Source organism: Poecile atricapillus, chromosome 2, assembly GCF_030490865.1.
Source record: "Poecile atricapillus isolate bPoeAtr1 chromosome 2, bPoeAtr1.hap1, whole genome shotgun sequence".
In the NCBI taxonomy this organism is placed as follows: domain Eukaryota; kingdom Metazoa; phylum Chordata; class Aves; order Passeriformes; family Paridae; genus Poecile; species Poecile atricapillus.
In genome coordinates this window covers 94,165,423-94,308,549 of record NC_081250.1, presented here as the reverse complement: position 1 = coordinate 94,308,549, position 143,127 = coordinate 94,165,423, and the positions used below count along the sequence as shown (strand labels likewise).

Sequence of the window (143,127 nt, the reverse complement as noted above, 5' to 3'; positions counted from 1 at the left end):
ATATTCCTTTAATTTAAGTTCTGAGGAAGAGAGATATAAGCATTTATTTAATTCTACTACTGACAAGTTTCAGAGAATGATCACAGGGGAATAGTGTAACTTTGTTCATTTATATCCTACTGATTGACATGTCATGGTTTACTATTAGTGCTTACTAAAGTGTTGTACTTTACACTAACTTGTAATTCAGAAGATCTATGTGTGATGCATTTTGTGGTAACCTTCTTGCACATTTCAGGCTTTTTTTGCTTTGAGAAGGACACAAAGCACTCAGAGAGATGGACTCATCACATTCATCACATAGCATCAGACTTCCCAGAGACAGGTTTGACTTTAGGATCACTGAAAATAAACAATTAATGATAAATAAACAATAAATTACAGTGGAAATAAATAAATAAATAAACAAACAAATAAATACTGCTCTTTATTCTCCCTGATATAACACTCCCTTTCCAAAAAACAGCAACTCCCACTCAGTCTTGAAATCTTGAATATCCACCTAATAGACGAGACTATTGAATGCATATACCTGATTTGAAGCAATATAACACTTCTCTCTAACCTCTGAACTATTAGCCTGTGACATAATTAATCTTGGGATGTTCTCCTTTGTTTTACCAGTCTCTCTCAATCTCTATCTTATTTTGTGTTGGATGTCTTCCAGCCCAGAATTACAAGTGACTCCTGGCTGGTTTTCCAAAGGAAAACACAAGCAAACAAATACAAAACGTTACCTGTTGAAGACCTCTGCCTGCTGGGGATGTGTGGCAGGAGGAAAGCTGCAGCAGTCTGCCACAGCCCAGCAAGGCGCAAGAGATCTCAGGTGGCCTTTGGGACAGCGTTGCCAAATGCTGTCGTGTGAGTTCTGCAACACTTGGCACCCTGCCTCGGGTTTGTCTTGGCTGTTAGCACCAGCCATCAATCTTGTTCCTTGCAAGGCTGGCTGCTTCAGACAGAAACTGCTTTACCTCTGCCCACTCATTGCTTCTCACTCATTAATGACAATTTTATGCTCTTGGCACAGCTAAGAGTACCAGAATGTTGGCTCAGCAGAAAGAAATTCCATGCCGTGAAAAAGTCCTTCATGCTCAGGTGAGACGGCAGAGGAAAGATGTGGCAGAGTCTTCAGGTAATCTGGACATGAGCTCATGAGAAATGGCAAGTGAAATACACCACTTCTAAATAACAAAAAAAAAAATATTGGACAAGACCGGTGCAACATTTAACTGTTACCAAGATCTCATTCTGTGAAAAGTCCTGATAGGATTCTTCATTTTATCATGCTGCCCAAAATGAGGTACAACCAAGTAATTCTGAGTGAGGGAGTTTATTAGTTACCCAATACCATTTTTATGATGTGAAACTCATTTTTTTTAGTTTTCTGGGGTTACATTATTCTCAATGAGAAGAATTTAAGTGTTTATTTACTATGAAAATCCAGAAGAAAATGAGGTCTGTGTTCCGTTTTTGGCACTTGATTGAGTAAAAATTTGTATAATTTTATAATACTGAATTTATATGACTTGTTCCATTTTTAGCTGTGTTGAGTTGGAGTGTTTTAACACGAGAACCTTGGCAAAAGAGGAAAGAAATGTTTTCATCAGTTTTTATCCTAAGTACTGATTTTGCTTGTAGTGAACAGTATTTTGCAGAGCATAGGTTGCATAAAACTATGGAGACAATCTGTCATCTGTCAGTAAGTGTTATCCAAGTTATGTTGTGTCCCTAGGAAACACAAAATAGTACTTAAATAAGCATGACAGTGTAAATTAGTTATCGACTTGTTACCCTTGGATCTTATGCAAAACTGTTCTCTACATTCTAGTATTAATGTTTTGAACAGCTACTACGATGTTGGCACCAATGCTACTTGCGGGGAGGTGGGGGATTTATTGCTTCAGGCTCCTCTTGCCTCTGCAAAGCAAAGTTACTTCTCACTTGGCCTCTGTTTGCAAGTGGAAGCCATGCAGTCTATCAGATCATGTAGACATTGACCTTCGAGCTGTTCATAGGTATATAATGCTCAGCCCAAGCAAGCATGAAAATATGCCAGGTCCTAGAAAGCCTTCTATGTTCCAAAAAATGCTGAGATGCACAAGCAGAGAAATGCGTGTGGTTTTCCTTTTATTTTTCCTTTCACTTTTGTATATCTGGAAACAGTACTGGAACTGGCAAGCCAGTTAAAATATACTGAGTAACTAGGAGAAGCCCAAAAGCAGCAAATCCTCAGGGTGCCACCCTTTGGTTCTCTGCTGCCCTACAAAAGCAGCTTTACCTGACAGGGATGATCCATGTGATGGAGCCTGGACTGCTCTTCCAGGAATGTTTCCCAACAGAGACCCTCCCTCACTGGCACTACTGTGCATCCAAGGTGGGTCATGCTCAGGGAACACTTCAAGGTCTTTGCCCACAAATATTGAAGGCAGTGTTCTGTAAACAGCTCACATGCTTGGTCTACTTTCTTTAAAAAAACAAAACAAAATCCCCCCCAAAAAACAAAAAAAACCCTCACACAAACCCAAAACTAAATCCAAGCAAAGTGGTGCAGGGGTGGGGAATGGATATGTTTTTTTTTCTGACTTGCATATCAACTAAACTTCAACCCAAGATATTTATTTAGTAAATGTGGGATATTTTAACTAAATGTTACCTAAAGTGTTGTTTTGTTTTTGTTTTTTTTTTTAATTTTGACAAATTCAAATTAAACATTAATTAATTTCAATGTAGTGTATTTTTTAAGTGGATAAAATTTTGACATCTAATTTGATACTTCTGGGGGAAAAAAACTTTAATGAGAGATAATATTCATAAGCCGCTCTAAAAATTATCAAAATATAAATGCACTGCCTATTAGATACAGTGGTAAAAGCTCCAGAGCACATCCACAGAGCATGGAGAAACAATGGCATCAGGAGGAGCCTGGATAATAACTTGCCCTGGCTGCTCCTAGGCCCACTGCAGAGGTCCTCTCAAAAACATTTTATGATTTGTTTAGATCACAGATTGATTACCAGACTGATTTAACAAATTAAATTCAATTTTGTGGCTTCCAAAAACACTGAAGCCATGTTGCTCTTTCTTCAGCAGAGTTTTTCAGGGAGTACCAGAAGATCTCTCACCCCAAGAACACATTGTCTATTACTAGGAGATCCTGGCTGCACTCCTATTGAATCCCATTAATTTCAGTGAAGTTATTGGTGACTGACTCAAGCAGGATTTACTGGGACACCTCCCTTTCTTGACCTCTGCAACTGCATTCACTTGTGTGACTTGCTTGATGACTTCCAGAATCCCTCCAGTTCTGTAGAGAAGAAATCCATTGTCTTTCACTTGCCTGCAAAGACCATAAAAGAAAATAATGTCTAATTTCTGTAGCTGCTGAAGTATTACCTTTACTAGATATATAAATACTACTTACACATTCTGGAAAGTTTAAGTGTTTATGTTATCTATCTAAGTGTTATGTTATCTAGTTTGTTATCACTAGAGTTGGGAAATGCAACTTGAGTCTTATGCCAGAAAGTCTTTTGGCTCACAGGGAAGCTCATGAACTCCATAATGTTCCATGGGACATCTGGGCTGAAAGCTGATGGAGCTTTATGGAGCTCTATGGAATATGGGGATATTAGGTCCTGGGGATTCTAGTGACTGCCACTGTACACCCAGAACAGTCTGACTAGCAAAAGCCTAGCTGAGAGGTTGGGGATACATTGAAATTCGCCCAAGGTGGCAAATTTCCCATTTTAATATTGTCATAAATGTATGAAATAGTAATCATGAGCACTTTAGAGTGATCATCAAGAGAAATCTGTCCACCGCTTATTGACAGGTACATTTATTCATATATAGCATTAACCAATAAATGACACCTGTTGCTGCCTTCAAAATCAAGATGAGCCACACTGAATTTAATACAATTGCAAATACAACTAAAAGAGTAAGTCACATTACTACTAAATGATCAGACACTCCATGGTTTAATTCTAACTAAAAGTGGCTTCCTTGTTCTATTGCGTACTCACAGACTGTAGTAAAAAGAAGTAAATGAGGCTTAAAAATTATCCTGAAATGAAGTCACTCAGCTGTATTTATGCTCTTGAATATGTAACCATTTTTGCAAATAATAGAAAATTGCTCTGAAGATAGGAAGTTGTATTACATCAATCTGCTAATTTTAAAATACCTTATTTAGAAGAATTATACAAAATCTGATGCAATAAAATCTTCCTGTGGCAATATGCAGCATTTCTCCATTTAAAATATGTATATTCATATTTTAAATGGAGAAATAACCTTTATGTCTGCATGCACCACCACATCTTTGTTTTCATTTACAAAGTTTGACAATTTATTACAGGACAGAAAAGGAATTCATTCTATTTAGCAAGAGAAAACTCATTTATCATTTTTCTAGTGTCAAGCAGCTGCTACAAAATTAGCTAAACCACTATATCACAATTCTTCACCATTGTGATTCTTTAGGTGACCCTCAAGGGTCTTCAATTTTATTATGTTCAGAGCTTGGTAATTTTCAGAATCAGGAAATAGAAGGAAGCAATATATTTTTATATATTTTTCTTCTGAGAAGGATATTTCTTAATTTAAGAAGACAAAATATCAGTCATGTTGAAAATATTAAAAACCAAAAGCTTGACTAATAACCATGGCAAGGTCAATGATGACTTTGTTTATCAAACTTTGGAATTAAAATGTTCTGCATGACAAAGAAACCTTGCCTAACCCTGAGAGAAATTGTCCATGTACAGGGAAATTTGAATTCCTTGTTCAATAGCCAAAGGAGTTTAAGAAAAAGTTATGATAAAACACCCAGGATTATTGCTCCTTAAAAAGTTCTCGCTGCTGCCAACTTCCATGGGCTATGTTGGCTAAAATAAAAAAAAGATTAGGTAATTGTCTCTCTATATAAAATGGTTACATGACTTGTACACCAGGATTAGTGCTATCATCTCTCATCTGCTGTTACCTCCCCAGAAAAATCAGATATTCAGAGGAATGTTTGTATTAGGAAGGTGAGAGAATGCCACCTACAAGCATCATACAACGTAACAAGTCTAAGACTATGTAGGGCAGGACTGATCCCTCTCAAATTCAAAGCAGATATAGAATTTTTATACTGTAATGTATTCTTCAAAAAATTGATTCTGTTTTGTTAGGTTTTGTTCTGGTATGAATGGCTGGGTTTCAGTCCTGAATCAGGGATGTGAATTCTTAACATGGTTTGAAGAGATTTTTCTTAACCCTTCCGGATATTCCCTGTGACTTTGAGAATCAGTCATGTTGGTGTTTGCCTGTAACATACACAGAGATTAAACGCCAGCAGTTAGTAGTTTGGTACTAAAACAACACAAAAAGTTGAATGTTATTAGCAGGGCTTTTTCAAAATTCAGATCTGGAAGAAGAAATCCAATCTGTAAGGGGCTAATAGCATGAACTACAGAGATATTCTCTCATTGCTGTTACAATGCTGAATAACTAGTTTTCATCACTCTGAGATGTAATAAACCATGTTTTCAGGAGAGTTTTTGAATTAAATCTTTATAAAAGGGTTGTCAGTGTATTTCAGAGATGCTGCTATGCTGACCAGTTGTGTAGTCCAATGGGAAGCTTTAAGAGTAAATGTATCAGGTTCCTAATGGCCATTCTGCTAGAAATGTGTAAGTGGTCATTAATGTCAGCAAAATACAGGCTGGGAGATGACATGGCTGTAGATGAGAAGTGTAGCCACAATCACTACTTCTATGCAACATTTCAAGAGCCTTGATTTGAAAATTAAGCAGTTAAAAGCCTGCTGTTGTTTTGGGTGTCATCTCAGCAAAACCCCAAGACTCATAGCAAAGCATACCTGCCCCCTCCTTCACTATACTTCAAATAATCCTGTAGCTGGTAAGCTGGCTGACTCAGCTGTGCAAGGACACAGCTCATGTAAATACGGATCAGATCACTAGATGTCCTCCTCCCACAAAATTTCTTGTCATTCCCAGCTAGCAAACATTTTCTCTTAAAAAGGACCGACAACCGTGTGCAGAACTAGCAGATTGCCAGTGCACTTTTCTGTGTTCACAAACGACCAGGAAGCAGCCTCAGGGTAGGTCAGAGCCTTCAAGCCCAAAAGCAGGAGCACCACGCTGGCTGAGAATGGTGTTCAGCACTCCTTCCAGGCACACTCATGCTTTACCACACCTGCCTTGTCATCATTATTTTCAGCGTGGTACAACAGTGCTGGATCTCATTCTAATGACAAAGGCCTAAGACTGGAATCACCTGTATGCTAGCTATGAAGTGATGAGAATTCTTTGACTGGAAAATGAGGAGCAGATCATAAACTTCAATGTGGAAAGTAAGATTACTACAGTCAGGCACCAAAACCTGAATGAAAGCATCAAGCTGCATCATTGCACCAACAGTTAAAGTTTGCATGGTCAAAATGATGTGTAGTGGAGCCTGGTGTCTTTTCTAACCTGAGAAATTATGCAGGATGAGAGTGTACTTTGACATTAACTGATGCTATATTTCACTTTATTGACTTGCTGGAAGAAAAGCTGTTTTACTTACAGGTCAAAGTTTAATTTTTCCTTCTATGTCTATCTACTTCAATGGATTATTGCATCTATGGCAAATGTTGACTCCCTGCCTTGCCTAAAAATCTGAGCTTATGATTAGGTTGTGGATTTTTTTTCCCCCTGGAAGCCATGCTTTCCTTATTTACACAACTGAGACATAAATGGATGTTAGGATGTACGAACAAAAATATTTGAATAAATTTTTTCTGCAGTCTTGCAAAGGCTTTTGATTCTTTGAAAAATCAAATAATTTTTGCAAGGATATGGATTTTTCAGTGAAGTTTTTGTTCAGATTTCAGGCTTAAAGAAATGCAAAACATCAGATTTCTTTCACCCATGGCTGTCACCATTCCATTCTAAACCTTAGCCACCAACTAAGAGTTTGGCTTGAGGCCACTGAGGAAGATCCTGTTTTGCAGTTTCTGCTGCCACACGCCACAATATCATCAAATGCCAAAGACTATCTGTAGGTCAAGGTTGGACAAGAAAAATCCCTGGGAGGAAGGTAACTCATGGAGCAGTCAGAGAAATCAAGCTGAGGAAAGGAACTGAAAAACCCTATAAACTGTAATGATCATGTTTAATGAAACAGCCCCATTTCTAACCAAGTAGACTATTAATGCTTAATAATTGGTAAAAATGCAGTCCTATCCTCTGTCCTTTTACTTGTAGATATCTTACCCAGCAGGACCACTTTGATCAAATAGCTCCTTTTGCACCTGAACTTGTACAAGCAGGAGTCATTTCACAGGTAGACTGCATATGGTCTGCCTCATTTCCACTTCAGATTGCAGCAATTCAGGGTGTAATTGTCACTTCACATTGTATTCCCCCACATAAAAGTGCCATTTGAGACAACAGGGGAGGAACTCAATGACACCAAGTCCATGTTTGCCTCGTTAGTGCACTTCTGTGGATATTGGTGTCCTGCTGGTAATTCTGACCTTCTGAGAAAAAAATGTTGTTAGAGAAAGGCAAAAATTAATATTTCCGTGCAGCATCTTTCCAAAACAGACAAAAGGAGTTGGCCTGTGAGAGATAAAGTGGCCCCCTTGATTGGGTCATCTGCACAGAGTTTGAATGTTGTTGTCAGTTTAGACCTTTTGCACTAAACAAAGTTAAATGGAAAAGTTGTCCTTATTGCTGGCTACTTCTCTCTTTTTTTTTTTTTTTTTTTCCCCTAGTAGCTTCCCCTTCTAATTATATTAAGTCATGTGCAAATCACAGTTCAGCAATATGGTTTTTTAAGTAGCTATTCTGAAGACATTTATGCTTCAGATATAAGCAATCAGCTCCTGAAGCACCTCACAGGTTTGTGGTTTTTAGCTTTTCCTAGGCACTAGAGGGCAAAAAGAATAGAAATAACTTAGATGTGTGTTTATTTTTCTGACTTTGTATTTGCTTGTATTACAAGCTCTAGGAACAATACAGAGATTAATTAGTACCCACAGTATCTTTTCCTAAATGGACGTGGGTGGACTTGGATGGTGTTTTAAGTTTGTTCTCACAAATTAAAAAAGAAGAAAATATATATATAGGGCACAGTGAACTACATTTATAGATGATTATGAGGTCAACATTGTGTGTGAAAGTGAAGCTGTATTAAACCAAGAGTAATCTTCTTCAAGGACAGGAACAGGTCCTTCAGATTCTTTGACAACTGGCTCATGAAGGGGCTGTGACACCGATCTCCCCATGCAGCTTCCCTGCTGCCATGAGAAACCTGAAAAGTAGCTGCAACAGCACCATTTGGTTTTGAGCAGCCAATAAGAAAACAGTTTTTGAGTCCAGCTGGTCCTGTCATAACACATAAAGGCGCTGCAGCTCACAAAATGTAGCACAGGGAAACATGGCTTTGAAGTCACACAGCATTTTAGAAAGGTGTTATTTTACTCTCTCATATTCATGCCAGTTTCAGGTGACATCTTTCCTTTCAAGCTGACCCAAGTGTGCTCAGAAAAAGAAATGATGCACAACAGGTATGAGGATACAAGGCTATGGTAAGAATATGAAAGCACTTTACCAAAAAGCTCTAATTCTCCTGCCTTTTACACTGGTGTCACACCAGTTTCCCCTGAGCATTACAGTGCATTTACACTTGGCCCAGATAAGAGCTCCAGCTGAGTCCATAGTGGTGCCACATAATTTGTACGTATTTACCTTCCAAATTTCCAAAGCTTGGGTTGAGAAACTGGTCAAATTATTGGACCTTACACAAGAAGTGTTTAAACAAATTTAAGTCCAGAATGGGCAGTGGTCATAATTAGATGGTAGAAAACACAAATTTCTACTCTCCCTCATTTCTTCTCTGTTTAATCACTGATCTTGAGGTAAGTTTGGGTCTGGACTGTAGCAAGAGGTTTTTTGTCCATTTCTAGATAATGTTGTGATAAAAATTCTTAGATTTTATTTTCTGGTCAGATAAAAACTGATATGGGCTGACACTCCTGCTGCACTGTAGGTGAAGTAAAAGTCTTTTTTATTTCGGAGCTTGCAGCATCAGCAGTTTCAGGATGAGATGTTTCCTGCTCTGTTAAATAGAAGCCTGGAGTGTAAAAATAGACAGTGCTACATACTGAAAGCTTAAGCCTACTGAAGTTTGACAAATTTAGAAAGTTCATTAATCATTATCAATTAAAAAGGCTGCTTCATTCTGCATAAATTAATCATAATGATGCACTTAACTGCAGGGCCTGCTGAAAATATTTATTTTGAAAAAGTGGTTCCAAATTTAATCCAGAAGTGATGCTTATAGTAACAGTCAAGGATTTTAAACTGCTACAAGTTTTTTTTCTAAATACCCTATAACTCAGCAAGACTGTGCTACTGGTGTGTTTGCATCTGGTAACCATCAAGCAGGTTCTGAAAGGCAAGAACAGAAAAGCAGTACTTACTTTGAGTGTCTGGAGGACAGAAAGTATGCAGTGCTCCCATTAGACTTTCTTACATTCAAGATTATGGCTGAGAACAGAAGTATTGATTCCACATTTCTGTGAGGGAGTGTAACACAGTTATTCCAGAGTATCCTTGGATATAAGAAGGATATCCTGGGCTAAATTCCTTCCAGGTCAATGCCAGTAGAGGGCTTCTGTTATGTGCTATCAGGTTTATTATGCATACTGTGGTCCTAACATCCAGAATATCTTCAGGAGGAGAAGCCACGTGCTTTAGCTCTGTACCAGCAGCAGTGGTTTCACACAGAGCCCTGGAGAGGTGTGTGCAACTCCCTCTTTAAACCTGCAATGTCTGACTTTGTGTGTTCCCATAAATCATTACTGCAAAAGATTCTTAAAGAGTGTTGGAGGCAGAAGGGTCTGTGTGCTCATCATAGCACACTGTGTTAAAGCAGAGACAGTGCACAAAGACCTACAGGCTGATCCAGGAGGTCAGGACTCATTAACTTCCACTGGATTTATGACAAGCATCATTCTCTTAAAAAACAGCAACCAGCTGACAAATGGTTGAGAATGAGTTCCCAGGAAACGCAACATGAACAGGTGGAATTGTTTTATTCAGTGTGAAATAATACAAACAAATGAAAATATCTGAAATGCTGTGACCATGAACATAGCATGGACTTACTATTATGATAAAATTGATATTGTTATTTCATGAAAAGTATCTATGTGATAATGATGCACATGTGGCGTATGTTAATCACCAGCTCAGTGTTAAACTAACCATAGTTAAAACATCATCTTTACTCATAAATATTTATTAAGTAATAAGTATTTTGTTCTCACTATCCAAATAACCAGTAATCAGTCATTAGCTGGATAGAATTTCAAGTGGAAGCATCACAAATCTCTAAGGTCTTTAGCTTTTGTGATATCTCCAAGGTGTTCCAAGAATCAGACAAAGCTGATGACCTTCAACACATGGCAGTGGCTAGACAACATCTTATTTTTAAAATTCAATGTTGTTTTCTTGTAGGCAGTGCAATGAAAAATGCATTGAATACTTTTAGTTTGTAGGTTTACATTGTGCCTAATATAAATATGTTGGTAAGTGATGTAAAAGTTCTTCTTTTTCTCTCAAACAGGCTTTTCTCCAGGTTCTCTGTAATGAGCATAAAGGTTCTATCAAATCAAACCAAGTCAAATTAAAAATTATTATGCCTCAATCTTAGCAAAATACACATGCAAAGAAAACCACCTGCTTAACCACCTCCAGACTGTGAGTCTGGAGTCAGCCAGACAGACAAAGTTGGTGTCATCTTGTTTCTTTATATTACTGCACAAAATACTTTAGCAATATTTAGTGCAAAGCTTCTGAATTCTCCAACTACTTGTAAAATATTCATGAAAGCTTTTTACCACATTAACTGTGCCTTAGAACAATACTCACCTGTATTGTAGCTGTGCCGTGAATATGTTTTGGGCAGCTCTTGAGTAGTCTTAAAACTCACCAGCCAATTCTTCCCTCTTTTACCATCCACTCCTTCAAAAGTTAATTAAAACATCACTTGATGTTATTAAAAAAGAAGGCCATACCTTTATTTCTGCAGTCTAATGATAAAGTAGTAACCTACTACTTTAATTATAAGCCATAGAGCAAATTATGAAAAATAGCAATACCCTGAAGTATTTATCACCAAATAACAGAGGAATAAGAGGACAGAGGAGTAAGACATTATCTAATTGCATCTGGCAGAAACCCTCACCCCAAATAACTTGCAACATCTCAGCTCCTTGGATTCACTGTCCCACTTCCTCTTTTTTTTTATTCAGCAATAATAAGTTTTAAGTTCTGACATTTAATCTCTCTAGGACTACTAAAAAACAAAACAAACAACAAAAAAAAAACAAAAAAAAACAAAAAAAAACCAAAAAACCCAAAACCCCCCAAAAAACCCCATCTGGTAGCTCTGTTCGGAGCTTATACCTAATTTAATAACAATAAACATGAAACTTCTCTTTCTCTTTCCCAACTTTTCTGAAGAATGCATTGTGGTTAAATAAACAGAGAGTTTTCGTTCACTATAAGTGAAATATGAACATATTAAAAGGTCTGTTGATACCTGTGGATTCTCAACACTTTTCATTTCTGACATAGTTTTTGATTGTCATATGTTTTCAATTTGTACTTAATTAAAACCTTTCCTCTCTCTGCAGCAGAATGAAATTTGGCTTCACTGATTGCCTCAATGTTATCAGTGCTGCCCAGATTTTTCTTTCCAAAACCCACACACTGCTGGTGCTTTTTTATTTGTCCTGTGCTCAGACAAATAAACAAAATTCAACTGAAAGGATCAGACTAACAATATTCCATGTTTTTTTGAAGTTGAATGGCATATTTATTGAAAGTGACTCATTTGCTGGCAAAGCACAGTGCTGCTAAAGAGACAGGAACAACTTGACTGAATCCTCAGGTCGCTTGGAAGTCTTTGCAATAATGTCAAAATTAAGCTTGGAGAAAAGATAAACATGCCTTTTCAAAGAATCTGAGTGTTTGTGGGAAAGCATTCTGATGACTAGAAAAGGTAGACTGTGTGTCTCCTCTTGCTGATACAATTTTTATCTGCTAAAAGAGAACCTGGTGATACAGCCTTACTGAAAAGGGCTGGCTGTGCAAGATGGCCTCATCTAATGTTTTTACAGTCATCTCATACAGGTTCACAAGGGCAGTATCAGTCTCATTGTTACCAGAAAGCTGATTGAACAATTCTTAGTGATTAAAGATATTTTTTTTCCCCCTAGAAAGCTGTGGTGGGAGAGAACATAATATAAAATACAAGCCCTCATTCTCTTTTCCCTCACCTGAGAAGAATGAATAAGAAAAATTCAGCAAATGTGACTTTCAGACATTTTGTGATGTATGTGTGCCCTTCAGAGATAGGCACTAAACCAGAGATATATGTGAATTTTCTGGTTTATTGACAGAAACCAAATATGTTTTCTCACTTCTGCCATTTTTTAATAATATATTCATGTTTCTATTCTGGACATCACTGCTGGGATTTGAAAATATTTTTTCTGCCTTCCAGTTACTCCTCCACCTGCCACAAAATGTACCCTTATTTAATCTGAAGACAGTATCATTGTAATTTCAGAAGACACATAATCTGCATAATCAATTTTACAGTAGCTAACTGATAGATTTCTGAGTAAGTGTGAAAATATTGTGATTGTTTTTATAATTGGGCTAGGGGATTTGATAATGTAATTTATGTCATCATTGCATGAAGAAGTGATTTTTTTTCTCCTTCTTGAGGGTATACAAGTAGTAACATTTTTAAAATCTGTGCTGTGCTCTGAAAACCTTTTCTCCCAAGAACCATGCACCAACCAAGCTGAAATTGCTGTCTTGTGTATACAGATCCTCACCTCACACACACTAAGGTGAAGTTATATAAATAAAAGAAAAATGAAAAAAAGTAAAGTATCTCTGCTCTTCATGTCTACTGTAGAGAAAAAGATAATATCTTTATGTCTTATATCTGGTTTTCCATACACACAGGCTGTTACCTAGAAAGCTATCAGCTTGTAAAGACTGTTCTCCCTTCACAGCCAGCATTGCCTTTGGTAAAATAAACTCAGAAACAAATTTTGGAAGTGCATCGTGCCCAGAGCCCACATAGGATCAGGAATTCAAAGCCCCTCTAGCTGACCAACGTAAATATTTGTCACTGGTCTGCTGCAACGAAGATGACTTGATAAAGATCACACTACAACAGTTTTTCTTTTGCATTGGCTGCTGAACAGACAGGAACTGTTTCCTGTGGGCAACTCCCTTCTGCCAGTGACGCAGATAATGGTAATTCCACAGGCAAATCAAAGCTACATTTTGACTTCATTCTCATCTGAAGTATGAGTTGGTCTGTTGTACACCAGGCAGTCATTTACTATTTATTTTCCCTTATTGATGTGTAAGAGTTGAAGCATAAAGTGGTCCTCAAATGCAGTTAAAGTGAGGCAACAGCTGTCGTTGTGACCACTACTACAGCAGCAGCAGCACAACCACATAAATCAAGGTTTCATTCATCTTTGAGCCGGCGTACAGTAGAAAGTATCCTTAAAATGGAACTGTGTTGTAGTTAAAGAAATGTGTTGATTTGTCTGCATGGGGACAGACGTGGACAAAAGCTACCCTTAGCAAACAGCAACAGAACAGTTAAGTCTTTCTTACTAATTTGCATTCAAGGGCTTTTCCCCACACCATGTCTTGGAAATGATCTGCAGAATAGTCTTTCCTGCATGCTTTTTAATATTTTTCTCATAGAATTATTACTAACAAAATGAACATAACAAAGCACTGCCAAACACAGGAAGAGGAAAGCCAAAGCACTCAATTTATTTGTAAAATGGTGAAGGACAATTGATAGTGGGGATAAGCATTTTTTATATTCATTTATTAATTCATAAACTACAGTATATCTCATCTCATCTTTCAACAATAGCTGATGTCTCCATTTTCCTTTGGAAACCCCTGCAGGTTCCATTATAAGAAACGTAAATAACATGTTTTAATGAGATATGGATTGATTATGTTGGGAAAGCTGACATTTTCATCCATCATTCTAAATGTTGTTTAATGATGGATTACCAGCCCGCAATTCCTCTGATATGTGATTAAATAAAACAGCAGGCTGTTTCAGCAGACTAGTCCAAGGAGATGACATAAATCTGCTCAATTATTGTATCAACAATCTGGTTTTCACTAATAAGGATATTATTATTTCATTTAGACTGGTTCAGGCATCATAGATTATTTTATTTCAGTCAGTCAATGGGAGCAAGTGCAGTATTTTATTTTCAGAGCTGCAAAGAACCAAGCTTTGAGAGAGTACAGTACATGCAGCTCAGCAGGCTTCAAGCAGACAGAAGAAAGCTACCAATCCCCTTTCAAACCAAAAATACATTGTGAAAGAACATTTTGTTTTCAACCTAGTTAACTAATCTGAAAACCCTCAACCAAAGGATACTGTCTGAGAAGCTGATCGATTGAAAACAGAGTTACCGGATCCTCTGTGATTTGTGCTTCACCTTGGTTCTGTTGTATATTTATAATTAAGATCATTCAGACTGTCTTTTGGCATGAAAAATTAGACTGCAAATAGCTGCAACAAAAACAATCCCTCTTTTTTCCTTGCTTCATGGTCGTAAAGCAGAAAGCATGCAAAAGTTATTAGCAGAAGCCTAACACAGAGAGTTTTCTTTGCCAGCCAGTCCCATTAAACCCCCTCCTAGCAATCAAATGAAAAACGTTACATTTCACTCAGTGCCCTTGTTCTCCTCAGAATGTTTTGTAATGGCAGATAATACAACAATATGGAGCATGTCCAGCATCCAGCAAAGCCACACAAACATGGGGGAACTTTAAATAGCTGAGTACGTTTCAACCTTCTATCCCAGACTGCAAACCAGTGCAGCAGGTGGTGGTGGAAAACGTATCACACATACATGAAGACCCTGTTGCTTTACCAGTTACTTTTCTGCAAAATAAGGATATATTAAAATACTGGTTCCTCCACTCTCTAAACACCAGAAAGGTGACAGCCTTGCAGTGGTAAGTTATAATCTGTTCCTTGCAGAAGGGAAATTTCCCAACTCTGCTCCAAAACCTACTTCCCAAGTTTTCCTGGAACTGACTCTTTCCCTCTGCTTATAGGCATCCCCAGGCGTCAATAAAATAGGATTTTCCACAAAAGTAAAAGCAAACACACGCAATCACTTATACTTTCATTGTGGAAACTCTGTACTAAAGTTGCAGGAGTTAGATGAAGAGATGTGTGGAACATAGAATTTATTTCTACCTTAGTATTACCACTAGGAGCCAGTGAAGAAGTGAAAGCTGCTGAGATTAAATGGAATTTTTGCTCCAGTGAAAAGTTTTCTCCCTGGCTCTTTTCTGGCTCATGGCCCATGAGATAAGCTTTGATATGATAGACCAAAACAAGGACATGGCAAAGTCCATGATGGTGTTATCATGAAAGGATAACCACAAGCTTCTCTGCAGTGCTGGACTAATTTAGCTTTGAGGCAATATGGGGGTGATTCTCATTACTAGTCAAAACGGCAAAGAGAAATGTCATCTCTTCAGTATACAACTGCTTTGCCTTGTCTTTTTACTTCTCCTCTGATTCCCACCTTACCAATTTTTTTAACAGTAGGCTGTATGACTTTTCCTGAATGTAGTCAAATCTCCCTTGGTGCAAGCTCTGTAAAGAGAGAATATTAATCTCCGAACTGTAATTCTGAAATTGTCTGACTGCATTTTAAATATTTTTCATCCTCTGTTGTTATGCCAGTTTTGATTCCTCAGTTTCTGCGATTTCCATGTTTAGGCCACAGTTAAGAAGCCTGCTTATTTGATATAAAAATAATTGCTCTAATAATAACACAAAAAAAGATCACTGAGAACGCTGTGTATTTTTTGATGTTGACTGAGACTGGTCAGTTTTGAAAAGGAAGTGTGTGTAGAGAGAGGAAGCCTGGCTATCTGTCCTTAGCAAGACAGCCCCATTTCTCATGCCTTGCAGCCTTCCTGTTGGCACTCAGGGTTGATTTACAGAGCCAGTGGGGGAAGATGATTGTCCTCCAATGCTTTGCATGCTTGTGAGTTCCTAATTTTACTGACTGGAAAAGCACCAGATATAGCTTCAGATTCTTCTGCAGGAAAAAATACTCACTTGGATACTCAAAGCTAGAGCTTTTTGAACCATCTGTGCAAGTATGCAAAGCTCCTTGCTGCAGTGCAGGCTGAGGGAGATAAGTCCTCTTCTTGTCATGCCAGGAGGTTTCTCCCACCATCTTAGTGAAAGTAGGGGAAAGGAAGAAAGCAGCAAATGCCCCTCTTTGCTTTCTCTGCACAGCAGTAGCTGGTCCAGCCTCCTTGGCTTTGTCACAAGCAGACTTTCCTTCTCCATTGAACAAACAGGATACAGCCAGTCCCATGCAAACACAAAGGTATCAGAGCAAACAGCTCCCAACTGAGAACCCCAGCAAGCAGCTCTTGTTGCCCATTCACTGCCTGTGAACTCCAGAAATGCTACAAAACTGAGGAGCAGACCAAGAAAGCAGATTACTGCAGAGGGCAGAGGCTAAGATGGTATTTTCCTGCTTAGCCAGTTCTTGCCTTTCATAACACTGGTGAACTAATAGGTTTAACACTGATGAACTAATAGACTGAGCGTGATGTAAGCTATCTGAAGACATGGAAGCTTTAAAATATAGCTAGAACATACTAGATGAATGTTGATTCACCTCCAGCTCCTTTCCACAGTAGGTGCACTCAGTTGAGCAGACAAAAGCCCTGTGAAGCTGCCATCAACCAGGACAGGTAACTCACTGCCAGACATCCAGGGGTAGTTAGGAGACCTGCAAGCACCCATCCCATCAACATCAAATGGCCTTTCTGCCACCCACTTGGTGGCAGGGAAGCACAGACTCGAGGCATAGCGTTAGTGGGAGGTTTCTTCCATGGCAGGGGGCTGGTGCAGCCCTCTGGACACCCTGAACCCTGCTCTCCCCTGCTTATCTGCTTTGCTCACAAGCCAGCCATCTGCTTAGAGGTGTGGAACGTGCAGAGGTTTGGCTACCAAACTGAAGACCTATCTGTCTTCAGTTACACTGAAGACCTATCTGTCCCTGAGAGTCTCTTTCCTCTGAGCTGATGTTACACAACAAGCTTTGCCTCCAAGAAATAAAAAGATGAAATCTATGCATCTTTATTAATGAATACTTATTTACTCTTAGTGAACAAAACCCTGGGAAATTTACCTGCTATTTCACCCTCTTTTTTTTGTTTGTTTTTAAATCCATCTATTTATTATTTAACTCCTTATATGTTTAACATTTCTTTATTTAATTCTAGGTATATCATTTCTCTTTTAATAAGTTCAAGCTCTTTTGATGTAGGAGTGTTTAAGACTGGCTGGATTCTCAGAAGAAACCGCTTCCCAATAACTGGATCAATAACTGGATCAAATGCCTCCAACTGTACAAGATTTCCACAAGTTCAGGTTACTGTTGATTATTAATTTTCTCACATTCACATTTGTATAAATCCTTTGGGCTGTACAGATGCCAAAATATGATGCTACTGAATCAAGAAAGTAAATCAAATAACAAATTGCAGGCCAATAAATGTTTTGTTTGGTTTAACTTTGCTGTTTCTACCCCTTCAAGTTTTAGTTGCTGTATTCAGCAGATATTTTACCTTTTACATCACTGATTAAATTAAGAGGCAAATTAATTTAAAGGCTCTGACTGCTCTTGATTGTCAGCAATTTGGATGCTTATTAAGTGGCTTAAAGTACATTTAATTAAAGATGTATTGCTTCACATTCAATAGTCAGTGAAACATTTAGTGTTGATGTCTTCTTACACAGTATTACCACTTCTGTAGTTCAAGAATGCTTTCAAAGGATGTATGCATGATTTCCTCATTCTAAAAGAATGACTAACCACTAATTGCACTGAATTGAGTCTTCCACTTACCTACTGTTTATAATTATGAAAATAAATTGGCCCATACAAATGTTATCTTTGCTTGCTCTTACGTCCCCCTCACTATCTATTCCAAAGGTTAAGAAAGACTGCTGATCAAAGGAGGAAATGGTCACTGCTAGAAATGGATCTGGAGTTTAGGCATTGAGATAGATCACACACTACTCCAAATGCTATTTTTCTCTTGCTTTTTTTCCTGATTTAAAAACCTATTCCAGAACAACAGGAGCCAGCCTCTTTCATGTCTTCCAAAATATTCCCGAAGGTGCAGCCACATAAACGAAAGTAGCCATAATACAGAAGGCCACATAATCCTGTGGTTTTTGGTGATGAAAAAACACAAGTTTATTGTACTTTTCACTTCTCGAACACTGTTAGAAAAGTCAAACTGCCTTCACCTTCCCCACAAATCCTTTGGCTGGAACTATCAAGGAGGGGGAGGAGGTGTAAGCCCTGACAACAAACCCCATGACATTTCTTTCAAAGACTCTTGGTAAGGAACAAGATCGTCATGGAGCGAGTCATAATGTGTGAACTGTGCCAGCCACATTTTAAGCCCAGAAGGAAAGGCCTGACAGTTGGAAAATCCTGGCAGTTGTACCTATTTTTCACTTTCTTACAGAACTATTTATTTGGGAATAGAAAGGAGAGATTATGGGCTCAAAAGAAGTATAAAAATGTATCTGTGATTTCTCCTTCCTTGTTTTTGCAGCTGAGTTATTATAAAATAATGGGATATGTTGAAAGCAATCAAGGGTTGGACATCCTTCCCAACAGGAAGCCCAAAGGCTGTTCTCTTTCACCTTTAATAAAAAGAATTTGCTGTTTAATGTTAAGTGAAAGCAGACCAGGAGACTTCTGCAGCTGATTTCTGTGGAGATGAATTAACATCCTGAGCTTTATTTGCTTGTTTAGTAAGGTCACCTGGGCCTCCTGCTGAATGAAAGGAAAACCACACCTATCTCAGGCCTCCCTGTTCCTTTGACAAGTGGAAGAGCTGATTAACTTCCTCAGGAGAGGTTTAGACTGCACATCTTTACTGAAAGACTGGTCAAACACTTTTACTGGCTGTAAATTACTGTCACAGAATGTGAAAATGGGTAAGGTTGGAAGTGAGCACCAGCAGCATTCTCCTGGCTCAAGCACAGTCAGTCCACTGCAGCACATTAATAAGGAGTGTGTCCAGAAGGCTTCTGAATATCCCCAGTGAGGGAAACTCTGCCCCCCTCTCCAGGCAGCCTGATCCAGGGCTCAACCACCTGCATAGTAAAGAAGTTTTCTTCATGTTCCAGTTGAACTTCCTGGAACTTCCTTCCTTGCATGTGTTTCCAAAACAAATTAAGTTCCCCAAACCAAGTCTGTTTTTCCCATGAGGGTAATTGGGAAATGTCTTTATCTCAACCCATGAGCTTTCTTGTTTCTTTTCTGTTTTTTTTCCCAGATCTCCTCCTCCCACCTCATTGGGGAAGGGAACTGAGACAGTGGCTGGGTGGCAGACTGGCTACCAGGTCAAACCAAGCCACCATGGTAGTGCAGCAAAGTACAAGCTGTTTGTAACCTTTGGGCTCAAGACCAAAGACAAATGACAACAAAAAGAAGTAAAAAAATGTAGGCTGTCCATTCACTTCATGTCACTGACAGGTTATCTGTCCTTCCTCTCCATGTCTGTGCACTGAACTTCACATCGGGAAGTCAGGCTTTCCCTTTTACATCAGCACTGCACATCTATAAAACAACAGCTTCTATGAGACTGATTAGACAGTTCTTAGAGTAGGAAGGCCTGGTTGACCTTCTGCAAAGTCAGCAAGGCCTTGAGCTATTCAGGCTTTGCCCAGCAGTTTGTAAGAGCTCCTAGGAGCTCAATAAAACACAACACGTCCCATGCTAATAAGACTAAGTAAGTTATACACCATCCTAACTGAACAACGTCTGTGCATCTGCCTATATACTCTTCTTGCCAAACAGAAGGCATATTGTTCCTAAATCTTCTCAACAGTAGTTCAGTTTCTACTTAAGAAATCCTTATTTTGTGAGAATCCGGTCATTCTTTACTCAGCTCCTTTACTGCCTTGCCCAAAGGGGCGTGTACACCCAACACAAACTTCAGAAGCTCATACAAAACGCCCTTTGAAACACAAGGTTGTAAAGGATGATGGGAATGGTTACAAAATAAACAATGAAGGCACAATAAAAGTAGTCTTAAAATACAAAAAAGCAGCCTTTATTATGAGATCATAACACATGCCAAAATAAAAGTCTTTAAAATCACTGAGTATGTTTATGAATTGTATTTACAGGTTTTTCCTGCCATTTTAAAACTAGAATTTGTTTGGTTTTGCAGATATTTTTAAAAATAAATATTATAAAACATGATTCAAGAAAAGATGCATACAACAGGAAAAGAGAAACCTGGCTTGAAATGAAGCTGCTCCTGCAGAAGCCGAGAACTAAGAATGTATTAGGGTTAAAAACTTAAATATGTCCTACCTTAAACTGAGAGGGTAAAATTTTGTAAAAACAAGAATAAATCACCTAAACACTAATGATGAAGGTATTTTTTTCCTCTTTTATAATATAACATCAAAGTTACACAGAATACCCCAGTGATCACTAGGATATCTGCCACATTCTAATTTTTCCAAACCAATTAAGTCCATGCTTCGTGGAACGAAATGCCCCCCTTCCACTGCAGGCCGAAAGTAAATACGGTCAAACCTCATCTTGCACTTGTAGGCTGCATTCAGGTTGGTGTTGGACTGGGTGTCCCAAGTGTAGCGGCAATGTTGAGGTTTACCCAAGAACTCCCAGACATCCTTAATGCCCTCAGGTAAGTTACCAAATTTAGTAACCTGAAGGTAGAAGGAGGAAAAAATTTACACAAGATAGTGAATTCACAAATTCTACCTTCAAAAACTAGAACGGAGTTGTCACAGCATTGGGGTTTTTTCTGCAAAACGTAAGTTGTTAAAATCAAAGATCTTGGAGATCCTTCTATGGTATTTCTCCAGATACTCTAAAGCATGACCATTTCCCGTAGCAGTTTCTAAATCCAAAACATGTTCCAAAATAAATGTTCAGCTCTGAAATGCTGAGGTGTAGGGGCCAACACCACGTTTCCTAAACCAGTGTTGCTCCAGTTCACTGCAATGGAATTTCATGATAGGGAGAGCTGAAACTCTGACCTTCTAGTAATAATGCACAAATTTCCCTTTTAGTATCAGAAGTCAAAAAACTGCTTCTAATTTTGAATGTCTTGATCCCAGGGGATAAATATCTATTTCTCCAGAGCACCCTCTTCGTTCATTGATTCTACAAGCTCTGAGAATTGGAGACTTGAACAAATAAAGACCGCGTTCTCAAGATGAAAAGATGTTTTTGAAGTCAAAACTTCCATCAAATCTGCCTGAATCTGCTCAGATACAAATATTGTTATGAAAGCATTTTCTTTAATTGGGAAGGGGTCTCCATATAAATTACCTCAGCTTTAACAACACTTGCTTCTACTTAGTCACAGTTCCACATTTTAAGTGTTGAATACCACTGTTCTGTCTAAGCTGGTAATTTCTCATAAAGACAACAGAAAAGCCTGAGAAGGTTTTGTCAAAACACCTTTTCTAAATAACAAAGTTGCTTATTTCTATTTACCTCGCTGTCTCTGAGGTTTGTATCCCCTCCAAATATAACAGTGGTGGACTCTGGCTCCTTCTGCATTTCGTTCAACACTATTTGCAGCTGCTTTATACGCTCCTTGGAGTGATTTTTAGTGCTCTCCAGATGAGAGGTCATAAGGCAAAGTTCAGTACCAGATATGCTCACCTACGTGTGAAACAAAGAGGCAGTGTTACTCGCCACATCACAGTAACAAGCTCAAAGACAAAATCTAATCACAAAGAAGTGACTGAATGACAGAGCTCTGGTTAATACTAGTTTTACATTGAAGGGGCTTACAAAAGGATAACAGGCTTTTAGTTCTGTTTTCAGAGATTATGAGGCTTGAAAACAAAAGATCATAAGTAACATGCATAAAAGACTTGTCAGTTTATAAACTGTGTTTATATGCTTGGAGAAGTTCTTCTGCTCTTTGAGACTGTCCTAGAGAAAAAAACAGTCCAGCCTTTCCTGAGATTTTTTGCTTGAAAGGCAGAAGTACAGCTGCTTAGTACATCGTGACTCACTCACATGCACAACCAAAAGGTTCCTCTTCATGGCAGTTGTTGGAAAAGGTACTACCTCATGTTTCAGCAGCTTCACTCTTGATTTCTTTAACATTATGGCAGTGAAATACTCATCTATGTTACCTAAAGAAGACAAGGAAAGAAATGTTTGAGGACATCTTCTGCTGTGCCACAACAGAACTGCCATAAAGCAGCTAAGGTTCTGAAAGAGACCTTTTTAGCACAACCTGTGAGAATATGTTGATTATTAAATCACTAGTGAAAAGCTGCATCATAACGATCTGAACTTTTCAGATTTTTTAAATGCAAATACTTAAAAAATTACTTATCTCTAGTACTTTTTGACTACCCTTGCTACCAATCTTTCAAAATACAAAAAAAAAATACAAAAGCAAATGTCAGAGAAGCAAGTTTTTCACATGCATAATTTGCATCAAGATATATGCTGAGATCAAAACACAGAAACATTGAGTGCTTCCTTCTTCACTTTACTCTTTATAGTCTTTAAAACGGTCAGAGGTTTTGGCAAGGGAGACAGAATAAACCCAAACTTTATTTTCTGGTTTTTTGTCTTTAGCACCCGAGGGTTTTTTCTTGCCTGGAATAATAGTGTAATTGCTTGCTTTCTTCTGGAGAAGAGGGACATGTGGTGGGATGACCTCCTGTAAAAACACGACGTCCGGACTGTATCTGAAATCAGCAAGGCAAGAAAAATTTCAATTACTTACTGAGAAGTAGTACTGCAACACTCTGAGGCCAAATGGAACAAAGTCAGTGATTTCAGGTGTACCTTACCCTCATTTTCCTACATTTTGTAAGAATCTACTCTTTAGAAATGAAAAATGCTATCTGCATTGTATTTAGCACCACCATTACTAAAAGGGAGGAAACAACTGTTATTATCAACATGAAACCGACGTGGCAATAAAATGCATGACTTCCTTATACCACAACCTTGCAGGTTTCATATACTACATACATGAGGAATTCAACTTAAGCAGCTGCAAAGTAGCTTTGGGACATGTTCTCCAGAAGATTCTCATGTACAGGATGCAATTATGAATTATGTTCATGATGTACAATTGCACTTGAACAATATTGCTCATTATTAGACTTTAAAAGTAGCCATCTCAAAATATTTAACCTCTGGGATGCTGCACAGGTTCACACCTCTTACAGTCAGTATAACAACCCTCAGCTAGTTAGGATTTAAACAGTGATTGATCTGTTGCATCCAACATTACGATAACTGGGGCATGAAGATTTGTAAATACTTGAATCAAGAAGCTTTTGTTGTTGTTGTTATTGTTGAATCCAGGTACATGACAGTACAAAGAGGAGGCTGTACTTACAATGCCAGGTATGTACAGACTCCTCTAGCTCGATCCTGCAGATTTCCTAGATCCAGCCCATCAATGTTCCAGGTGATCAGTGAGAAGTTGCTGTCATCCTCTTTTTGCTGCGAGTCTTCACTATTGACACTGGCATTACTTGTAGTTGCATCTGCAGTGAGATCAATGCTAAAGAGAGAGTGTATTTGTTTGTTAACATGAATAACACTAATATGTGATTGCCTTATCTTCTAAAGCATGTATTGATCTCAACATCATTTAAAAGCACGGTAACTAAAACGTACAGGTCCCAGTCATACAGAGCTGTGGTACACAGGTAAAGTGTTTCTTCCTCCTCCTTACAGGCACAAGAAAACATTTACCATTCTGATGAAAGTTAATAGATGGTAACCAATGTAATCCAAAGCACCTGAGTAGTTGAATTCATTCCCCACAGTCCCACTCTTCCCCCGTGTACTTTAGGAACAGGCTGCTTCCAAGTAGATTCCCCGTGGGGTCACAAGTCCGTCCTGCCAGCAAACCTGTTCCAACATGGGCTGCTCTGTCCGTGTGCCCACAGGTCCTGCCAGGAGCCTGCTCCAGCGTGGGCTTCCCATGGGATCAGCCTTCTTCAGGCACCCACCTGCTGCAGTGTAGAGTCCTCCCTGGGCTGCAGGTGGATCTCTGTTCCACTGTGATCCTCCATGGGCTTGCAGGGGCACAGCTGCCTCACCATGCTCTGCACAGGAGCTGAAGGGGAACCTCTGCCCCTACACCTAGAGCATCTCCTGCCCCTCCTTCTTCGATGACCCTTGGTGTCTGCAGGGCTGTTTTCAGTTCTCTCTTCTGCTGTGCAACAACTCTTTAACCTTAAGTACATTAACCCAGAGGTGCTACCACCATCACTGATGGGTGCATCAGGCTGCCTTGAAGCCAGCTGACCTTGGCTCTGTTGGATGCAGAGGAAGTTTCTGGCAGCTTCTCACAGGAGCCATCCCTATAACCCCTCACTACCTAAACCTTGCCAAGCAAACCTGGTCAGAATAACGTCGATAAAACAGTGATGCTTTTGTTGCTGCTAACTAGTGCTTACCTCAAGACAAGGACTTTTCAGCTTCCTGTGCTCTGCCAGGTCCATAAAAAACTGGGAAGAAATATGTCCAGGCAAGCTGACCTGAACTGGCAAAAGGGATATTCCATACCATAGGTCATTATGTTAAGTGAATGAACTTGGGAGGGAATTGGCCAGGAGGAGCCAACTGCTGCTTAGAGATGAGCTGGGCATCACTCAGGGGGTGGTGAGCAATTGCCCTGTGCATCACTTATCTTTCTTGGGTTCCATTTCTCTCTCTCTCTTTTTGTTATCTCCATTTTCATTACAAATAATTTTATATTATTATCATCCATTTTATTTCTACTATAAAACTGTTTGTACCTCAACCCATGTTTTTTTTGTTTTTTTTTCAATTCTCTTTCCCACCCCAACCGAGAGAATGGTGGTATGTGAGGGCGTCCAAGTGAGTGGGTTCATGCTACTTAGGTGGTATCTGGGGTTAAACCACAGCAGGCAGGGATCTGGAAAAGTTCAATTCCACATGCAGATCAATACATTCAGTACATCCTCCAGGTGTGCTGTGAGATGGTCTATGTAAAACACATATCTTACATCTTAACTTTCACAGGTACATTTAACAAGGTGTGTGTGTACATACCAATTTTATTTCTTGGAAAAAAATATGCATACATCCAGTATAACACAAATATGCATAATTTACACATATAAAAATGTGAATACGGTAAAATCTGCATATGTACTGGTGCACAACACAGGGCAATAAGAAAATGTGCCTGTGCCTTCTCCAAAAGGGTCAACAATCCACCAGTCCAGAGGATCCAGAGAGGGAAAATGCAGCCCAAAAGCCTGACGGCCTCTCCAAGGGAGAGAAACGTCGGGAAAGGACGAGAACGGGTGCAGAAAAGGAACCAGGAGCCACCTGCCTCGCCACTCGCCAGCCGAGATGCGATGTCCGGCGGGAGGGGAGCGCTGCTCCCCGAGTCAGGCCTCGGCCCCGGGTGTGAGAGGGCCCAGTGCCTTCCCGCCGAGGGGAACCTGCCTCCACCCAGGAGGCTCCGCTCCCCGACCCCCGTCCCCTCCTCCTGCCATATGCCCCCTGTCCCTGTCACCTACCAGCTGCCGGTGTCCGCGCAGGCCGGGGCCGCCCCGCCCGCCGCTGCCTCCATGTCCCGCGGCGGGTCGAAATAGGCGTTCAGTGCCCTCTGAAACACAGCGGCACCTGGCAGGGAGGGGCCACCGCCGGCCAGCCCCGCGGCCCCGCCGGCCCCGGCCCTACCTCCATGTGCCAGTCGCTGCCGGCCAAAAAGCGCCGCGCCACGGCCGCGTCGCTGCTGGTGATGGCGGCGAACTGGGAGCACAGCACCTTCCTCCGCTTGGCGACACGTAGAGCCTCCTCATCCCCATCCTCCTGCTCCCGCTTGCGCTCCGCCGGCGGCGGGCTGGGCGCTGCCTCGGCCCCCTCCTCCATGGCTGCGGCGGAAGGCGGCGGGAGGCACCGCCCGCCGGGGTTGCCGTTCCGGGGCGCGGGCCGGCGGTCAGCGGGGCGGCAAGATGGGATTCACACTGGAGAGCCTGAAGGAGGCCATGAAGTACATGGTGGAGTCGAAGGGCTTCGACCGGGTGCTCGGCAAGGTACGGGCACTTGGAGGGCAGGGCTCCGGCAGCGCGGCCCCGCGGGACAGGGCTGCAGGGGCCTCCTGTTCCCTGCCGGGGTGACAGGCTGAACCGGCAGCAGGGGTCAGCCCCGGCGGCCGCAGAGGTGCGGGCTCGCCGGTGTTTCCCCGCACGCCACGCCTCGGCACCGCGGCGTGTGGCCGTGCTGCTGACGCGGGGTGGAATACGCAATTGTTACAATAAGAATAATAACCCAAGTGCTGTTCAGTAACTCTCGTTAAATACTCCAGCTGCCTTCCAGCAGCTCTCTGAAGGTGGCTGTGCTGAGCAACCTTCAGGAGTCATTGAGCAGGTGGTATTCTTGCATTCGCAGTAAGTGCGAAGCTGTTAACTTGCAGGACAGTGAAATTGTGACATAAACTCTTCCCTGTTTAAAATTAGAAAGATACCTCGTTATGACACCTCATTCCTGAGCCTGAAGTCAGACCGAAAGCACAAGACGCACCCCCAGTGCTCTCTGAATTTCTACACAAGGCCTTGCACTGCACCTTCACCGCACCTTTTGGTGTAGAGAAATGTAATTGACTGTGTCTGCTGCAGTGTCATACTACATTATGCCCAAAAAAATGTTGAAGCTACTGTTCCTTTTCACTGTAAATTGTGCAGTTTGTGGTAGCATAGATGCTGTGTAGGAAAGTTCTTGTGAAGCGGTTTCAATGTTCTCATTAAATTTTCCCCTTAATTTTAATTTGGCTATGTAACTGTGACTTGGAGCAATGGAGTAAATATATCTAAGAAAATCAGCCATGTGAAAAATCATATGCTTTGCATTGTAGGGGAGCAAACGTTATAATGGAAGCAGCGCGTTTGTTGACAGCTCCATGATATGATACATTTAATAGAAATCAACTGTTCACAAAGTAATTCTTAGTCATGTTTTTCCAAGACACTTTAGTGGGTATAAAGTTTTTTTAAAATGTATAAAGCTTTAAGAAGATATATTTATAGAGTCCATTTAGTTCATAGTCACCACTTCACTGTGATAACTTTTCAGTACTTTTAAACCCTGATAAGTGGTGAGCAAATATTAGCATTTCAGCTTGTAAAGATAATTGCCTGGAAGTGAGCTTTGGGAGACAGGCTTCCAGTCTTGCTCTGGAATACCTTCAGATTTTTCCTGCAACCTTCTAGAATTAGGATGCTAGGAATCTGATGATAATAGCAATGAAAGGACAGTTGTGTTTGAATTAAAAGTAACTGCTGCTTTTCTGGGAGCTAGCTGAAATCTCTGTTACCATAACTAAATGGCTCAAGGTTTTTCTTGTTCCAGAGGAGACACATTTTAGTCTGAAACCTTTCACCTCCTGCTTCAGACTTAGTTTCTGGTTTAACTCCAATGCGGTATCCACCCAGTGTTTAATGACTATGTGTTTAAAGCCTGGAAGCTGAAGCAGTGTGCTGTTCCCTGAGGCAGACGCGTGGGAGGACAAGCACAGCAGGGCTGGGAGAAGCACAAACCAGCAGCTCTAGCTGAGTAGGTCCTGGAAGTGTTCAAGTACTGAACTATTTTTGTCAAGGAGAGCAGGCATGTAGTGCCAGCTCAGAGCAGTGACAAATGCGACCAGATGCTTTCCTCACCTCGCTGGTGGGTTGGAGCAGCAGTCCCTGGCCGGAGGGGAAGCCATCTGCTCCCAGTGTTGAGCATCACTAAAGTCCTCCTTAGAAATTCTGTCAGAAGCTTAGGCCTCCAGTGCAGTGCAGCATGCCTGATTTAGGACTTGGGCTTTTCCTTGATATAAGTGTTATTTCTATATTAGGATGTTGCCTCAGTAATTTCCTCTCTGTTTAATACCAGTTTTTTCCATTAGAAGAATATACTATGTCATCATTGATCTTAGTATCGTTTGTCTGCAAGATTTGGATAAACTGGTTTATCAGAAAGGGTGAAACTCAGCTCTTACATTGCATTATAAATAAGGAATGATGATCTTGGAAACATTTCAACCTCAATAGCTTTTAAGATCAAAAAAGATTTAAATCAACTCAACTGGTAACAGAATGGAAACATTCAAGTTTAAAAAAGCCCTTGTAAAAAACCTGAAAATTTGTAGGAATAAATATAATAAATGTCCATGTTTCACTTTTAATCATCTAAAGGCACTTCAAAGTCTTAGTTATACATGTAAATATATGTGGAACTTACCCCAGTTTTGCATCTGCTTTCAGATTTTGAATACAGTGCTACTAACTGAAGAAATTTAAATTGAGATTTTAAAATACTGAATTGCAGTAACTTCTTGGTCTCAAAATTCCAACTTCATGTGTTGGTTATAGGGGGAAGCATGGTACCATAGGTGAGCTGTAATTCTGGATTTACCACCTGTGGGCTGGAATAAAATTGTATATGCAAATAATGCTGCTGTAACACTGTGATACATCCTTGGATACTTCTACTCACGAATATGAATTTACAACCAGGGAGGCCAATCTGATTAGTATTTCCAATGCTCATTCCAAAATACTGATTTTTTTGAGGTTGCTCTAATATAATGATTAATGAATGAGTGGAGATCTCATTTCCATTTTGTGAGCTAAGTAATATGTCTTCACAACTGTCATACACACAGATACTTAGAACAGTTTTGTGTTCCCTCTAATCTGGCCTTCCACTCATAGATTAAAGCAAAAGGAAAACTGAAGACAGTTTCCTCCTAAGGAATTCCTGACAGCATATCAAGTATTGAAGTGCTGTTAAGCTGTCAGTTTAAATATTTATCTGCATTAGAAGTACAGATTTTTCTAAGCCAACAGTCTTCTGCTCAAAACTCATGGAAATATCTAATGGAACAGTTGAATTACTGTATTTTCCACTTTTAATTTGTCTCATGAGTCCAGAGTCAGACAAAATTTACTTTCAATTTCATTGAGGGCAATATTAGGTGTTGATACTGCTGTCACTAAGCTTTTTATTCCTTTTTTTGGTTATACAGATGAAACTTCAGTCTGCAACTCCTGGAAAAGTTGTTTGTGAAATGAAAGTAGAGGAGGAGCATACAAACAGAGGTGGCACATTACATGGAGGTTTGACAGCCACACTTGTGGATGTGGTGTCAACAGCAGCATTGCTGTACACAGAAAGAGCAGCGCCTGGGGTCAGTGTGGACATGAACATCACGTAGGTATCATCCACTATAGTTACCAAAACATACTAACTTTTCTTCCCCTATTGATTCCATTGTACATCTTTTCTGTCCTGTGGCACTAAAAATGGTTGTTTTCTTCGGTTTCAAAACTGCTGTTTTGATAAATTAAAGGGGTTGCATGTGTGTTTTAGGAGATTGCATTTAGTTTCAAATTTTGAGTTGGACCTTCTTAAGCTTTTATTTGTTACGTGTGTTTACAAGACAGAGGCCATTCCTTCTTAGAATGTAAAGGGATGTTGATACGTGGTTAATTTTACTCATAAGAAATTGGTTTAGTGTCAGTTTTTGCTTTTGCAGCTATGTTAATGTCTCCTCAAAACCCAAGCTCTAGGGTAAGCAGCTTTCTATAAACCCTTTTTTAGTATTATTCCAGAAATCAGAGAAAAATATTAAAGCAGGAAAGAGTTTACCTCTGTTGTATGCTCATATAGAGGGTAAATTACAGATTGAATCAGAATTTCTCAGTGGCAGAAAAATCCTTTGCTCTAGGTCATTTTAAGGTAGTTTTATAATGAGAATAGTTCTTCCTATAATGAAAATTCAAAGTACGGTGTCTTAAAAAAACAGTTGTTCTGAAATTTTCTTTGATCATGCTATTGTAGCTTGTCAGCTTTGCTTCATTACTTTTAATGAAGAGATTATGACCAATTGGAAATAAAGTAATCCTGCTTGGAATAACTAACACAGAGTATTAAAAATCTTGGAAAAGTAACCCCCTAGAAAAACCGCTTTTAAAAAAAAAAAAAAAAGCTTTAAAAGTGTGTGGGGAGTGATCTGTATCTTTACCAGGTACCCTCCTTTCTCTCCAAGCACCTTCTGATTTCTCCACTGGGCAGATGGGATTAAGCATCTAAATTTCATACTGCCACTGTGATGACTAGGATCTTACTGGAAATTAAAACCGAAAATTCACCTGTCATTATGGGTTTTTTCCTGCAGTAGTATAACAAGAGGCAAACATCTGAATTATTGACACTATTAGTTATGTCCACCCAATTATATAAGGGCTGAAATTTGAAGAAAGTGCTGTCTCTGGAGGTGATCCAAAATTACCTTTAGGCAATGTTATATGAAGCAATATTAATAGCTTTTTTAACTTGGACTACTGCATTCATTGAACAAGTGAGACGGGATATCAAATATTGCTACAAGAACTTTTTTCCTTTTTGGGAAGGAGCTTTTTAAAAAGTTGTCATGAGGAAGCTATTTCAGTAATGGAAAGAACAGAGAGAAACAGAATTTTTTTTTTTGGTAACCACAAGAGGATCAGCAGCAGCTTCTGGAAATGAGACAAGGCTGAAATCCTGCCCAAGTCAAGCAATGGAGCTGGTGCTACATCAGCGTTAGGCGTGACTGACATTCTTGTGACATGGCGTCGTGTATAAAAATGGACTGGTTGATGAAATTTATCTCAACAAGATTAACATCCAGCAATTCTTCATTGTCTTCTGCAGCTCTTAATATTTGAATATTGTTCCATTACCTCAGATCATGGTTGGATCATGTTCCTCCTAATTCTTTCCAGGGAAATTCTTCATGCAGAAATTTCTTCCTGTTCCCCAAAGAGCATGCTTTAAAAGAACACCCCCTGCTCATGTAAATAAAAACAAAGAGTTGTCTAATGAATGGAAACATCATTTAAGGGCTGCCCCGGTTTCCATGACTTTCCTCTAACCAGGGCATGGGAACAGTAACTTATGCTTACAGTTACATACAGAAATGACCTTTTGGAGCCTTTGTAACAGTGACATTTTGCAGCTGAAGCAGACAGACTAGTTTAGAAAGACTGTAGGAAGCCAGCAGTGGTTGGAATAGGACTTGGAGCTGAACTTTTAACTGAAGTCTTGGTTACCTGATTGTTTCTGTTCCAAAACTGACTTTTCCTCAGAACCAAGCCAGTGGGGTTCTTTCTAGCCTACATTTTTTTCAGAGAACTCTTATACTTACTTACCACTGCCAGTAGTTAGAGGAGCTCAAATCCATTAAGTGGGGGTTTGCAAGTAGGCAGACAGACAGACAGACAGACAGAGATGTGTCTTTATTACCCATTTCTGCTAATTCCTTCATGATAATTTAAAATGCAGGAACATTCTTGGATTTATCCTCTGTACAGCCTCTTACCTGTTCCTTTTTTTTCTTCCTTGAAGATACACTTCTGCTGCTAAGATTGGAGAAGAGATACTGATTACAGCTCAGATTTTGAAGCAAGGGAAAACTCTCGCATTTGCCACTGTGGATTTAACAAATAAGGCTACAGGAAAGTTAATTGCACAAGGTAGACATACAAAGTTCTTAGGAAATTAGTATGAAAAAGTATTTTAAATAATGGTGTTGGACTTCAGAATCCTATAGAATGATTTTCTCACTTATGCAATATGATCTGCACAAAGTTGTGAGGGTATCTATCAAGTGAATTTCACTGCTGTAATAAATGAACAGATTTCTTAATTACCACCAGAATTGCTACAAGCCTGGGGGGTTTGGGATGAACAAGAGTGTGTGACAGCATAGGAAGGCACCTGGCTTTTTTTGGTCAAGATAGCAGAAGGGAAGAGCCTTTGGACCAGCCATATGGTTAACCAGCATGACAGCATTTGAAGAGATCCACTTTCTCTACCTTTGGTGTCATGTGACAAAGCAACCCTGTCTTCAGGCCTGTCAGTCACACTCAAACACCACTAGAAGTGCTTACAAACTGTACTTGCTCCCTGAGATAGTACAGTGTTCCTGTAACATCGTCCAGAACTGGTTTGAAAGTGTAAAGCAGGCTAATGCAAAATGTAACTTACTGATGCTGTAACAAATCCAGAAGTATTCAATAAAGCTTTCCGAAACTACCTTTTTTAAGATTGTTTCATAGTTTTGTAGCCTCTTTGCCCTAAGTAAAAGCATGCCAACATGGAGTGTTTGAGGGAGGGTCTGGTGGAAGCCTTGTACACAAATTCACCTGAGATGTCATCATCTCCCTCTGATCCCTGAATGTGAAAATATAGTTATATCATGTGGGATATTTCCACCTCTCCCTACCTGAGGTTATGGTTATATTTGTTTAAAATCCATCAGCTGCATGTTACAAATGTAAAAAAGTAATTTTGGTGAGCTTTCAATCAGGCTAAGGCTCTAGATTATCTGACCTGGGTTGAATGTGGTAGAGTTAGCTGAAGCCTGGGCCCCTCTTGCACTGTTGTGAACAGGCTTAACTGCTTTCTTCAAACTGTTGACAAACAATCCATGGTAAGGCTATCAAGCTGTAGTAAGAACAGCAATGCTACATATGTAGTGCATGATTTTCTCCTCTAGCAAAAAGCTAATCTGCACTTGTAAAGGGCATGTGTAAGCCCTTTTTGTTGTGGAAGTTGACTTACTGTCTTCAGTCATTTGACTGTTGTGATGAGCAGTTAAGGTCTTCTTCTGTGCATTCTTAAAGCTAAAGAATTTCCAATGAATTAGGTGACCTGTTCATATAGACTGATTTTCAATACAAACTCATGCAAGTCTACTAATGTGTCATTAATCTTTCCAAAATTACTTTTAAACAACGAGTATGAGTGGATAGCTAACCCTTCAGTGGAACTTCTCTAAAAAGTATCTACAGTGGGCTCAGGCTACCAGCATGAATTTTAGCTGCAAGTTTAGAACAGTTTTCATGGTATATACATTCTCAGAAAAGCTTTTTCTCAGGGGCTGCCTCAGAATCATACACAGTGTACGTGCCTGTGGCTAGTTGAACTTTCATTGGTAGCATCCTCTCTTTAGCAGTACACTCATAATTGGTTATCCCCCAGTACTTGCATGCATACTCAGAAATCATCCCTGAATCCCATTTAAAAAAGCACAATGTTTTGCTGAAACAGTTCTGCAAAGGTGCCTACTACAGCAGTAACCTTTTGTGTTTCAAATCTTTGCTTATCAGAACTAGATGCTTCACTGTATGAAATTCTCACTTTACAGCTCCCTCAGCCTGCCGCGCTCTGAGGAGACTTAAACATCTCCAGTTCCTCTGCGATTAACTGGATGAGCAGAGAGAGGATGCATCAAAGCAACTGGATGCACTTACTGACTACTGACTGGAAATTGCTGCCCTGGTTATCTTCCTATTAACATGTTCTGGCATCTCCAGATTTTTTCTCATTCACTTATGCAACATCATCTGCACAAAGTTGTGTGAGTCTCTGTCCAGTGAATTTCTCATTCTTAATTTATTCATTCTTAAGTTTACCAGTTTTCTTATGTAGGTTACTCATGCAGTAGAATGCAAGAAAATAGTTAAAACCACTCCCCTCCAATTGCTATAAACCCATTCCCCTCACTGGAATACAAGAGTAATTTTAACTATTACCTGAAATAAAAGGCAGAGGGTAGGAATGAAGGAGATGCCAAATTCAATAAATGCTGAAATACTGAGAACACTTTTAGCTCTACGTGCTGGGGCCACTCTGTCCTTGTGTAGCGGTCCCACTGCAACTTAACACGGCTTCCCTCAATCAGCGCTGGCTGCCTCAGGAACCTATCACAGTTAAGTGGTCCCATTCTATCACTTAGCATTCATCATATCTACATAATTACAACTGAAAAGCGTTCAGGCCAATTGAGAGTGGCAAACCTCAGCACAGAAACAACAGTATCCTCCTGTTCCCATTCAAGCCTGTTTCAGGCTGACCGGCAAGGACTGTTTCAGGCTGAGAGGGAAACAGAAATAAACCTTCCTGAAATAACAAGTGAATTCTCTTCTCCCTTACAGCAGGCTATTCAACACAGTATTTTAGTACTGCCTAATTAGTAAGGGGGACATCATTGATATGCAGGCCAGTTATTTCAGCAGCAGTTAATTAAATAGATTATTTTAAGACAACCTTGTCTGTTATCCCTCACCAGCAGCAGCATGTTGACCTCGTAATTTATTTTACAACTGAACTTAGGCACAGAGATGATCTTAGAAGGAACTGACACCACTGAGCTTGCCTAGCACGGAGAGTAAACTGTCAAGCATCAGACTTAATACATGGAAGTGTTCTTAACGGATTTCATTCTAACCTACATGTTGAAAAATCTGTATCTTACCTTAGCTGAATCTCAAAATGGCAACAAATTACTATAATAAGGACAAATGGTACATGGCTCCACCTGGCATCAGGACAGACCTCCTGTGGGTTGACCTGGTTCCATCACTGCAAATTTAGGCATAATTCCCTTGCAAGCAAGCAAATAAAGTGATTTCATGAGCTCATCTTGTGAGTCTTAGTAGTATACCAGATTACATATCCCATAGGTGACAGACAACTGCAAGTTCCATATTGTAACAGCTAAAAATGAGACCACCCCTCCCATATTGCAGTTCGTTGTGTCTGGGCCTTTTTCTTTTAAATATACCAAACACCCAAATTATACTTTATGTCTAGATGTCTGTTCTTATGGAGACCACATAGTGATATGAAATGTTGAACAGCTTATCTCTCTCAGTGAAAGTGACTTCAGCTTCCCACTTCATGCAGTACCCTGTCCAGCCAAGTGTTTCATGCTGGTTTCACATCACTGCTATTGCACAAATGCATTCAGACTGACACCCACAGGCTTGCACCATGTGCAGCTGTACTTTACAGATGCCTTGAGAAAATAAGGCATCAAAACAGACTTGTTCCCACTGGCATTTGAAACCAGGGGTCCAGATGCTAATCAGATACAAGATCACAGAGATTAAGATGCCATGAGAAGGTGTTTAGTCATTAAGGATTCCAGATCTTGGGAAGATGTCAGTGATAAACTAGGGAGAAGGAAAGGTGTCACTGCTGAAACAAGTGTCCAACTATCAGAACTCCTTGTAAGTCTTTTAGGTCGAGCCACCCATCAGAGGTCTCATGGCTGAGCTGTTGGTTTACAATTCTCAAATTCACAAACCACCACCTAACAGGGATAGAGCACGGAGTGCAGGGATGTGAGGTGACTTAGGCTGTTAAGTAACTGTTCTGAACAGCAGTTCAAATCTCTTCAGCTTCACTGACTGGCTCTGAGCCACTGCCAGGGCATACGGAAGAATTTCCAACCGCATGATATCATTCACAATTTTAGAATTTCCATCTGCAAAAATAAAAATTTAGCCAGAACCCCCCCAAACCTATCCTTTACCTCATTGTCCATGGCAATTAAAAAAACACCACTCAGATGCCTATTTTGCTACTTGAGTTCAGGGCCAAGATGATGATTATCACCTTCAGGATTCTGCAGTGCATTCACTGAACCACTGCTACCACCAGACCAGGATCCCAAGCTGCCATGGTTGTGGGACACAGCAGCATATACAGTTCTCACTTAAAAGTGATTAAATTACCTGCCAGCTTTTATCAAACAAGACACATTTGTTATCCTTCAGGAAAAAAAAAAAAAACCTGAAAAATGAATTAACCAAACAAAAATACCCTTATTTTTGTTTACTAAGACAGTACCTGGGGCTTGTAACACTGTAGTCAAATTCTGCATCTTTGATTTCTTTTGCTTAAAAACAGTAGCTGCTTGAATAGATTTCAGGAATCCAGAAGAGCAATTTGTTTAGTAGGTGCTCTAGCATACAGTAATTGTGCTTAAATTAAGGGACCTTTCCATATATAAGTCCTTTCCAAGCAGAAGTAGGCCACAGATATCTTTAGCCCTAAAAGGCATTTCAGTCACCCAAGCAGAAGAGAAATTACACTTAGCTTCAGTTAACCTGTAGAGCTGATACAGCCCTCCCTCCACAGCATCTGCACTACCCAGTGAGCCTTGTGAGCTCCCTCCCAGCTGTAGTGCACAAAGCAGAAAGCAGCACCTACTGCTACAGACCTAAAGGGTTTTAATGTTTTGTCTCATTACTTCACTCCAGAAAGCTGTTCCAGAATCTGTAGGCTTACACAGCTTGTGAATTTACTGCTGCAATAAATATAAAATGAAAAATCTGAGATGATTTTCCAGGCTAATAAAAGTAAATAGCAATTAAGTAAACTCACATTATATGTCTATCTGCTTAGTGAATGCAAATGTACTCTACTCGACTTCAACTATCACACTCAATGGCAGTAATGTTAATGTAATATTAAATGAAGCCTCCAACAGTCCATTAGACTAATCTCACTATTAAAAGGCAAAAAACCCTTCAGTGACTCTTTACTGTTCAACCCACTAGATCCTGATTCAACATAAGCTGGTGTTCAGTAACTGCAAGTACTAAATGACTAAATGACTCAGCACGTAAGTGCAAAAAAAAGTGTTCTCCTGGCAGAAGAACAGTGGTGGGAAGGGAAGGATGCCTGCAGAGCTCACAAGCTGCAAGTATGTGCAAGGACCAAGCATTTATGGCATTTATATGACGTTTTAAAGTAATTCCAAAACTAACACATTGCACTTGATGTGTCAAGGAAACAATGTGGTCATTCCCAAGGACCATAGCCACTTACAAACCTGAGGATCAGCCTGCACTACAGTATTTTCAAAGAACAATCAAGTAGGTCTTTTAGAAATGTCAATTTTTTAAAAGTCTAGGTCATTTTACAAGTTCCATTTTCCTCTTTCCACCTGCTGTTTTTCTAACAGACATTTTGCAATGAAAAAAACTTGCACCGACAGGTCAGTGCCTTTGATCTAAAACTTACAATGCTCGGACATTAATAACCAATAGATTAACCAATTTCTTCCTTTTTTAAGTTTAAACACACTAATCCCAGTGTGTTTCTATTACCTGGTATATCACTTAGCAGATCAATTTTCATATTTATAAAATAAACACTAAAGCTGTAAAATAGCTTTTGAGAGGGAATTTATACTTTGAGACAGACACGACAAAGGGCATCAACTGCAAGCTAACTTACAGGCCTGTTAAATTTCGGCAGTACTTGTACAGCAGATCTGTCCATCTTACCGTATTTTGGTAACTCTTGCACAGCTGAAGAAGTTTGATAGTCGTGTACAGATGTAACATTTAAGAAGCTGCTCATCATCCAGGAAGCACCTGACACAAGCTTCCCTTCACCAGAAAATTCACTGAGATGCATTTAACATTTAATGGTCTTCTGTCTACTTAATTTATCCCTGCCCCCTTGGCACTTACCAAGTCCTTAAGCAACAATCCGGTTGAAGTCTCATACTCAGGTGCAATGTTGAGTGTATTTCAATTCTTGGTATTAGTATGTCCAAGGGAGCCACACAAGAATCTGACAGTAGGAAGTAACTAAAATTTTTTAAGAGAGCCTTTCTGTATTTACAAACAGCTCCAAAAATGAGGCATACACCATCACAAATTGTGCTTTGGAAAATTAGTTTTTGTGAGCTAAAACCTACATTTCAAAAATTGACTACAAAAAAGCCATTAAGCTGATTCAAAAAGGGCCTGAAACCAAGAGCTAGATATTATGAGCTACTTCCATTCACTTCTGAAGGGCATTTTGCTAAAGTAACTTAGTGGAAGAATTGAGATTGAACTGGAAGTTCCACTGAGAAAGAGTGGAACGAGAATTGAGTATCTTCCCTCAAAAGCCATCCTGTTCAAGGGGAAAGAAATTCTTCAAAGATGCCAAGTGATACAAGAACAAACTCACATATTCCCCAACATTCTCATGCTCTGAAACCTGTTGGTCCCCTTCATCTTTTTTTCCCCACTACTTAGACAATGGAGATGGTTCTCAACTCACTCTAATAGCACAGCAAAAGCATAAGGTGTGCTAGCTGGGTAGTATAGACCACATTTAACAAAATTAGTTTTCCAATTTTTTGTTTCCTCTAATCCTAACTGTGTTCTCCCACGGAAGCATGGTATGGTTTGTCATGAGGAACAAATGAGCAGCCTGTCTTATGCACCCTGTACAGAACTAAATAGGAATTAAATGGAACAGGTTGTTTCCTGTAATGCAGAGCATTAAAGTTAAAATCCGTGTGACTGCTGACATTTGGAAAGCACTGTACACAGCCACTCAGGCCAGTATCTTGAGGCTTTTAAGAGAAACTGGATTGAAGAAAACCAAAGTTCCTAATGCAACAACTGTCACTTGTTTGCTAATCAAGGTAACTACAGTGCTGTTTTTACTGTGGTGAGATGTCCAAAATGACAAATTAAGAACAAAGGATGGCATTTAGGAAGTGAACTCTAAACTCCTGAAACTTTGATGTTCCAGACTATGAAACTCATTTCAAGCTTCATGTGGACATTTTGTATTATGTCTTACAGATCACTCAAAGAGGCACTTAAAGATGAGAAATTTTCAGTACTATTAGCAGGTATGGTTTAATTACTAAATATTTTAGAAAGTCTTAGCATTCTGAAGAACAACACTTTCAAGTATTTCTTTGTAACTTAAGGCAACTATGAAAGTGAAGTTGGAGCTTTCAAGGTGGTGTTTTTCAAGAGTGTTTCATATTATCACCTTAGAAGGGTAGGAACTTATAACCAAGGAAGTAAGAATACTTCTGTACCAATATAGTAAGATACTAGTAGTGCCATTATTTCTGACTTATTTCTGCCAGTACTTTTCAAAACATAATGGCCCACATTTTCAAGAACACCTTTACCACTGATCTTTGCTGATAACATTTTAACATTTTCAGTTTGTAGTGGGTGACACTCTTAAAATGCAAGATGATACTAAGATTCAATTAATAGGATTTCCATAAATAAAACCAGCCATCTTTCACCTAATTTATTTAATTTCCAATTTCTTCCAATTCCAAACAAAAGCTAAATACAAGTTTTAAACAGGTAAGCACTAGTTTTATCCAAAGGGAGTAGGCTTATGCAGTTTTACTCCAGTAAAGTACTCAACTCTTAAGCAGAGCCGCCTTTGTCATCAAAACTATACAGTAGTCTTCCTTTTATCATTGCACAATCTTAAAATGTTCTGTCAGAACCAACTTTTGACACTCCAAACACTATTTTACATTGGTTTATAATGTCTATTCCAAAAGGAAAAAAAAAAACAAAACAAAACAAAACCTCAATGGGTTTTCCATAAGAAATGTTTTAGAAACCAGTATTTCCTGCACAGTTCACCTGCAAGTTTACAAGTCTCAACTCTCAAGAAAAAATAATCCTCTACCAATATTGTTTCTGCAGCTATTATTTTACCTTTTTTTGAGCTGCTTTAGCAACTTCAGACTCCAGGTCTGCCTCATCTGTATAAATGCATCCAACTCAAAAGAATACCTTCGTACAGTTATACAGCAACTTGGGGAAAGAGATCCAAAACGAAAGTGCCAGTAAACTTAAGACATGGCCCAGCAAAATAAGAGAGGCAAAAAATGCCTATACATTAAATGAGATGCTTTTCTTTTTTTTTAAGAAAGATTTCTTTCCCACACTTACTTCCTATTGTAATAGCCACTTCTTCGTTCATTAGAATGAATGATAGTGCTCTTCAATACAATCATTAACAGCAAAGCTATAAGGCTTTTATACCCGTTACATTCACTTCTCACCCTCAAAATACTGATGGTTAACATTAGAGATGTTAGGGGGCATGACCAGCACAAATGGGAACACCACCACAAATGATCACCTTGTGCTTTCGCATACATTTGTTTCAATGTACAGTCCCTTCATTTCACATTTTAGTAAGATGCTGATGCAGTGCAGAAGTGTGCAGAGCATCCTCTCTTTCACAAGGTCCATGCAGAAAACATCTAAAAAAAAAAACTGCAAAGTTCTGAGATACAAATGATTAAAAAAATCCAGGATGATCAAGTTTCACAATGTACAGTGTTCTGAACATGAGTCCATTTTCTTCTAAATTCTGAAAGAATAAAGTGGTGAGGAAAGTGAAAATCCACTGCTGCATTCTGTGATCTTCCCCATTTTGCTGGCCAGTACCTTACTCTGGCATGTAAGGACGGAGGTGATCCTCTATGGTACCAACCGTCCAGTGAGTGAGCTGCTCCTGTGGCAGGTACAGGCAGATGCTGCATAACTTGAAGATTGTAGCTTTGTTTTTTGGAGTCTAGAAGAAAAGAGAACCCAAAGAAAATGTATTAAGCCTAGAAGACTAATAGGCAGATGACCAAACCCCCCTCCCCCCAAGACGTTTAAAATTCACTATTTCATACATATAAACAGCCTGAGCTTAAAATTAGTCTGCAAACTCTAATGCATAAAATGTTTTAACAATTTTGTTCATTTTTCACTTGAATTATTTTTCTATTGACACCCAAACCAAACCAATACTTTAATTTTTCTTAAATACAGTTACACCAATTTTAGAACTTATTTAATTTTCAGTACAGGAACATTAATTCCATGTGAACACATATGTAGCCCACAGTAAGTTTCTGTACGTATGCGTCCTATTTATAGCGTAAGTTTCCAATGAAACTGCCAAAATGCAATCACAAATGCATGATGAGTTTTTCTACTTGAGTACCTCGCAGCAAAATCACTGATGTTCCCAAGAAGAAAAAGCTTTTTGTGATTAAAACACACCTGTTAAGACAAGGACAAAAGAAGCCTACCTGCAAGTGCTGTCTGTCAATGAAGAGAAACACTGACTGGTTAGGGTTGTTGACAACAATTCCAGTCTTGTCCTTTCGGCTCAGAACATGCAGAAACTGTTTTTCATAGTCACCATGATGAAATTCAAACTTGGCCTACATGGTATCAGAGAGGAGAATAAAGTATTTTTCAAGATAAAGCTCATGTACAACCAATTACTTTCCTTCGGTCTGGGGCTTTACAACAACTTCTGTTCTTCCTTTTCGGATCTATTCTGAAAAGCAGAAACTGGGGACCATGGCAGTGTCTCTACACATTTTAAAGCATCCGCTGATTTCATTCTGCCAACACTGACATCAGCCATTGCAATGCCATATTAGCAACTCAAAGATACAACTTCACCTACAGCATATATAAAATCCAGTTTACCTTCCTGTGGCAGAAGATCCCTGTGCAACAATTTCTAGGCAAAATTACAATGCAGAGGGTTCCATCCATCTCACTCTTCCATCCAATCAAATACAGCAATTTGGAATAGTGACAGAACCTTAATAACACCATCACATTTACACAAAGATTCAATTGTACTAAGAGGCACATCTAATCCACTCATACAAATACAAACGCACTGTATGCATTTATAAATACATGTCATTTGCAAAGGCCCTTTGGAAACTTACATTTTGGAAGGGCTAATGCAATGGTGCATAAAGATAGGAGGCGGAATTTGGCATTCAGAACACTGACTACTTTATAAATAAAAGCAGACAGCATATTTTTCTAGCATCCACAAAACTTGCATATCTTATCAACTTATTGATTAAAGAGAACACTCACTCCAGGAATAAGTTAGTTACTGAAGACAAAACCCAAAACCAAATACCTGAACAGGCCTAAAGGGTTCATCAGATCCCTTCCACCGAGAGAACAGGAGACAGACTATCTTCTCAATATCATTTCGAGGCCATAGAATGAAGTCCATCTCCTGGGTACAGCCGATCACATCCTGTGAGCAGTAAAGTTCTGTACTTACATTCCCTCCAGTGCTCAAGAGACACAGATAAGCAACTTATCTATATGGGTACATACTTTAGAGATGATAGTTATACAATATCTGTTTGATTTTCCATTTGTACTATTCATATCACAACTGAAGCCTTCCTTGCTTTCCACTGGATTTTAGTATCAGTACCCACTTAATATAAACTACAACTTTAAGAAAACAGCAGCAAAGACTGTCTTCCAATATTCATAAAGCAAAATCACTTAGTTGTACAGAAGGAGTTATTGCAAGAATTATTAACACGTGCCTTCTAAAGGACAAAGATGGCAAAAAGATACAATTCCCGAGGCACATCTCTGAATGAAAGGTAAAGCTTAAGGTATTACGTATTTTAACAGTTTCAGAACTGTAATTACCCCACTGCTACCCTTCGAACTAGACCCTATAAACACAGGCCCGCAGAGCCCTCATGCAGCAAATGAGAAAACAAAAAGGCAGGATTAGCCTTAAGATTTGGAAGGAAAAGCACAACTGCTGAAAAAGTGTAATTCAGCAAGTGTAAAAAGGAGCCTTACCCTGCGCATAGACTGGTAGCGGGGTGCATGGAGCTGTACTACATCCTTCTGCAGAAGTTCTAAGGAACTTTCCAAAGAATAGCTGGAATCCCGCACACCTTTCAGGATATTTTCTTCATAGTTATTGGTCATGACTGGTATCACTTCAGACACTTCAAAAAGCGCTGACTTTTTCTTCTAAAAAAAAGCACAGATTACAATCCTTCTTAGGAAACTAGAGGTAATATAGGTAAATTGTGATTTTCTGTACACATCACACAAGCTAGGACTTTGACACAAACCACACTAAAACTTACATGCAGAAATTTATAAATTAAACAGAATCAGACTGACAACTTTTATAAAAGTTGAACAGGTTTTTGCCATCTCCAAATTTACGTATCAATCTTGTAAACACATTCTTGTTAATAGAATTTGCCCTTTTTCAAGTACAGTACATGATTTTGGGATGACCAAGAACCTCTGCAAGCTTCTCTCTGAAAGTATCATTTAAATAACACTTTTTTCTCCTTGTCAATTTTTTACAGTTGGCCTTTTATAAAAAACAAAATCTTTCAATGCCACATTTGGTGGCAGCAGGTGATTGAGATCCCATCTGAACTTAGCTATGATCTCCTCAAGGGAGTATTATCATTTGCTAAATAACTTTGATACTTACTACAAATATTTCAACATCTCTTAAGCAAAGCCAAAACATTATGAGAATGTAAAATCACTGAAGTTGTATGTCACCAGGTCAGTTTCTAACAGCTTTCTTACAGCTCATTAGAAGTCTTGACCTACTTAAGAGACAAAGTATATTTTACCAAATAATGCTCCACTTCCCCCCATCAGAACATAGATAAGAGGCTTGCCGACCAAGCTAACTTGAGCTAAACTCCTGTTTTAGGCAAATTGGTATGAATATCTTCAATTCACTGTGACATAAGTAAATATAACAGGATTTAAAACAAGTATCTGCAATGAATTTCTACAAAGCAACCAAAAAGTAGTATCCATGTTCAACGAAAAGAGTTAAAGCTGTATCATCTAAGAAAATCTAATTGTTGCCACTGCTTAAACATTAATTTTTATGTTACTATGACACAGTAGCCAGAAATTATACCCCAATATATCCATCTCTGCTTGCACTAGAGCCGACAAACAAAAGCAAACTGAATGTAGGAATTTTAAAGAAGCTTTTCAAGGAAAAGTCTTCGTTTAACATACCTAATTATTACAGCAAATGCAAAAACTATACACTTGAGGGATTAAACTATTTCAGTGCTCATCTACATCCATTTTGTGCATACGTACTCTGCTGCCATTTGCTTCCATCTTCACTTCCTCATCATTTTTCAGCACATGCACTTCCTATAAACACCTACTTTTATTAACATTCTGTGGATAAGAACTCTCCTGCGGTTTGTTGTGGATAAACAACTGCGGGTTTATAGGGGGTTTCAGAAACACCCAGTTCCCCACCCAAATGTGCAGCATCCAGCAGCAGAGGAGGCAGCCAAGCAAATGAAGATGTACTCTTTGCCCTCCCCACTCCTTTCAAAATGACAGCAGCAGTTCCACGTGTGCCTGCGCACTTGAGCCATTTACACATCACATCTTGCGACTCCTCCCCAGGTCTTCCCTTTTGCTTTCATCAGACAAACATACCCGGCAATCGCCCCAGCCACATTTCATTCACAGCTCAACTGCTCACAGCCAGAAATTGTGCGGGTGAGACCCCAATTAGGCTCAACGAGTTACAGTGTTAACTTTGAAAAATATCTACCTAATACAGAAGTTACCAAGTAACCACTTAATGAGGTACTGGAATCCTCTGCGTTACAAAACCACAAAATACAAAGAGCCAAAATTACAAAAATGAACTAAGTAAATATTATAGCAACTAACAATTAAAAAAAAAAAAAAAAAAGTCAATGGAATCTGTTAAGGCTAAAACATTTGATGCAATCAGGCAGCAAGACCTTGCACAGAACACCTAAAACGCAGCAAACACAGAGACAGACGCACTTTAAAACCGAGTTACCTTGTCTTTGAACACGAAGGCAATGTACATCTTGAAGTCAAACTGGTCAGCTAAAGATTCTTTTTTCTTTCTAAGCTGAGCACGAAGTCTGTTCAGAGCTTGTTTCTTCCGGGAGTTTGGGTCCCCCATTTTGTAATAGAGGTGGTACTAAAGCCTTTGGAAACTGTCGCTAAACTATGGGCACCTTTTCGTAAGACTTAAGTACAACAGAAACAAGTCGTTTGATTCCTGCTAATACAACTGAATAGATCAAACGCTAATGTAACCCAAAACCGCACCTCAGGCAATATTTTACGAGAATGTCGTATTGGAGGGGTCAAGAAACAAAGAAAGTTGTTGTCCAGCCATGGCTGGACAAGAGGTTTTACAATAAATCAAGAAAAAAAACCCCAAAGAATTTCGAAGAGAAAAATTTGAACAGTTTAGCCGCAGGAATAAGTGGGTAGGAATGAAGGAAAAAAAAAAAAAAAAAAAGAAAACAAATCCCAAACAAATCTTATCACAATTTATGTGTACAATAAAAAGCAACTCGCACAAGCCCAATCCATGGGGGGTACTTTTGCTCTGCTTACAAAAAAAAAACCCGAAGCTGAAATTACAAATTGCGTTTTACCCCAGCCAGATCCATGACTCTACTGATTATTATTCTCAGCTTTCCACTATTGCTATGTTGCCTGTCTTTTTCTTTAGAATTATTAAACTTGGTGGAGAGCAGAGAAAAGGGTGCAAAGGAGGAGTGCACAACCCGGGAAGTATGACATTTCTCTGCCGCCAACAACAACAAAATCAACTACAGACAACACAGCGCTGGTTTGCAGAGGAGCAAAGAGAACAGACAGTGGAGTCATTTCTAACTTCATCCTGCTCATCATTGCCCTGAGGCTACTGCTGCCGAAGAGGAGAGGGATCATGATGACCATGGACAAGGGGCGGAGAGGGGTTCAAAGGACAGTATTATCTCACCGAGAGACTTAAACCTGAATCGGTGCCCCAAACCCGGGCTCCCTAGCAGTGGGAGAGCCCTACATCCCCCGACACCTCATACACTCCCTGGGCTGCTGATCCCCGGGGGATCCTTGCCTCTCTCTCTGCTGCTGCGAGCACGGTCAGCCGAGGCTGTGCATGGCCGGCGCTCTTGGCTTTCCCTTCGGCTTCTCTCTGCACACAGGGCAGCCGCGCCCGGGGCAGCGAGACACCCACAGCAGCACCGCCTCTCTCCCCTCACTTCATGGCCACGACTCGGAAAACATGGAGTGCGCTTTGCTCCTGCTTTTCGGTGACAGAATTTTTTACGAGGTTTTCAGTTGTTTGTTTTTTTTTTTTTTTTTTGAAATTGCAATCTAGTTTGCAATATTAAACCTCTAAATCACCCTCCCCCGAAAAAAGGGCAAATCCCTAATTATCAGGTTATTTTCTTCCTCTCTCCAGACATTTTTTTTCCCCTCCCCAGGTGTTTGATTAGTCGGGGATAAAAAGTTTTTAGTTTAGCAAATTCGTCGGACCAGGTTAAGGAGAAGAGGGGGAAAAAGTACTTCTCCCCCTTATCTCTCTGGAGAGAAAGGAACAAAAACCAAAGGAAAACAAAAACAAAAAAAAGGAACCCCTCCCAAAGCTTCCCCCCCAGTTAAGCAAGAGACTGAGAGGCTCCGATAAGAGCCCGGGACCGTGGCCCGCTCGCTACCCGCAGCCGGCGGGCGCAGGAGGAGCAGTGGAGGAGGAGGAGGAGGCGGCGGTGCTGGCAGCACGGAGAGGAGCCATGTCAAGATAAAGCCACGAAGCCGCGGAGCCCCCCCATCCCTGCCGCAGGGGACACGGTGACCGGGCCGCCCGCTCTGCCGCTGCTCGGCCCCGACCTGGTCCCCATAGTCTAGCTCAGCGCCCCGGGCCCGGGGAGTGGGGAAATGGTGGCGGAGAGAGAAGGAGGAGGAAGAGGCGACGGCGGCGGAAGGAGGAGGAGGAGGACGCTGTCCCTGCGCTAGCGGCTCCTACGGAGGAGGGCGGCGGGCATAGAGAGATCCCGGAGCGGCGTCGAAGGAGGACCGGGACGACCGGGAAGAATGATGAAAGGGCTGAGGAGAGCCTCTTTTCGCCCAGGCGGTCCCGGGACGTCCTCGAGAACGACGGCGGGAGCGGGAGTGCCTGTGCCTCGGCACGGAGCGAGGGTAGAGTGCAGCCGCGCAGCCACCACGGACCCCTCAAAATGGCAGCGCCTGAGTCACACAGGCGCCGCCCTACCCGCACCGGCGGCGCGTACCAAGCGATCGTGCCTCGGGGGGGGAGAGGCACCGGTGTGGTCGAGGCAGTAGAGCTCAGCCTCGGTAATCACCATGGACACGCCTTGTCAGGAACGACAGAAAGCAAAGTACAACAGCGGCTTGGAGCGTCTCCGAGCTGTCACCGCGCCAGCAATCCGCACTGCCCTGCACTTTCTTCCCCTCCACCCCCCCGCGATGACGCCTTGTGTAGCTGCCCGCTCCCCCCGCGTGGTGCCCGCGGGACAGGGACCCGGATGGGGCTGCTCAACGCCGTTCTCGGGGGGGCGGGAGGACGACGACGGGCAGGGTGTGAGGCAAAGGGGAGGGAACATCGCCCCCCCCGCCCGAGGTGGTATCTGCCCGGGACAGCTCCCTTCCCTCCCAGCCGATGAACTCCCGATCCCCAAATTCTGTCACGGAAATACTTAAACTTGTTCCAGCCTTAACCGTGGTGATGTTATAGGTAAACAAGTCTTGCAGTAGTATATTTTATGTAATTTAGTCCGTCTGGGTTTGTATTCAGCCCGTCTCATGTATGCGAAATAAAACTGTAAATTAAACAAAAAAGTCCAACATGTATAAAGCTGACATGGCGAGGGGCTTGTCTGCAGCACAGATCTCGTCAATGTGACAGTCCGTGTTCCTCCGTGGCGGTCGCTGCGCTTCCCGAGGAGGCTGGTTAAGTTTTATAAATAAGTAATTGCTGTTCCAGAGACACAAACCTAATCCTTGGAAAGAAGTAAGCGGTTTTATTTCTGCACTACAAGGACAGGCTAATGCCCTCCTTCCAGTTCCCTGGAAGGACGGAGGAATGGCATGGAAGCAATGGAAGCGAAGCGAGGACGCAGAGTGCTGTTGGGCGTTCTCCCTGCGGGCGGTCCCAGGGCGAGAAGGAGGAATCGCCATGCCAGCGCGGGGCCCGGTCCATTGCTGGCCCAGCCCTGTGTGCCAGGAAAACCTCGCTGTCCGGTGTGCCCCGGACGGGGGCTGCTCCCGGGGCGCCCGGCAGCGCAGCTTCGGAGCCATGGGGCGGTGAGCGGCTGGTTTGTGCCACAGCAAGGCCGGGCTGCCAGGCGGGGTGAGCGCATCTCTCCCACCTTTCCCTGCAAGCTGTGACTCACCGGAACAGCAGCGATATTGCAGAGATTACAGGCAGAAGACAAGTGCGGGCACCGTCTCTCACTTGATCGTGTTTCAAAGCCCCTGCAGCACGGCAGTGGCGCTCTCCAGTAACTCCACATTTCACTCTTTGTTCCCCCAGTCTCTTACTTGTCCCTGCCGATCCCCCTTGTTCTCCCCTGACCCTCGAATTAGTTATTTTCCTTTAGCACGCCTTTCGTCTACATGCTTTCCCTTGGACATCCCTCCTGCCTGTCTTGTAGGCAGGAGCTGTGCTCAGCCCTCGGACCTCATTCTCTTCTCCGGGTGTTAGTCACACTCTCCGATGCGGGCAGTCCTCTCGCCTTTCCTGACACGGGCATTGTCCAGAACATTCCTCTGCTGTTTGAACAAGAGCAGAGCAGAAACAGATAATTTTTGCCAACTTAGAGATTACTGTTCAGTCCTAATGGGCAATGCCGATTGAAAATAACCCTTTGGGCAAAGCAAGGCAGGTAAATAGGAGAATTACATTAGCTCTGCACTTCTGTGGCTATTTCAGACTAACAGAGCCTTTTAACTATAACATCAGCCTGTCCTTAAACAGAGCCACGTTTAGATAACTGCTCCTCCAGCCAGTTTAGTCCAGTTTTGTTTTCCACGCTGCCCTGTGCGACATTTTGTGCTGCAGCCGTGCGCCCGCAGCTATTTTAAGCCATGACTCACACTTGGCCTGTGACCCTCTTTGTGCCGGCGGAGCGGACGCAGCGAAAGCTCGGCACCGCCTGACGTGGGGATTGCCCCGGCACAGAGGGAGCTGCAAGAGGGAATTGGAGCCTTGCCCACCTGCCGAGGGGGAAGGAAGGCGTTTTCTTCCAGCCCAGGGACTCCAGCTGCCCTTTTGAGTGTAGGGATGCCGTCGCAAAGGATCGGGCAGCTGCCCAGCCCCAGGCTGAGGAGTGCATTCAAAAAATTTTGTCAAATGTAACGCTGGTGTAAGAGCACTTTTTCTTCTGGGGAGCTTTATAGTAGAGCTATCAGGAGAAGAATATATATACATATATAGGTACGTGTGTGTCTGTGTGTAAAGGAGAAGGGATATCAAGTACAAAGTACTACGTGTTAAGCAGCCACCACCTGTCTTCTGCAAACTCAGGCTGCTCAAATCCTTTCAGAAAGGGCTGGGGAGCTGGAATCACTCCAGGTTCCTTCTGTAAAGACTGCTGCTCCTCCTTATATAGACAATTCCTTTTCTTTAGCAAGCTCAGAGATTTTTTTGGCTCGTTGTCTAGTAAAGGTACCCTGACATTTACGCAAACGAGTAAATTAACCAACCCAAGTATGTTTATTATACATTTACATGCAGAAATATTTGTGCTATTAAATGAATGAGTAATGGCTGAGTCTTGTTCTACTTTTATATAGTTGTGCATCTTTTTCTCCATCATGTACAATGATGAAGCTTGTAGGGTAGAAAAATATCATCTTAGTTAAAACATATGTTAAAAAGTAATGTCTTATAATGAAGGGAGAGTTAAGACTTAGAAAAAGAAATATTTGTATGCTATTGATCCATAATTCTCTTGACTACATAATTGTATATTATTGTTAAGCTTCATACTGGTTATGCAATGTTGCATCATTTATAAGAGAAGCTTGTGGCTCTGGAAGCTTGGTGTGTATTTTACAATTATAACACTTAATCCAATGACCGACTTCCTCTCTTCAAATCTAATTTAAAATAATATAAGGTTTATCACTGAGAAGAGAGGTATGTGCATGTTATACAAAATAAACCTGACAAGTAGGTTGTGGCATTATAGCAGTAATAGTTCTCTTTTTTTAGGCTTAAATCCCATTAACACAGCAAAAATAGTGTTTCTTGTGCACGTTAAATCCAGGCTGAGCAAATCAGCCAGCACAGTGGGTCAGCTTCTGCTTGGTTAGCACAGCACAGACAAATCAGATGGTGTCCAGAGTGAGGAGGACTGTGTACAACACCACATAACTGCAGACCTGTACCCTTGAAGGAGTCAGGTGCACACAGGTCCCCCCTCTGAGGACTGGAGTCGCAGCATAAGGATATCCTGCAGAAACACAGAATACAGCAGCATGGGCAGAGGCCCATGTCAGGGTAGGAAAGACCTTGTGGCAAAAAATATGTTCCTTGGGAGAGAAAGGGAGTCATGGAATTTTGAGAAGCATGGAAAGTTTAGAACATCTGGTTGCTGGCTATTCTTCTCTGAAAAACTGTTATTTTCTAGTCCCCATGTTATCATATCCTCACTGTTTTCAGGGAAATCAAGCACTCATTTGCATAATAACTTGTGCTTTTCCTGTAAATTAAAAACGATTGATAACTATATAGATACACCTTGTCATTTTGGGTTTCTTTTTCCTAAAAATTTCAGAGTCTAATTCCTGTTTTCAGAATTACATGTTTGCTCATAAGCATTTGGGCAAGATTGTACTCTAATGCCTCTGGTCTTAATTCGCATCTTAATGACTGGTTACTTAAAAATGAATAATATCATGTTAATAATTAGTTTTTAATAGATTGTTGCAAATTGTTATGTATGTTATAGACATATTTAGGAAGAGATGAGATGGATTCTGTTATCTGTCTTCTGTACGTTCCATACATACTGTACCGTATGTTAGAGGTAGAATCAGCCCTGAAGCTACTTGCTTCAAAAACAGAACTATGATTAATTCAGTGCCAAATATTTATGCATCAGACCAAAATAAATTAGTATTCTTTGTAAATTCAAACAAGACAAATTAGGTGGTAATTAAAACTCTTTCGTATACTTCAGGACATTCTGATTCACTCTTTTCTGCCTTCAGAAAAAAACATTAATTTCTAAGCCATAACAGGAATGCTTTTGTGCAATGAAATATCAGTGTTCAATGTGTACAACATTCCTTGTATCATGTACTGGACCCAGTTAGAATCACAGAATCATAGAATAACTTGGGTTATTCCACCTCTTGTCATGATGGACAGCAGTGGACAGAAGAAAATTAACTCTACCCCTGCCAAAATCAGCACACCTCTGCACAGCTGTTTCTACAATATTAAGCTTCATTTGGCACTTCTTTATGTCCCACTTTATAGTTTCAGGGGCCCATGGTCATAAAATGGGACATAAGTTCTTGGGCATGTGAGGTATTGGTCCTAAATAATGTAGGTTTTGTGTTTGATCAGCAGATGCTTGCAAGAATAAGGGTAAAATTTGAAAAAAACTCTTGTTTTATTTGTTCAGTCTGTAAATAATATTCTAAATACTTGCAGTCAACAGTAGCTCTAGCTTATTATTAATTTGTAGCCTTTATGGAGCATGTTTAATTTTTAAATCTTAAACCACTTTTATAAATGATTTTTTTTTTTTTTGAAGCTGTGTGTTAGGACCTAACAGTGTCTTAAGGGATGTCTTAGTCACTCACACAATACTTAACTACAGAAAAAAATAACCAGATGAGATGTAGATTTTTCTTTTAACTTTTCACCTGTGAGGCACTCAGGATCATGGTTCACAGGACATTCTTTTGTTCTAATACATGAAATTTGTGTAGTCTCTGGAGAGATCTAATTATTGACAGAGGCCGTCATCCAAACCTAGCTGGCCTTATGAATTATACCTGGATTGTGCCGTGTAGATAATGCACGAATTTCATTACCATGCAGCCTTCCATGCTGATTAACCCAGGGAAAAGAAGACAAACCGTGAATTTCTTGTCGGTAACGCAAGCACGAAGCACGACGGAAAAACAAGAGGCAGAGGGAGGGGAAGCGCGATGCCACGCTGCCACCTACTGTCACCCGGCGGGCTGCGGGGAGCCCTTTCATCCCTGAAATAAATACTGGACGGGAGGGCCAAGGGAACATCAGCGAGGGACTTTAGGAGCTCATTTATGACACTTATGTAATAACACAGGACACAGAATTTTTAAAAATCACAGTGTGGTTTGCCTGTACCTAATGTGGCAGGTAGAAATGAAGAGTCCTTAAGCAGCCCAGAGCTAGATCATTATCTGCAGGTACAAGGAGGGCCTTGACAAAAGGCACCGTGTGACTGCCAGGTACAAATACGTCTTTGGGAGCACTTGATTCACACAGCCATGTCCAGAGCCTCCCTCTGCAATGCTCAAGAAGCTTCCACACACTGGTATGAAAACAATACAAGACCCCCAAGTTGATGGAGACCCACCTATTCCCACGTTCCCAGGCACATGAAGTCCTCCAAGGAGCCTTTTTTTCAGTTGTCATTTGCTGTAAAACTGATAACATTTATCAAGAGCAATGGCGTACAAAAGCTCTAAAAAGAACACATTCTCTGCTGCCATGAATAACCTAACAAATTGGCTGAGCTCTATGGGAAACCTCGGCGTGTTTGCTTAGGCTCACTTGAAGTGCAAATAGTCATAAGTATTCATGACAGAGGGTTTTATTTTTTATGAAACAAACAAGCTGAAATGCATTATATTGCACTCAGTCTGAAGAAAAATATATTCTGCTACCATTAGGTTGACAGACTTTGCATGTAAAAACGCCCTAATCCCTATCTAAATTAAAACTTTGGCTACAAAAAGGGGAATTATTACAGTAAAGTAACATGGATGCTTTTTTTGTTGTTGTTTTTGTTTTGGTTTGGTTTTTTGTTTGTTTTTTATATCATTATACTGGTTTCTCACAATTAAAGCTATGAATAATCTTCTAATAATAAACTCTCAGTGTTATTTCTAAGATGGTGATGGGGTTCTTTACAAACCTTTCAAACTGAAGAGACTAAGCTCTGGGACACGGCGGTTCATAAGAGGACACGTTCTTCAGCTGGATAAATCGAAGGAGTGGCAGCTTTGTAATAAACCTCCAGATTGTATGCCTCCAGCAAGGAACAAATTAAAAGGTAAAACAAACAGGACTGTCACATCAGAACCATCTCCCATTACCTCAGACATTTCCAATTACCAACATCTCCAAAAGCAGTTATTCCACTTCTGAACTGTAAATCCACCTAATTTTTTTTGAATAATTAAACCCAGATTCTGAAAGAGCAATGTCTGAGGAAGTTTCATTTGAAAACACGGGTTTTACAAGATGTACAATTTAGTATTGCAGCCATAAAATGCACACAGTGCCTCTTATGTATGATTTATGATAGAAATCGATGCATGCCTCAATTTTAAATATTTTGTATAGTTTTTATTGGATTTTTAGATTTCTTTATAAGAAAACATAAAATATAAAAATAGAGATGTTTTTATATTATGCTTATATAGGCACAATTTTAATATATATAAGATATAAATATATATATATATTTAATATATATAAGATTTTTCCGAAAGGACATTCAATGCTGATAGGATTTGTATGCATATATAACCAGCTAAGCATATCTGCTGGTGATGAAACCTGGAAATTTCAAATTTTCTTCCAGAATCAACAAGAATTAAATTAACCTAAGAGCATGAACTTTGTTTTTTTTAGTACTGTAACAGAACAATATTAATTTGGATGATGTTTCTGCATGTGTTATTTTCATTTTCTGTATACAAGGCAAAGCTTACTGAGGTGACAGATTGCTTGTGACACTATATTATTCAAGATAACGAGGGCCTGACTGAAAAACTGCAGAAGGACATTATGGAATTGAATGATGGGCAAGTACAGCAATGAAATTCAATGCAGATAAACAATATGTATAAGAAAAAAATAAAAACCTTAATTCCACACATTGAATGACAAACTTTGAACTGACCATCACTCAAGAATAAGATCTCAGAATTATGGCAGATTTTTCCACAGAAATGCCAGCCCAGTGAATGTCATACAGTTCACAAAAAAGCAGGAAGATGGAACAGGAATGTTCAGGAAAGGCTAGGTAGGCCAGGGAGAGAGAACTGGAGAGCAGTCTGTGTAACAGTGGCCTAGATGAGGGCAGGTTGGTTGTTGTCCCTTCCAGTACAAGGACTGGGGACATCAAGTGCCAATATCGGAATCAGGTTAAAATTAAAAAAAAAAACCAAACAACTAAAGGATGGTGCTCTTCAGACCAAAGGTTATTTGAGCTCTAGAAGTATTTGCCAAAGGATATTGTGGACAATGAAAATTTAAATGGGTCAATGAGAGACTGAACAAGTTTATGCAAGAGGGATCAGCTTTATTTCCCTATCCTTGTTTAAAGATTTCCTAATGCATCTTTTTTTATGTTCTGCCTTTCTTGCTTCCATTGGACCATGACATTCTACTTAAAACATTCTCATAAGTGCCATAGAGTTTATTTCCAAACAGGAGACGGCAGGCTAAATATATACTTCTCACTGTAATTATCCTAATTTCTCATAGCTCCATCATATTGCATGGGAAAAAATGTTGATAGCTGTTCTGAGTGAGACCTTGATTGCAAGGAATGTGTCCTTAACTCGACAAAATGTTTATTCGCAAATCAGCAGAAGATACTGTTAGTATAAATAAAAGATAAACATGCAAATATTTGCAAGAATATAAAAGAATATAAAATGTTGATAGCTGTTGAGACCTTGATTGCAAGGAATGTGCCAGCAGAAGATACTATTAGTATAAATAAAATATAAATGTGTAAATATTTGCAATAATATAATTGTCAAGTGGCTTCTAACAAATTTTACAGCGCGCTTTAGGCATAATTAATAAGAGCTGTAGTTTATATCTTGCGTAAAAATAGTGTTGTGTAGCAGCTAGTGTGGCTTAACACTGCTAATTTTCTTCCCCGGTTTTGCAGGTTGTTTAGACAGGAGCGATGAGAATTAGCGGAGACGTGATTAAATCTGTTTTGGTACAACTCCTTTAGAAGTAAAACAAAAAAACCCCAAAATCCAGAAGCAGCCAAACCCCGAACGCCACGGCGCAGCAGCGCGGGCCCCCTCAGCTCCGGCCTGGGCGCGCGGGGCGGGGGGAGTGCGGCCCGCGATTGGCTCGGAGAGGGGCCGCTCGGTCACGTGACCGCCAACGCGCTCCTTATAGCCGCGCGCCGGGGGCGAGAGGGTGGCTGGCTGTGGGAGCGCGTGCTGCGGGGTCTGCGCGGGAGCGGCCGCCGGTGAGCGGGGCCCCGGGGACGGGACGGGAAGGGCGGGAAGGGGCTGCTCTGCAGCTCGGTGGGGCCGCATCGGCGGCGGGATCGGGCCGAAGGCTTCCGCGGCTGAGTTTGGTGTTGGCGGGCTCCTGCCTCGCTATTCCCCATTGGCCGCGGCGGCGCGCGGGGAGGGAGGGGCCCTGCGAGCTCGCCTGGCGGGAACGGGGTCGGGGTTTGCTGTGGGTGAGTGTCCCGTCCCCTTCCCCCCCTGCCAAGCCCAGCCATTTTGGGTGTGCGCCTGGGACACCCCCGCCATCCCTGCGGAAAGGCCCCGGGGCGCTGCCTTCCCGCTCGTGTCGCGGGTGCAGCCTCAGGAGGGGCTCTGGAGCAGCCCGCTGGCCGCGCCGTGCATGGCTGGCTGCTTAAAGCTGCCATGAAAGCTGATAAAGAAATTGTAATCTTCTTTAACTAGTGTTCCCCGAACTTAAGGAGTAGACGGACCCTGTATTAATTTTACTGTTTTTCTATTGCAGTTGATCTTATGAATTCCAAAATGAAACAGAAACTGACCGCAGAAAAGTCCTCAGGATCTTTGCAGGTATAGGCTTTAAAGCCTTGATACTGGTACCTCTGTCTGACACAAGCTTCTCTGTCTACTGAAGGAATATAAAGGGATCTCTTGCAATGTGCTTCCACCTGGCTTATGTCCATTTGGCTTGAGTAACCTGGCAGACAGTGTGGCTTGGGAACATGCCGTCCTGCTTGGGCATATGTGCTTATGATTGCTTTTTTTCCTTATTGCTCAGCAAGTCCTTTTTACTTTGATACTGAGCTTACTGACACTCCGTTTAATTTTGCAGGGTTGATTTGGTTTGTTTGTCCTGACTGTGTTCCTTTGCTTACTGAATCTGTCTGGCTTATGCCTAGGGGTTGTAGAATAGGTTTTGTAGGCTGCTCTTTATGGATGGGAGCTTCCGAAGAGTTGTATCTGTCTTGTGTTGAACATCTTTTAACTGAAGTATTCAAGAAAGCAGTTCACTTTCTAAAGTCACCCTCATGAATAATAGTTGCTGTGGAACTGGTGAAAGTTTAGGTTTTTAAGAGTTAACTGATTAGGTACAAACCTTAGTAACTTTTCTTGGTGAGCCTTTTAATGTAGGCCCTAATCAGGATGGTATAAAGCTGTATATAATAAGAGGCTAGTAGTTCTTGTATGATGAGGCATAGTGACTGGAATGAAAGCTTCAGATATTAATGCTAATTACCAATCGATAGGTCTCATTTATGGCAATCTTGTCCCATAGTGTCTCTAGGGTAGGAATTGCTTGGTGTGGCTTTCTGCACTTTCAGTGGGTTGACTTGAGTATTGGCCAATAATATCTTGGCAGAGTATACTTTAATCCTAAGTAGTAGCAAGCAGTGTCTGACACACGGTGTGATTCTTGTTCCCACAGCAGTTAATGTTTGTCCTTTAGTGGAACAGTAGCATAATTGGTGGCAGAAACTACCGTGGGAAAGGCGAGCTCTTGTCCTATGAAGTACGGTGTGAATCGGTGACTTTCTCACGCTGGTGTGGCATTGTATCCTGGCTGTTCTTGCTTGGTTGTCTGCCATTGTTTGCTATCCCGTGGTGGCAGTGTAACCAACCCAGTCAGAAAGCTTTGATGCAGGAAAGTGGTATTTATGCATGATAGGAAGGGTGATAAACATACTGGTTAGACAAAACAATAGCCTGTCTGGATCGAAGCAAGGAAACTTTTGATCCATTTTAATGGATAATCAAGCTAACACGTCTATTTAAATGAGCCCTGCTTGATGGTGTGTTCACAGGTTACAAAGACAGCTATTGCCTGATGTGCCTTTACCACCTAACAGTGCAACTGCAGTCACTTCTGTTCCCAAGAGTCTGAGACTGCTGCTCTCAAACTCAGGTTTGAGAGTTCCAGTTAAAGTCACTGGTCTTGAAGTCTAGTCAGAGTATTTCTACTCAAGTTCCTTTTTGAAAGGTAAATGTTTCCTAGGAGGCAGGGATTGATCATAGCCTCATGTGATTCAGATCTATCTCTGCTACAAATAATTAGATGCCCTTCCTTACAGAAGCCCTAACATAGGCTACAGTGTCTTTTTTTTTTTTTTCCTCTTGAAAAGATGAATTGTATGTTACCTTAATGGAAGCATGATGGATTCCTAGTTTTTAGTTTATGTAGAGTGGCTACTGTCTGAACCATATTTGTCTTTTCAGAAGTACCTCACAGATAGCACATGCAGTGCTGCCCCAAGACAGACTCTTAAGATGATCCAGCCTTCAGCAGCAGGTAGCCTGGTTGGCAGGTGTAATGAGGTATGAACTAAAAGATAATCTGTAGATACAGAATTACTTCTAGTCATAATGAAATGCTTTTGAGCTTTTAACTGAAAACTGATATATTTGAAAAAAATGTGCTAGCTAGTGTGGCACAACTTAAGCTTATTATTGTTCTAGTAATAAACAATGTTAAAACCTAGCAATTTCTGAGTTATTTGGGTAGTATGGAAGATGTCTAAACTAGAGCTATAATGTGAAGAAAGCAGGACTTGGAGACTTGCAGTCATGAGTGTGCAGGCTCAGAAGCTTGTGTTTTTGTGAAGGCTGAGATGTTGCTCTAAACTTAAACCTGTCCATGTTTTATGCAGAAGAAATCTTCAGCCAGAAGGAAACTCTGGAATAACAAATTTGCCTCAAAGGCTTGTAAAGCTGAGGTGTCTGTGGACAAGGAGCAAGAAAATGAGAATGTCATCCAAGCTGAAGATCTCATTATGAAAGGTATGTGGTAATTCCTGAAATGTTTTCTTGTGCTATGCTGCTGTTGGAATACTACTTGAAACATATTTCCTTTGTAATTTAGATAAGGGCTTTGTGGGTTTTTCATAATGTCTAGCAGGAGTTTATATTTATCCTCTATATTAAATAAAGTATAGATGTCTTGTATTTAAGAATGAGTTCATAATAACCAGAAGCTGGGAAGCATTGTGTGCAGCAGTGTTAGGGAGTCTTGTAGTTTGTTATTTTGGCTGGGCTGTAAGTTTTCCAGTGACTAATAATTAAGTTGCAATGAAAACCTGTTGTGGCACAGTGTGTTGCATGCACAGTTTCTCAGAACCATTATGCCTGGCGTGGACAGTGACTTGGAAGTAACACTTCAGTCTTCCACAAAGAAGAGCAGCATTTGCAAATGTGGTAATCTTGAAGATGGCTTGAGGAGAAACATGATGGCCATGTTTGAGGCAGCTTCCTGAAGGCACTGTACAGGCATTACTGCAGTGTAGGATCTGTTTCCTCTAAGCTTGTGTCACTAATTGTAGTTCTACAATCTTTGAAAACACTACATGGAGCGAGTTCTTAGTTTCACAGCTCACAGAATACTTGTATACAGGTTAGATATTTTAAGGTGCTCTTAAGAAATCAGTCTTACCACAGACTTACTGTAGCCTCTAACTTCAGGAAGTCCTTCATCTCAGTATTGGAAAGAAGTGGCTGAAGAAAGGAGGAAAGCTCTGTATGAAGTGCTTCAAGAAAATGAAAAGGTAGCTAGCTACTCAAAGACACCTAACTGCTTCATCCCTGGCTATTGTCTTCCTCTTCTAACATTTTGTCATTTGAACTCAGTTGCACAAAGAAATCGAGCAGAAGGATGATGAAATTGCCCGCCTAAAAGAAGAAAATGAAGAGCTCATGTCCCTTGCTGAGCATGTGCATTATATGACCAGTGTGATTGAGGTACTTAAAGCAATTTTCAATTAATGTTGTAGAACAAAAAAGCGAGAAACCAGCCAAGGTATTTATAGTGAATCATGACTTCTGTTTTATGTGCTCACAGGACTCTTCATTTTAAATTGCTCTCTGACCTGTTTCCTGCAGGATTGCTCTAATTCTAGAGTCATAAAGCTCCTTTTAGGGGATGGATTTTTCCCATCTTAGAACCTACAGGAGTAATGAGAGTACTAAGATGGGATGTTTTCTGAAGGAGGGATTCAATCTTCTCTCAACAGAACAGGATTAGCGTGCTGGAGATTGTGATGAGGGAAGGAAGAGTTGATTTTTCTCTTTTTTGGGATGACTTAAATTCATGTGCTTAATAGGTTGGTGTTGGCTGTGTCCATTGAGATACTAACTTGAAACAAAGTTACAAAGTAGAGCAGAGGGAGGGATCACTATGCTCTTTAAATTCAAGGTTTTGTCAAGGCAGTGGCAGTTTCCTGGCCAGAAAAGAGCTGTACACAGTTTCTAGCGTTCATAAACTCATAAGTTTCCTAACAGCTCCCTCTGAGAGTTCCTTGGGGCAGGTAGTTGTGTCACTAATTCCATGGCTCCTCTAGGAGGAGTGGGTTGTTTGCAAGAGCCACTGAAACAGTAATAAATATCTCCATAGCTGTGTAACCTTGATTTTCAGGTTGTTTTTGCAGGGATTAAGCTCTCATTAAACTGATATGAAGCTGGGTGCCTAGCAAGTACTTTGATTGTGTTATGACTAGACTGGGAAGTGGAAACAAAAGGAAATAACATAGCAAGTAACTTGTTTAATCAAGAAAAACTTCAAGTTAATTTTCAGTTAGTGTAGTTCTTTAGATCAGGTTTGAAAGACTCCTGGTTTGCTATGCTTGAATTTTTTTTTTTTGTATTCAGGGAATACTGCTTGTTAGCAATAAACCTACAGGCAGAAATTCTGTTACTTGAGGACTTGAACTAATGTGGTTGGAAACTTCTCTACAGTTTCTCAACAGTTAAGGATCACTTATTAGTTGTAAGCTCCTCCCTTCTGAGGCTTAAATGAGCCTTAAAGGATACATCAAATAACCAGAAGTTTCAAAACCAGCCTCTTTACAGTCCTGTTTATCTTCCTCTGATCAGGTTAGGTGAGGAACTTCTAGGTTGATCAAGTGCTAGAGACAGCTGGGTCTTAAAGTTCATCTGGACTTAATGTAGCTTCATTATCTCTAACTAAAAATGGAGTAAATTGGTTGTATGGTAATTTTTCTAAAATTAAACCTGCATGGTACTATAGTAAATACTTGGGAATCAGTTTCCCACATTTTAGGTTGTCTGAGATAAAACGTGTCCTGCTGAAGAACCTAAGAAAAACTTAACTTGCAGACCACATTGTTGACTGTTAAGAGGTAGTAATTTGAGTTGAACTTGAGCCTTTTTGTAACTGAGGAATGCTTTGATTAGATCAACAACCTCCAAATGAAGGTAATTAGCTTGCTTAATTTGATATGCAGCATCTTATTTATTTCACTAGTTCATAATTATTAAATAGAAAAAATATCAAATTCACTGTCTTCTGTTTATTTGTAGAGGCTAACTGGGCAAGCACCTGACAATCTTGAGACACTGGAGGGTCTGGCTCTGGAGGAGGAGGAATCCAGACAGGAAAATGAGCATAACTGTGGAGATGAGGCAGACAGCCCTTCTGAAGAAGAGCCATGACAAGTATTGTCTGGCTTAAAGGAGAATAAATCAGATCTGCCTTCAGAGGAAGCAAGCCATTTGCAACTGGAATGACATCTTTTAAATAGGCTTTTGTTATGTGGCTTTTAATTGCAGACTTCCTCTTGAAAGAGTATACTAAACCTCAGGTATAGAAACTCTTGTGGGAACATTACAGATGTTGGTATTTTTAACTGGAATTATGTAGCAGTGGGAAGAGTATCTAAATACTGCATGGAAAATTTACTACAGGCTGCATGTAGTTGCTTGTATGAAAGGCAAATACTGTGTATTTCAACTGTTGTGTAAATATCTTTCTTATCAGTTGGTCTGACATGATACATGAAAATTGATAAATAAATCTTTTTGTTTCCAAAACAGCCTCTTAATTGACAAGGGAATGGCTAATCCTAGGGTTAAATCAGTTATGACTACTGTAGATGGAAGCTTCCAAGTTTCTGGAGGGAATGCATGGGTGAGTTTTTAACTCTTTAGATTTGCAGAGTTCTGAAGAACAAAGTTGCTTTCTTGGTGGATAGAGTGGGGGGGGGAAGCAAAAATTTGTGTGCTGTTGGTGAGGTTTCAGGAAATCAAGATTGGGTAATAAAAGTCAAAATCTGAAGGTCAGTTAGATTTGATTTTTCAGGTTTTTTAAAATTAATCTCCTCTGCCTTCTAAGGAAACATAGAGACAGAATGAGAGCTGAAGTAGGAAATATTAGACCAGTTCTTTCAGTAATACTTCCATTGACTTATGAAGAGAAGGTGGTGTGTTCTTGATCCCAGCAGCAGCTGTGTTGAAAATTTAGGTGGAGACAAAGCAGCCTGTTCTTCAGAGCTATTCTGAAAGGAAACTTGGTATTTTCAAGGTCCTGCCATGGTATTCACCAAGACATGAGACACCCTTTTAACAAGGTACTTAGGTTCTGATGGGTTTACAGGAACAGAAAGCAGTCTTTAAAACCTTGAGCACCTTATCTGGCATCTGCATGGGGTGTGATGGAGCAGGAGAGTAAGCTGGATACACGCTTCCTGTAACATGGCCTTCTAAGGAGAGGCTTTAACAATGGTGGCTGTTGCCATATCTTGAGAGGAGCTTAAAGTTGAGTGCCTTTCAGGAGGCAGGAGTTATTAGAAGGATCCTGGCTGGTAGATCTATCTGGCCTTGCCGAAGATGTTTGCTTCAGGGTATGTGGGAATGACTCTGGAGCTATCAGATTGGCACCTTTATATTCCTTCTGTTTCACTTGCTGTGGCTGTTGATAAGGTAGGAGATGTTTTACAACTGATTTAAATTGTGACATCCAGGAAATGCAGAAACCATTGCAGCAGGCAATACCTCAAAAAATACCTTTACCTGGTAAAACCAGCACAGCATGTTAGCTAGAAAATGAGGCATCACAGTTTTTTGTGAACACAAGATTGTATCTTCCAATGTGTGCTCCAGAGGGTGCTTAGACATACTCCTTTACATCACAGAGCTGAGAAGGTGATAAAGGTGTGTCCTTTATCTCAGCACTGATGCTGTCTTGAAGGAAAAACAAAACTGGGTGCTGAGCAAATGCTCTGTAGAGCAAACTTAGCTTTCTATTAAGGAGAAGTGGATAATGCTTGTTAAGTGACTTAGACCTCTTCTCAGATTCTAAGCAACTTTCTTAAAGTAGTTTAACATTAGTAAATAAAGAAACATAAGTTTCATTCTGATATAATTGATTTTTGCAGTTCAATTTAGTTATTCATTGTTAAATGTAATTTTTTTAGAGGTGACTTTATTTTTACATATCAGGCATACTGCATTTGCAGAGGCTGTAGAAGGGAAGAAAGGACTGTGGTGTAACTAGCAGACCAAAATGAGGCAGCGAGTGCAACTTTTCCACTGTTTCACTTCCTGCTCTGTGAACTCCTGTAGTACAGGTGCTGTTGTTGGAACAGAACTGCCAGAAGGCGACAAAACCAAAATTTGTGTGTAGTGTCTGCATCTGTGTTTCGTATCTTCAGGTCAATCAAGAGGAATGCTTATTGTGTTTAAATATTATGCTTTTTCTGAATTGATTTTATTTAAATAAAAGATTTGACAGTCCCTTGATATCCTGGATCTTTCTGTTGAAACAGACCAAACAAATAAAATCATGGAAGTTCTGCAAATAGACTGATGGATGTATTGCAGCATTTGGCCCACCTGTAACAGAAAAAAATTTTATGTCAAAAAGGGATGTGCCACTCAGTAATACATACTAATATTTTAAACCAAGGCTGCTACTATGGTTTTATTAAGTACAATTTGTTGCTAGAGAGGATAGTTTGCTGTATAACCTGAAAAAAACAAAACCAATGCAGGAGAAGGCCAGGTGTGAGAGCCAAACTGTGCCAGAGTAATAAAACCTATATACAAGCTTTGTGACGTGAACCTTGATCCAACACTGACTATGCCTATTTTTTCAGACATTAATATATGGAAATGTTCTTAGCAGTTTTAGGAGGCTGCAATAATTGCTGTTTAAAAATGATTTAAAAGGATTGAGTTTGTTTATTGTTCTGAAAATTCCTGAGTGCTTTTTGGAACATGCATGCAGTAGCACTGTGCTACATATTAAGTCTAGGAACTTACTATTTTTGTGCTAACGGCTTGCCAAAGGTGTAAAAATTACACAGAGATTTGTTTGTGATTAGTTATCTTACAGCCATCTGACATTTTAAGTATAGGGAAAACTCACTTATCACTGGAACATAGCTATATAGCAGCTGAAAATCAACATCACTAAAGACAGCCTTCATATCCAGCTAAGTTGGAGAGAACATTCTATCTAGCACAATAAAACTATCAGTTCTGGAACCTAACTTCAGAATGGGATTCTTTCCATGAAGTCAAATGCGTTTGTGCTACCAGTATGTTGACTCCTTTTCACTGCAGAGAGCGGAGACACAATCTTGTCTTTGACTGAAGCAAGCTCAGGCTGTGTGGAAGGGGGATGTCTCTACAGCGTCCTAGCACTTCTCACATCCACTGTGCGTGTCTGAACAGGGCTGAATTGCAGCCAAGAGTAAAGTGTGGGGAGGTGGGGCATTTGCAGGTGCCAGATGTTTCAAGAATGAGCAGCTGCGCAGGGACAAGCAAACCACGGGGCAGGTGCATTGTTTGTGTGAGGAAGAACTTGGAACTGGTTTACACTAAAAATTGTTATTTTTGCTAAACAGCCATTGTACTTAAGAAAATGTGTGGTGAAATTAATTAGACTATAGTAGCTACTTGTTTGGGCAGTTGAAACTCACTCGGTTTTTGGCACTGGATTGCTTACGTGAGGACTTGCAGCATTGTCCTGTATTGCAGCTTATGCTGCAGTCTCTGCATAAGTAATGAAGTTAGGTTAATTCTTTTAAGAACATGTGATGCATATTCATTTACTTTTCCTCAAGGGCCATCTCAGGTTGTTTTCAGAGCTGGATTTGAGAACTTAATAAGATGTGCAAACTTTGCCAAGGCTGTGCTTTTCCAGCACGCCAGTGTTCTTAAGACTGAATTGCATTGTCATCAATGGTTTTTTTCTCAGTAGGAAAAGTTTATTGTGTTATTCATCTGTCTTTCTATTCTTGTAATAGCATAAAGCAGTTCAGCAACTGATAATGGTGTTATGAGGATCCTTAATTTACTGCTGCTTGTTGAACTGTTGCCTCTAATGAAATGTGATCAGTTGTGAGGACACATCTATCCTGCCCCCGGTGGCGCTGCAGCCATTTGAAGCTGGGTGCTGTGGATCCTCGCCTCAGGCCAGTCCCACTGCAAAGCAGGGAGCTGTACTTAAGATACAGTGTCTGGCAGTTGTATTGATTCCTGATTTTGAAGTCCGCATTCCTCTCTATATCCCAGACACAGGATAGGGTGAAGCTATAGAAGATAATTTTTCTGAACTTCTGCTGGATACAACAGCCTTGCCAGTAGCAGTGTGAAACTGGGCAGCCTAACATGCTGCTGCTGTAGCTACAGTAGTGTAGGGTTTCTATTTATGGGGCCAAATGCTGAGACAGTGGCAGCATGACAGGGGTAGTAAAAACCACAGCATGAGATAAGGATACCTTCACCAGCAGATAAAGCCCCTTGCCAAGTGTGCTCCTAGCAAGCTGCCCACTTCTTCCATCTGCACTGCTGCTGAGCTACTTTGGTATGGGAACTTTATTAACACATTTTCCTGGGCTGGCCCTGACCTTTAAATTTGTCCAAGCAAGCCTGCTGCAGCCCTAAGAGCTTTTCTAATTACTGCCTGCTGCTTCCTTCTTCAGTAGTCAGTAAGCATGAGCCTTGTGATGCTCTCACCCTCTCGCCTCTGTGCATCTGGTTTTTCCTACTCCACGAAGGAGTGCATTAACGTGCCAGGAAAAGGTAGCGTTGTCAGCTCTGCAAGCATAAAAACGTACAAGCTATGAGACAAATAAATGGCTTGGTCATTTTTATTTACCTTCAGGTTTTGGAAGCTTTAAGGTCTGTTCACTTTGCCACGGTTGTCATGAATCCTTTTAGAAGATGGTTATTTGTGTATTTAGTTTTCTAAAACAGTATTAATGCTCCAGGTGAAGCTTAGCCTCTATACATCTGTATCCCAGGTTCAAGCTTGTCAGTCTCAGATACCACAACAGGAACTAAGTTTGATGGAACTGTTCATACTAAAATTCCTGTGCATTTTCTCAATGACTTCATTCAGAGCACAATTTGCTCTTTCCTATCTGGTTATTTTGAACTGTATGCATGATTTTTAATGGTTGTAATGGTGTAGCAGATCAGCTTTAGGCTACTAAAGTTCTCAAAGGGTGGCCTTAAACTACGATGAGATGAGATGGGATGGGATACACCCTCCATTTGATGCAGTACCTCTATATGTGAGCTGTAAGCCTGAATGTTTGAAAAGGGAAAATGAATGGAAGAAACATCTTCTGTCTGAGGCGAGTCTGTCTTCACAGAAGGTAGGAGTAATCAGTGCAAGTTTGGCAACGATCCTGGAGCCTCTCCAGCACATTTTCTGGTACTTCCTGTGGAGCCTTTCTTGATAAGTATCTTGAATGATACACAAAACTGGCTTGCTCTGAACTTAACTATAAGCCTGATAGTGAAGAGGCTGCTGATGGAAAGAGTGACGATACATATGGACTGATGTGCTTAGTAATTAAAAAATAATCTTTATTATAACTTAAATGTGATAGGAAATATGGTGAGTACAAATGCCACAAAACTAAAAGAAAAAAAAAAAGTAGATATAAAAGGACACCTTGAAAGAATTCAACTGATGGGACAGGTGTAGTATAAAAACCATAACATGGCTATTTCACCTTCTGCAAAAGTGTTTATATCCCTCAGTAAACAAGTAAGCATTTTGCACTGTACAAAATGTACTTCTTTAATTAAAGGAAGAATATATATATTTATAAATATACAGATATGTACATTCTTGTAACATTCACAGTAAAAAAACCAAAACAAATGACCCCTGCCTGCCAAAGTGTTTGGCTCACAAGGTTTCCTTTTGATGTGAACTGTTTGCAATATTTTCTATGTCATCTATGCAAATTTGGATACTTCAATTGACATCTAAATAGCATTTCATGCATAATGAACACAGTACAGGAACACTCTTCTGTTAAATTCTATTCACCTCCTCTGTTAACTTAAGGCTTGTAATCAACAGTTTGGAGCACTCGCTGTCTTTCAACCTTGCAGGGCAGGGAGGGGAGGTGCATTCACTTCCCCCTCTGTTTATTATTGCCTCCGAAGTCCACTTGAGTTTGTTCTGTTCTTTATATTGAAATAATTCTATAGGAACTGTGCTCCACTAATTAGAATGTATGAAATCCAATCCTGCCTACAACTTGCAGAACAAAATGGTTTTGGGGACTTGTGCAATTAGTGATATTCACTCCTTCTTCTCAGAATAAATAAATGCACTTTACCTTTTCATTTAGTTTTCAGAAACCTACATGATTGTTTGATCCCCCTCACAAATTGCTGGATTAATGATGGTTTGTTGCTGGAGGGCAAGAGAAGGGAATAAAAGACCAGTGGAGGCATTTAGAATGAGTCACCAAAGTGACGCCTCCCAGGGCTTGCATCACGCTGTTTCTCCAGGCAAAACTTGTAGAACTTTCATGACAGAGACACAACTGAGAAAGCTGAGCAGCGTTTCCTGCCACTGGAGTGTTGCTGGGGACACTGCATGGCAGCAGACACTTCATTTGGGATTCAAGGGAAAACTTCTTTCCATGCCTGCTCAGGTGGCCTCCTGCTTGTCCTTGTTAGATACAGTATCACACATCTCAAGCTTTCACGACAACTTCAAGGAAGTATATATAATAGGAAAATATATGGAGATGCCAAATTCTAAAAACCTCACAGAAGTCTGTTGAGGCTGAATAACTGCAATTACATTATTTGTTTAGAACCAGTCAAGAAAGTATTGTTCCTCAGCATCCAACTGTTCCATCATGAGCTGCAGCAAGGAGCCAATAGGAACCCTTAAGCTGGATTTTAGATTTTGCTTTTCTTTAAGAAGTCTGTAAATTGCTACATTTTGGAACATTCTCATAGAATTCTTTAAAATCTTCCTTCTGTTCCCCACACTGAAGTGCAGCTCCATCCTACTTTAATGCCTGTTAAATATTAGCAGGTTCTTTTCCATCTAAAAAGCTGTGGCAGCTTCAGTTCCACGGCGGCTTCCAACTTTAACAAATTCCCGGGGAAATTTGTCCAGCTGTTCATATGCCAGTCTCCCATCTTCACCTGAATGCAAAATGATAAAGCATAAAAATGTACTATGTCACTGCTCTAGAACATTTAAAATACTGGATTCTCTGCTAGTAACTCCTACCCCTTCTTAAAATTTATCTTGTTAGAAGCAATTTCAGAAATTATTTGGAAAAGTTAAAACATGCTCTGTTCAAATTATTATTTTTTTTAATTTTCCCATGTAACTTGCTTGGTTATCTAAAGCAAATCAGAAGCAGATGTGGCTTGTATGATTAGGTGACAGTATCTGCACACTTGTACTGAATGACCTATTGTGCTTGTCGAGGTCTCAGCTGCTGTTGTGATGTACTTGAGGTAAATGATGTTTATCCACTCCAGCCTTGGAAAATATAAAGTTTATCCACCTCCCACTTCCTGGCACTTTAAAAAAGTGAGTCTATCCACATCATTATTTCTATATTGCTGAAAAAGACAAAGCAGTATGTTTGCTAAATATAATTGTGTCTTTCAAACCCTTTTTCCTTAGCTACTACCATCTATATGCACTTTCTATATCACCTATATGAAGACAGCATGGAGCCTAATGTGTTGAACTGGCCATAAGGAACCAAAAACGGGCTCTGTATGTTGTCTAGAATAATGGCAGATCAATCAGAGTTTTCAAAAGTATACCTGGACTAGTTGTTTTATAACCTGAGCAACAACATGTCCAACAGCAGACTGAATTCCTGCTGAAGTGGTGAATGGAAGAGAGCATATTTGTAGGGTTTGCATAATTAAAATCACCCAAGGACACCTCCCACATGGAGTAGAAATTTATGCCAGCCGAAAGGCCAGAAAAACACAATTTTTCTGTGTCAGTGAAGTACCAATGCCTGGAAACTGTGCAGATTAATTATCAATTATTTCTGTTTCTCAATTTCTCCTTTGCTGTCCTTCCTTTTACTACTTCCCCCTCCAGACTCATACAATTCAATTTCTCTCTTTTTGGCTCATTTTCAAAATTAATTATTTTTAAGAATTTGTATTTTCTAACTCATTTAAGTCACTCTGTAAAGTTTTGTTTCAATTTACAGTTTCACATTTATCTAAGTCATGTGTTGTACATGCTGCTCTGTTAAAAAATAAAATTAAATACTGCTCTAAACTGAGGCAACTCACCAAGGGAGAGCAGGGTTTCGGATGCCACTTTTCTGATCTCTTCATTGTCAGACTGGCAGAGCGTGACCAGCATTTTAATGCTCTCAGTAGCCTGGGAAGTGCAAAAATAACTGCATTAGCACCACACAGTGCACTCTGGGGTTTTTCCACAGCCTTGCATGGAAATAGTAACCATCCTCTGCACTGCCCTTCCCTCTCCAAGCAAAGGGCTTCGGTGGAGACAGGAGGAATGGGGTTTCCCTGAGGGGAAGCATTTGGAGGAGGTATATTTTCTGCTGCTGGTGCAAACCCTTTCTAATTTTCCTACCCTATGCACTACATACACAAATCTGGCAGACCAGCTGTTTGCCACTTCTGACTCTAGGATAGGTGATGGGCTGTGGACCAAGGCCATAAAATGCCCAGGTAAGGGTACAGCCGGGAAAGGAACAGGAGACAGTGGTCTAGTGAATGGGTTTCCTATAAAGCATGTCAAGCCTGTGCTCAATATTTGCAGATTCTACCTTGTCTCTGCTATTTTTGAGAAGAAAGCAAGGAATAGTCCTGTTCTGTGATACAAAAATGTCAGGTCTTTGGGGGGAGCAGCTGTCATAGTGTCTCTGGCTGGCTATTTAATACTACAAGAGAGATGAGTGAAAGGAAGGGCAGGTACTGCCCCAGTGTGACACTTGGAAGAGGCACTGAGCCACAGAGTCAGTATTTGTATGAGCTCTGTCAGTCCAGGGGGCACAAGGTCTGGACTACATGCTCTGAACGAGGGCTTTGCTACCGGAGCCATTGTCTTCACGTGGTCACTTGTGTGTGACTCGGGGTAAGGCTGCACTGGGTGCGTGCTGGTGACTACAGCTCCAATGCTTGGGAGTGATGGGGCCACAGCAACACAGAGCTTGCTGCAATCTGAGAAACCCCTCAGAGATTCAGTGGGACTTTGTGCAGTGATGTGGATTAAACTGCCCTTGGGTTACCCCATCCACAGCCACCTATCCAGTGTAGCATTTCCATCTCTGAAGTAGTAACTTCCAGCTTCAGCTTTTTCTTTGAAGATCCCAAATGATGATACTTTTCCGCAGTAGCTTTTTCCCCCAGCTATTCTCAGTATTCAGGACTCACTGGAGTCACATTGCTCAAGTTAAACTTGTCCAGCTCCAGTTCCCACCACTGGTTCCTAGCCTGAGTTTTCCTGAGCAGTCAAAAACCCCACTGCACCCTGCATGCAGCAGAGATGTCCCTCACCATTGCCTCCCAGGGATGCCTGCTAACTTCTCATTTAAGGGAAACGTTTTTTTTATATTTAAACAATACTGGATTAGGCATTGGATGGTGTCAGTTGTGACTGGGATGAAGTTACAGTTTAGAGCTGCTTTCCAGGGGACAGATTAGAGGCAGAAATAGTCAGTCCGAAGTGCATCTGTCTCATGGAACACAGTTTTTGCCCCAGTGTCCCATACCAGCCAGGCTTGGATCGCTGCTGTCTCCTGTGGCTCTATACAACTAAAACAAGTGCATTTTCCCATCCTGTCAAAGGCTAGAGTGCAAAGGTGGTACCAGATGCTAGCTGAGGCTGCAGTGCCCAGAGGTACCAGCTATTTATCACAAAACAAGATGTGATCTCTCTTTTCTGCTACTGCAGCCCACATGCATTAGAGCTAATTTTATCCTGGGAAAACATTTTTTTATCCTTCTCAGTCAGTACTTTATGAATAAACATTTTTTTTTTTCTCTGTGATGTGGAACTGAGTCTCCTGAAGTCAATATGAGAGGGAGGAAAAGATGATATGCAAAAGATAAAACTTTGCCAAGGTCACAGTTTGTGGTTTAGAAGGTTCTAAACCATTCCCTTTATCTGAAAAAAGAATGGAGCACAGCAGCACAAACTAAAAACACTACTGCTGCTGTTATAATTTCTATTTTGTTGTTTGTACCTATCAGATGTCCTTTCTATAAAGCAAAGCCAAGCACCCCAATGTATTCCTTGTCTCTTACCTTGAGGTATCTTAGAGCCAAGCAAGCTGCTTTCTGCAGCTGGAGGTTGGGCTGGGTTAGTGCTTCACAGTAATAAATCAAGGCCTGAAAACAGATAAAGAAGAATAGCAATGAAAATGTCTGTGGAGAAGGGTGGAGCATGGAGGTATTGTTACCCTGTTAAAGGGAGAGCAATTGCAGCCTGCCTCCCTGACAAGGAGCATGTGGGATGGAACAGGGTGCGATAATTCCCTACAGCAGATCCAGGACAGACCACTGGTCATAGGTCAGCAGTCTCAGGCCAGCTTTTGGTGAGGAAAAGTTCACGTTAAAGTGAGATGCACAATCTGGCACCTTTGAAGGCCTTTTACCATACATCACCAAAGAGCTTTGAATGAGCCTTGGAGTCTAAATATCTCAGGAGGTGGCCCTTGAGACAGTCTCTTTTATGTAGAGATAATAATGAACTAGTTTGTATAGCCCCCAGGGAGACTTAAAATAATGATTACAGTGTTAGCTTGAGCTGCTAGACCAGTTTACTGCTTGACCCTAGAAATCAGTAGCTACTACCGAGCAGCAAATCTCAGCAGAACTCAGCTGTACAGTGAATTCATCTGCAGCATAAGGCTGCACAATACCCTCACAGAAGCCACTCTGTGATTCTTCCTGCAGGCAGTGGACCAGGTATCAGCTATGCATGCCTGTTCCAGGAGAAGGTTGTATTTTCCCTGAGATGCTGCCTCCAGGACACTGGGGATGGAGAAGGACTGTATGAAATACCAAGAGACTGCAAAAACTGAAGTGGGAAGGCAAGCAAAGAGGGGACTGGACTCATAGACAAGAGAAGCAAAGACTGAGCTCCTTTTTCTCTTCCCTTTGCCTTCCTTCTGCCACTCTTCCTCTTCCAGCTGCCTTTTCTTTTGCTCTTTCCTGACAGAGAGCACGAAGCATAGTAGGGAAAGGTCTGCCATGAAAGGGTAGGAGCCAACCCCTAATTTCTTCTTACTCTTCTTCTCCTCTCTATTTAATTTCTATGTTTAACCTGGCCCTAGTTGTTGCTTTTGGTATCAGAGATAAACTCAAATCTTAGTTCTCACAGCTGAGTTGTGTTTGCCCAAGGCAGTCCATCCCTTCTGGAAATGGTGGGAAGTCTCATAGATGGCAGGCTCCTTTGGAAAAAAACCAAAAATCTGAGACCTGTCTTTGTGTGTTGGTGATGCTGGGGACTGTTACCTTGAAGCCTTGGACTGAAGCCAAGTCAGAGACAGGGCAGCAGAAATGCTGACGTGTGGAAGATAGCTGGAGAGCATGGCACTCAGTAAGTATTTGCAGTTTTGGTTAGTACCTATTTAGCATAATAACAGGTAGAAGCAGACTGGGATAAAGACAGAAACAGACCTGCACATGTGCAGAAAAATTAGACAGGATATCCCTCTGCATCAGTTTAAATCAAGCTTGGATCAGTTATTTTATATGCACAGATATTTGAGACATACAGGTAGAAAAAAAGTCATGGTGACACAGGTCTCTCGTGCAACAGGTGATTTTCTGCCACTTACCTTCTCCCTGAAGTGCCTGTTTTCTGCAGTTGCTGTCAGAAGTGATGCCACAGTCTCACTGACTTCATTTTTATTTTCATTGAGAAGTAAAGCCAAAGCTCTTAAAACTTCCTGCTGTGGTGGAAGGTTATTGGAGTTTATTTTGGACACATTTTGCTGCAGTTTTCCGTCTTTCACTGACTGCAGCACCTGAACCACCGACGCTAGAAGTTCAAGAAAAAGGTCTGTATTACTTACTTTATCCTCTTGGTATTTTGGATTGATCCTTTCCTTGCTAGCAATCCTTGATTTATACTACACACACTGAGGATATGAAAATATCCCCATCATGGCAGTGTGTCTGCATGGGGAATTGTCTGGGCTTTAAGCTGGGTCAGTTTCTCAGACCTCCTTCAAGTGAGGAGACGAGTAGATGGGCTGTGGGATAGTGCAGCACTTAGGCCTACCTGTCAAATCTCTGCTTTCTGCTGGAAGATGTCAATTCTCACTCTAACAATTGAAACCAAATATTGTTGCCAATGTACTGATTTCCAGAGCATCTTTGTGAGAGCTTTTCCTGGATAGATTGATGTCTGCCAACAAGAGCTAGGGCTAATATGTTTCAGAGGTGATTTGAAATACCATTTTGCTTACAGGCTTTTGAGCAAAAGCTCCCTAGTATGCCCAAATAAAAAGGAAAATTAGGCAAGGTTCCTCAAAATCCCTCTCAAATAGAGAAGAAAATTTGGCTTGCCAGGGATTGCTGTCTAGCACACTTTGTGCAGCATCTGTTTCTCCCTAGCTCTTGGTGGCAGAGCCTGCAAAACTCTGAGGTGCTGTGATCCCTTGGTTCCTGAGAATTGCTCAGTACTTCAGAAGGTGTCTCCGTAACAGATGGTGAAAGACCAAGACATCATCCAAGCTGTGGGCACAGAAAACTTCCCAGGCCTTGGGCTCAGCCCACCACCATCAGCCATCTCCTACAAAACAGTGCTTTCAAAACAGTTTTTTCCCATTTGAACATGGAAATAGAAATAACTGAGGGTCTATCTGCATCAGCTCTTTTCCCCTGTCATGTGCAACAGTTCAGGTGCATTCACTTAATAGCCAGGACACTTCTTTGTTTCTTTTCTCTCCTCCTTTTGTAAAATCAGCCTCAGGGCTGAAATGCTTTGTGTTGAGCTCAGAAAGACAGAGATTTACTCCCTAACCAGTCAGCAGGATTTATATACCCTACCTTCTTTTGCAAGCTGTAGCAAATAGCTTCCAAGGTCATTGACACTGTGGCTGGCAAAATAGTTGTGATACTGAAAGACAGTAATGGTCTCCGAGGACATGCTGGAGTAGAGGACCGGCTCCGTCCGGTCCAGGATCTGAGACACCAGGATCCTGAAGACTGCAGGCAGCCATGGACAAAGGGACAGGTTAGTGAGAGCAAAAGCTGCTGGAAAAATTACGCAGTCCACTTCAAAACCAGAAAGAAAGAAATGCATCTGCAAGGCCAGACACTTCCCAATGTTCCTAAACTCAGCTGTGGTTAGGTTAGAAGCTGGACAGGCCTTCTCCCTGCCTGGGTCTCATTACCAGAGAATATCTTTGTAAGGATGAGCCTCTGCCAGTTTACAGATGGCTGTGCAATCAGCACAGCATCATTTCTACCTAAACAATATCCTGAATCATAAACCCCTCTCCACATGCACTGCCTGTTACATCCCCACAGTGCCACTGAGGCAGGGGAAATGTGCACAGAGGCAGGATTTGGCTGTGCTATTTTTTATGTTCCTGCACTAAGTGTGGCATGTAGAAAGCCAGTCTGAGGCACTGTCTGTGAGAGCTGTAGCATGGAGCAGGAAGGAGAACACTGCCCTGTGTAGGCATCCACAGTGCAGAGGCCCACACCTGGGCAGATCAGCCTCTATCCCCATTCTGTCCTAGGGAGAGCTAGTCAGTATAGCTGGAGTTTGAGGTGTGGTACATGCCACACAAGATAAGAACCTGTGCTCAAATAAATGCACTTGAATGTGGATTAATTTCATCCCACTGCACTGTTACGGGGTGTGGGTGTTATATAGACACACAAAATTAAGTGCAAGGATTCCTGATTCATTGGATCACAAATCTGCATTTGGGAATAGACTTTCTTTCTGGTTAACTCATAAACCTTAAAGCAGTATTTTCTTTTCTGTTAACCTCACCTTTTTTTTTTTTTCATTATTTGGGACCAAACCTTTTACAAGAGCTGTAGCATTAGTTTTCAAATGAGATCTTGGAACTGTGGCCAAACGGATCTCCGAGGGGTTGGAAAACAAAGCTTGTTACAGAGTTGTTCTCCATTTTGATGGTGACACATTTTTTTTGTACCTGTTTCTGCAAGTCCTGGACACTCTTCATTCACAGTGGTGGCAAAATTGATATCCAACTGCTTCATCATCTTGTCTGCAGAAGTGTGATACACTCCTGAAGGGCCAGTACACTTCATCCAGAAAGCCAGCAGTGACAGCTTCTTGTGGAACTCTGGAATTGCTGGGGAGGGCAAAATGAATGATGAAACAAAGCCTTGCTGGAAGCATCAACTTTGAGATAAGATGGTAAGAATGGAGGAAATCTGACCCTATCCCACTGATAGTTACTGTTTGTTTGGTCTCCCTGAGCCATTACCTTCAGAGAGCATGATCATGTGCTCACCCCAGGTTTGTAACATCTTTCTGTTTTTACTGTTTCCCACAGTAAAGTGAGAAAATTTGCTCCTGATCCAGTTCTTGGCATTGATTCTCTTCTTTTTAAATAGCAAAAAATACTAGGGGAACACCACAAATTATCTACACAAGTTTGGTCCCTGTCCTCGTACTGCTCTATGGCTTCAAGTAAGTCACTCCATTTTTGCCTCAATTTTCTGATATAGTAAATACACCTTAGAGTATTTACCTATCCTGCCAGAGTGTACATGAGGGTAACTATGTGTTTGTCAAACTCTTCCAAGTATTAAAACAGATGCAAAAAGGAAAATAACTAAGAAGTTCTCCAGAGAGATGACTAAAATTGAAAATGTTCAAGAAGTTGTAGTATGCCTCTGATATTGTAATGCAAATCCTGCTTTCCTCAGGAAAGAAAGGTGGAAGAATAACTTGAGTCCTCAGAGGTGGAAGTATCCCCATCCCATAACACCAATGACATCTGTCCATCTTCTGCACATCAAGCTGGGTAAAAAGTCCTTTCTCTTCTCACTTGCATATTTCTGGATACCAGCACTCAGGACAGATGCAGGTGACACCTGCCTGGCTGTGGTGAGTGCTGCACCTCCCGGTGACCCTGAGCCAGCCTTTATTAGAGTGGCACCTCCTGCACTACTGGTGAGATCTGCATGGTGATTATTTCAGCAGACACACATGCCCAGGTAAATCCTTGTCAGAAGGAAAACCTCTAAGCTGTTTCTTACCATCAGTAAGAGAGGTGATGTTTCCCAAGTTCTCAGTGCTGATCTCTGCAATATTCTCCATCACAAGGATCTGCTGGGACAGCTTATCCAGGAGGTCTCTTGTCACAAATGGTGTTTTACTGGAGAACACAATTTGCTGGTGAAGACAAATGAGAAGAGACAAAAGGGAGTCATTGAACCAAAAGGAAACCTGGCCTCAGAAAAAAAAAAATAAATTCAGAAACACCTGAAGCGCAATGACAAATTCATTGCCTGGAACCACAGGACCTCCTTAACTTAAATTTCTTGTCTTTGGGATATTTTTTGGTCCTAGTTGATATGCATCACTGCTTGTACGTTCAATATCTAAATCCAGATCCAGACATCTGAGTATTCATTTGCATAAGTAATTTCTGGTTTACACACACCACAAAGCTAAAGAAACCCATCACCACAGGACTTAAAACCATGCAAGAATATTACTCTGACTTTCACACAACTTAGGCTGTAGACTTTCAGAACAACCCTGCATGGAGGAAAACCACAGGTTGTTCTTTCTTCACTCCATTTCAGCTTTGATCAATTACTTAGGTACCTTTATTAATTTAATTAATTAATTAATTAATCCTTGCTAATACTCCCTACTGCTGCTATCTGCATTTCTTCAGCAGTCTATGTAAACAATGTTCATATCAAATCTGCTCTGTGTGTCGATGTGGTTCAAGTTCACCTCACTCAGCTGCATATTTACTGTGTACTCTTGTATTGAAACCAAAAAAACTCCCTTTTTCTCATGGCTGTGAGTCAGCAGAGTTTCCAGCTCAGCACTAAGGGTGATGGAATCAGGCTTGCGCTCTATTGCTTCAATGATCCTTTGGGAAAATAAAGGTAATTATATCTAAGATGGAAGAGTAAAATGATTGTGAAGAGGAAGTTGCAGCATGTTTTGATTTTTCAGGAAAACCCTGATGACCTCACTTACTGATGTTTAAATTTGCATTTGCTGTGCACGGCCTCTGGAAAAAAAACAAAACAAACCTACAGAAAAAACCCTCTAGTTGTGAGCTTGAACTGACAATTTTGATGTCCCAGGGGGGCTGTCTCCTGCTACCTTCACTGTGCCTGTTGCAGACAGAATATCTCTGCCTCATGTGCAAAAATTCATCTCTGCTCTTGAATGCTGCAGGCTCATCTGGGGCTCAGTTAAAAAGTGGAAACAGGGTTCCTGCTTTACCTCTGAAGACATGGGCTGCTTTCACTGGGAACTGACTCCACTGAGGACCTCCCAGCAAAGCCAGCAGGAGTTTGTAACCCAGAGCAGGGGATGCCCCTGTCCCCCAGTGCCCTGCCCCTCAGCCCTCCTGGGCAGCTCCTGCCAAGTGCCCCATAATTCACATGTCAGGTCTGCTCTGAAAAGGGCCAGGATAGAAAGGATGGAGGCACTTGTGGCTGGGGTGAGGGTGTCACTGCCCTACCCCCGCACCGATGTCTGTCCCAGCCCTGTGCTCCCACTGCCTCAGAGGAGCAGTGCTGACCTTGCCAGCCTGCTTGTACCCATTCTGCAGGCAGGAATGATTTTAAAATAAATGCCCCAAACGAGGTGGACCTGGTACCTGAATGAGCTGGGTGCAATACTGCAAGTGCTTAACTATGGTTATATCGAGGCTGTCGTTGCCTGTGGTCAGGGGCAGAGGGCTGCCAGCCACGCTGGTGCCCACACCCGTGTCCTCGGTGAGAGCTTCGCTCAGGTGGCCTCTGGCTTCTGGGTGCTCCGTCCTGTAACTGGGGAGGAGGGAGGGAGGAGGAGGTCAGTGCAGGGCCAGCAGCTGCCACAGCAGACACACACCCACACCCACACCCACACTCGCACACAAGGTGATGAGCAAAGAGCACGGCAGAAGAGCTGAAAGCACACAGAAAGCCGGTGATGAGCACATCACACCACAAAGGAGAAGGAGCAGGGCTGCCCTGGCTGGGTACAGAAGGGATGTACCCATCTAGGGGACAGCCCTGACTGGCTGTCAGGGCCTTGTCTTGAGTGATGTGATGCCCTCAACAGCAAGCTTTGTTAACCCGTGGTTACTGTCCTGCAGTGGTGACAGCTTTCTCCTGTCTGTGATGAATCACCTGCCCAGTCGCCCTGGATTAAGCACCACGACAATTTGTACTTTCCGAAGCACTGAGCTGCTAAGAACAGCTCTGTGCTTTCGGGGTCCTTCTGCTGCCAAATTTAAGGGTCATTGCAGAAGGAAAGGAAAACCACTGCTGAAATAAAAGACACAATGTTTTCATATGCAGTTCTGGACACAATGTGTACAGCTTACTTCACCAATTGTTTCTGCAAGAGAGTAGAGCTAGTCTTACTGTGTTTCAAATCATTATTTCCAGTATTGTCTTGCTGTACCAATGATCCTCCCTGTGTTTAAATGCAAAGCCTGAGGTCAGTCCCCATATGGCAAGTGTGTTTGGCTGCAAGTTCAGAAGTTTCAACACTTGCAATCTTTACACTGAGTCACACACTTGCACATCTAAAAATGGAAGCAGGAATCTGCACTGTCTGGGGATGAGCCAGAGGGGGGAAAGAGAAATTTTAATTTCTATTTTAACTGGTTGAAGCTAGATTCTTAAATCAGCACAGACCGGACTGAGGTCAGAGTGCCAGTTTAACAAGCAACACAATTTCCCAATTTATTTTTCCCACCAAGTCCTATTCTGGAATGAGGACATGAGATGATGGGAACTGCATGGTGGTTGCTTGTTGCACACAAATTGCTTTAAGCAAGCTGTGAGTAGTATAGCTCCCTGGTTGGAAAGCACAGGCAGGGAAGGAACCGTGTTCCTTTCTTTTATTCCAGCTCTAGTGCCGCTTACATGCCTGCTGGGCATCGTGTCAGCTCAAAGGATGCAAACATGCTTTTAAGATCTAATGATTGAAGCACAGCATCTTAAAGTCACACAACAATGGCAGGCCACAGCACAACACCACAGTTGTTTTTTTTTTCTCTTTTTTTTCTTTTTTTTTTTTCTCTCAGAAAGACCAAAAGTGATGAAAGAAGGGCAGGTAACACGCAGGGCCATGAACAGAGTACCAGTCATCACTCTTACATTCCAAAGGCAACCTACATCATGCTGCTTAAATCTGGCCCTGTGTTATTGTTACTGACAAGCTTAATCCACTGCAAAGACTCATTCGGCTAGAGAGAAAAGACAAAGGGAGGGGGGAAAAACCACAGAGGAATTAGTAATTACATCCAAGGAAAGCCAGGTCCAAACCTATGTCAAGGAAGAGGCTCTGCCAGTATTGATGTCAGCTTAATTTAATTTACCCTTCTCCTTTGGAGGACAGATTGCATATATTTGAACAGGGGGAAAAAAATGGTCCTGGAAACTAAAGATTTTGTGTGCAGCAGCCATGGGGAGCCTTCTGACCCTAAAACTCATCAAGGATTAGTCAGTCTTCCTTGAATAAATTGTGCACCAGGATCCCCTGTTAGCGACAAAGAGCCAGGGTTGTCAGTTTGGTGTAAGCACAGCTGGCAGGTACTACAAACTTACCTATTCTTCTCAATCTCAGTATCTGAAAATACTGAGTCTGCACCTCCTCCACCATTACAAACCTCCACACCACCACCATCCTCATCATCAAAGTCAGAGGTGTTCAGGAAATCAAAGCTTTCTAAAGCACTTTCAACTGTTAGACTTAAACTTGAGGACCTGCTTCGGCTTACTGCTGGCTTGCACTGCAAAGGCAGAACGAACCAATGAAAACCCCAGATATTAACTACTACAAGAAAGATAAGAAAAAAAAAAGAAAAGATAAAGCTTAAAACTTCAAATTCTTCATTTTATTTTTAAAACTTCATTTTATTGGGTGTTTCATTTCAAGCCTTCATATTCATAGCATATACAATCAAAGCCTGAGAACTGGGAAAAGCCTTTCATTCCTCCTCCCCTCCTCATCCTACTCACTCTCTTCCCCAAAGGAAAACCCTTAGAGGCAAAATCCACCGTGTTTTATAGAAATGAGAAGTAGTTCTTGAATCCAAGCAGCTCTTGGCATTTTCCAAAAGGAATGACGGGAATTAATGCAATGGAAGTTGAAAGGGGAAGGCACATTCCTTAATTGCTGTTCTAGCTACAGAAGCCAATTTATACATATCCAGTGGCACTACCTGATTTATTCCAGACGTAACTCTAACAGACCTTAGCCCGGAATGAATTTGGTCCCATAGCTGCACATTTATTAATGGAATGAGAGGAGTTTTGTGGCCTTTGAAGGCAAATGGATTATCAAGGAAAAGCCGATAAGGCACCAGATTCCAAGGTGACAGCGAAAGGCAGTATTGTAACTCAGAAATTAACAGGGCTTGAGAGAGCGGGAAACCATCCCACCTCACTGCAGGGAAGAAACACACTGGAAACCTTGCTGTAGCTGTAAGAAATATGAAAGTGTGAATCCCATATGGCAATTCATCTTCATGTACCCACAAAATTGCTTCCAGGTCATCCTGAAATCAGATGTAACTTGAGAGATCATCTCCATTGGTTGGTGCAATGACTTCAACATCTTTCATGCAATGTGATTATTTGATCAGAAACAGACATGAGCCACTGGTGCCATTACACAAGCAACATCCTCCAGTCCCAAGCAGCAGCCATGACTTTGTCTCAGCTCACAGAAAAACGCATTGGCCTCCGAGGAGTTCAGATTCAGCACCGGCTGCTTTAGAGCTGAAGGGAGTTCTGTTTTCAATTCCTTTGCACACAATACTAATGGTCATACATTTGCACTTAGGATGTTTGAGTCCTGGAACTGCCTGTTGTACAGTCATTAGCTCATCAAACACACTTCCCAATGCATCTGTGACAAGGCTGAGTGCTGTATCCTGCTTCTAGTGTGGCACCAATGGTTTTGGCTTCCATTTCCTTCAGGGCTTGGTAGTGCAGCTTCTTCAAGCAAACACAAACAGCAATATGTGGGCCATTTTCTCTGCTCATCTAATATGGCCAAGAGAGGTTTCTTCAGTCACAGCTGGATTCCAGCTCAACCTTTCTGCATGAGGAGCCCATGCAGCCCCCATCTGCATGGTTGCTGGTGATGCTGAGTGTCAGTCTGTGAGCTGATCAATAGGTCACCTCCAGACTTCAACAGATCTGTAAGTGGCGTCCATCTCAAGTGTGCAGCAATCCTGTCTGCACATGTCCAACCTCTCTGCCCCCATCCCATGTCTGACTGTTTGTAACTTCTGATCAAAGCAGCCTAAACTAACAGTCTCCATTGTCTCTCTGCCCTTTGGATAGCTGACCTGCTTGTACCAAGTTAGAAAATAATAGCAATGGTACTTTTGCCTGCTCAAACCTCTCTAGGAATATGCAAGGAACAGGGGCTGCAGGCTGTGCAAAAAACCACTTAACTTGGGAAAATACCATGCAGCTGTAAACACCAATGGAAATAAGGAGGTTAGCAAAGTTTCTTTGTGAAAAGATAATGCAGAAGAATAAATGCTTCCCTGCTTCCTCCTCAGCCATGTTTTTGAATGATGAGGCTTAAATGACTAGCAGACCAACTTGCATATGAATATGAAGCATTTGAAATGATTATTTCCCATATAATACTGTTTGCAGAGTAACGTGTCATGAGTTGTTATTCATGGAGGAGACACGAGTAACAGTGATCCACAGTAAATATATTAACAACACACATGCAAACCCCTTTTCTTCCCATTTTTAACATTATTCTCTGCATCTTAATGTAATGACAGCATGTCTCTCACTATGAAAATGGATGAGGGAAAAAGGAAAAGGCCACACCTAGGTGATGTGGGGACAGCAACCTTCAGCAATACTTGTGCTTCTAAATCCCTTTGGCAATTCAGAAAATTCAGCTTCTATGGCTACAAGGCCTGATCCTCAGCTAGTGTAGTTTTGCACAGCTCCACAGAGTTCGGGGGTAGTATGCTAAAGTATACCTGCTGAGGATGTGACTCATGGATTTCAAAGGTAGAAATTTGGCTATATTTGATCTCCAGTATGCACAAGCAATGTGTTCACAAGTGGTAATTCACAATGGTTCACAAAGCGTTCAGAAAAGGGTACAATTTAATTACCCCTCTGTCATAGTACCTTTTTCTCTTTCCCACAGGTTTTGATAAAAAATCTGCTGCTTGAGGACACATGGCTATGGTAAGCACATTGTTGACAAAAGTTTAAAAATGCAACATTGTGAAAAGATGCTCCAAGCAGGAGCAAATCTACTGCTACTAGGGAATTCTACTACTCTCCAGAATGTCTACTTTGATGTTTGCGAGGCAGGCAAGGAGATTCCACCTGCTCAGATTTTCTTTAGGGTAGTATTTTCTGAAAATGTACTCACTTTTAGGATGTCATCTAGATGCATCACTTCTTGATCCAGGTCCTGAAACTCTTTATACTGCTCTTTATGTGGCTCAAGAGCTAAGAGAAGCCCTTGTAAGGCTTCCTCAATGCTTCCATCAAGATAAGACTTATATCCTTCTGATTCCCCACTAATGGATCCCTCACACGGCAGCCTCTCTGGGGTCAGGGGTGTCTCTGCTGATGTAAGCCTTTTGACCAGCTGCTTTGTGATGTTGCCCTCATAGGTATCCAGCTCCACAGGCTTGAGTTCTGAACCTTCATCCGTGTCCTGCAGGAGAGACACCGGGACACTCGTCTCTACAAAGACACGATCGCTCCCAGCATCAGAGATATTTTGGCAAACTTCAGGAGCTGCCCTTGGGGTGTTCTTGCTCTCAGTCACCGCTCCCTCTCCATGGGATGGCAGGTCCTTTGGCTCAGCAACAGAGTCTCTGTGGGAGTCACTGCTGCTACAGTCTAGGCTTGAGCTCTGGGAGGACTCAAGGGCTTGGTGCTGGGTGGGGGTCGCAGTGATGTCAGGGCTGGAGCTGACATGAGCAGACGAGGACTCAGCTGAGTTGGCAGGGGGCACAGCGTCTTCGTAAGGCAGGTCACCAAAAGTGAAGGAGAGGGGCCGCTTCTCAGTGGCTGCTGTCCCATTTTCAAAGACATCATCTGGCAAATTTGACTGAAAAGATAATACAGAGAAAATGTTTTTCATGCAGCATTGGAAAGAGGAAAAAATATACAGCATGTACCCAGGAAAGAAAAAGTCAAGGAAAAAGATTAAAGAAGCATTCAAGACTTGAGAGATGGAAAAAATATTTCAAATCAAACTTCCGCTTTTGTCTGGCACAGCTCCTCAATTTCAGCATGAAATCTGCTGGAAAACCTGGGCTCAGCATTTCTCTGCTAAATAGAGAGCTCTAGGAAATGTTCTCCAGAAAAGAGACATGAATTCTGCTCACCCTATTATATTCTCTCAAACAGCATTTCCAGTGCACTGCTCCAGTTCCTGTAGCATGGCTCTTTTATATGGGATTGTATGTAAGCCACCTTGTCTGCATTTTCCTACTCATTACAGATTTCTATTCTACTTATTTTCTGACTTCTAAAGTAGCAATCTGTAAAATGTGATAATACAGTTTGCTCTAGAAGTTTCTCTGGTGTCATGGTGGTTAAATGGTGATAGTACTGTGCTATTTCTTTTTACCCCATGTCCTGCATGTGGCATGGATGTCTGTAACAATTGTTGAACAAGAGTTATACAGGAGTCCTGTCCAACATAAGTTTCTGCTAAATGAGTCAGCAAAATTTGTGGTGTATTGAGCAGGACACTGACAACTTAAGAAGCAAAATCAGCCTATGCAGACTCCAGACTTATCAGGTTAGATACATACGTGTATATACATATGTTCATCTCTGACTGATGTATGGGGAAGTATCACTATAGGAGTGCACAACCTGCCTACCTGACCTACAGACCTTGCTTTGTTATGTGGCCAGCCCATGGAAATGCATGGCACAGATGGAAGGCAACTACTATTTTGCTGACAATTTGTTGGAAAGAACTGTAGGCATTCACATGTTGTTAAGCTTCAGGTTTAAGTGCCCAAAACTTTTTTTTTTAATATATTAATAGCAGCTTTTTTCCCCTAAACATAATCACAGTTAAAGGTTTATTTCTTCTTTGCCTTGACATTGGTATGCTTTTAGCTTCTGAAAGTCATGTTACTAGGCAAATGTACAGCATCAATCGGCGTAGCAGGTGATTTTTAAGAACACTGTTGGCTTGCATTCCTGCTCTGCTCTCTGCCCACAGATGGTTGACTTCTGATCATTATCTCTGTAGAAACCAAGAGGAATTCTGGTTTAATGTGAGCCGCATGGGCTCACAGTTACATCCTGCCCTCTAATCAGTCAGCAAAATGAGTGAGTTGCAACAGAGAGCAACACATGAAGCATGCGTGGGAATGGAAATGCCACACAGGAACTGAAAAAATCCTTCACCAAACGAAAACCAGGACTCACATATAGCTCTAGCCCTGCTTTTGGGCTTAGCCTGAGCGATGGCAGGTCACTAAAAGAGCGACTGCGACGAAGCTTGTCAAAGAAAGTGTCTTGAAGAGCATCTAAGATTGTCAACTTTGGCCTGTCTTGCAGGGGATGCAGCCATTTCTTCAACAGTTAAAGCAAAGAGGGTGTGAGGAAGGGCAAGTTAAATGAATGCTTTGTAGCAGAGTACTAAATTACAGCCATGGGATGCAGCACTTGTAAAGTTAATCTCTGTACAGATGGCCTGATTAAGCATTCAGAATTCGATTCATGCAAAATGTAGGAACACCCTGTGAATATCTTCAGTACAGGGGCAAATTTTATCACAGGATCCTTAAAAATACTTGTGCTATAATGGTTGTTTAACAACTGTTGCAAAATGAAAACACATTTTTTAAAGATTATTCAAGTATCACAGCAGTCAGGCAGGAAGGATAGGTATGCATTAATTGGCCACATAGTTTCAAAGATGCCAGGATCATAGCCACCTTCTTTTAGGATTAGCAGCTAGGAATGCACTTGCTTTATAAGTATTTCTAAGGGTAACCTGCTGGAACCAGGGAAATAAAAGCTTAGACACGTAAAGCAATGAAATGTTTGCAGTGTTTGAACTGCTCTAAGGTTTTGCCTTACATAAACACGAAGCCAAACAGAGCTTACAAAAAATGAGTGGTCCTTGAAGGTTGGTGTTTCAGGAGTGCCTTGGCTGTACATGGACATTCTCCTCTGGAGAGCAGATACCTTGCTCACATTTCCTGTGGATGGGGTCAAGTCTTCAACATCAAAGGGGCTACGGATACACAAGCAAGAGGGGAGAAAATAAAAGGTTGTTAGGCTGAGCAAGAGGGACTTTCAGGTCCATAGAATGCATTTTTGAAAGGGTGGTTTATTAGCACATCAAAACCCAGAGGTAGCAAGTTCTTAAACTGAAGTGTTTAAAGAAAATGTTGTTAATTAGACAGCAGTCTCAGAAGTGTGGTTTTCGGTTCTGATAAAAGTGTTCCCTCAGAAAGCATTTATGTAGTGTAGTCTGATGTTATTCTTCTCACATGGAAAGTATTCTTGGATTTGAGTTGCTAAGTGTCACACATACTAATGAGAAAGGTGCTCAACTATTAATAGAGCTGTTGCATTATAAAGGAAACCTGGAGCTGTTATTGCCGGCTTCATGTTTATTGCATTACAAGAAACAGCACACATGATTGCGAAAAGTTAAATGTATCAATGCTTCTTCAGAAATTACATTTACTTATTTCATAAAAATGCAGTGAGAATTGGGTTTGTATCCAAAGGCTACCAGCTCACCTATGCTGACCAGTGTGAATAGAAAACACCACAAGATTTCCCATCACTCTTGGGGTATATGAAGCCCTTAAAAGACAGCTTTTCAAGATGGGCCAGCTCCTGAACTTTGCTATGCTAGTGTAAATCCATAAATCCAGCACTGATTTTTACACTGATTTTTTTAAATATTAAATATATATATATATGAGAGCACTCAGTTATATCCTCTGTTTAAGCTTTGAAGTAAGCTTTAGGCAATTCTGAGACCTATCATCACTAAGCAGTTCCCATACCTTGCAATGTCAGTACTTGACAAACCTAATTTAACAGCTGAAACTAGGCAAAACCCTCTTTATCACAGGTAAAGCAGGCAAACTGGGGCTGACCAGGAACTACTTCTCATAGACCAAACTTGGGCCACAGTTCCTTCACAATATTCCTTGGCAGGGAAAAATATGGAGAGAACAACTCACATGGATGAACCATTGTTCTTAGTTGAAGTTTTACAGCTGATTGATAGATTGATTGTTTGATTGACCAACTGACCAATGAGTTCTACTTACTACCAGGTGATCTCAAGGTTCAGCTTTACTGTGCCAAGGTCATTAATGTCTACTGCAACCACCTGAGGCCGAGCTGCAAACAGGTCTTTTGTCTCACAGGTTACACTTCCCACAAGGATATGAGTAGCAAGCCCTTTAACTTCTGTGACCTGTAGGAGATAAGAACAGGATATTTAGGACCACACAAGGCATTGCAATCCTTAATGCCAAGATAATAGTTTTGATTGTCTGGCCTAGCCCCCTTGCTAAAAAGCTTCTAAAATATGACTGTCACATTACTTAAGGAAAAAAATCTAGGGTTTGGTGGTGGTTTTGTTTTGGTTTTGTTAAGAAATGCATCGTTTTAATTATTAAATTAATCAGTACATATGATCATGATTCCATGTTTTCTTTGTTTTTATAGGAGTCAGAAGAGAACAACCATACTGACTCAGACCAACAGGCTGTCTAGTCTTGTATCTGATCTTTTGCACTAATGATAACCAGAGCCAAGGGAAGAGTGAGAACAGGGAGGATATATGATATATATGACAGCAGTTGACAAATTCCTAACTGGGAATCTCCTGATATAATTTGTCTAATTAATAATTCCTAATGGAGCTCTCTTCCAGGTATTTCTGTCTTGTAACTCTGAAGCCGTGTTATTGTTTGTACCAAAGATGGCCTTTGGTGAGGACTTCCACAGATCTACTGTTGAGGAACCACCTCCGTATATGCTGTTACCGTAAGAGTAGAGCACAATTCCTATTTAGAGATACATTTGCCTGGAAATTCAGAGTGACAGTTCTATATGCAGCTCCTACATACACCAGCCTTTGGCTGTTTGCTTGCAAGTCAGTTCTTGGGCCTTTTATGTGAAAGTGTTTGGACAGAATCCAAAAAGGGAAGAGAATATACACATTAACCTTAATAATACTGGGATTCTTGTGTACTATAAAAAGGGGTTCTCTCCTAACTTTCCACCTTAAACGTGTGTGTTAGATTGAGGAAAGTGACTCACCATGTGTCACAACTTGCCTTTTACTGAAAACCTACCGTCTCACGCATTTGGGATTATTTTGGTTGAGGGTTTTGTAATCACCTGTATTATTTCCATAAAGTCTTTGCTGTGTCTAAGTGGGCCATTTCCCCGAAGATTTTCAAGACATTCTTCAGTTTAAGCTACCTAACCTGGGATATCAGGAATGGTTTTTAGCAGCAATTTCTGCTAAATTCTGCTAAGGGGTCAGAGAATGGGTATCTCTAGGTTGGAGGCTTGCTGGAAAGAAAGCATATGGACTTCAGGCCAGGAGAAATATGTGCTAGGAGGCTGGGGGCAGTGAAGAGATGGAACAGTGATGGAAAGACTCCAAGTTTGGGAAGAAAATCTCTCCCACAGCTCTCACAAACTGATTAGTCTCGTAGTATCTAAACTGGACAATACTGCAGCACCTTGGTAGGTGTGTCAGAAATACTAATTATGGCTCATTTCTAAAGAGTTTAATGATCTGCTTCTGTGTTTTTGCTGATGGTGCATGGGAAGGCAGGTTCTTGACTCCTGCCTTGCTTGCAGGCAAAGGAGTCAGCATGCATACCTTAATGGAGATCAGTCCAACAATGAGAGGGAGGAAAACCATTTCTTCTCCATCCCAGCTTTGCTTGCCATTCACTTCTATTTTGCCTTTCAGTTTCCATCGTTGGCGACCGTAACGCATGAAAATCTAAAAAAGAAAAGTCCTCTTATTTTCTTGAGAAAATTCATGATGTAAAAAGCAGCAGAGGTATGACTTCCTTTTGATTCTTTTGCTATTTAGTAAACAATAAACTCATGCACACATACCTCATACTGATCTCCTGGGCAGAGCCGAGCAAAGCCAGCCAGACCTGAGAAGGAAAGACACAGAGGGGCTGTGGGAGTGCCTGGGCTGCCAAGCGTGGCTGGGCCCAGAAGTGGGGTGCAGTGGGATCCCCAGGGCCACCACTGCCACACTTGGACAGAAGAGAGCAACACTCTCCTGCAGCCTCCCAGCTGCTGTTTATATACCCCTCTTACTGCTGCCTGTGCACCCTCCAAACCAAGACAGCCATCTTAATTTTCTATTTTCCTCCTTATTTTTTATAAAATTCATTGGACTGCAGTTTCTTGCACATGAAAGATTTATACCTTCCAGCTTTTTTCCCTCTGACAGCCTGAAGTTTCCTTTTATATAATAACTACAGAAAAAGGAGACACAGCTTCCTGACGTCACCTGGCTTCAGACACTCAGCTGAGAGCCCTTCCCATGGTGAGGTGTAGGCGAGCTGCTGATCCTCTGTAGTGCTGCTCAATGCTAACCCGACCCAGCTCCACACTTTAACACAGATTCCTTTTTAGTACATCTTCAGAGAGACACAGAAAGCAACAGGAGCTCCTTCTGCCTGGCGTTTCCATAACATTATCATTCCCATAACAGCTGAGTGTCTTTCAACAGTAAGTGCATCACGAAATATGACTGACATCTGTAATACCAGATTAATCCCGTTTTTCCCCAGGGCGGGAGAAGTAGCACAGCAAAGCACTTGTGATCTCTGTGTGGTTTTGGGGTTTTTTAAGGTAGGACATAACAATGCTATTTTTATATCAGCACTGTGTGTATGAAGTGAAAGTTTCCTGAGGGATCACGCTGAAATTCAAGGGGAATTACCACCCCTCTCCTGGCCTGCTTTCCCACAGGATTCAGCTGGCTGTTTTTCCCACAGAGGGAGCTTCTCCTTTCTCCCAGATCCCCTCAGTACGTAGCCATTGCACTTGTTTTAGTGTAAAAACTTACTCAGTTTGCCTGTGTGAGCCTAAATCTATGCCTCTAGTGTTGCAGTGCCCAAAGAAACTGTCTTAGGCTACATACAAAGCCTGTGTCAGAGAAAGGGATGCCGCAATGGAACATACAGGGGTGTGTTAAAATCAAGGCAACTATGAGGTACTCTAGTGCTTTTGCAGGGATGCACTAGTCCTGCTAGCCATACTGTAGGAACAACTCAATCCCTGCATGCAGTCATGGACTGTCCTCATGATCTGTTTATCTGCCTCTTCCATTTCTTTGACCAGAAAATAGTTTTCTTTGCTCATCTTAGTGTTTAGCAGAACCAGAGAGGCCCTTGCACAGAGCTCATATTACCAATTTGTTCCTAATTTATTTGCTGTTTATAAATAATTTAAGATTACTAGCACTCCATCATTGCTTCTCTCTCCTCAGGCATGCTTTCATAAGTGAATTTGATCTCTCCTGGGACACATCACCAAAAGCATATGAGGAAAATAAAAGGTCCTTTTTTTTTTGCCTAGTGGTTGTGGTGGGTGGGCAAAGAAACTCCGGCTTAAAACTCCATGTGGATGTCTAGATCTGGCCCAACCAGGCTGGTCAAGTCTTTTCAGCATGATGAAGAGGTGGCTAAATGCTGATTTGACAACAGGACATGAGTACTTTCACAGGAAACAAGTTTTTGGTGACTGAATGGCTCTTGGGGACTAAGAAAATGGCAGGAACCAATGTCTCTATCATACAATTTCACACACCATGCCTTTGTAAAAGCACTGTGCCTTTAATGCAGACAGGACAGGAAATTATTTCTGGGGGGTCAGCATAAGTAATTAGGGGGAGGGCAATCCCATGGCTGTGGTAAGGAGGCAGGGCCACCTGAAGCTCACACAGCACGTGCAGCTCTGCTGGTGTGCAGGATGCTGAACTGTGGCTGCTGGTGGTGGGCTCCATGTCGCAGAGCCACTGGTGTGTCAGGCCAGTGTATTGCTCTCCCCTGAGTGAAACATCTGGGCTTTTCACCTCCAGCCATCCTGCCTCTTCAAACAGCTAGAAGGGCACTTCCCTGTACATCACAACAGGACACGCAGATTCCATACAGGAATTTCCACACTGGGTTTCCCTGGTAAATTTCACCAACTGATTAATCCTGACCAGTTAGCTAAGCCTGCTGGCACATTTATTATCTTGATTTTGAAAAATTATTAGGCTTTTCCTTTTTCTATAAATACCACTCATAAAAGCTCTGTGCAGCTCCCCTGCTTCCTGACAGCATTGTGTAGGTTGGCTTGCTTTCAGTGTAAGTGACAGAGGGCACAAAATAAAAATAACTTGCACTGGAATGGCTAGGAAGAGATAAGCTTTGGGGAGAGGAATGCTTTGATTTTAAATTAGATCCTAAAGTTAGCTGGATATGCTGTAGTAGAACTTAAGGGGGAAACTTGCTGTGTGATCTGCAGGCTTTTGTGCCAGAGCTGTTGCAAGCTTTAGTAATAGCGATGGCTGTACTGTCCTACAGGATTCCTATTCCTAGGGAAAACTATCTAGATAGAAATCTCAGATGCCCTAATTAGAGAATATTTAATACGGCATTTCTCTTTGCTCTTTTCTAATTTGGACTTCTTTACGTGACGCAAACTGTGCTCAGAAGCAGCTGCTGCTTGTGCTTTGTGCTCTGCTCCCACACGTGAGTGCAGTACCTGCCTTCTCCAGAGCCCTTGAGCTCTGCCAGAGGATTTGGCATCCAAAAGAAAAGGGACCAGTGCTCTTCAGCCAAGACATTTGTGACACTGTGACACCTTCTACAACATGTCCTGCTATCAGGAACTGTGCGCTGCGCTTACAGCAAGTAAAGCAATGCTCCAAGGGAGCTGGAAAATCCCTTTGTACACTGACTTTGTTTCATCCATGCTGTGGTTCTGCTGTGGGTTCCTGTACAGAAATATCTGGCCCAGTCTCTGTGTATTCCTCTAAAACCTGAGGGATGGAGCTAGGAGATCGACAACATCTGCTGCAATTGTTTTCTCTAATATGAGAGTGCAGAGTAGCTATTTTAATTTAATCTAAGATTAATCTTAATCTTATGCAATGCAATCATAGGAAATGACTGTGACGAGGCAGGCAGAATCAAAACCTTCTATGAGATTTGTGAGCTCTCTAAACTCCACCAGCAACACTCTGGATGTTTTAAATGGCAAGATACCAAGTGAAGAATTAAGAGTTCATGAATATTTAGAGGCTGACTTTGTTTTATAGAACTATTCTTATGCCAGTGACTGAAGATCCAAAAAAGATATCCCCTGCCAATCCCTTCTATAGGACATTGAGTCTTAAAGGGACAACAGCATTAGCAATACCTGATGAACCATTGAGGCTTCAAGTAAAACTGATTCCATTGTATTCAAACCCCATAAACTCCCCTGTCAGAAAGGCAAGGAATAAAATGGAAAGGTGAATGCCATCACAGAGTTATCTAGGAAAACTATCCCTGTTTTTTTTTTTTAACATTTGGTCAAAAATAGTATTGGTCACAATTAGCAAAAGTAAGGGAGTCAGAAATAGCTGATGTCAAATTAAGAAGGTATTTTAAATTTCAAGTTCAGCTCCATGGAAATTCAGATAATTTCCTAGTCATCTTCTCAAAGAATTACTGAAATAGAGGCAAAAATTACAGCAGCCTTTGAAACTGAATTGCTTTGGCTGTTGGGAGGAGTCTTTGTGGGAGGTAATTAGTCTATAAAACAAAAAGCAGAATCTCAGGAAGTCTGTAAGCATTGTGTTCCTGTTTCTGTAATGCTTTCCAGTAGGCAGGGGTATAAATTTGGGGTTTGAAGGCTCAGCAATGGGTGTGGGGGGGTGGGACACCCCACCTGTCATAAATGCATGTTAAACACACAGCATGTCTCAATGCTCTCACCAATGTGTGCAGCAACTGCTAGCTACAGTTTCTGAGAAAGAAGGGAAAGGTGAAAAGGCACTTACCTTTCATCTTGATACAAAACTCCCCCAATAGGTTTTCCAGCTCTGCTTCTATGGTACACATGTTCTGTGTTGGAAAAGAAAACAGTGAGGATTTTTTTTTTTAAAGGTCTGTTTGTAAGGATAGATTCTGTTAGGCAAATTAAAGACATTTTGCAATAAAACCAATCTCAGAGCCATCCTTCTTGTTTAGCTAGGTCTGGCCATAAAAAATGGCAGCTATGCCTGCTTTTTTTGACACTGCAATCCTGTGCTCCTCTGTTGCTGTGTGCTTATCCTCCTGATGGCAAAAGGAGGATTTGTCCTTGGAGTGTAACCTGTTCGCTGTTCTGGTCCTCTCCAGCCAGGACCTGTGCCAACAGCAGCAGCTCTATTCCAAAGTGGCTTCCAGCATGATTTAATCTCTCAAGAAACATGGACTATACTAAGAAAGACTGTGAGAGACTGGGTATTTAGACCCTCTCCAGTTCTTCCTTCAGATTTTGGAAGATTGTCACAGCTTGTGTGCTGGGATGTTTGCAACACTATTGGACTGTTGTTCATCATCTACTGCCTGTTTAATAACATAGATTTGGTCACAGCAAGTACAACACATAGGATGCAGCATATGTCTGTAGGCGCATGGTTTCTAGTCAACCTGCCATCTCTAAATCTGCAGGCAGGAAGGAGCTATTTGGAGTTTAAGTAGTTTTGGAGCAGATTTATACTTCTGCTTTTGTGCTGAAGTTCCTAGGTATAACCCTGCTCTCATAGAGTCTAAACTGTTATTTCAAGGAGCTCTTTGGGCCCATGTAACCTGTCTTTGTCAGTCATCAAGCATTCACCTGAAGAAAAAAAAATACTAATTCCTCTTTGCTGAGTTTGCTTGTACTTCTTCTATCTGGCTAAAACTCTCCCTGCAATTAGTGGCAAAGTTCCCATGGCTTTAAAACAGTGAGAGTGATAATAATGAACTAATTAGGATGCACCTCTGTGTACTCTTTGTAGCTCTTGTTGATTTCGGTCAAACTCTCTCGAGCTGCTTTGCTGGCAGGAGACATTGCAAAAGCTTGCTTCATTTTGCTGGCACCATCACAGAGGCGTCTTTGGATACAATAGGCTTCGTAAAGCTCATCCACCTAGTGGGGACAAGGAAAGAGCACTGAAAAAAACCCTGGAAAATCCAGCAAAATAAAATCAACACAGTGAAGTCATTTGCATTAAAAGAAAACTGAGCCAAATCATTATATCCAATGGAGGGGCTGGAAAATGAAGCTCTAATAGTGTTACAGTCTGTGGAAAAGAAACACAAGATAAAAGTAACTTCCACTGTAAAAATCTCAATACAGCAACAGTAAATGCCAGCAATTCACCTGCTTGCCCTGCATGCCTCTAAGCATTGCTACTCATGTTCTCCCCGTCATAACAGTGAGGCAGGAATGCAGCCAGCTTCTCAAACATCTCACTGTGGAAGAGCTCTTTAAAAGGCAACTGCAATGCCTATGCTGCCAAATGCAGCTGGAAGTGGTAAATGGCACATTTTAACAGGATCAGCAGTGGCTTTGGCTCCCAAATATCAGCCATGGATCAAGGCTGTTGCAATATTTGACTAATAGGCAGTATTGGAAGCTGGGAGCGGTATTTTTGAACTTTTACCATCCATCCTCCAGAAACTGGGAGTCATATTAGAAATCAGCACAAGTAAAGGACTTACAAACAGCTGATGTTAAAAAGGTACTTTGAACTTCCACCCCCCCAGACATTTACATCTAGTCATCTTCTTACGCTCCTTTGACATAACTTGGGGACCCAACATTGTAAGCGTTCTAGAAGTTTTGCAAAACATAGTCACACACTGTTTGAAGTCTCACCTGGATCTAGCTTCCGAGGGGCAATGGATTTACATGCCTTGTGCTTTGGTTTCCCTTTTCCCTCTAATCCCTGTGCTGAACATATACATTTACTCCAGCTGAGTAATATATGTACACATATACAGCAGCTGTATATAATGTTTTATATTTTTATAAGCTAAATCTGTCAGATACAGAAGATGTGGGTTTTCTAACCTGACAATCAGGGTGAGAAGAAGGACAGGAACGGAAGAAGCTGTCTCTCCTTTCTGCTTCTAATGTCCCTCCTAAAACAGGGTATTTGGGTTTTACCCAAATTAACTCTTTCCATTGTTATGTCTCAAATCAAGAGGTCACTCTGTGTCCCACAGTGCTCCTGCTCAGGAATGGATTTTCATAGCAGAACTTCTCAGTATGTATTTCTCACATCCAGCACCTCAGCTTCATCAGTCTGTAACTGTGTGCCGCATTAGGGATGCACCTGATGTGACAATCCAGGCATGTTTCAAATCTAATTTTCCAAGCCTGCTTAACCTCTAACAAAAAGTGCTGTTGCTACTTCGGAACATGACTTGTCTTCTGATGACTTCAAAGCCTTGGGTCAGTTTTTACAAGGCTATCTTGGACAACTGGTGGCTGAAGCCTCTGACTTGAGGGCACCCTACCCAAAACAGGGAACACTTTGCAAAATGAAGAGTTCAGCATAAGGTAATAAAGACTCAGGTAGCATTTTGCCATTTTGAAGTGACAAAAAAAGCTTTCTGCACTCATACTCCTGTCTCTCTTGCAAGCCAGCAGGCTAAAGACAGCTACTATAAATAGCTGTCACTTGGTATTTACTTCTGACATAGGAGTGGAGCCTTGGTCTGGGATTGATATCCTGCTCCTGCCCATGTGAGTGTGGCTAGGACTTGCCCATGTGCTCCCCAAGTATGTGGGATCTGCTGTTGTGCACCCCATTTTCCTTGTTTTGCTTCCTTTACAGAGCAGTGGCAGGTAAAAGACAGAAGACCTCTCTGTGTCCCTGATTAAATACTGCTGAAAAAAACCTCCTCTATCATTAGAAACAAAGATGCTTCTCCACCTGCCCAAGCCTGTGGGCTTTTAATGCCACACACTCAGTTCCTTTTGTCTCTGTTGCTGTGGGTTACAGAGAGTGAACTCATGTAGTTGGCAAGCCTGAGTAACACTGACCAGCGTTACCTCTTGCATTTGGTGCTTTTCACTCTTATTATAAACCCAGAAACCATTAGCTCTGAGCAGGCTGAAGTGGGAAGGATTTGAATTGAAATGTTCTTCAAGTACTAATTTTTGCCATTCATGTTGCCAGCAAGAGAGTAGGTGGCTTGGGGAACAAAATCTCAGTCTATCGCCTTACGATTTATATTTTTATTTTCGGCTCCAAGAGTAAGAGAGGACTGAAATTAAAAGGTTTGGATAGGTTGTCATAATTAGAGGACTTGAAGCTGCGCAAATGCTTTTCAAATGACTCTCAAAAGACATTTCATCTGTCAAAAATAATTCATTCCTTTGTCAGGCTTAAAAAAGCAACTAATCACTAGCAGCTATGTTTATAAGTAAGAGAATAAATGCCATGGATTTTATCCAGCTCTAAAACATATTAGTGTAAATCACAAGTACCTCCACCAATACTCTCACCGATACATTCAAGTGGATGTGGGCCCCAAACCACGCAGCAAAAGCATTAGCAGTGAAATCCAGGAATAAATCCAAACTAGCTGCTGTGTGTGCTAGAGATAACTGCTGAATTAAATTGCTTTCAGATGCAACTCTCTTTCCACCTAAAGTTTCACTGTGAGCATGCTGTGAGATAGATTTTCCCCAGCAAGTCTCCAACACTATGTTCTCCCTGTACCTAAAAGCATGTGGGAGTGTCTTGGGGCACGGCTGGACCTTGGGGTCTATGTGGAAACCCTTTCTTTGGCTCCAACCACCAGCCTATCGTGGGGAAAACAGCAAATCTGGGAGCGGCCTCCCCAGCACAAAGGGGTAGCAGGAGGCCAAGGGTTTGTGTCCTCAATAATATAGGAACAGATGCAGAAGAAAGATGATAGGAGAGAGCTCATTACCTTGCTAATGTGGAACTCCAGCCTCCTCATGTATCTCTCAACTGCTTTGATTTGCTGAAAGAAAGGAAAAGGCAGAGGGTGAGGCACCTTTAAATAAAGCAGTAAGACACTGCCACACTAGCTCTGCTAGTCCCCATGGATCCAGGATATTCCTCATTAAAATGCACAGGATTTCCTTGACCATGAAACTGGAATCAGTTGTCCCAACCTACCACTGTTAAGCTGGTGCTGACAATAGATCTCCTTCACTTATTTACCTAATGTATATTTTTAAATAAAAAAAGAGTTTTTATTTTATGGGATTTCTCTAGGATTTTCCAATTATTATTAAAAAAACAAAAACAAAGGAAGCAGAGATATTCTACAATCCCATATTAATATCAATCAGGTTTTGCATTTCAAGACCCACTGTCTTCCTTACAAAGCTGGTTTTGAGAATAAACCCAAGTTTGGCATTTTGACTGAAAAAAAAAAGTCAGACTTGCTCAGGAAATGTTCTTGAAAGCTTTTCTTTCACCCAAATTCTCCTGCAGGGAAAACACATTTTCAATTTTTCTTCCTCAGAACTGGCAAGAGCAGGAATGAACTGGGGCTTGACTTAGATCCACCCACCCCAGCCTCTCGGTGCACCCCTATCAGCCCCTATCTGACTGGAGCTGGCTGAAAGAATTTGCACAAGGAAATGGATTTAATGTCTGTCAGCTGACAGAAAAAGGAAGTCTCTCTCCTCTGCTTCCTTCCTTCCTTGCCTGGCAGGGGTCTGTCTGTGCCCATCCCAGAGCCAGTTTGACCTGGCAGACCTCAGGAAAATGGTTGGTGGGGTAGCTTTGATGCCAGACAGTGAACACACTGTGTTTGATGCTGCATTAAAGGGCAATACCAGAGCCCCTGGGAAGAGGAGGGGAGCGGGACTTCTTCCTTTGAAAATGCAGGTGTTGGTGTGGCTAGCAGATCCCTCTGAGAAAGGTTTCCATGTACACTGTACAGATATTAATGCTTCCTTGCAAAGTGAGTGTTAAAGGGAGTACCATACCTTATCTAAATCATACAGGACTCCCTGCAACAGAGAACAAGAAACTGATTAATTTTGCAACACAACAGCACCATGAGAAAGTAGTGTTTGACACTCAACAGAAATCACAAACAAGACCACGGCTAGAAGGGAAGAAAAGCATCAGTGCAAATTCCCTGTACCCCACGCTCATCCCTTGACTGCTCCAGCACCTCAAGAGGGCCTCTGTGCACCTACAGGGTGAAAAAGCACGGCACGTACCAGGCGTGAGTTTCTTTTCATGTCTTTTAACTGAGTAGTCAGCTTATCCAGCTCTGTCTGGTGAACTTCCAGATACTCACTGCAAACACAAACCAGAGAACGATGCATGAGCTCTGCAGCACATACCAAGCTGGCTGATGACCATCCTAAAAGAAAATCTGTCTAACAAATGGCTTTTCTCACTGGATGTGTTTACAGACAAAAACTCATTTATGCTGATCTGTCCTAAAAGCAGCTCCCTGCTGCCTTTTTGGGAATAAATAGGAGCCCACTTATTTAACTGTGTATAGGAGCTCGGTGTTCTCTTTACCTTGAACCAGTTTCAAGCCAGCTAATCTGCTGCTGAGTTTATGGGCTGGTGCCTTCCAGTCGCTGCCCCTGTATCTGGCTGATAAAAGCCCTGTTATCATCTGGGATGTTATCTGAAAAGCAATACAAGCCTTTGATAGGACTCTAAGAAACTCAGAGGGGAAAAAAATCTGATGTTGAAATCCCAGACTTTGGGAGCTTTTCTCAAAATGGAAATAGGATTCTGCCTCCTGTGTTCCTGTTTCCTATACAAGTATTTTAGATACCAAGTGTCACAATCTAGACTTCAAGGTGTATGTTCATCTCTTACGAGGAAGGATCCCTGTTCTTGTTTCTCCAGGCTCTAAAAAGTCATCACAGAAAGCTTCAATCAACAAGCAGGATAAAAGCTCATACTTCAGGCCACTCTTCAGGGCTCGGTAGACCTCTTCCATCCTTTTAGGCTGGGGTTCTTTGGGCGTGGTGCTGTTCTTATGGCCCAAATTATGCATTTTCTTCACCTTTGCTTGGGGCTTCTTGAGTGCAGAGGAATTTTCAATAAAGGAGTTACACCTGCAAAATGAACATCAAAGAGGAAGAAATCCCTATAAATCATAGAAATCTCAAAGGAGTGTAGCTTGAAGAAATCTTACGATATTATCTCTGCTAGCAAAAATGAATCTGCTTCTGTGCCTGCCAGTTAAAGGACTGTATTTCTTTACAGGTTAAGAATTCAAGCAGTCTGGGATATGTGCTTCCCAAGACATAAAAGCTTGTCTAGAAATGCAAGGCTGAGTCTGAGGCTCATGAGACATTTCTGTCTTATACCATGCCTGTCCTAACTTACATTAGAGCGCCCATGAGAGACCTGAGCTATATCCAGCTGAAAAAAATAAAGGGGAGCCCAGATAATCTCAGGTGCAAAGCCTGTGGGTCCTAAGGAAGGTTGGGATTTGATTAAGAGACGAGAACAGCATCACACCCCACTGGTCTTGAGTATGGAGTGTATGGCAAAGTGAGGACAGTTGTGATGCATACAGGTGCCTCTTTGGGGACTTTGCTGGTGGGCAGGTCAGCATCTAACAACCATCACTGACTTGGGCTGACAATGGGAGGCAACCCTTTGCCTGCTGTTACTCCTCAATTACTTAATGGGGGTCTGACACTGGGAGACTACACAAGTTAAAACCAATTATAAAGTAGCCTCTGTAGCGTGCGGGACTGGATGGCTTGGGCATGCCTGACTCAAAGCCCTAAATCCTGTCTAGCTAAGAAGTGGTACATGGAAAGGCTCCACAGCCAAGCTGAGGGAAACAGCTTTGTTTTGAATTTGTAGTGGTGCAGCAAGGAGAAAACTGTCTTTTAGGTAGCAGTGGTCTTAAACAGGAGGATATGGCAAGGGAATCATGTGCAATGTTCCTGCACATTTCACATGTTAAAAAGACCATTGCCTAAGTTAAAATGATTCTCTGAAATTCTCTCACAGCTCTGAGGCATGTGAGGAAGCTCTGCATTAATAGGGGAGAGGCAAACAGGCAGAGGGTAACAGCTTAGTTATACAAACAATATATACAGACATTTTAGCCTAGGACACTTTATTTGGCAGAGTCAGAGAGAAAGATGTCCTCTATCACCTCCTTTCCTCTTTCGTCCCCTAAAGCTCAGGACTCCTTTAAAGCTTGATTTTGAAATTCCCCCTAGAGAGCAAAGGCACTTGCCTGGACCGTCTTTCCTGAAGCCCACTGAAGCCAGCAAAGGACTGGCTTCTAATAATCCCATTAGGACCTCCTGGGGAAAATGAATGTGATCCTATTGACATGATTTCAGGGAGCCTCGGAGATATTCCTGAAAAACAAGAGAAAGCACGTCAGTGAGGATGGAGTTATGGTAAAAGGCAGGCAGTGAGGCCAGACAGCCTGATGTAAATCCATGACATTAAGGGGTACCTGAACCCCATGAGGGGCTGCAAGCCAAGGCACAAATCTCTTTGCATTTCCAAATCATCCCCACTCAAAACCAAAACGGTCCTATTTTAACTTCTGACTTCCAGCCCAGTGTCTACTGAAAATGTACCAGAGACACAAAGAGGGTCTGGACGTGGGACTAGAAACGAGCTACTTTAGTGTGATAATCCCAATGCCTTCCCCAGTTTCTGCCATGCCTGGCACGCTTCACCCCCAGCCCCAGTGTCCCCATCTGTCCTGGGAATTATTATGGGAGCGTGCAGAGCTCTTAGGAGGCGCTCGCCGTCACTGTGAAGTGTGATTATACACAATAATAATTTTAAAAAGGATTGATACATCACAAATGCCCTGCAGCTCCCCTTTGATTCTTGCTCCCATGGCTGTTCAGCCCAGCGGCTGCTGAGAAGGAAGACGCAGTGGGTGTATGTGCAGCCATGATGTGCTGTGATGAGAGGGATGCCCTCCACCATGAGTGAAGAGCAGAAAACAAGCTCCAGGCACTGTATGCTCTGCATTTCATGTGTCTGGGGAGGGTCTCAGCAGGGAGGAAGCCCTTGCCCTCTGTGTGCTCATTTCCAGTGCCCAGCTTGGCATCTGCACTAAACTAGGATGACTTCAATCTATCCACAAATAAATAGCAGAGAATTGCTATGGTTCACAGCAGCTCTATCTGCTGTGTCACAAGGGAAAAGGGGGATGCCTTTATCTTCCTCTTCTCCTTAATCCACTGTTTTTCTTGTCTCTGCCCTCGGCAGACAATTAAATTGATTTTTCTGCTGGCTTGGTTTTGTGCTGCTCTGGCAAGAGGAATGGCCCCAGTGATCTTTGAGGAGCACCATGGCCAACACAGGCCAGGCAGCAGGGCAGGGAGCAGGAGGAAAACGGGGATGCTGGAAAAGAGGGAGCTGGTCAGCCACTGCAGCCCCATCCTGCAGGACCCATCCTCTCACCGCCTCCATCCTTCCTGGGATGTCAGTTCAAATGACGACACCACCGTGCTGCGAAATAGTCTGGGAAACTAGGCCAGCTTAAAAATAACCTGACAGAAATTGAAAAAGAGGGATTTTAGCAGCTTTTTTCCATCTATTTTAAAAGCTGGACCCAGCTTGCCCCATGCACCTAGTTCATTTCACTCCAGTAGCTGGGCTGAGGGATGAGCTTGGTGATGAAGCAGGATGGTATGCCAGGGGCTGGAGCTGCCTGCAGGCAGTGGAGCTGATGAAACTCTGACCTACAGGGCTGAGGGGGTAACAGCAAGTCTAAACTGCCCTTTCATCCCCACAGATCAGGAATGATTGCGAGTGCCGAAAAAACCAGCTATTTGTGAAAGCTGGAGATCTACACTGTGAGCCTTCACAACTGAACATATTTATTAACGATAAGCACCAGAGCTACGTGGTGCTTGCATGGCAAACATTCACTGCAGAAAGCAAATATGTGGGGAAACATTGTGCACTACTCAGTTATATTTAATTTGTAGCATTAGGCTGGGCAAATACTCTTTGGGGTGGCAGTAGGTGCCATGGCAAACTACTGTTTCTCTTTGGAGGAAACTGCATTGCCCAAGGAGCTGCTTTCTCAGGAATATTTCTGCAAGACCTCTGCCAGAAACACTTCTTCCAGTCCCAGCATTGTCAGCACTACTGCTAAATGAGACATTTTCTCTATTGCACAACTTAACCAAAGTACATCTTCCTGTTTTGGAAGTGAGGGCTGCCCCCCTGACTGAACAGCCTCAGACATACCACACAGGCTGCAGTCAAAACCAGTTTTCTCCTCCCTGTGGTCAGCAGGTAATGGTACCCCACCATTCGTGTCCCTGGCCTAGCCCAGGTGCAGCCCACCCAGCTCAGGGTTCAGAGAGTTTAACCACTGCAAGGATAAGCCCCTGGGACAGAGAAGTTGCTCTCAGGCAGACAAGACCATGAACACCTGTACTAGGCAGAAACCCACGGTCAGGAGAGAGGGTGGAGGAACAGAGAGGCTCTGGAGCAGCTGCTCCTCACAAACTCAGAAGATACCACACAGTGAGGATGCACTTTGGCTAACTCACACTGGGATAAATATGCTCCAGCCACAGCTGGAGGTACTTGAGTCTTCGGTCAATGAGAGCCCAAATTTGGCTCTGTACTCACCTCTACATCCATAAGGCTCTCTGCACACCTCTGTGGGGCTGAGCTGTGCTCAGGCTTGCTGATACCTGACACAGCACTTACCATTTTGCAGCTTCCAGGGTCAAACCTCACATCCCTATAGGCAGTACAGTTTCCCTGTGCCAACTTGTGCCTAGCAGTTCAAACTCCACAGAGAGCCACCTCCTGAGTGACAGAGCAGAAACCACTCGACCACAGTACTTTGGGGTCTGCACAGCAAGTTCCCTTTGGGTTTGCAAATAACCTTTAGACAATGAGGCTGCAATCTGCATGCTCCCATACAAGGATTTGCATTAAAAATCGGGTGCAGAGTGCCAAGGAGCAGAAAATCCCTTGCAAGTGTTCAGCACTTGCATCGCTTGACAGGATGATTAACACACACACCCTGACAACATCTGGAGACCCAGGAGGAGCTAAACAACACTGACAGTCAGAGGAGATTTAGCTGCATAAACATCAACCATTCCTCAAAACATAAGAGAGAGAAAACAAAACTTGAACCTGGGTGCTAATCACAACCGCATTGGCCATGAAAAGATAAGGGCTTTAGAATCAAAGCTGTTGTGAAAATGCTAACATCTTCTGTACAATGTCTCTTCCGTTCAGATTAATATGAACAGAATATGAATGGCTTTCACTCTGAACAGAATCTTAGTGTCTAAATATGACTGTGCAGAAACACTGGAACTGTTTTGATTTTCTTTTCCTTTGGGCAAACTTAAAAAATAAATAATCTTGGAAAAGGAATGTACTTATTTATTTTCTTTATTTTGCTCAAGCACTCAGATGGCTTTGAAAGGCTTTAGTAGCTAAGACTTTCCCCAAGATACCAGAAAAAATGTGCAAGAAGTGCAATTGAAATGCAAATTTAAGACCTGCCTGGAGCTACTTTTGCTTTGGTTTTACATAAAATGGTCAGAACTCAGAGCCCAGATAGGCTTGTGGCCTCTCCCTATATATTATATATAATCTTGGTGAATAATGCATGTTTAATTTCTGCACAGAATAAAACTGAGATAAAAGGAGGTAACAGAGTTGGAACTGGTGAAATCTCCCAGTTCTGTTCAGTTGTTTTCCATTGGTTAGGTTAAAGGTTGACTCTATTGTACAAACACCATCTGTTCTTAAGATTTAAACTAATATTCATTATATGAATATCTCAGACACTTCCAACGTCAGAAAACTGCAGACTCTACATCAGCCCCTTGGCCCAGATTCACAGAGACAATGGCTGCATATGGGCACTGCATCAATGGATAATTAATGATACCCATCTTGCAAATACACTTTGAGTGAGGAGTACCTGTCATGTTGTTGCGATATCCTTTGTTCAGAGGGCTTTCTTTTCCTGCCTCTTAAACCACTCACAGGTCTCTCTGTTATCAGCTACATAAACCTACCTCTGAATTTAATAATACAGTTGTATCCTGATGATATGCATGGATGCAGCTGCTAGCATAATTTCAGTAGGGCTCAGCCCATGAGGACTCACCCAGATCTGTTACTGACCTGCTGGGTATCCCCACAGCTGAACACTGCCAAGGGGATTCTGGTGCTATGCCAAGCTAGCAATCAAGTTTCTCAGTCTACATTTAGCAGTCATGTGATATAATGCTACTGTCTTCTACATGCAGTATAAATTTTGCTCTCAATATAATGCAAGTTGCACATCTAAAATGATATTAAATGCTTCTGTGATTTGAGAGAGCCACTTCAGCAGTGGATATAATGACTACGCTTACACTTTGAAATCTATATAGTTAATGAACCAGGGATGTTTTATTTTAAAAAGACACCAGTCTCCTTACTGCTAATTTAAGCAGCCCTGTGTAGAAGTATAATTAATATAATTAGTACTGCCCATGTTAAGTGCACAGCAGTTGAATGATGAGCCCATCAGAGTCAAGGGATAAGGTGAAATCCTATCAGTACTCCTCTGCCCTATTCGCTGACAGCTTGCAGCAGAGAATGGCAGATAATTGATGATGTCTCTGTCCCCAGGGAAATATAAGTCCCCTCTCTCAGCTCTCCTTTCAGTCTGGAAATGGGGAAACAGCTGAGCCTGAGCTAATGAGTGGGGAAGGACAATCACTTCCACAGGGCTGCCCTCTCTTCATCACCCTCAGCACAGACCTCTACCTCCCACAGTGCCAAAATATTTGATAAACAGTGTGGACTTTGATTCAAGCTAAGAGGAGAAATTCAGGCAGAAACATATTTGCTAAATCTAGTCCAAGTTCTGCACAGCCTTTTTTCTTGGCTTCTTCCCCATGACCAGTTTAGAGATCGTATTTTTTGCTCATCACATGGCGAGGGGAAGTTGTTTTTGCTAGACATGTGCTAGCAACCATGTAAAGCTGCAATATACAGTGCTGATGGTGCCCTTGACTCCTCCTGGTCTCTCCTTGTAGCAGCTACAGTTAGGGCTCCAGGTCTAGAATTTGCTGTAAGGTGTTAAGGAGCTGTCTGCAGCTGAGGCTTCGAGGACACTTCAGGATTATGTATAATCGCTGATTAAATGGGAATGTGGGGTAGGACTGAGTGACTGGAAGCATCCTTGATAATCCTTTTTTCCTATATTATTTTCTTGTGTGACACATGGCTCAAGGTCCGTTCTGGATCTAAGGAGAGGTAATCCCTACAGTGAGATGGTTTGTGTGTTGATTCTTTTGTTGATTTGTGATGCTCTGCAGGCTGTCTATTAAAAATTAAGTGACAATTATTTAGGTTAAGGTGAGCTGAAGGGGTCCACTAATGTGAGTAGATGGCTACAAAAGTCAACTGATTCTATTTGGCATGCTAGGAACATGTCTTACCTGCAAACCTGGGGTATGTCTGACAAATGCGCTGATATCTTTGTGACTAATGAAAGAAAAGAACATTTTCCTCTCTCATCTATGCCAAGGTCTATGTTCTGCTTATTGGGCTGGCTGGCCTACAAAGGTAAAAACCTTTAAATGCAATGAGATGACATCTAGGACCGTGCATCTCTCCAAAAGACAACCACAATAAGGGAAGGAACTGTTATGCCCTAGAAGTCACGTCCTCGTCCCAAACAGCCAATTCTTTCTGCTTTGCACTCATAAGCCCAAAGAGCACAATGCAATTCTGAACGTACACTTGTGCTCAGTTCAGTGCCAAGCTCATTCAGTGCACCTTCAACTCATGCTGTTTGCTTTTGTAGCCTAAAGTCTAGTAATTTTTAATACTTATTTTCCAGCTTCTTACTTCTGATTTAGCTGAATCACCTTGGCAATTCAAGGCCAGCATGGCCAATAGCCCAAGTAACCACCTGGACTAATGATTTCCATGTTCCCTAGGCTCCTAGAAGGTACAGTGGTATGCACCTTGGATGAGAAAGTAGACATCCTTTTAGGTTTTTTAATATAAAAATTTGACAGTGATATGTGGGTAAGAGTGCTCAGGAGCATTATAAAAACTTCCACAAGAAACTTAATTCTTGCACAAGAGTTTTTACACTTTCAGGACAAAAACTCTTAGGTGTGAGTGAGCAGGCTCATAATTTCTGTCTGTGTCAGGAAGATGTCATTTGGGTGGGGGTCTCCTGGAAGCACCTGTAGAAAGGTGTCTTCTGTTGGTCATTCAATTACATGAATTACAACCTTCATGGCACATTTTATGCTCCCAGCGATTGGGCTGCTCCTCCCTTGTGCAGGGCAGCATTTGCTAGAGCTGTACTGACATGTGAGCTCCATCTGAAGAATTATTCTTGGTTTCCAGAATAAAATCATGTGCATTTGTTCCACTGAAGCCCGAGGCTTAGAGATATTCCTAAATAGTAGCATATGGCTACACTGACAAGCACACTTCCCAAGCCTACATCAGCCGGTGAAAGGCCAGAGGATCCATGAGCTTCAGACGTTAATTTTAGTGTACAGAAAGAGCCATGTGGGTTTACCCACACAGCTGCAGAGAGCAGTGCTGCAGAGAGAAGGAGCTGCAGCTGAGATGGAGCCCCCTCCTTCAAACAAGATGTGGGAGCACATGGGACACGCTTGGGTGGGCATCAAAGCCATTGGTAGCTGCAGCATAAAGGAACTTCTGCCCCGTCTCTTGCAGCAACAAGAATCCTAGCTTAGCCCACTGCAGCTTGTCCTGCTCTTGCTGAGGTGGTCTCTTCCCCCATCATGGACATCCTCAGCACTGATTATCCAGCAGGATCTCTCTGAAGACTTGAGCACACTTCTCACAGATGTCCATCTGGGACACCTACAGTGATTCTTTTATTAGCTGTATTTCAATACCTTCAGTTTGGGTGGATTCAGTTTTTACAATGCACAAAGAAATGTTTATGCAACTAATGCATCTTTTACAGCTCTTAAGCCGACAGCTGGGAGCTTTACTTTTTCATGCAGAAATCCCTGCAAGTGAGCACAAAGTGCAATTACCTGTTTCTAATAAATTAAAATGTAGTACTTCAGTACCAAATTTCAGCTTTTGTTTCAAACAGTATCAAGCCTTAGGAAAAAGATTAATAGCAAGGCTATTATTGTACTTTTTGGTCTCATTTCTGTAAGAACATTTTAAATGTTGCATGTAAGGGTATTTTCAATTCAAATGCTACAGTATTTGCTAGCTCATCACTGGACATTCTGAGCAGAAATACAAATTGTCTACCATCTGGAACAGCCCGTGTTGTTTGTTCTGCTCCTCCCACCCAAACTAGATGATGTACATAAACCAAAAAGTGATAGTAACAGTAAGAAAAATGCTAACAATCCAGGTCAAGAGCAAAATGGTAAAGTAGATATGGCCATAAATACATAGAACCTGATAACTGATGCTCCCACTGCAATATAGTTCCATAAATTCAGTAAGTCATCTCTCACACCAGTCTAGGTTCCAAAGTCAGTGTGAGGACTTTTAATTCCATTTTATTTTATTGTAAAACATTATTTTAGCTCTAATTCTCATCACCTCGCTAGAACACAGAAATAAGGATTGGCAGTGGCTTAGGTGAAAGCAACACCCTTTTTGTCTCATACCACAGTTAGCTTTTTTCCTCCCCATTTTGTGGCTACTCCTTCACCAGCACTCTCAGTGCAATGCCCTCATTTCTCTATTTTTGTTGCCAGGGAGCCTCTACTTTACCTCCCCTCAGAGAACCTGCACCTTCCCCTTGGTACAGCTGAAAACCTAAGGAGAGGGAAATGCAAATGAGTTATTTCACTGTAATAAACCCAAGGAAAATAAATTTGATCCTAAATGGCTCTGCAAACAACAGATGGGTTTGTGACAGCTGACCTCTTTTTTTTTTCAGTTCCAACATTTATTTCACACTGGTGGCTGGGGTGAGCATGCGCAGGAGCCTACATAGAGCCCTCCCTAATCTTGCCCCCTACAGCATTAGAGACACAGGGCAATCATATTCAGCTGGCATTAGCAAAAATAAGCAAAATTTGGTCTATAACTGTACTTACGAGTGTGGCTGAGGGATCAGAATCTGACCATCTAATTACATTTGACATTCATTCAGCTCAAACCCACCCCAGTATGCAGAATCATCTTTGATTAGAAGTCAACTCCAATTCTACTCATCACTGATAATTCTTTATGTCAATGTAGGATTTAATTAAAAATGAAGTCCCAGGAGATAAACTACTAGCAGCAGTCTTGTGAGCAGCAGTAAGACTACCAGGATGCAAAGCAGGTTGTGGGAACTCCTCCATCTAGGAGCAGCCTGGCTACTTCTCTACCTCTTTTAGCATATGCCTGGTTGACCACAGATGTTGTGTGGAATTTTAATTTCTTAGCTCAGACCACAAAAAGTGACCAACTTACTGCCCATTTTGGCAAGTATTAGCATTAGGGGAGGCCCAGGAACCCATGAGTGCTGCGGGTGGTCTCTCTTGACCCTTACTGACCAACAGTAACATCTGGGCAAGCACAGGAGTAGCATCTTGAGCACAAGCAGGGTAAGACAGCCCTGATGTCAATAGATACAGCTCCAGTGAGAGTCCTTTGGCAAAATCCACAAAGAATCTGAGCAGTGACCTATATTTGCATGTCAAGTGTAAGCAGCACAGAGTGGCTTCACTTTCTCAGACTGTGCAAGGAATGAATATAAAAATCTTCTCTGTGACAGGCGAAAAAAGCAATGGCTAGCAAAGTTGTCCTTGAGAATGCTGATTAATTACTTGACACCAGTTTTTTTGCTGCTTACAACCCTCATTTAATGAAGGTGGTAGCAGCATGGACAAGGACAGCAAGCTGAGGGTACCATTCCTTTGCATCTGCAGGAAAGTAAATGCATCAAGTAAACACAAGCAGGATGGTTTGGGTAACCAGTGGGTTGCTCTAGAGATTATTTGTTCTGCCTCAGCCAAGACAGACAAACTAGCTGTTCTCAGTATCCACTCCAGGTATGCTCTAATATAAGCATGAGTGAGCTAAATTAAACAAGTAAGACAGGCTTTTCATCCCTGAAAGGAAAGTAAAACATCACTGTTGTCAAATCCTTTCAGCCACTAATGAGATACAAACGCTTTGCTGCTCCTCTTTAAATACATGGGATTAGGGTGACTTAAAACTCCATGGATGTTTATATGATCATTCTATTTCCAGGAGTGTTGTAATGGCACACTGCTCACTAAAATACTGTTGGAGATACACCGTTACATGTCCTAGGATGAAGATCTTGAAAGCTGGATGTTCTTCTCCCAGACACGAGCATTGCAGAAAAGGATTTATTTAATCTTTCTGACACCTTACAAGTGTGGCCACTTAAAGAGCATTGCCATAAAAGTCTTGTGTTACTTCATTTACATTTGGCTATAGCATCTGTCTGAAGCTCTCTTCATCAAGTTGTTGAACACTATCCATGCAAAACCAAGAATGGCTGTCTGCTCTGATGCAACTCGCTTCTCTCTTGGCTTCAGTTCATTTTCAAATTCAAAACTTCAGTCTTCTTACATATATGACTTTTAGAAATTTTATTTTAAGTTATGGCAGAGTTTATTATTCTCTTGGCGACAGTATTTTAAGTTTTAAAAACGTTTTGAAGGCACAGGATACAAGAGCACATATCTAATACCACGAAACAGCCTAAATAAACTCTCAAAACACCACCATTTTCTTTGGACAAGATCATTAAAGGATCTGTAAGAAGCATCTGAAAGAGGATAAGGGGGTAAGGGTCTATGCTAGGGTCCCTCTTGAAAAAGCTTGTGTTAGTGACACTGGTGCTGGAAAAAAGAGGATTGATGACTACTGGGACAAACAAGCAAAATAAAAAAGGCGATTGCAATGTGCAGACGGCCAGAAGACACAGCTATCCCAACCCTGTCCCACAGAGTTATACCAGGCATCCACAAAAGGAGCAGATCTATAGACACACAAGTGTTTACAGGAACCACTTGAAAAAATATCTAGAATTTTAGTGAGACCTACTCTCCTTGCCACCATTTTCTGAAACCACACTTAATTTCAACACTTACCAAGATGACTCAACAATGCGCAACTGGAGCCCAGAAAGCCAGCAGTATTCTGTGCTGCATCAAAAGCAATGTGGGCAGCAGGGTGAGGGACATGGTGCTGCCCCTCTGCTCTGGCAAGACCCCATGTCAAGTACTGCGTCCATGTCTGGGGCTCTCAGCACAGGAAAGACTCAGACAAGCTGGAGTGAGTCCTGAGGAGGGCCACAGGGATGATTAGAGGAATGGAGCACCTCTCCTACAAAGACAGGCTGAGAGAGTTGGGGTTGCTCAGCTGGAGAGGAGAAGGCTCCAGAAGACTGGACTCTAGCCTTTCAGCATTTGAAGGGGGCTTGCAAGAAAGACGGCATCAAACTTCTCAGCAGGCCCTGCAGTAACAGGATAAGGGGCAATCTTTTATAACTAAAAGAGAGTAGGTTAAGACTAGCTATAAGGAAGAAATTTTTTACAGTGATGGTGTTGCAACATTGGAACATCTACAGCAGAGAGACTGCTGATGCTCCATTCCTGGAAACATTTGAAGTTGACTTGGACTGTGCTTTGAGCAAACTTGTTCTACTGGAAGGTGACCATGATGGGGCCAGGATTGGAACTAAATGGCCCTCAAAGGTCCCTTCCAACACAAACCATTCCACAACTCTGAGTTTCTCAGTACAGAAAAGCTGTTCTCTCTTGACTCTGCAATGGCTTGCTGCTCCTTGGGGCAAAGGAGGTTATGCTGAACAGTCACTGGCACAGTTCTGGTTTGGGCCAGATAGGACTTTCTTACGCAACTACTGTGCATATTTTGGGAAGCATGGACCACAGACCATTCCCAAAACAGTCTTGATGTACTTTCCTTCTTTGAAGGACAGGGGAGTTTAATGCAATAGATACAGGCTAGTCTGTGCCTTTTGCTGTTCCTGCCCAAAAACATTCACAAATTCCTGGAGTTTACTGTCACAGACAAAGCAAATGCAAACCAGATGAAACCCTTAAATCTACAGCAGGTAGATCTAGTCGGGTTAATTGGTAAATTTAATTTGTAGTGGACATTTTAAAAACCCAAAACACGAGTTTAAAATGCCATATGCTCCAGCTATGCCATAGGATTAGTTATCATTTGAGTTTTCTAGACAGAGACATTGCAGATAAACCGAGCATGAACCGAAAAGATCTGACAGTGCTTTTTGTCACTGAACTACAAGGTAATTATCTTGTGTAACTTTTCATTGCACAGATTAAGGCAGCTCATCTTGGCACATCCCTGCTATTACACAGCATGCCATTTAAAAGAAAGACCTACTGGGGCCATTGTAGGCTAATGACAAGCTTTTAGGAATGACCCCGTAGCTTGTCCTCTGCTGCCCTTCCTTTCTCCTTTCCTTCTCTGTTGATTTCTGCATTTTCCAGTTCACGTCATATTAATAGGCCTTCATTAAGGATATAGGAAAAGGAGGATATCATGGCTTTTCATGAGGATGGAAAACTATTTTGCCTTTTGAGTTTGGAAAACTATCCTTTGCCAATGGAGGCGATTGTCCTCCTCAGCTGGTGGCATCATGACATGCTCACAAGAAATACAGTGCCTGGAGGAACCCTGCGTACAGGGTTCAGTTTAAGACAGGAGTTACTACACTGGATCCACTGCTGCCACTTTCTCTACTAGGAAGAAAGTTTATTTTCTTTTTAAGGGTAGAGGTCAAGAGAATGAGAAAAAAGCAACCTTTTGCTGGATAACTGCATATGAAAAGCCGTCTAACCTTCAGAGAACTTCTGTTTTCAGCGCAGGGCATGGAAATCAAATTTATTGAAAGCACTTGCAGTCCAGCACCTACATGATGAAACAAGGCTTTGTGATCCAGCTGTCATCTGGGGAGATGATGACAATGTCCCCCTCCAATTTCAAAGAAAGCAAAACCTTAGTTTATGCAGGCAGAATTTTAAGCTGATTATTTTCTGGCCTCAGCTGAGTCTTAGCATTTTTAATAAAGCTTTGGTTTGCTTTCATGTAGCACAGATGACTTGCTGCAGTGAGCAATTCCACCTCCTGGCTTTATTAATCTGAACATCTAATAAACTAAACATTCTTCTCTGTTTATTTTAGCAAACATCTCTTCTTATATACAAGACTTTTGTGTGTATCTAAGTAGATGTGGCTTGCAAGTATCACACTGAATTCAAGAAAAAGCCTCATGGATCAAAGAGCACCTCATAGCCAACTGCTTCCTATGCCACCAGCACCTCTTTGTGAAAACCCAAGTCCTTCTTTGTACTAACAGAACACTATTTTGTGGATGTACTGAATGAGACAAGGAACGGGCAGTCAGTCATGCAGGGCAACACATTATACACCTGAGCATTAGCAACTAGCATCGTCACTCACTGACATGCCTGTACAGTTGGGAAAGTGCACAGGGATAGCTGCTGCTGCCATGATCCAGCAACACTTGCAGGGGTGACCAGAGAAAAAGGTGTGCCCATACCCAAGGAGACTCACTGGCCAAGGGCTACTTGCAGAGATATTTTTGCACAAAGCTGTAACATACACCACACTACTTCTGTACCACAGTTAAAAAGTTTTAATACCAAACACTTTAAAATTAAAATACCAATCAATTTAAAATGAAAACTTAATAATTAAAATAAAATTAACAGAGGATGTTAAGCTGCTTAATTATGGAAAAGGCATTTTCCTTCATGTTATACAACAAGAAAATGCCTATCAGACTTTGAATACAGACCAACACTGCCTGCAGCAGTATCACAGATCAGTGACACCACCTCAACCCCAAGCACAAGCCCTGATCCTCAAGGCTTCTAAGGCATCCTCAAGGTGTACCTTTGCTATGAGCAAAAATTTTTTCCTCTGTTCAGATTCAGTCTTCTAGCAGATGCAAGACAAATCTGACAATGAAGATACTGCATTGAGGCACAAATCAAGCAGTTTTGGCTATTCAGACAGCAAGATGTTAATTTGGGGAAAGAGAAGGGAAGCTCTGGTGCTGCACCTTGCATGGTCTGTTGAAACATGAACCTTCTGCCACTATTTACAGATGCTTATTTGCCTATCTCCTACAGATTTCACTGAAAAGGAGTTCCTTCCTTTGGTCAGCTCAAATAGAAACGTCTAAATAGTAAAAGATAGGGTCGGTCTAGACCAGTGTTTCGTAGAGGTAAAAGTACAATCTAAAACCAGAACCTCGCTGATGACCAGACAGATTTTCTCTCCTGCAACTACTTTTTGGAGTTAATGGATGACTAGAAATTTTCCTGTTGATGAGGCTTTTCAGGACAAAATCATCTAGGACAAATATCTGGCCGTTGCAGCTAGATGAGGTTTTTGAACTTAAAAAAAAAAAAAAAAAAGGTTAATTTCAGAAGGAATTGTTTGAACAGTTCTATTGTTACTGTAGGGTTACCAGCAAGCTGTACAACCTGGAAAGCAATAGCTGCTGCTGCAGCTAATCAGGCTGTTTGAGGTCCAGGAGAGAGGGTAGGCTGTGAGCAGTGGGACAGCAGTAATGAGGTGGTTGGCTCTGCCAGCCAAGGTCAGCTTACTGGAGGCATCAGAGACCAGAGAGCTTCTGATGCTCTAAAAGGGCTGGAAGATAAAATGTATTATTGTGACTACTTCATGTGTTGTGCTGGTTCCAAGGAGCTGTCAGCTTCAATTTGTTCCTCCCATTGAAAAGAAGAAAGATGCTCGCATACTTCTGTGCCAATCCGTCATTTCTTTTGTGCTGATCGGGAAGTAAAAATTACAGGATACTCTTGCAACATAAAAAGACATCAGAAAAAGATAACTTCAGGGAAAAAAGGACAGTTATTTCTTGTGTCATGCTTAGAGGACTCACTTCTTGAGGCCACTGGGTGCAGAGTCTGTATGCAAAGAATAAGGCAAGGTCTGTAGTTGTGGCTACCAAAAATCAATTCACCATGAACCTGTCCTTCTCCACACCTACCAAATCCTGTGGTGCAGCATGTACTGGGACTTGTCGTTTTTGATCATGGCTAGGTTCCTGGAGCCTCACTGCAGCTCTCTAATTAATCTGGATGGGACTGGGGAGGGGAAATCTTTCTTCCAAACGGCACCAGACCCAGCAGCAAAAATACTTCAAAGCTAGAGCTAAAGAGCAAAAATTCAAGTGATTTAATCCAAATCCCCTGGATGCAGACTTGTAGTGATAGGAGAAGGGGTAATGGTTTTAAAATATGAGGGAAGACTTAAGTTAGACAGGAGAGTATTTTATTTTTTACAGTGAGGGTGGTGAAACATTGGCACAGGTTGCCCAGGGAGGTGGTAGATTCTCCATCTGGAAACACTTAAGGTCAGGCTGGGAAGCCTCTGAAGAATCTGATCTAGTCAAAGATGTCTCTGCTCATTGCAGGGGCCTTGGACTAGATGGCCTTTAAAGGTGCCTTCCAACCTAAGCCATTCTATGATTCTGGGAAGGTTGAGATAAAACTAGTGCCCACTTGCTGTAAAACAAGAGCTGAAGGTTGCCTGTTCCTAGACTGCCAAATGGGGAGAATGCCAGTTCCCAGAGAAGATTACCTGGTACCCACTACCTCCCGTCCCCTTGAAATACCTGCCTGGAGGTACTTCAGGTGCCAGAGCACCAGCATTATGGGAAGGGACAGGACAGGATTAAGGCAGCCCCAGGTGAGACACACAGCCCATGAGGGTGCAGGTAAGTCAGTGCATGAGCAGTGTTTGCACTGAGGAGCAGAAATAAAGCTGCAGAACAGCTGTGGACAAGAAAACAGTTTCTGCTTTGATTTGGGGCATGTAGGGAAGGACAGCTGTGGAGCTCAAACTGAGCTGACCTCCCTGCCCTAGCTAAGCCATTCCTGACATTAGGCAGAGAGATAGAATATGATCCAGTTTATTGCATCCAGGGTTGGCTTCCATTGCCGATCTCCTTCCAGCTCTCTCATGGGGCGCTAGCAAAGCACACCCTGCCATTCCTCCTCCAGCCACCCGGCTCCCCTGCTCACAGACTGCCCTTCTGCCTTTGCTGTGGTGTAACTGAACTGTCTGAAGGACAGCATGGAAAACAAAGATGTTGGCAATTTAAATTCTCATTGACTCTATTATGTGTTTAAAGTGCAGCCACCATGGTTTGTAAAGTCTCCTAGAGGAAAATTGCTTCTGTTCTCAAAAGACTTCACATTTGACTTTAAATTCCAAGTGGGCCCAGTTCTTTCCCTCTGCCTCCTAAAAGGACAAGCATATCTTGGAGTCATTGCAACAATCTGTGCAAAACTAGTGGAGGGGGAAAAAAAAAAAATCAGTATGTGTTCTTCCTGATTAATTTTGAAAATCTCTTACTAAGAAACTTCTTTAGCAACCTCCCTTTCAGAAAATCAGCAGGCACTGTAAGCTGAGTGAACAAACCAATGATCTCCAAGCTCCTGCTAAGTGAGAAAATAACCATTTTTTTCCCCTCCCATTTTGTTAATAGAGTCATCCAGGAACCACACAGCTTCAAAGTGATGTGACAGGCCCCTATCTGATACTAATTCACATCCCAGCCCTCTCTAACAAGCCCATGCCAGGAGAGTGTGTTCAGGCATTGCTGTCCTCAGTTCCTTCCCAGTTTGCTTGCAGCTGATGCTCTGTGCAGGCTGAATGACCACAGACACAAGCTGTCTATCTCCCTGCTGCTCACAGCCTAGCTTGCCTGATGAAAACTACCCCAGTTAAGTGGGCTGCCTGGGAGCAGCTTGTCACTGCCACATCAGGGAAAAAAAAGTGTCAAACCAGCCATCCCTTTTTTGGAAAAAGATGATGCTGCCTTTAGTTTTCACTCCCACTTCTCCCAGCTGGAAAGGAAGGCGGCTTCCCCAGACCTTTTCCAGCAGTGCACTTTGTATGGAAGCTACCTTTCTGCCTGTTCAGGTTTAAAAATATCAAAGAGCAAATGGTAACCCTGCATGGCATGTAAACATGCCATGGTGAGCTTTGAGGCCATGCTTTGTACCACTCTTAACCCAAGTGTTTGTTCTGTGATACAGGTGAATAAAATGGTCATGTGCCTTGAAAGCACCAGGGAAGAAAAGCACCTTTTTCACTTACAGATGCTCCTTCACCAACCACACACTTCTCCACTTACACGTTTGCAAGCATTTAAGAAATATTAATTCTGCTGCAGAAAAACCTCTAAGGTATAACTGTGCTGTCATTCCAGAGAGGAGTAGCAACGTGACAAAGCTAAGCACTCTATGTCTTATGCAGGATCCTGGAAAAAAAGTCAACATGTTGCTTCTTAAAAACAAAACAAAAGAAAGAAAAGCCCCAAAGCCCACATTTTGTCATGGAAATGCTGCTTGGATGCCAACAGTTAAACTAGCATCAGGCTGTGGATGCTGGGATTGTAAAAGTCCACATTGCACACAAGTGCTTACCTGCACTTTCAAACAGCACAGACACCATTTTAAGTGACTGTCCTAATCTTCAATTACTAGCTTAGAAAACGCTGGATTTATGGGAAAAAAAGATAAACATTGTTTCCTTTAGACTCCCACTGTGCAACATATATACCCACCCACACCCGTTTAAACGTGGAACAATCTGTCATATTTGCCCATTATGGTTATACAGCAGGGCTCCAAACACATCCCTTAGATACCTTTCTGAGTCTGGCCACAAAAACCATATCATGTCGTGTCTCTTCCCAGAGTGTGAAGATCTCCAAGACAGCTGGGCAACCAGCACAGCAATCTCTCAGGAAATACACCTTCCTCCTGTCTCCTTCCTTAAGCTCTCTGTTTGGGTATGCTCCTGATTTTGTTTATGCAGGAGAGGAATACTTGTGAAACATAATTAACCACTGGAGAAGATGATGTTTCTGTTTGGGAGCGTGTTCCCTGCCCCGGGCTCCAGCTGCGTGACAGCAGCTCAAACACAGTAATTAAAATGAGCGTGGCTGAATGCACGGCCAGATTAATGAATGCTGAAATTACACTGGGAATACGCTCAGCTCTTCCCAGAGAGATGGATGAAAGGGTGCAAAGGCAGCATGGCCACAAGCACACAGTTTCCAGAAAGCTTTTTGAAACTTTGAATGAGAGACAGCAAAATGCTCGGCTAACACAGCAATAGGAAGACCAGTCACAGGATTAGGGTGACCTTTTGTAACCAGGGCATTCAAAGGTAAACTGAAGAGCAATGCCAGTGTGCAATGTGTTTGCATCAATCCTTGGGAACGAGCCAGAGGACTGGAAAGGGAACTTAAGAGGGTCTAAGCTCTCCTCTAGCCAGTAATACCATAAAAGCCCACTGGAAATAGACAAGACCTAAGGAAACGCCGAGACCATTTTTATGGAAACAGGGCTAAGCACTTCCACGCTTCGTGAGAAAGTGTTAAGCCAGTTTCATGTCCCTCAGCGAACACCCGCGCTCAAGATTTTCTTCGCAATCACAGCCTAAAACCATGCCCGGGATGGCCCAAAAGAGCACCTCTGCCCTCCTCAAAACCTTGCCGCCGCCGGCAGATGAGCGGGGTCGGGACCCGCTCCTGTGAGAGCGGCTCTCCAGCCCCGCAGCCCCGGAGCCGGGCTCGGCCACATCCCCGCTCGGCAGCTCCCCTTCCTTCCCCCGCGGGCTCGGGCCCCGCACCCCTCCGGGAGCCCGGCCGGGTACCTGTTGCTGCCGGCGGTGCTGCCGCGGCTCACAGCCCGCTCCGGGACGCCGCTCGCCCGCCGCCGCCCAGCGCTCCTCGGGCACCGCGGTGCCCCATCCCGGGCGGCAGCGCCCGCAGCTGGAAAACTAACAAACAGCGAATCGCAATTTTTAAAAGAGAATAAAATCAAAGTTTCAGAATGAAATTAAAAAAAAAAAAAAAACTAAAAACGAGGAGAAGCGAGAGCAGCTCCTTCCCTGGCGCCGCGCACCGCCGCTCTAGCAGCGAGCGAAGCCGCTGCCGGCTTTTCCTTGTGGAGGGAGCTGCGGGAGGGAGGCGGAGGCGGAGGAGGGGGCGGAGGCGGTGCTGCTGCGCGGCCTCTGCCCGCCCCCACCCCGCGGGCAGTGCGGGGCTGCGGAGCCCCCCGGGCTCGGCCCCGGGGCGTGCGGCGGAGCCGGCGCTGCCGGTGCCTCCGTACCTTTTTGGGAGAGGCGGTGGTGCGGCTCTTCCGTTCTTTCTTTCGGTGCGTCTGGCCCCTCAGGCCGTTTGTCCCAAAAACGGAACATCTGCACAATCCCTCTGACCCTTTTCGCCTGGAATGGGGCAGGGAAGAAGCTGCCGCCGCTTGCCTTCCCCGTGGCCGGTGGACCGCTCGCTGCAGCCTCCGTTGCCTTCAGCGCTGTGCGTGAAAGCTCTAAATTTGGATGCTGGGCGGGCTGAAGACAGCAGTTAAAGGCGAATATAAATGAAAGAACATTGCAATGAATGGACCTTGCGTTTCTTCCTTTAAGCATCTTTTCTGTTACCCCAAGAAAAAAAGGCAGGAATACCATATTTTCCCAGAGAGTGTGAGGTATTTTCTTCAAATTTGGTCTTCCTTCCAAAATGCATAGTCCTGTTTACTATCAATATATCTCTCTAGAGAAATATGGATTCTGCATATATTTGTTGCTATCCTTAGGACTTCTTCATTTCTCTTCTGGGACTATTTTTAATACTGGACTTTACATCAGCCAGCAGAGGTACCAAACACAGGTTGTATTTTCTATACGATTTGCTGTTCCTCTGCCAGCATTTAAAGCTCTTGTAGGGTCCTTCAACAAGCTCTCCCTTGTGCCTCTTAAACAGCTGCAAGTGCTTCTTTTTGGGGGGAGGGGGAGTGAGGGGCAGAGGGAACCCCTGGCAAATCTATGGGGTTGGTAAAAAGACACAATTTGGAAGGAGGCTTGAGAAGTCAATGCTGATACCCTTCCCATATTCCTGTATCTTTCCCCATTTGGGTCAGGATAGGTAGACTCATTTTGGATGCAAATGTTTTTCACTGAGTACCCTGACCTGTCACACAGAGGATGATACTGTATGAAGAAGTCAAGCAAATGGCAAGAAAGACAGAGCTAGGTTTTTACAGTACATGTAGAACAACCCCCAAAACTGTCCCTGAATAAAAAATCCAAGCTGCCAATTCCAGTTGACCTATCATGTTAAGTAATTTTCAGCAGGAATAATGAACATGAGTTATTTATACTGTATGCTGAAAATAAACCCTGTAGCCTTAGAAAGTAGAAATGAGAGAAAATTACTTCAAATTTAGTAAAAGCAGAGAAGGATGCTCTTCACACTGGTGTGTGGACTTCAGGGGCCTACAGGCCGTTTCCAAGGTTTTTGATTTCAGAGGGGCTCTACAGCAATCATGGCTGTGGTATTTCCAGAAGCACACATTTCTCCACTAGAAAAAGTGTAGGGGCTGCTGCCAACACAGTGTCACTGCTGTAGCTCCAAGGCAAAATTTTAACGGTGACCTTTCTACATCTCTGACTGAATCAACTATTCCCCCATTTAATGTGTGTCACATAGGATGTGAACTCTGAGGCTAAGGCGGAGGAGTCGCTTTCTGGGAAAAGCAGCTGTGCATTTTGGGCCATGGAATGCCAGGGAAAGAGGAGAGGAAATATTTGTGGCAACGCTGAAAGCTATAAATGTCTCATCGTGCACACTTAATATGTGTTTGAGTTCATTTCAGCCTTTTAGGGGGTGGCAGCTCTCACTGTGGAAGACTGGTTAATTAGGTAAAGGTTTTCAGTGCCCCAGATTAATTGCAACATCTTACTTCAATTTGGAGCCCTCTACAGTTCTGGTCAATTGTTACCAATTCCCTCTGGCCTTTTGATCTTATCTTGCAGAAGATTTTTTTTGAACTTAAAGTTGCAGATGCAAATTACCTCATTCATATTGCAGCCTCCTCTTTCAAGGAAATACCCTCTATCCTATGCAAATACATATGATAGGGATGTATGAGATGTTTCTCTTCATTTCTCAATATATTTTAGCATAGCAAATGCAGAAAGCTACTCTCTTCCTCCCCACCATGCCAAGCCCTACATACACTCCCACCTCCCTGCCCCCAGTGCTTGTTGAAACAGCTGGGAGACTGAGTAGGTTTATGGATGCTCTAGATAAAATCTTTGCCCCACTTAGTCCTTCTGGACATGTATTCATCCTGACACACATGCTTTTGAAAGGCTCGGGACAGTCATTCCACGTGTATCTTGTTTTGCTAATTCAGTGGAAATTGCCAGAGAGCTCTGTCTCCCTCCATCATCAGGCAGGAACTGAAGCTGCCATTGTATTGTGGCTGTGATCATGCTACTATGCCTATAAATTATTCACGGTTTTGCAGCATAGTCTTCTGTTATGTTAAAAATAGGTCATCATGAGTGTCCCTAGTGAAATTTCTAAGTGACAACAGCTGATTTTAGCTTTGTCTCTGGAAAGCAGTGACCTTTTCAAAGCAGTAATTGACAATTATGGTGTACTTCTATCTCTGTGACAGCTCCACTGCACCTTCACAAACATTAATTCTCAGCAATGGTAACCCCACATTACACTTGAGACAACTAAACCAGAGCTACTGAATTACCCGCTGAGCTTTGCCGAAGCACTTTGCTTTCTATTAGCCTTTGCTTCCAGGCCAGAGTAAATCAGGATTACCAGAGAAGAGATTATAGTCTGAGAATACCTAAATGCTCTGCTCCTCCCAGGTACTCAGAAAGCTTCTTGAAAGGGCTGAGCAGGATTTTCTGGCTGATATGCATCACACCGCTCTGGGGGGGTGGGGATATATTGAGAAGTACTTCACTTTCCCAATTGCCACACAGACTCCAGCCCACTGACTCCCCCGAATCAAGAGAGCAGGAGGCTTTCAGGTCCATTGCAGACCTAGACAAATCTGGAAAAGGGGAGCACGACCCAGTAGTCTGGACAGTGATCCAGAGGAAACTCTCCCCCTTAAGATGCTGTGCAGGAGGGCTCTGTGTGGACCCCCTGAGATACTGTTGAAATTTCCCTGCTTGCTGTGGGGATGTGTGTCTGTTATGCAGATACAAAGACTTAGCTCAGGCCTCAGTGACTTCATTCACCTGAAAGCAAGGACTAGTGGTGGGTGGCAATGGTCTGCAGACCATGCAGATAGCAATTTGCATGGAGGTCTCCTGTTAGCTTTTTCAGAGCAGCAAGAGGCCAAAGGAGGTGGGGAGATGGTTGGGCAGGCCACAGCTTTGAGCTTTGGGTGTCTGAGGTAGATCAGGCCTGCCCTAGCCTTTAAGGAAGACAATTTATACCTGCTTTTTCCTGATGCAACTTGTCTTTGCTGTGTTCCTGTGTAACTTCCATGCTTAGAAGGGATGCACAAGGCATCTTCATATTGCTGATGGACATCCCACAGGACATCTCCAACAGGTTTCACACCCAGGGAAGTCATCTGTGGGAACACAGGGTGCAAACCTGACTGCTCTTACCTGGGAATCTTGGTCCAAAAATATAGGTGAATGATCATATTTGAGAGTGGGGAACATGGTAGGTGCTGGAACCATCACTTGGGAAAGCTTTTAGAGGAGAGGTTAAAGACAAGACCCTGACCCCTGCTGTGAGCAATCTGGCAAGACATGAGCTTTAACATTCTGACCGTATGCAAGTTTGCCATTACTCTTTCCAACTATACATATTAAAGTGTTGCCACAATTCTCCTACTTCACCTTGCCCATCCTGCTCTCCATTCCTTATACCTTCTCTGTCCAGTTTGTTGGACATTCATTGTTGTCCTGTAACACTTCTTGCTCTCCTTCTAGAAGAGTTTGATACCCACTTGTTTTTCTCTCCTCTAACCACTGTGCAATCATTTCCCCCCTTTAACTTCCCATCACTGTGTTGCTGCTCCACCCTCAAGTTCCTCATTTCTCATGATGGTACTTTTGCAAGTCTTTCCACTTGCTGCTCTGGGGCACTTTGTGGGGGAAAGTTACTAGTGCTGATCTTCTGCAGTGATTCAGGAACAAATTCCATTTGGGACTTCTGTCCAGATGCTCAGCACAGCTGGATCTTTGGGAACTACTGAAGCATAATGCAGTGACTGTGTCCTGTGGCGTGGTGGTCAGGACACACTTGGTATGCCAAGGAAGAGCTATGAGGGAGAGGGCCAGGGACACAAAGGGGAGTCATCTTTAGCTTTTGATGTACCACAGAGATAACATTTTCCCTAGGTAATCCTTCTTTTATCTATTCTTTGTCCCACCTGGCTGCATTTGTGGTGGTCTGAGATAGCTGCCTTGAGATCAAGAACAATTCCCACAATGGCCTGTGCTTTTGGCAGCATTTGATGTTCAGGAGGTGTATGCACAAGCATAGACCCTACCTATCCTCACATATATAACGTGGGGGAGTGGGACAAAGGAGCCACCAATTGCATTTTTTTTTCCCCAGAATCTATTTCAAAATCAGCACTGATGCTTCTTATGGGCAGGTTTTACGTGGCAATGCTCATGCAGGGTTGGAGGGAGCAGCACATTCCAGTTTCTCAGACTGCTTAGCAACCAGGGCTGGCTGAGCCGCTCTGAAGTGCACACCAAGTGTGTGGATGGCGTGTCTAGTACTGTGGCTCTAGCCTTATTTTTTCCCTGTCTCTTGTTTTTGAAAATCACTCCTTGTTTTCTAGTTAAGGCATCTGAAAAACTGCTGGAAACAAATTTTTGCTTTCTTGGACAGCTGGAAGTCAGTTACACTATGAGATGATCAAAGCTACAGCAAGAGGATGGGAGAGACAGGTATGGCACTACCAGCCTGCTTTTTGGGAGCATGACTGCAGGACGATGTCATTCATGCTGCTGGTAATGGGCTGGCTTGAAGTCCTGCTGCTGGACAGCCATGAAATCAACTTGCCCAGAGGAGTGCAGTGAGTGGAACACATTGCTTTCCATGGGTCTGCAGCATGTGAGATTCCTGCTCATGGCTCCCTGTCTCAGGACAACTTAAGATCAAGAAGGCCCCATTAGACCATTTCCAGGAATGGATTCAGCTTCATAGACAGAAAGTCAATATGTTCCTAGCTTCCTCACTGGGATCCTCTTGAATCATTAGGTAATCTCTTGCCTCTTACTTTTTTCTTGGCTTTCAAATGCCCAGACCTGTCTCCCTGCCACAACCTTCACCATCCATCATGACAGCAGTCTGAGATTCTGAATCTGTTTGGGGTTCTCTTAGGAACTGAGGCCATCTCTTCCCATGTTATCAAGCAGTGATGCCTGTTGCTGAAACTTGCTGCTGACATCAGGACTGCAGTTAAAATGTGGTCCCAGCTCATGTCAACCTCCATATTCCCCTTTCACCCTTGTCTACACTTGAGAGGCAAATTTTAGGGATGCTCTAAAGCTCAGAGAAGGATAAAACCTTTCTTTATACGTGCCCAAGCACACTCTGGTTCTCCTCCATGAAGCAGACAACTGGCCTGGAAGGGTCAAGAATTGTGAAAGATTGTATTATATGGGGCAAGACACTATAGGACATGTTAGCAAACATCCTAAGTTGCTGACTGAAAGAGCAAGTCAGGAGCACCCTGACCAAAGTAGGACTTTGGCCTGCCTTGCTGCGACCCCCAGCAGCAGCATAGAGGCAGGCCCTGCTTTCCTGCTGCTCTGTGAGGGAGGAGCTGCAGGGGTGATGAGCATGGTCTGAGGAAAATGATGGTCATGTAGAAGAAGGCTGCAAAGACTGGGGCGGAAGCAGAAGAGAAGGAGCAAATAATGCCAGACATGTTTGGAAATCTGATTCCATGTATGAATCCTTCAGTGCTGCACACCTGTCTTCATGCATGTCCCTAACAGGGTAGTTTCATAATAGAAATCCAGGAGTCCTCAGGTGCAAAGACCCCAAGCAATTTCAATCCTTAGTTACGTTAGTGTAACACCAGTTGCCTTGTAACCATTCCCAGATAAACTGCAGTATAGGTGACCCATCAAGGTCCTTGGTGCAGACTGTGCTCCTCTCCTTCTTGTCAGCCAAAATTCTGCACAGAGGACTGCAGCTTTGAGAAATGATTTTCATTCCCTCCCTGCCTCCAAGATACCACCACTTCCCTCTTTTCCTCACCAGTGCATATTTCTGTGGCTTAAATATAGCAAATACAAAACAAGTGCAGCACACACAAAATGCCATTCGGGGGAGCGCAATGAACATGCTGCCTCTGTAACGTAATGAGCCCCAAGTGCATCTGCCAAATATTTGGACTGAGATTCCAAGGGAGAGGGGGTGGTCTGAAGCACAGAGAAGCTCAGACCAAACCCTTAGACCAGTACCCCGAGGCATCTCTTGGGGGGACACAATTGGGGGTTCCTTGTTGGTCCAGCCTGCCTTCACCTGGAGGTGATTGACCACTCATAGCAGTTATTTCCTCTAGGACAGCTGAAGAGCAGCTTTGTGTGAGTGGATTTAAAATTTACAAGTAATACATAAAACAAATAAGAAGTGTTTCTTTAGGGGTGTGTTCTGGCTTTGTGGCTGAGGTTAAATGACACCAGTGAAACCATGCCAGTTTTTGAACATCTGACCCTGTGTACTATTTTCAGTGCAGTGATTTTTGAAGTGATTAATGACAACAACTTGGCACTACTCAGAGGCTGGTGTTGCTGATTAAGCTAACTCTTCCTTGGCTCACAACAGGCATCAGGAATAGAGTGGGCAGGAAGCTTCCCAGAGTGACAGAAGAGGCAGAGCACATCAGGACCTCCTGAGCTGCCTGCATTTTGATGGGGAAATTATTAAAAAAAAAACTACCAACAAGCAACTCCAGAGCTGAACTCAGCAGTGCTGGACTGCTCTGCTCCTCCTGCAGCTTTTTCTTTGAGAATATTTTTGTATGGATTCTTTCCAACATTCCCACCCCTCTCAATAAAAAAAAAGAGCCTCCCTTGTTAAGTGTGTGCTGGGATTGCTAGTGCGGCACTCCTTGCATGTGTTTATAGGAGGATCTCAGAGATGCTATCTGGTTTCAAATCTATCTACATCTATAAAGCATCTCTCTTCTCCAAGACCCTCAAGTAAAGGAAATCTGTTATTTCGGTTTGAAGGCACTGAGCAGGACTCTAAAACTTACAGGAGCTATCAGTTGGCAAACTGCACTTCTACACAGTCACAACCAACAGCTAAAAAGAGCATGGTGCCTTGTAGACAATATCCATGTTCACAACAGAGATCTTCCACTGCTTTGAGCTACCATGAAGTGAGAAGGATGTGAACAAAGCTCCAGTTATGCCATGGAGCCTGAATGCTGGCCAGTCTTAGCCGCTGGAATATTAATTACAAATTTGAGAAAGCCATGGGGCTCGTGTGTGAGATTTTATAAGCTCATCTCCCTGAGGTCCTGCAGGAGTCCTTGAAAATTTAATAACTATGTTGATGACATATATTGAGTATATTCACAGAGCTTTTAGCTGTCCTGCCAAGCCCCTCAGAGAGGCTGCTCCTCTCTCTTCTGCCACAGGTGGCTGTGACACCCCTCCAGGGAACCTCCTGGATAGGGCTCCGCAGCTGCCATACCTGAACCATAGGTGCACTCCTCAGGGAGTGAGGAGGGCTGGGGGCTTTTCGCTCTGGTGTTACACAGAAGAGAGGATCACTTGCACAAAAGCTCATCATTGCAAGTCACTTCCCCTAGGGCTGGGCAGGGAGGGCAGGAAGACAGGGCTGACCTGGAGAGCAGCCTCGTGTGATGAAAGGGGAGCTTTTGCAAGCCCTTGTGTGCACTGCTGTAAGGCAGCTCAGCTCTCTCGGAGTTTTTCGGGTAGTTTTAGGGTTTGCTTCCCAGGGTGGTCATTTCACCTGGGGCTTGGGCTTGAGCATTTATTTCACTGGACTATTTTGAGTGTCTTTTCTTCTCTGTGGAATGGGTTGTGATTAATTGTAGGCAGGCTCATGCAATGCCACAACATGGGCAGTAAATCCATGGCAGGGCTCTGATTAGTGATGCTACAGGAGCAGCCTGGGTGCTATGATGCAACAGAGCAGCACCAAGTGCAGGCAGTTTTCCCAGTGGGGCATAACTAAAAGCATCACTGTGCACTGAGGGAACCTAACCTAGGCCCATATGGACATTACCCTAGCTATTGGATCCTGGTTAGAGGCAAAGCTCAAGTAAATACCACTTTAATGGTAAGTGGCTGCTGCAGGGCTTCCTTGATGAACCTGCTATCACAGAGATGAGTCTTCCTGACTCCTGCAGTGGATCTGCCTCCTGTTGCCCTGTAGGTGGGAATGCTGGGCTGTGGACCTCGACAGGCACCAGCCACATTTGTTGCCACTGCTGCCAGGCTGGCACCAGGGCACTGCCATGGTCAGCAAAAGAGCCCAGGTCTTCAGCCGTGAAGAATTCCTGGATTCCTGTTTCCATGCCCTGAACTGGCACCTGGAGGACTGCTTGTTTCCCTTGCTCCTTCTCACACACACTCACTATGGATGGAGAGGAATATAAGGTACCCAGTTTGAGAAGCTAGAACACTAAATCTCAGAGAAGACTGGAATGGAGGTCAACCATTTGGGTGCAACCAGATGTCTTTGTCCACTGCTATCTGTTCAGGTCACAGTGGGCTTCTCCTCAAAATACCAGTTTATTTTCTCACTCTCTGTGGCTTCCTGTCTTTCTACTTCACTTCTTCCAAGGTCTTCCAACCTTTTTATCAACTCTTAGAACTCCAGGTATCATTTCCAAGCTCTGCATCTCTGAACTTTCTAATTCCCAGACTACCTGCAATTAAACCAGAGTAAGCCAATGCCAGCCCACATAAATTATGCAGATTGAAACCTTTTATGCTCAGGATTTCCGTGGCAGTTTTGCTTCACTTGTTTTCCAATTGCCAAAGACACAGGAATATCAGGGACTCTTTCACAGCATAAACCCTTGCTTCAAACCATTTCCCTGCTCCTGGATGCCAGATCAACAACACACTGCTTAAAATTTTGTGTGGCTTGACAACATCCCTCACCCCCACAAGCAATACAGAGATATAGAAGAAATCCTACTATTGGGAAATCTTCCCACCTTCAGCTTTTTAGTGTCTCTGTGACGTTGTCAAGTGTTTGACTATTCTCCCCCTCTCTCCCCCCCCCCCCAATCCATACACACAGACTGTTTTCGCTCCTCGCCTTTTAACTCTGCACTTCCTGACCCGGTTGTTTTGTGCCTGTCACACCCATGGTACACCAACCACAAGGCTTTGGTTCAGCATCCAGGCAGGCGGAAGCTCATTTCACAGGCAGCTTGAGCTGTGCCTTGAATTATTAAAGGGGTGAAGTTGTTTACGCCACCCACTCACGTTAGCCAAGATACATTCATTTTGTGAATTTAATGACGGGACTGAGTGGCAAAAAACTTGTATTTCTTGGAACTTTTGTAAAACATTTGTAAAAATGCTATGTAAGAACAGGAGAAGAAAAATGTGGGAAAAGAAAGGCAATTTTGCTTCAGCCTTTGGTGTGACACTTGTTTTGCAAGCTTAAAAGGTCCCCCAAGCACACCTGAGCAGTGGTTTGTCTCTGGCTTTTACATACCTTCCTCTTTTCTCTGAGGGCTGGTTAAATGCCACTTGTTTATTTGACCTGGATTTTCCCCTCACTGTTGTTATTATTAGTGATCTAGAAATATCATCAACTGATATGAACAAAAAAAGCTGCCTTCCAGAAATGGAGAAGAAAACACCAAAAAGGTCTTTAATTAAAAAATAGGGAGAGAAAAAAGCAGAGAGTGTCTCTCATTTCAATCTTTTTTTTTTTTCTTTTTTCATTTGGGCCTCATGGGCTTGTACTTTTCTGCTTCATATATGGAGTGTGATGCCCTGTTAAAAATAACCCTCCAGCTGCCCATGACAGCTGGAAGTGCCAGAGCACCCAGGGTGGGTCAGTGTGGGGGCGCCTGGGGTGGGGACGGGCGTCTCACACTGAGTCCTCTGACCACAAAAAGCTCTCTCCCCAGTCTGCATAACTCTGTGTCCACCCATGGGCCAAAACCAAAATGAAGCAGCTGCCAGAAGCAGGTGAGTGGAGCATTTAGTGTAAACAGGAATAACAAAAATGCTCCATAAGACAGCACCCTTTTTTCCTTGCCATCCTTGTCCTGCATGTTAAATAGGTCTGATCATGCTCTTTCAGAAAGGTGCTTCAATCTTTATAGGCTAAATATCTCACTACAGTCCATCTATCTGGATGAAGCAGACACTGTTGCCTTGGTGATGGGACTTCTCATCCTCTGGCCTGCAGGAAGTAGGCACACACTTTCTCCAGGAATGTGAGATAGCCAAAAGGACAAGTAAGGCTGGTGGGAACTGTAAACATTTTCAGGACACGGATCCACAATCTCCCAGCAGTCAGGAAGGAGAAGCTCCCATGTTTGATACATTGCAAGGCTGCTCATCCTTACAACAGTGTCCTGAAATATTGGGAACTCATATGCTGGATAAAAAGTATCCATGCCAAACTCTTTGAGGTAGAAACATAGGAAAAACAGTATCTGTAGATTTCTGACTGAAGCATCATGCTGGAACACCATACTGATACAAACACGAGTATCCTTAGAAGACATAATTCTCTTAAAGTTACACCACTTTGATGTACTCTGTGGGGAGGGATCACACCTGAGGAGTCTCACCATAGCAGAGCTATATACAGCATGGAAAGAAACCTGGTCCTATGGGTCACAGTAAAGCTGCGACATGGATGTCCCTGTGTGACGTTTCGACAAGCCACTGCGTTGTACGTCCGAGAGAAGCACAGTGTCTAGTATTGCTTTAGGGAAGGAGAAAAGTTGCTTAACCTGAATTGTTGCTGAATAAAGAGTCTCAACAATAAGTTAACATCCAAAGCTTTATCCTCAGTTTTCGCTAACATCTCTAACCTCATTATGTGCAGGCAGTGCACATAACCATGTACAGCAGCTACCTTTCATTTCAGCTAAGCCTCAGAGCTGGTCCCAAACCCCAGAACTAAAGCTCTCTTTTCTCTTATAAAAGACAGGCAGGCTTTACAAGGATGTAAAGGCATCCGGTGCATTTTGAAGCACATCTTAAACATTTGATGCAGTTACTGTTCTCCTGGGAGCCTTGATGGGCAGCAGTGTTGGAATCTATCTGTATGCCATAAGCAGCATGTCAGTCCTGGGCAAGGAAAGGGCCCTGGGACTCTGTGCAGTGCAACATCTAAAATGTGGCTCTGGTCTACTGAACTGGAGTACACACCTAATGAATGTAACGAAAAAGAAAGCATTGGTTTCGCCCCCCCCCCATTCTTTGGAAATACTGATGGGATTTCATGTTGGATTTGGCCTGAGAGGGAGGTTCTGGTTACCCTATGTACAACCAGAGGACATATAAAGGGAAATGAAGGTCAGAGGTCAGTGTATAGCAGTTGTATAAAAAGATCTGCAATAAATCACAGCTTAATTTCTACTTTTCCCGTGCATTCTCAGTTTGGATAGGGTGGTCAGTGCTAACAAAATATTCGCACCTAAATTCTCGAAGGAATACCAAGCAAGTTTGCCAACAACACTCAATTGGGAAGAGCTGTTGACTCCCTCAAGGGCAGAGAGGGCCTGCAGAGAGACCCTGATAAATCAGAGGACTGGACAGTCACCAACTGTAAGAAGTTCAACAAGGGCAAATGCTGGATTCTGGACCTTGGATGGGGCAGCCCTGGTTGTGTATATAGACTAGAGAATGCGAGGCTGAAAAGCAGCGCTGTGGAAAGAGACCTGGCTGATGGCAAGTTGAATCTTGAGTCAGCAGTGCCCTGGCAGCCAGGAGGGCCAACCCTGTCCGGGGGCATCAGGCACAGCATGGCCAGCCAGGCAAGGGAGGGGATTGTCCTGCTCTGATCTGAGCTGGGGCAGCCTCACCTCCAGTGCTGGGGTCAGTTTGGGATGCAACAAGATAAAAACAACATTAAGCCATTAAAGAGTGTCCAAAGGAGGGCAATGAAGATGGTGAAGGGCCTTGAGGGGAAGCCGTGTGAGGAGCAGTTTTCACTTGGTCTGTTCAGCCTGGAGGAGACTCAGAGGAGATCTCACTGCAGTCACAACTTCCTTGTGAGGGAAAGAGGAGGGACAGGCACTGATCTCTTCTCTCTGGTGACCAGTGGCAGGACCCAAGGAAACTCCATGAAATTGTGTCAAGGGAGGTTTAGGCTGGATATTAGGAAAAGGTTTTCACCCAGAGGGTGGTTGGGCACTGGGGCAAGCTCCCTGGGGAAGTGGTCACAGCACCAGCCTGCCGAAGTTCAAGAAGCATTTGAACAATACCCTTGGGCACAAGGTATGATTCTTGATAATCCTGTACAGGGCCAGGAGTTGAACTCGATGATCATGATGGATCCCCTCCAACTCAACATATCCTATGTGATATGCTGGCCATGTTTGCTGACTGCTTGCAAATTCTGCTCATGGATGTGTCTGCTTGATCTAGGAGCTCCTGCTGTGCTGAGCCTCTGGTCAACAGTCAGAGGCTGTGCTGGTGCAGTGTCATCACGCCTCTGTGTAAGCCTTCAGCTCTCCTCCCAGGGAAACCAGGGTCTGCCCAGAGAGCTGACTTGTGCTCAAATCCCCCTCACTCTCTGGCCTTGGCTCCTCATCTTAGACAGTCAGGGAAAATCCACACCATCACTGCAGGCTGCAGTGATGAGGGGAAGCCTAGTGCTAGTGGAAGGGATTTCTTTTCAATGAAATATAACTTCAGAATCTCAGGCACTTAGAGTCACTAAAAAATTAAATAGCATTTTCCCCAAAGTGGGTGTTTTGACCTAACAAAATTGTAAGAGTAACTGAAGACACTTGCTTTGAGTTAACATAGTGAGTAGGGATGAAAAGAAATTAAACCTATCACTCCCTGTGCTTTCAAAAGGCTAAAATAATTTCTTCCTGAAACTTTTGGACACTACAGCTGTGCCCTGCTCAACACTGGCCATGTTGCAAAGGAGAGGGAGTTGTGCTTCACTGAACCTAAGCACAGTCAGTTGCAAAATCTCTGCAAAGCCTCTAAAGGAGAGAGCACCATGTCAGAAGCGCAAGGCACTGTTATTACAAAACAAGGGAAAGAGCTAACAAAGTTTCTTTGAGGATGAACATTTTGAAGCTTTGAATACCTATTGCATTTTTGTGAAGATAATTCTAGCCTATTTTGTCACACCCAGCTCTGTGACTTGTGATTTCAATGTATAATAAGGAAAAGCAATGCCTATTGAAGCATTAGTAAAAGAAATTGTGGAATTTTGAATTATGCTGAAAAAACCACAAGTTTTCAACAAATGTTTTGGTTTGGGAATGTGGAAAAATATTAGTGCCATCTGACAGTCTATATCAATGGGAAAATATTTCCCCCTTGATCTTTCCCAGAAGAGAATTTAAAACTGTCATTTTGAGAAGAGTTATCCTAGGAACTCCTTGTTGATATTTCACAAAACTTGAAACACCAGAGGAACTCCAGAGAGCTGTAAGTTAATGTTGTGTCACTAATGATGTGATACCCTGGCAGTGGTCTTGGCCTCGTCAAGGAATAGCTGATGTAGAAGTCATATAAGCAAAATTTAAGGAGATGGAGTTCAATCAGTGGCAATCATTAGGATTTTAGGGAAAATAATTGTTTTGATAGAGTACTTGGACTTTGGTAAGAAATAAAACTTGGCATGAGATCTTTACATACATAACCCAGCTGAGAAATCATCAAGGGTGCCAGTTTCTAGAGAGTACATACAAACATTGGTTCTTCCCCATGGGACTGAGCTATTTTTATGCCAGTGACCTGAAGGAGAACTTTAAACAGTGATTAAGTATGCAGATGGCACCATGTCTGGAGAATCGGGGGAAACAGGCTACTTGAGGAAGTGAGACTATTCATCTGGCTTTAGTATGGGCATAGCTGGGAGCAATGGAGATAAGCCATCCTGACAGGACAGCATTGACTTTGTCTTGAGAAATTTGACTCTGAAAGACTTGAGGATTAAAGAGAAAAATCTGAGAAAAGCAGACCCTCTTGTGATGCTGCAACCTGAAAGGACTTCAGCAGATTCTTGAACGGATCCTGATATATATATAATATATTAATTAAAAAGTATGAGTAAACAGATCATGTAACTTTCGAATTTGTCCCCGGTCTAATAGTTCTGGAGCACTGGGCTCTGTGCTGGTGTCCACATTTCTCCAAGGGACTGCTCTCAAGAACCATGAAAATGCTTAACAGATTAAAACTTTATAACGAAACAGTCATTTGTTACTGTTGTCTGCTTGGCAAAGGATAAGAGGGTCTGAATATTGCCTGTAGATAGTTATATGAGATTTTTATATGCACAAACAATAGTGAGACCTTAGCTCTCTTGGACAGAAGGGAAATTAACTCCAAAGAAAGTGGATAGATCAGTGGTAGAAGAAATAAAACATAGCAGTCTTTACCGGTGATGGTAGTTAAGCCTTGGGATGAGTTAAAAAGGTAGACAGAGGTTTGCCATCATCACTTTTCAAATCAAGCTGGATGTGGAAAATAATAAAAAATAGCCCATGTCCTAAGAGCTGAGGTCTGCACTGAGCTGGGAGTTCAGTGCCTGACAAATGCCTCCATCTGGCCTGGAAATCAGCAAACTAAGTTTTGGCTGCAACTAAATTTGGGCTGGCTCCTAAGGCTGCAGCATGAGCGGGGCGGGGGCTGCCCTGTGACCGAAACGGGCCCTGCTCCTCCCTGCTCAGATCCCACCCAGCCCCAGGGAGTGCACTGGGTTGTCCAGGGTCAACAGCGCTCCAGAAATAGCAGCCATAAAGTTAATGTTTCCTTGCTAACCCGTTCAAGAGAGAGGAGAGGGGGCTGAAGGGGAAGTCTAGCACTGTGCCTGTGTTGTTTGGGCTTTCCAGCTGGCAGGTTTGGGAGCCAACAATTCCTCTGTCTGAGAGAGCAGCTGGGACAGAAGTGTTCCCAGTTACATGTAGGTGAGTTGAAGAGGATGTCACTAACTCATAGACTTGTAGGATACCTCAGGTAGGGTGGGACCTCAGAAGATCATCTATTCCAACCTCCTGCTCCAAGAAGGGTCATGGAGAGGTTTTTAAAATGTTCCTGCCTTTGAAAAGCAGAGCCTCCTCTAGCTGTTTCTGCATCAGCCCTGCCAGAAACAACTTAGCTGAGAGGCTGGAACAGATTTTTGAAGTGGTGTATCATTCCCTTCAGATAACGCAATATATGTATCAACTAACATGCCCACATTTCTCTCCTTCCCTTCTACATTTCTGATTAAGAACATGGGCTAAAGGTTCCAGAAACAGCAAAGCTTAAAAATCCACCGGCTCTTCAGAGCACTTGCAAATGTCTGTATCAAGTCAGAGCACGATGATTATCCTGGGAAGCAGCATCCACCTGTGCTGAATGCAGGATGCAACAAATGCAGTGGGGTACTTTCAATGCCAGCTGATTTGCCCACTGGCATGAGGTGTTTCCTGGACTATCCAGAGTCCTTCCACAATGCAAATGCACTGACCTCTCCTTTCTGCAAATGCATTGCCCTTCTAAGCCCAGACTGGGATACAGGGTGAGAAGTGGGGGCATAGAGACGTGAGAAATATATTTGAATACAGAGAGAACATCATTGAGACTGCTTTCTTTTCTGAGCTGATGCCTTTCACTGGGGCTCAGATAACTTGATTTGGCACTATTCACTGCTAAGTTTTCCATACCAACCGCAGCTGAGCTTTGTTTAAATGAGGCTTGCTGAAGCTGTGCTGAAAGTGAGTTTAAAGGTTCACAGTCTTTGGAGTGGATCCAGGCAGCTCTTTGTGCCTTCAACTCCCTTAGAAACTGTGGAAGGCTCGGGGCCGGGAGAAGATTTGCATGAGCAAGTTCTCCCCCTGGCTCGAGTGCAAAGGGGAGCAGTGAGCAGCAGCAGAAATTGAGCACCATGGGCCAGGTTCTTCCTCCTCTGGGCCCTCTTATCTGCATTTCTGCTATTTTGACTTGATAGCACTCAGTACACATGTGAATGATGGTAGAGGACACAAGCAACGAGGAATGAAGCACCAGCAGAAGCAGCTTAAGGGATAAGAAATTATGACGCTGGGACACTTTGTATCCCAGGTTGTGGCAGTAGGAGAGGAGGACGCTAATTCTGCTCAGATAATCTAAATAGCAAGTCACCTTTAGCCCCTGTAAAGAGCCCCTACTACTTTAACAACAGCTGCACCTGTGGTGTTGAATGTCCAATGTGCTACTTTGCACAGTGCAGCCACTGTAGAAAATACACTGGGTGTCCCCCCAGCTTTCTTCTGCAGTAACTTCCTTGAAGCTGCTGAACGATTGTGAAAGTATTTTTATTGTATCTGTGGTCCCTTTGTTCTCCATTCTCTAAGGAGAAAAAGAGTCTGGTCACCCTATGACCTTGAAGCCCACAGACAACTTCAGATTTACACAAGAAATACCACCCAGGCTGGTAACCGGTCTCTAATCTGAGTAGGAGAAGGATTAGTTTAATAAAAGATTTTTACCTTCCCCAAAGGAACCATCTTCCTCTCCGGGTGCAGTCGAATCTTCTTGGGAGTGCTGCATCGTGGCAAGTACGCAGCTCAGGGCGCAGCCAGAGCCGAGTGCTTGAACTTGTTCCTACGCTACAGCTCGACTGCTTCCTTTCACCAGTTTCCTTAATATTTTGGTGGTAACAGCTTCCGCATCTGCACTTACGAAAACAATCTCATTCACAGAAATGATGCCTCTTGTTTTTACAGTCAGTATTTGAGATGAGCTTTGAGGTGAGGTGTCCTTACTGCTGAGAGGTAAGTTGATTTTGAGAGCAGAGGAGGCAGGACAGGCTCGAAATGCATCCTGCCCTGTTGCTGAGTGCCATAACTGCGCAGCGCCAGCCCTTTCAGCCCGGGGTGTTAAAAGTTTTGCATATGAATGGGAATGTTTTCTGGTGGCAGAGGTAGAGCTGGGGAGCAACTCACCCTGCCCAGACTGCACAGCAACTCCTCCCTTTCACCCCAGGGACAGTGTGACATGAGGAAACCCCCAGGCTCTCTCACTGTCAAGTGTTGATGGAACTAATTTTTCTTTTAGCATGATAGCAGTGACATCACTTTCTCACCCACACTGGGGTCGCCCATAGAATGGACATGTGGACAAGCTGGAAAACTGTAGGTGATGGCAGTTGTCCCATGGGCAGATGCCTTGCCATCATTCTCACAGTTACACTCATCTGAGTCACAGTCTGTGGTGCACTACCAAGCCTAAGGACCATCGTGATCAGGTGTACAACAGAACAGCACCAAAGTAAAACTTGCTGTCTGCCAACAACAGGCACATTATTTGAGTATCTCTGTCACTACTAATTCGGCATCACTCTGGTCTGTCCTGTCACTGTGTTTCTTGAACTTTATAAAGCAAGTTGACTCTGTTGTGTCAGGTCCCTCAGTTTATGAGAGGACCTTACGTACAAACTAACTTACTCTAAACTTGTACAAAAATATGTTTGGCCATTAGGTAGTGTCTGACCCTTGCACAGCCCTCCTGTCTTCCTCGGTCTGCTCAGGGGTATTTCATGTATCTGTCTGTCCACTGTGGGGCTTAGCACAGGTAGCTCCCCACAGCTCTGCTATCAGAAGTTAGAATGTAATGTCAGTAACCTGAACTAAGCAGTGATTACTCAGTCTGGTAATTGCATGTGTCACCACACCCTTGGAAGCGAGACTCCCAGCACAGCAGCCGTGTTCTCTGCAGCTTCCGGCAGATGAGTCACAGACATAATGAGCTCTTCTCTAGTTATTTGGTTGGGATTTTTTAAAGCTCTCCCAGTGGGTGTCCGCAAGGCACTGCACAACTTGAACTAAAGATGGGACAAGTCCATTTGAAGCACCTGATCTCACCCCAACCCAGGCCATGTTCATTAGTAAATCCTATGGCAGCACTTTGCTCATCATAGGAAGGTGAAAAAACCCTTCCCAGTTCAGGCACAGCATTCCTTTGGGTGCAGGATCCCTGGAAAGTGGTGCTGCTCCCACCTGCTCATGCCTCCCCCTCACTATCATATCAGGCGTTCTTGGCTGCACAACCTATGAGTTGCTGCCTTGCCAGGTTGTCTGGGGGACACAGGGAAGCTGTGTTTTCCTGGGTGGATGTGGTTGAAACCAAGAGCATCCCAGGATTGTTTTTTAGTGGGGTATTGTGGTTTGCCTGCTGGGTTGTTCCTCTGCCAGGGCAGCGAAATTCCTTAAGGAACTCTGTTCCAAACAGGCCCTACTCATACTTGGCTTTGCTTTAAAATTACACTTGTTCAAATCCCCATGGACATGACAGCTTGGTCCAACAGGAAAGAGAAGAGGACTTTTTTGTGGCACCGCTGGACAGCCTAAGGGAAGTCACTCCTTTTTTAGACATCCTCCCTCATCCTTTTTCTTGCTCTGCTTATTTGAAGATATTTTTTCAGGCAAGGACGATCTCTGATTAGATGGTACTTAACGAAAGCATCCCTCTGCCTCAGTATGGTCCTCCTGCCATGGTGCTGAGTAGACAGAGAAAGTCATAAGAGAGAAACACCATCACTGGGTGATGAGGGGAAGCAGAGAAGAGGAGGGCATCAGCAAGAGAGAGAGGTATGAAAAGAGGAATAGTAAGAGAAATGAAAGTTGCAGAGGAGAAGCATCAGTCTGGAGGGAAGGAATGCTGGCACAGGAGGCTGGGACCTCTCCAGGCCCTGCCTCCCACGGTCAGGGCTGGGAACCCCTGTGCTTGCAGAGGCTGGCGGGGCCAGCATGTGAAATGATTTCTGGGGCTGGGGGAAAGAAGTGCTGAAGGAAGGACAGCCACAGGGTGTATCTTGTCTTAAAGCTTCCCAGCAAGACCTACCCCTGACAATGGACAGCCGCTGCCCATGGTTTCCTTGAAACAGCAGGAAGTGATTGTCAGAAATCTTGAGCCCTTGTAAAGTCAATGGCTAAACTGCCCCAGGGTGTTGTGGAGCCTGTCGTTTCTGAGGACTGCGATGGGCTAGAAGAGGCTTCTGCTCTGTTCAGGCAGGTTTTTGGGCTTGATTAGAATAAGTTTCAAGATGAGTGATGCTACAAATACAGATGTGAATACTCAAACCAGACAGACAGCCCAGCAGGAAGAATCAGGGAAAATACAGCAGTGCTAACTTTCCTGCATTGTCCTGCGATTGGAGCTCATTTGTAACTTGGGCATGGGAAGTTTTAGCCATTTACTGCTTCCTTCAGAAACGTGAAGGAGCACACCACACTGTCCTGGTTATTGTGGCAGCTCCCTTTTATGCTGCATTTCCCTGGGACTTAAAGCTATTTCCTTACCCACTGTTTTCAGTCAGCCTCTCCGGATGCCTGTTACCTTGACAGCCCTTTTTTCTTTTATTTTCAGGAATTAAAAGGCATCAAAAGCTGTCCTCTCTCGCGAAAACAACTGTCACCAGAATTAACACACCAGTCGGGCTAGTGATGAATGGTAATGACTCAGCCTCCATTGCAGATGCACAAAGAAGAGTTGCTTTGATTCGTTCCCGTTTGCCACATCGTCCCTTGGCAGCAGCCTCACCTACATTGCTCGCAGCATGTGATGTTCCTCCAGAGACCTGTCTCCCAGAGGAGCACGGTGCTCTTTCCCTGGAGACAGGATAAATTAACACAAAAACAGTCCACATCACATGGATGCCCAGGTTCCCCTTCTCTCTGCTCCATCTTTGCCTTTGGAGCAGCAGGATTTTGCCCTGGAAGTTTGTCTTTGCTGCTTACTGATTTCAACCAGCAGCTGAACAAAGCTTTATTTTGTAGCACATCTGGGGATTTTCCCCTCTGTACCCACAAGAAATATTTTTTTATCATTTTTGTTGAGCTGTTTTGAAACACAGTATGTTCTTTTCACCTGTTGGCTTTACACACTCCACATCAAAAATAAAAGCCCTCCAATCAATTCTGCATCCACTGCAAAATTCTCACGTGCATATTTCTCATGTAACCACATCTGGTGCTGCACTCAGAAAAAGCCACCACCCATTTTCTAAGAACCTGTCAACAAAAAGCAGGGGAGCCTGGGGAAATGTCAAAAACAAGGGTGGAACAAGCAAAAGGAGACAACTTCTACAGCAGCTTCTTTACATTACTCCAGCCTTACTCTTCTCCCCTTTAGAATTTCTGATCCAGGAGAAAGTCAGGTGTTCTGATGTTTTATCTTCAGATACAGGACTAAAAGCCATTCCTAATGAAAAAAGAAGTATAAAAATTTGTGCCATTTAGAAGTTTTGGGGTTGTTTTAATTCAACCCTACCTTAAATTACCAATACTGCCACAAGCAGCAGGAGAGATGAGTTGGCCATTTTCTGTGGTTGCAACAACTCTGCCCTATTCATATCTCCTCCTGTTCCAGCACTAGAAGGATTCTCAGGATACAGAAAGTTGCAGGTCACAGGGGTAGCTAGTGCCCTGGTTTGTTCTGATTTGGAGTGAAAATTACATTTGGTATGATAATCTACATGGAAAACAAGGAGGGGGGAAAAATGATAAAGGAAGGGCAGATGACTCTGAGGTGAAGACAGTATGAAAGAGAATGTAGAACAAGGTGGCTGACACTGGTCAGTTTGGGAAAGTGAGTGTTCACATGCATTTGGAGTAAAACTTTCACTCTGGATATTGCTGCAGTGTCAGTCCTCCAGCAAAACATGCTCCTCAGAAATCTGATAAATAGAGTTACAATAACTTGTCTAGTTGTTACCTCATTTGCAAGTTACAGGAACTCCAGGGACTTAGATTATGTTTAGACAGTCTGTGTCAGTGTCTGAGTGAGCTTAGTACAATTTTTTCTTTCCAACTCTTGAAACTTTTTGCACTTTTTTTGCCAAAAATCTAAGCACTTTTTTTTTGCTTCTTAGATTTTTAAGTAGGGATATTCCATTCCAGAGAAAACCTGGGAGGATTTCTCCCTTTTACTGTCCAGAAGGAGGGTCAGCAGGCCAGGCCAGTAGAAGACATGACTCACTGCACACAACTTCACAGACATTAAGAGCCCTGTGCACAAATCTTCACAAAGCTGTGAAATATACACCATGCATTTTGGAGAGCTGAAAAAAGGGCTGGCTCCAGGAACTATTCCCACAGCAGACAGGACAGTAGTTCCTTAGGACCCCTGTAGTGCATTACCTTTTTGCTCCATTCCCCAGCAGACACACAGTGCAGTGAGCAGGAACCATGGCACACGTGTTATTGGTGCCCTGCTGGTGTCCATTCATGTTCCCCACCTCGCTGTGAGCAGAGAACCCATCGCATGCCCCAGGGGTGAGTGGCATTTGTGTGTACTCCGATGTGACACTGCAAACTACAACACCTAGCACATCCCACCAGCACATCAAAGGTGACTTTGGCTTCTTCCAAGACAGCACTTTTTCATTCCAGAATCACTTGGCCTATTATCTTCTCACAGCAAAATATTATTTCAGTTCAAAGGGAGGAAGCAAACCATGCTGCATGAAACCCCTACAGAATGAGTATAATCTTGAAAATTGTACTCAGTTAAGTAGTTCCCATGTGGCTCATTATCAAAAGATAACAAAATGGTCAAGCATGATTTTGCGGGGCTCAGCCTTGGATCTGGTATTATTCAATATATACTTTAATATCCTAGATGATATTTAATATCCAGAATAGATATGATCATACTCATTACAATTGCAGATGCCAGGCCTCCCAGCATATGTACACTGGAGAATTGAAATTCAAGCTTATAGTGACAAACTGGAGAAGCAGTCTGGAAACAATTAAATGCAAGAGAATGATCTGTGAAGTACTATTCTCCAGCAGAAATAATCCTTATAAATGCAGGCTGAGGGATGGCTACTTTAATAGCAGGTTTTCAGAAAGAAAGCAGGAGGCAGCAAAATGGGATTCAGCAACAGCACCCAAAACCTACTTTTGAAGACAGCTTGCCATTAGGTGTGATTGAAGGCAGAGACACAAAGTAATTCAGGCAGTGTTTGAGGTTAATAACACCTCTGCCAAGGCAGGACACTGCTTTCGGTCATCTCAGCTCAATTAAGATAGACACTGTTGGATGATGTTCCTGAGGGGAACGACCAGACTGTTCTGAGGGCTAGGAAATGGGAGATTAAGGAAAAGATTGGAGAAACTGTAGCTACTTCATTTCAGGGAGAGAGAACAAATAAAGAAAATAAGAGCAGTACTCAAGCCCTCTTCTTCATCTTTGTTGTGAACAAAGTGTCATGAAGTGAGACCGCAGAATGGAGGAAGCAAATGAGGAGGCAGATTAGAAAACAGGCAGAAAAATAGGAACAAGTTAGGATAAACCACTTTCCAACAGCCAAGACAGTGAAGCAGCAGAAGACAGTGCTTGGGTGAGTCAGTGCTGAGTGAATCAAAGTGCTGCTTTAACCTACAAAGCATATACAAGGCTTTTGAAGAACAGAGCAGAAAAGAGCCTTTGGGAACAATATAAGAATGGTTGATTCTGTCTTAGGGGAAGGCAGTGGGAATAGGGGATCTCTTGAGGTTAGACTCAGTGAGACTAGAGAAGCTATTGAGTAATACTGGATTTCTACTTGTTAAATTTATTTCTCAGTGACACCTAGCCAAGTGCTAAATTTTCCCACTGCTTGAGGGGTCCAGCACATTCCAGTGGCTCTTGACTGGGATGGGAATATTTTTGCTATCTCAAGCAATTTAAGTATCCCTACTATCTTTCTCCTGTGAGAAATCTTCATGGTTGTTTTCACCTTCATTCTGTCTTCCTAATTCTTTTTGTCACCTATTCCTCTGTAAACCAGTGAGGTCACTGTCATCAGCAAAGAATGGAGGAAGGATTTTTCATCCTTTGATGATTGAATCCCATGGGTTTCTCTTAGAAGTGCCTCAGATTGTTTCTATGAATTGTTAAAGAGAAGCAATCTGCATACCATAATAATATGGGAGCTTGCTGTCCCTAGTATAACCAACAACTATGCTCTATCCTGCTAAGCATCAAAGCACTATGTCTTACTAAGAGTCAGATACCAACAATATAATACTTCTATCAATGTGAACAAATTTTAAAATTGACCCAAGAGTTCCAGACAATATTCTAATGCCTATGCACAAGACTATCCCAATTTTCTCCACCATAATTCTTGTTAATAATGCTTTTTTTCTCCAATACTAACTATCTCGGCTGTTGGAGGAAATACAGAAAAGAGAGTCATCTCATTGTTCAGCTGTATGCCTTCCATCCCAGGCAAAGGATATTGCAAAGTGATTCACAACATTATTTTAGTAATATTTCCAAAAAATATATGAGTTCCCCTTTTTTCCCTTTAGGTAGACTATTGGAAATTGAGTGAAAGCCCTAGCTCATTTATTTTAAACTCCCAGGTCACACTGTCAAACAAATGATGTCTGTGGATGAATGCCTTTCCTTCAAATTAATAATTCTGCCTGTGGACTATTCAGTTTGGGGGCCTTTACTTTTTTGTGTACATTGTGTTTCTCCAGCTGCTGGAAGGCGTTCAGGAGCTGGCCTTCTCCCCTAGTTTTTGCTTCTTCCAGCTCCAGCCAGCAGTGTTTTTTCTGCTGCTGGGAGACGGTTCTTGACAGAACTGATCTTGGGTATTTTGCAAGACAGTGTGCGGTTTTTTTCCTTTGCCAAAGTTTTTTTTTTAAAGACATTCTCCGATATTCTGGCAAACTGTGGGTGAGATGGGCAGCTTATTGTGAAATGGCTCAGACCCTGCCTGGGGCTGGTCCCAAAGGAGCAAGCATGCATTTCTCTCAGGCAGTCTGACTTAGCCGCTTCCATCTCCAGGACACTGCCAAGTCTCCCCCTTGCCTACAATGCATTCTTCTCATCAATCACTAAAATGCTATAAATTACTGTTTAACATCTCTCTTGCAGAGCACTTAGGAGGGACTAGTGGACATAAGGAATTGCTGCTGCAAATAAAGCTGCACACAGGAATATGGAATTCAGGCAGTGTGAAGAGTGAGTGCATAGACTTTAAGGGTATAAAAGCCAAGGAATTCCTTTGTTTGGGATCCCCTTGCCCCCCCAGCTTGAGCTATTGGATTATTATGCCATAGCACCACAATTAAATTACTTGAAGAAGCCAGATGTCTGGGACTTTGCTATGGGATACTTAGGATTGAAAGGATAAGGGAAACTTGTCTCTGTGAGCATGGTGTGTGGATGGAGTCAAATGGAGGACTCATTGGTTCAGTGGAACTTCCACCTGTGAAGGGGCTTCGGTCTCAGCTGTTAAAATCTCAGGCGGTGGGAGTGTGACTGTCAGAATGGCATCTGAATGGTCAGGTGGGAAAGTTTCATTGAAACAGATGCTGTATCTCCAAGAGCTGAAACAGCCCTAAAGCTTGAACTTCCTCTGTTTTGTAGGAAGGCATCACTTCATTGTAGCTCACACAGGGAATGACAAAGATGGTATAACATTAGTTTCACCAGTGGGGTCATCTGGTTTCAAGCCCAGTTCATTTTCTGTGAAACTTTTGCTGATACTGGCCCTGACTTAGGTGCTGCCTCCCAGGCCATGTGTCCCTGACACCTAGTGCCAAGGTCCCAGGGAATCTGAGCATTTAATCCTAAATTGTGCCAATCTGAGCACTCAAGCTTTTGATCCTTCCCCAGTTCCAACCCATACACTGCATGTGGCCATGGCACAGTCAGCAGTGGGGTTGTATTAAAACTGGAGCGCCTTGGCTTTAGAAAAACAAAGAGTTGTTTCCAAAGGATGGATAAGCCTTCATATTGCCTATTGTGCACGTGTCATCAGAGGAGAACACTTTTGCTAAGGATAAAAATGGTTAAATTGAGATGGGCTTATTCTGTTCTGTATTTCAGGTAGCTTTTTGAGAAATTGTTCTGAAAAATATCCCTGTTTTGTGTTTGCAGCCTCCAGGTACACTGGTAACACTCTGGGATTGAGTTCTCCGAATAATTGCAACAGCAGGATTTACTTCTCCTTTATCTGAAGCCCTAGGAAAAAAGCATAGCTGAGAACGGAACCTGTGGTAAAGGAAATTGCACTGCAAGGCATCCCCACCCTGTTTGCCTTCCTCCTTGAGCAAGTGGTGCAGGGCATGTGCAGGGGCTGGTAATAGCTCTCCTGGAGGGATTGCTTCATTTTTGTTCCTACAAAGTAGGGCAGAAAAGAGGACTTTTTTGAAAAAAAATATTTTTAGCACAGTGTCTCCCTTTTTGCAACTTGTTGAAGTGATTAACAGCTCAGAAACAGCGTAATGGCCAGAGCAGACTTATTTGGCATTTGTGGGTTTGGTTGCTTTTAACTGAAGAGTAATAGTTCTCCCTTCCCTGCAAAGCACAGTGGAGTCAATTGAAGGAATGTGGACTTGAGGTCCTTCAAGAGAAAGTAGCGAAAGAGCCACATCCACATCTTTCAGGAAGAAATTCTGGCAGCTGAGAGGACAAACAATGATAGCATTTGTAGAGTATCTTAGAATGAGCAGATCTCTGCAAACATTTGCATGCAGTTCTCTGCCCCAAAAATATAAAGTAGTTATAGACAGGAAGCAAAGAGCAGATTTTCCACCTTAAAATCATGGCAGCTGCTGGCCGTGGTATCCCAAACATGAGTGTTCACTTCTATGAGTGAAGAATTCACTCACAGAAGGTGCCTAAAACCTTCCATTGTCCCTCCTGCTGCATTGCTGCACTTATGCTTAGCTGGCTCAGGGAAAGATCACCCCCCACTGCATCAGTGGTTCTTCAGCAGCCTTGATTTTGCTAATCAGCCTGTCTTTCATCCTGGCCTTGTTTGCTGAGAGAGCAACTTCAGAGAGAGCGGTACAACACAGAAAAGTAAAAATAGCGACAAGAGTTTCTGCAAAATGTGGCATTTCATGCAATTACTTTTCTTCCTGTTTGCATCTTCTGAATTTCCTTTTTCTGGCAAGTTTAACCCTTGTTTAGAGACCACACACATACATATTGAAGTTAGTATGAGGTTCTTCTAAACAGCAGTGTACCGTGGAGTTAGTTTCTCACAGTAAACAAAAAATGGCTCAGTCTGATGTTAATGAGTTCTAGTATTTTATACAACAGGCAATTCAGAAATAATATTCATGGCTGATAGAAAGTAACAAGCTGGCCAAAAAGACGGAAAACCAGAAACAAACAGCATATCCCTATGGGGAGGGTCTTTCTCCTAGGACAGGGCAGTGTGATCTAATAGCCTTGACACAGGTTTCAAAACTGCAGAACAGACAGCAAATTGGTGATAATGAAGTAGTGATCTACACTGAGTGACAAAGCAGCTACTGTAGAAGATACATTGGCATGCCCTACTTCATGCTCTCTGCACAGAGTGCTGAAAAAAAAACTGTGAAAAAACTTGTGGGAGAGGGGAAAGTATATTTTATCTCAATTTGACTTCACAGTCCTAGAGATGGGCAGAGAGATGATACTGCTCAGGGTGGATGGTGAGGATGGAGCAGCCAAGTGAGGACTGGCTTGGTGAGCAGCCGTGGGCCTTGCCCAGGACACAGCATCTCAGCTTTGCCATCACTGTGGTGTGAGGAAGAGCCCCAGGAAGCTTCTCCCCACCTCTCACAGGGTGTCTGCCCCTGCTACAGCACCCTTCCCTCCTGCCAGACCTTGGGCTGGTGTGCAAGGGAATGGTACCCCTCCTCCCTGCTCCTCTGCAGAGTATGGCCAGGATGGGAATAAAATAGAAAGAAAAAAAGGAAATTTTTTTTCCATCATGCATCTTAGCAACAGCACCTACACAAAGATCTAAGTATAAGATCTTTTACCCCCCACCTTTCCAAGCAATTAGCATGCTGAAATGCAGAAAGAAACAGGATGGCAATGTCAAAACTGACATGTAGGAAGACCATTTCCTTTTCAAAAGGGTTTCACAGTGTGGACCAAACTGGCTGAGAACAATTTCTGAACCCTTCTCCTCCCCGTGGAGAATTGCCTCTGCAGCTGCTTTGGTAACC

General features: G+C 42.5%; 5 protein-coding genes across 7 annotated transcripts; 2 read left to right on the top strand and 3 right to left on the bottom strand.

The window, feature by feature from the left end:
• Positions 1-20,228: 20,228 nt before the first annotated feature.
• On the bottom strand, positions 20,229-26,083 carry TDP2 (tyrosyl-DNA phosphodiesterase 2). Its single transcript, XM_058831923.1, has 7 exons — positions 25,892-26,083; positions 25,729-25,817; positions 23,562-23,729; positions 22,808-22,899; positions 22,214-22,332; positions 21,680-21,850; positions 20,229-20,883 (listed from the first exon to the last, which is right to left on the bottom strand). Exons 1-7 carry the CDS (start codon positions 26,081-26,083, stop codon positions 20,602-20,604), a joined length of 1,113 nt encoding a protein of 370 aa, XP_058687906.1. The 3' UTR covers positions 20,229-20,601.
• Positions 26,084-26,113: 30 nt separating this feature from the next.
• On the top strand, positions 26,114-32,269 carry ACOT13 (acyl-CoA thioesterase 13). The gene is made up of 3 exons (XM_058831925.1): positions 26,114-26,247; positions 29,220-29,404; positions 31,580-32,269. Exons 1-3 carry the CDS (start codon positions 26,167-26,169, stop codon positions 31,734-31,736), a joined length of 423 nt encoding a protein of 140 aa, XP_058687908.1. The 5' UTR covers positions 26,114-26,166; the 3' UTR covers positions 31,737-32,269.
• A 6,804-nt stretch (positions 32,270-39,073) lies between these two features.
• Positions 39,074-46,246, bottom strand: C2H6orf62 (chromosome 2 C6orf62 homolog). The gene is made up of 5 exons (XM_058831318.1): positions 44,474-46,246; positions 42,448-42,624; positions 41,753-41,875; positions 40,890-41,024; positions 39,074-40,381 (listed from the first exon to the last, which is right to left on the bottom strand). Exons 1-5 carry the CDS (start codon positions 44,600-44,602, stop codon positions 40,256-40,258), a joined length of 690 nt encoding a protein of 229 aa, XP_058687301.1. The 5' UTR covers positions 44,603-46,246; the 3' UTR covers positions 39,074-40,255.
• An 8,573-nt stretch (positions 46,247-54,819) lies between these two features.
• On the top strand, positions 54,820-62,436 carry GMNN (geminin DNA replication inhibitor). The gene is made up of 7 exons (XM_058832588.1): positions 54,820-54,908; positions 55,418-55,482; positions 57,127-57,225; positions 57,558-57,687; positions 58,366-58,448; positions 58,531-58,641; positions 60,220-62,436. The coding sequence occupies exons 2-7, from the start codon at positions 55,426-55,428 to the stop codon at positions 60,349-60,351; spliced, it is 612 nt and encodes a 203-aa protein (XP_058688571.1). The 5' UTR covers positions 54,820-54,908; positions 55,418-55,425; the 3' UTR covers positions 60,352-62,436.
• Positions 62,437-65,493: 3,057 nt separating this feature from the next.
• RIPOR2 (RHO family interacting cell polarization regulator 2) lies at positions 65,494-132,802 on the bottom strand. 3 transcript variants are annotated; one of them, XM_058831837.1, is made up of 22 exons: positions 132,664-132,802; positions 98,382-98,508; positions 97,081-97,236; positions 96,376-96,454; positions 96,136-96,159; positions 95,103-95,156; positions 92,152-92,301; positions 91,187-91,250; positions 87,250-87,293; positions 87,005-87,130; positions 85,431-85,579; positions 84,244-84,373; positions 81,527-82,216; positions 78,709-78,893; positions 76,767-76,935; positions 75,175-75,310; positions 74,100-74,261; positions 72,976-73,134; positions 71,760-71,962; positions 70,222-70,305; positions 68,239-68,329; positions 65,494-67,110 (listed from the first exon to the last, which is right to left on the bottom strand). In XM_058831837.1, exons 1-22 carry the CDS (start codon positions 132,722-132,724, stop codon positions 67,010-67,012), a joined length of 3,144 nt encoding a protein of 1,047 aa, XP_058687820.1. In that variant the 5' UTR covers positions 132,725-132,802; the 3' UTR covers positions 65,494-67,009. The 3 variants fall into 3 exon arrangements, with proteins under 3 accessions (XP_058687820.1, XP_058687819.1, XP_058687821.1); XM_058831836.1 differs by lacking the exon at positions 132,664-132,802 and adding an exon at positions 116,320-116,459; XM_058831838.1 differs by lacking the exon at positions 132,664-132,802 and adding an exon at positions 115,862-116,129.
• Positions 132,803-143,127: the final 10,325 nt, after the last annotated feature.

Bases quoted from the DNA above. Each gene is read 5' to 3' on its own strand.
- RIPOR2 (XM_058831836.1), bottom strand. From the start codon at position 116,407: ATGTTCCGTTTTTGGGACAAACGGCCTGAGGGGCCAGACGCACCGAAA. The intron at 91,251-92,151 runs GTGCATCCTAAT...TTTCCAACACAG, and splicing joins GCTACAAAGAGTACACAGAG to AACATGTGTACCATAGAAGC. The intron at 75,311-76,766 runs GTACCAGGTCCA...TGTCTTCACCAG, and splicing joins ATTGCACCCAGCTCATTCAG to CAAATTGTGTTCTCCAGTAA.
- TDP2 (XM_058831923.1), bottom strand. From the start codon at position 26,083: ATGGAGGAGGGGGCCGAGGCAGCGCCCAGCCCGCCGCCGGCGGAGCGC. The intron at 25,818-25,891 runs GTAGGGCCGGGG...GCTGTGTTTCAG, and splicing joins GCAGCGACTGGCACATGGAG to AGGGCACTGAACGCCTATTT. The intron at 23,730-25,728 runs GTAGGTGACAGG...CTCTCTCTTTAG, and splicing joins TGCGCGGACACCGGCAGCTG to CATTGATCTCACTGCAGATG.
- C2H6orf62 (XM_058831318.1), bottom strand. From the start codon at position 44,602: ATGGGGGACCCAAACTCCCGGAAGAAACAAGCTCTGAACAGACTTCGT. The intron at 42,625-44,473 runs GTAACTCGGTTT...GCTTTTTTTTAG, and splicing joins CCTTCGTGTTCAAAGACAAG to AAGAAAAAGTCAGCGCTTTT. The intron at 40,382-40,889 runs GTAGGCTTCTTT...CTTTTCTTCTAG, and splicing joins TTGACAGACAGCACTTGCAG to ACTCCAAAAAACAAAGCTAC.
- ACOT13 (XM_058831925.1), top strand. From the start codon at position 26,167: ATGGGATTCACACTGGAGAGCCTGAAGGAGGCCATGAAGTACATGGTG. The intron at 26,248-29,219 runs GTACGGGCACTT...TTGGTTATACAG, and splicing joins TCGACCGGGTGCTCGGCAAG to ATGAAACTTCAGTCTGCAAC. The intron at 29,405-31,579 runs GTAGGTATCATC...TCTTCCTTGAAG, and splicing joins AGTGTGGACATGAACATCAC to ATACACTTCTGCTGCTAAGA.
- GMNN (XM_058832588.1), top strand. From the start codon at position 55,426: ATGAATTCCAAAATGAAACAGAAACTGACCGCAGAAAAGTCCTCAGGA. The intron at 57,688-58,365 runs GTATGTGGTAAT...CTCTAACTTCAG, and splicing joins TGAAGATCTCATTATGAAAG to GAAGTCCTTCATCTCAGTAT. The intron at 58,449-58,530 runs GTAGCTAGCTAC...ATTTGAACTCAG, and splicing joins TGCTTCAAGAAAATGAAAAG to TTGCACAAAGAAATCGAGCA.